Source organism: Atractosteus spatula, chromosome 23, assembly GCF_055471065.1.
Source record: "Atractosteus spatula isolate fAtrSpa1 chromosome 23, fAtrSpa1.hap1, whole genome shotgun sequence".
Lineage (NCBI taxonomy): Eukaryota > Metazoa > Chordata > Actinopteri > Semionotiformes > Lepisosteidae > Atractosteus > Atractosteus spatula.
In genome coordinates, this window is record NC_142728.1 from 16501102 (window position 1) to 16606972 (window position 105871).

Below are 105871 nucleotides of genomic sequence, written 5' to 3' on the forward strand. Positions count from 1 at the left end.
TTGACCGACCAATCAGGGTTAAAGGTCAAAGGTTATGTCGCAGTGTGGTATTTCATGCCTCGCGGCAGCAGCCTTCTGGACCAGAGCAGCACTGCAGAGAGGCACAGACCTGCAGCTACCGCCTGTCCAGGCACAACTGGAGAAGCTGGTGAAGAAAAAAGTCAGGCTTTATCAATCGCTTGCGGGCTCCACTGCTGACCAAACAGTGACCCTTGTAACTCAACAGACGTTTCCTGTTCCCTTAATCACAGAGCGGAATGCACTCAGGTAAAATAATTAAGAATTGCTCTGAAATGCAGATTATGAATCCCTGTGATGATGGCCGGGCGAGGATGGAGAATATAATGTCACGAAACACGCGAAGGCCGAAGCAGTGAAGAGGTCTGAGTGACGGAGCAAGCCCAGATAATAAAGAGCACTGCGTTGCAGGATGTTGCAGGACAGTTCGGTGATTTGGTCTAACCTGAAGTTCACAGATCTGCCCTCGGCTCGGTCTTATTGGCTGCCGGGGGAGGTTGCCTCGGAAACGGAGTGCTTCCTGACTGGCAGTTTATGAGGCAAGCTCTGCGCTGATGGGAAGGGTGCGCTTCTGGAGCGGAGCAGGAGTTTCCAGCCGAGCTCCAGCTGCTGTCCGCTGGGTAAAAAACGCATGCCGCTTGCTGTAGAAATCAATATGATCTAAGCAAGTATTGCAAGTACATAATGCTCCGCAGCTTTGTTTAGATTAGACTAAAATGATGCACAGTGCAGTTCCCAGACGGCCCTTTTTTTTCATGTGTGTTTACGTTTGTGCGTTACCTGAAAAGGGAGCAGCTGGTTGAGATGCACTCACTGCGGTTGCTCGACTGTCAGCCTCCGAACCGGCCTGCTGCCTCCCCAGGGGATGGGACTTTTCTGAGGCTCAAATGGAATAAAGCCACATTAAGCGATCAGACTGCCGTGTAAAGGTGAAGAAATTCCCTTTTTTCAGATGCAATGTTAACAACCTGACACTGTAATATTCCGGCAGCCCCCTCGGCTCTGCTCGTGTCGGAAGAAGCGTGAGCCGTCTGGTTGTGTCTTTTCTTGGCTGAGCTGCAGCCCAGCTGGCCAGGCCCCAGGAGTCTCTGCTCTGAGGGTCCTCGTCATCTTCCCCGTCTCCTTCGCCTCCCCGGTCAGAGCCCCACCGTGCCTCCCAGTACAGCTGCTTCCCCGACGTCACGTGCTCCAGGCCTGTTCATGCACGCAGACGGATCGCCAACCTCTCGAACCCGGACGGCGTGAGCTGAGCTCGGCGGCTCGGGCTGGAGCCCCTTGTGTTTCTGTGCTTGCAGGGGGCTGGTTTCCCTGATGGTGTTTTAACTGGGCTTGAACTCCAGGGCCTTCGTATGTCACTGGTGCACAGCGAGGTTCGGTCACGACTGCAGCAGGAGTCTGTCATCTAGTGCGGATCTTAATGGAAAACGACATCGCCATTAATTTATCTGTCTGGGCCCTTTAATCCAAAACAATCTGCATTTTTTTTACACACATTACATACACTGATCATGTTACTTGTCTGTAACGCTGGTCTTGGCACACTGACAGGTGCAGCACCTGGGATCATGCCTACAGCCTCCCTGGCAGGAGTCCAGAGCCTCTTCTCCCAGCGCCTGGGTGACAGAGCCATGTGCTTTCACCTCGCTGTGGCTGTGGCTGTCCTCTGCCTTGAAAGGTAAAATAAATGTCTGGGAGAGGGGGAGTTTTTCCTGCAGGACCTCAGCCCTCTGTACAGTAGTAAAGTACTTCTTTACTACTAATAGGCTGTGTTTCCCCTCTATAAAAATAAAAACCTTTGCAGTTATAAAAGGTTTAAGAAGTGTCGCATTATAGGCGAGAGGCGCTGCTGGTGCAAGCTGTGCCAGTGTTAACGCAGGAAGAGTCCTGTTACCCCAGGCGTGTGCTCTTTCCTCCTCCCAAGCCTGATGCAGAGCAGCGCTCAGAACAACAGCAGGGGGCTCCTGTAACTTCCAGTCAGGGGCGGGACAGGGCGAGGCAGAGCAGGGCTAAAAAAACTAAAACCCCCGCTCATACCACTCCCTTAGCCCTGGCAGGAGATCGTGAAGCAGGCCACAGCCCCGTCCCGTTACGGGCACTGCAGATCTGGGGGGGGGGGGGGGGGTTCTCGAACACGTGTTGTTTAGCAGTCCCAGATTCAGATATACTAACCTCTTTTCCTCCCAAAAAGATTTAAGCCCAGTGCTTATTGTGGGAGATTAACCCAGAGCTCAAGTCCATGTAAATCGTTTTATTAAAAAAACCGTAACATGTAAAAAGACAGTAATGTTGTAATCCCACACAGAGGACTGTAGACCTCTTCCAAAAGCTCTGATTAGAGATGCTAAAATAAGGGGCTTCTTTGCGTTGTTCAATCTTTTGATCAGCTTTGAGTTATCTTATTAACAGAACATCTTTGCTACCATTCCAGTTGGACAGCCTTGAATAAGAGCATATAAAGGTTAGGCAGGAGAGCGTGCCGTGTGGCCCAATCTTGCTTGCTTGATTGCTACCTGGAGACAGATCCTCCTCTTTCCTCTCCTAGAACAGATCTCCAGAAGATGGAAAGGAAAAAATCAGTCTCATCCCACGTCGGGAAAGACATTTGTTCATTACAGACGACATTCATTGTCAAAGAAAAGTATTTTGGTCTCCCATTACTCAGAGTTCTTTGGTGTCCACATCTTTACAAATGCACTGACACATTAATGAGTCAGATAGAATCTGCACAGATGCATTTTGCTCCTGATATCATACATTTCCATATGTTTATACTGTATATACAGTGGCACTTCTGAGAGCTGTATTGTATTGAAAACATTGCACTGAGTGTGTCCTGAAGTTGCATTTGAACACAGAGCAATCAGTTCACGTTGTCGGGCACTGTTCAGGCTGTGAACACAAGTGAAAGGCAGGAAAGAGACCTCGCAGGGAGAGAAGAGGGGCGTCAGCCCATGTTGGGGTGCTGTTGCGGCAGTTCTGTGTGTAGAGACACCTGGGGTTCTGTCCTGTATGCTGGTGAGGGTACAGGGGGTCCACACTCATTCCTGTGGCACCCGCACGCGTCTGCAGGAAATGACTGATGTAACCTCAGCACATCACAGGCCCCGCACTGACACGAGCACAGAGGAGTGAAGGGAAACACCTGTTTCTCGGGACTCTTCCAGGCAGCCAGTGGGCTGTAGACCTTTTCCAAAAGCACCAACTGGAGCTGCAGAAATCAGTGGTCCGTTGGGCTGTTCAGTCTGAGATCTCATTACGACTCCCCCGGCTTCACTCGGCTCTCTTCATCAGAGCAATTTGTCGAGCGTTTTTTTTCCTAGAAAATCAGTACAATCGCGTGCAGCTGAAATGAGCTGAAACTCGTTTCTCCCGTTGTAGTTGGCTCAGTGGTGTTAGGGTGTAGTCACCGGTTTGTCCCCATTTTTGCACTGTGAGCTCATTTCTTTGATGAGCTGTATGCATGCAATGTGATCTCTGATGCAGATCTCTGGGGGGAGCCTCGTAGGTCTTTCTTGAGAACATTAATTGATTGGCTTTTTACAGAACAGACATACATGACCCATATATTATTCAGGTCCCAGCAGAGATGAAAGAATGAATTACCAGAGATTATGTCAGGCTGGGACAGATAAAGCATTTATATCCTTCTGTCATACATAATGTCTGCCTCCCAGGCTATTTTCTGTGTGAATTCTGCATTGGCTTATAATTCCCTTTTTGTGGTAAGTATTTTTACTTAAGCAAAATGGCATTGCTTCTTGTGGATCGTTAAATACCTAAGAGACAAAGGGATAACATTTTTTGCTTTTGTAGATTTTTTTTTCTTGGCTGCTCTGCTTGGAAGAATTGTTCCAGAGGGATTATGAGCCACACGCATTCGGTCTGAAAAAGGCACACACATCAGCGGTCTCGCACAGTGAGGACATCTGAATGACCTCCTGCGTCCAGGACCAGAGGGCTTGAGTGTAATGGCTCCCCCCATCCCTTATCACTTACTGCGCTGTGATGAAAGACGGAGGACTGGACATCTGAGCTCTGCCCTCCGGCCCTGTTCGGAACAACGCATCCCAGAAGTGTCATGGACAGCCACACCCCCTCTCCACACCGGGCTGCAGCAAAGGCAGCGCTGTCCCTCTTGCTTTGTGATCGCTGGGTCATGCCAGCCGTTTTTACAACACTTCCCCAGCGTGACAGCTGAGATCGTTTCCGCCTCGCCAGTCGTTAAGAATCTCATCCCTTGCGGAGGTCATGGGCTGCCTTCTGATGAGCAAAGGAAGTGCTGGGAGAAGCCCTTGAAGTGCTTTGCAGTGGCTTAGTCTCATTCGCAGGGAAATAAATCGGTTTGTTTTTTTCCCTGTTGTTGCCATGTTGACTTGTTGAAAACAGCTCAAAGCAGGATGTCAGGGAACACTCTTCCTGGGTTTATGGGTCTGAACCCCATATAATCCAACCGCTTTTCCTGGGTTCTTGGGGAAGTACCCCATACAGTCCCACCTAAATCCAGCCTTGGGTTAAGACCACAGCCCTGTAGCTGGTGGGGAGTGCTGTTTGAACATTTTCAGTGGAATACAATCTGCTGGCTTCTACAAGAAAGAGCACAAACTTGTGCTTCTGGAAAAAAAATAGTGGAAAATTCCTGATTGAATTTGACTGAAAGGCAGGGGAATAGCACACTAGAATATCAGGCACATAGATATTCCCTCTGATTTCTGAAGATGGTCTGGTCGCAAATGTTCATCATAAGAAGAGCACTAACTGCCCCCAAAATGCATAATCGGTACTTTCCCAAGATAGTAAACTTCTCCCACATTGCTCTAATGATGCAGAGTACATGCAGGGTGTCTGTGTGTCAGCGGTGGACTGACACAAAGGGGCCTTTTTGCCTCATTTTGCTTTAAAATCGTGTTGTTTTTTTTGCATGCTCGCTGGGTGAGTCACGATTACGGGACACTTGTGATTCTCTTCCAGAGCCGAGTCGGCAAGCGCCGACTCCAGCAGCACAGGGGGCTGCCCTGAACAGGTGGCGTCTCTGCTGCTTCCCGGTCCCACAGCCCTGCAGCTCAGGCTCTCTCTCAGCACAGGCAGAAGGCTGCAGAAAGCTAAATAATTTAAAACTGCCTGGTCTCCACTGAGTTACATGCTCAGACTCTCAAACAAGTCCACACCCACCCCCTAGGTCCCCTGCTCCCCATCCAACTGTCTGCCTTCATTTTCAGCGCAACTGCTATAGCAGAGAACCAGGCTAATTAATTAGTGGAATTTGCATACTACAGTACATCCTATTGAAGGGGATAGACTCACTACTAACTGAGTCTCTGCAGCAGCAGGTCACAGGCAGGCGGGGAAGGAGTAACGAGGGGAGAGTTGGTATCGCCGGCGGAAAGGGTCTGGATCTTTGCCGGCTCCGGGAACACTGAGCCGCAGCCCAGCTCCTCAGCTCCCCCGGCGCGGCACAGTCACCAGCGAGGATCCGGTGTGAAGAAGAACCGGAACGCGTCCCTCTCTGCTCCGGGATGTCCTGGGGAAAGGCACCACGAGACAGACCGGTGGCCCACAGCTCTTGGCTCCTGACGGGGCTCCCCTCTGGCCGTGTCTGTCCACACAGGCAGAGCCCTCTGCACTGAGAGAGGTCTCTCCTGCTGCAGATATTCCCCTCCAACACACACACACACACACACACACACACACACACACACACACACACACACACACACACACACACACACACTCACTCACACCATTAAAACAATCAAATAAAACCCAGTGACAGAATTAGCTGATAGAGTTAGCTCTCCATTTGTTGCAAGGATTGATTTAGTTAAAACTTCGAGGGGGGACTTGAGGCAATTCATGTAGGTTGAAGGGGTTCAGCTGACGAGAAAAAAGGCTGGTGACCCCTGACCTGAAGGCACAAAAGAATAAAGCAGGTCCCCGCTCGGCTCCTCTCCGTGCAGGTTGGCCGGCTTACCTGGGCTTCGTGTTAAACCGAGAGCAAATTGGCAGCGCGTCACGCTTTCCAGACACCAACACGGCAGGGGCTTCATTACGGAAATGTCTATTTGCGACATGTTGCCGAGTCTCATATTAAACCCATCATTCACACACAGCGCATCAGGCAGGGCTAGCGACGGAACTCCCCAGGACCGGAGCTTGTAATAATGTAACAGAAGCTGCATTATTGCGTTTCTGGAGGCAGCGTTTCCTAAGCTCTCGTTTTTTAATTCTGAGTGATGCTCTAAGAGGAAAGGACCGACAGATCAGCCACATGCACCCTTGCAAATTGTGAACAGCCAATGCATTAGCCATCCCTATTGTTAACATGTGAAAATACGCTAAATTTTGTAACGTGTATGTTTGGAAAATCATGCAGGAAAATGTACATTGTTTTGATTAAAGTGCAAATAAGTGCTCATCGCAATAAGTGGGCTAGGCGCTTGTTCCTGGATGCTTTTAGGAAGCTGATCAGATGTCACATGACTTTGCTTGATTACAGGAAATGGCTTTTCTCTGTGTCTGCACAGGCCTCTAGAAGTACATGTGGAGGTCAGGGGGTCAGGCGATGGGCTCGGTGGTCCACATCCCCAAAACCAACACCGTCTGCCATCTGCCGAATGCCCCTCCTCACCCACATGAGCCTCAGCTCCATATTCCTGCAGAGAGATAAGACAGCACCCCAGGGGTCCCCCAGGGAATATCTAGGGGTTTCAGCAACGCTTAGGATCATTTCCACGTTGTCAGTGCAGTCCCAAGCCAGCGTGCTTGGGGCTCGTGAAGTGTTTCAGCAAGCCTTCTGGGTCTCTGATCTCCTACAATCCCCCCAGCAGTTTAAAAATGAATATTTTTAATGATTTACAGTGAGAAGATGAGATTTATTGTCCCCTGAGGGAATTTTTTTGTGGCCACACAGCACTTCTGTACATTTAAATATAATCCACACACCCCAGAAAACATTGCTCATCACTCTATTGCACATGTATAACACATTACATAACATTTAGGATCCGAATGTAGGTATCTATCTATCTGCATTTCTTGAATTGAGTGGACAGAGAGGGAATTCATACCGTTTTTTCATGTTGTAATACAGCACATGCACAGTACAGGCTTTTCCGGCCCTCCGAGAGAAACCCTGAGCCTGAGCGCTGCCCCTCTAGCCTGGATCACTGGGACTGCTGGGCTGCCCGTCGCCCAGCTCCTGTGCCGGATATCACCATAGCAACCGCTGAGTTCTGCTCGCATGGAGATCAAAGTCTTCCGTTCTTCTCCTAATTATTTCCTCCCAGAGCGGCCGCGGAGTTCTCCGTCACCCGCGAGCTGTGCTGGTGTGCAGGTCCGGTGAGGCCTGACGGAATATAAATGCATCTCGGTTTTGGGGTACAGAGGGGACCTCGTGGTGAGGGAGCCCTCCCTTCACTGCTCTGTTCGCCAGGGGGGGTTCAAAGCCAAGCGCACTGTAGCTCGTTGATCAGAAGAGAACATGAGTGTGTTTGCAGGTGAAAAGAAGCCCTTCGGCCGCTCTGGCTGTGTGGCAGTCACTAGCTGTTTGACTCCGGTGTTTCCTGAAGGAGCTCGTTTCTCTCTCCCACCGCCCTCTGCTACATGATACATCGGTGCTGTTTAACAAGCAAAGTACCTCGCAAATAACTCTTTCACATGAAAGGGAAGAATAGCTGTCCTCTGACTTGGTAGAGTGCGTTAACTAACACTTTTGTCCATATTTTAATCCGTGTCCCATATGATTTAGTTGTTTCCTGAGATATTTTCCTTTCTTTTTTTTTTGCAGGTCTGAACCTGTATCTGACACCTGGCTCCTCCTGCATCATTACTTTCCTTCACCTTCTGTCCTGCTGTACATGTCTCCTGCAATGCCGAGTAAGTGCAGGGAAATATGCTGTTGCTGTGCTTCTGAAAGCCTCTGAGTGACCTGATTTACCTTTTCTTTGTGGTTTTATAATGGGCATCGCTTACATGCCGTCTGAAAGCTGTTTGCGCTTGGGAATTTGTTTCCTAAGGAAATAACAGCTGTACCACATGAGAAGGGTACTAGTTATATAACCTTAGTAACATGCTCGGTTTGATAACGAAATGCAAAAAGTTCACTCACATCTGTTATGTAATTATTCTGGAAGAGCACTGCTCATTGAACAGAATGAAGTAAGAGTTTCTGGATATTATTAAGGCAAGGACATTTAAATCCGATACGATTCCTTTCTTTCTTCACACCGGCAACCAGCACTAAATCATAGCTCCAAATATGATCATTCCATGAACAGGCACCTGATTAAATACCACAGTGCCGTATTATTCCAGACAAAGGCTTGCTGCCTAATTAATTAGAAATGTGGCGCACTGTGTTTCATATCGCGTTGGGTGATTTATTCCCTGTGGAATCAGGGCCTGTTTTTCTGACAGAGGGATTGGCTGCTCAGGCCTGTGTGCGCCCGCGCAGTCCGGTGAGCACATTGTTCATGCAAGACCTGTAATCCTTAGGAGACTTTACCGCAGTAAGTGTGCCCAGGATTTCTGGAGTCTGTAGATGGGCGTCACCATTGCCACACTTCTGTCCTGCCGTCTCCTGGCTGTCTCCTGCTCCTGTTTCCCTTCCCCTGTGCTCCTGCATCGCTCTCTCCCTGGGCCAGATGTCATTTCTGTTGGAAGTGGGGGAGAGAGAGAAAGATGGGGGAGGAGAGGTGGTGGCCAGATTACAGGGACGAGAGCCCAGACAAGGACAGAGACGGTTATGTCTAGCCCACATCTGTGACGTACAAAGGCCCTGCTGTGCTACTCAAGCTCCCGCTGCGATTGTCTTGCCTGTGTCAGGAACGTGCCCTAGCCTGGCACTGAGCGGCGCAGAGTGCCCTGCCTCTCCCCGCCTCACCAGTGCTCTGAGGAGCCATTGCAATGTGCCTTTGAATGGCTGCCAATTGAATCAGCGGGCCGCTCAGGGGAGACAGGCACGCTGGTAAGAGCGAAGGGGCTGAAGGGGCTGCCTCAGTTCGAGAGCAGACGGGATGCGATCCCACCCCTCCTTCCAGTGGGAGAGGGAATAGAGGGCTGTGTGGCTCGGACAGCGTCGCCACGGCAGGCCTCCTGCGCGACAGCTCGTGAGACTCTCTGCACTACAGGGCGTGCCATGTGTAGGTACATGTCTGAGGGGTTCTGCCCAGTCTTGCTGTACACTGCGCCCATGATGGAAATGAAGTGCCCCAACGCCGGTGTTCTCGTGGGGCTGCGGTCTTGGATTGGTACTGCCTGCCTCCGTGCCCTCAGGGGTTCTTTCTCTCCTGCCGGGATGGGAGAATCTCCTGTCGGATACGGATCCCGGGATCAATCAGCTAATAGCTCCCCAATAGGCCGGATGGCATCCTTTAGTTTGCAGCTATTTTTATATTCTAGCAGGAAGTGAGGGGGAACAATAAGATGACAGAAAAAAAGAAAGAGATCCGGCTTTGAAGCCGTGATAACTGTGCACTCAGCAGCACACATCTCCAGCAGTTTAATAGGATTTACAACAGAGCAAAATAATTGCACAATGTTCGTTAAGAGAACAGCACACGCTGGCCGTTGCCATAATCTAACATGGAGCGTTTCTGACTCTGCGTATTGTTGATTATCTGTTATATCTATTTCACGTGACACTGCCCGCAGGCCTGGCCGAGTCCGCGATGAGGGGGGCGGCTGGGCCTGATTTCCGGTTCCCCAGCGCTGGAGTCTCTCGACACAGAGGAGTGCGGAGCAGGAAGGGTCCCGAGGGATTCCGCCCCTGGCTCGCCCTGGCACTGCCGCTGTCTTGTGCGTCTCGATGACCCTGTGTGGCCCAGACCTCTCGCTGTTTTCACACAACATGTGCCAAAGCTGCCTGGCTGTGCTGCTGGGGAAACGCCAAGGACACAGCCCACCTCTTTACTCACAGACACTGAACGTCACCGATCTAGTGCTTTAGAGTCTTAATAATCAACAGGGAATGTTTGCACAAGTGAGGGGTGATACTGTAGCAGAGTGTTCAGGGCTCAGTGTGATGTTGTGGCAGAGTGCTCAGTGCTCAATGTGTTGCTGTAGCAGAGTGTTCAGGGCTCAGTGTGATGTTGTAGCAGAGTGTTCAGGGCTCAGTGTGATGTTGTGGCAGAGTGCTCAGTGTTCAATGTGTTGCTGTAGCAGAGTGCTCAGTGCTCAGGGCTCAGTGTGATGTTGTAGCAGAGTGCTCAGGGCTCAGTGTGAATGTAGCAGACTCCTTCATGCTCAGGGCTCAGTGTGATGTTGTAGCAGAGTGCTCAGTGTTCAGTGTGTTGCTCTAGCAGAGTGCTCAGTCTTTCTGTTTTCTGCTCACATGCTCTCTGTGGGGGATCTGGGATGTTCCTCCATCTCTCCCAGAATGCTCTGCTCTCTTCAGGAACTTACCCTGTGCTTGTTGCCATGGTTACCAACTGGGGGTGGGTGGGGGCTGACCACCTGACATTTAAACGAGGCATTAGTTGCTTAACCTTCACTTGAAAACGTTGATGTTGATCCCTGGAACTCATTTGTTGTCACGTTCAGGTGTATTTCAGTTTTCCTTGTTTCACTGCTGTGTGCGCAGAATGATTTTGCCCTCTAAGAACAGAGAAAGAATCTCTGTGTCATAGAAATGAATTTTTCATGAAGTAATCTGAAGGAATGTTTAATGTCTGTCATGAGACCTACAGCATGTTAGGAGCTGCAGTCTCTAGGCTCTGGGTCCTACTAGCAGAGCTTTAAATTGAATTTTAAAGTACCAGTACTGCTTGTTTTCTGTGTGTTTTTGTCCATCCGTACTCATGACTACTACAAAGAAACCTGTTTCATGAATCATTTCAGTTCATTTGGACCACTTCATCGTCGTTGATACCGATTTTAGCAATTCGTGCTTTTACTGCCTAACGTTTCAGGTTGAACTAAAACCAAGCAGGAGAGGTGGGCGGCGTGCTTTCCTCTAGGGTTCCAGAAATAAAATGCAATGAAATGAATGAACGAAGGTAAAACAGCATAAAAAAGACGGCTGGTGGGGATGTGAGCAGCCGGGATGAGCCCGTGGTTACGCTGCTGTCGGGCGCGGCGCGAAGCTGCAGACCTCCCCTCCAGCACCGTGTGGCTGCGTCACCCGCCGGGAGCGAGCCGGCCTGGAGGGCCCTGACACCCGCCTGCTCGCTCCTGCGGGCGTGTGCGCGACCCCGCCGGCCGGGGCCCTTAGACCAGCTGATCGCCGTTTAATCCGCACTGGCTGTCTTACCGGCAGCTGGGATAGCGGAGAGACGGCGGATCAGCCTGTCCGGTTGCAGGACACTCTCATCCGCGGCGGCTGTTCTCTCTGATATCTCCTATCTGCGATCATCACTGTTGTCTAAAAAATGACAACGTTACCAAATGCGTTCAGCAAGAGCGTGGAAGCGGGTATTTCTTTCTCCCTGTTGGTGTCGAGCGATTCAGAGCGAGGAGGTCTGGTCTTCCTTGCAGGCGGACGGGACTGGCCGGCTCGTCTCTTGCTGGAGTTCCTGTAAGTGGGACTTTTCACCTCTTCACTGCTGTCAGCACGGACTGCCGGCGAGCGGCGGGGCCCACCCCCTCCTCCCGGCTCCGGGCAGCTGGACAGCTCCTCGGCGAGGGAAGAAGACGCGAGCCCAGGGAAGACTGGAGTTTAAATCACCGCATAAGAGCAGCCAGGGCAAGCCCAGGCAGCTCCCTCAGACAGCTGCTCCTTTCTGCACCTGTCAACGTGCAGATGATCACACCGGCGACAATGGGCCTGGATGTTGTGGTCCCTAGTGAAATGCTATTCTTAAACTTTGTAGGGAAGAAAAAAAACAGTTAAAAAAACGTTTTTTTTCTAAACAGGATTTTCTCAGCATTATCTTTCTCATTTTGTGATGCAGTCAGTTTAGTGAATAGACTGATGATCTGTTGCATGTAAATCGGAAGGGGTGTGTTTATGATTAAAGCTGACGATGGTAATTGCACATAACTCATTTTCTCTTTTCCCACCCGTTTTCGCTCGGCTTCTCCTGCTGGGGGTTCCCTGTGCCTCATCCCATCGGTGCTGTATCCACCCATGTTACGGTGACTTCAGAGAATTAGAATTTCACAGCACACAAGTTGAATTGACCATTTGGCATAAGTAATTACTCACACGGACTGCGGACCACTGTAATGTGCAGAAAACATCCATATGTGTTGTTTGCGCTACACACAGAAATGTTGCCTTGGGAGCCCCCTGGCTCCAGCCCAGTCTTGTGCAGCCCTGACACAGTGAGTAATTGCTGGGACTGCTGCCTCCTGGGCAGAGTCCTCATAAATAACCCATGAGCTGCAGGAGACTTACTCCTGCTAATCAGTAACTGGTAGGGCTGGACTGTTTTTTCCCAGTGAAGGTGGAGATGAGTGTGTGATCCTTGTACTTGAAGCAGTGAAAAGGGAAATAGAAGCCTCCATGTGTTTCTTTGCAGAGAGCACTCCATGCGCTGAGATCAGTGACCTCACCCAGCAAACTGACCTTCTTTCATTAACTCTTTCATAACCAGCAGCTCTATACCCTGCAACTCACCCCTGGGAGCCCACTGGAGCTCAGCAGCTGTGAGCCTGGCCAGTGCCTGGGTGGGAGACCTCCAGGGAAAGCTGAGGCTGCAGCTGGAAGAGGTGCTAGAGAGACCAGTGGGGGGCGCTCACCCTGCGGGCTGTGTGGGTTCTAATGCTCCTGTAGAGGGACACTATACCATAAAAAAGGCACCGTCCCTTGGATGAGATGTTATTGAAAATCCCAGATTGTTACTTGAAAAGAGTAGGGGTGTAACCCCAGTGCCTGGGCCAAATTTCCTCTGGCCTTTACCAATCATGGCCTCCTAATAATCCTCATCTCTGAACTGGCCTCATCACTCTGGCTGCCGTCGCATCCTCCAGGTGGTGGAGGGGATCCCCATTACCTGTAAAGCGCTTTGAGTGGGGTGTCCAGAAAAGAGCTATACAATTATAAGATATTATTGTTGTAAGAAAATAGAGGCACTTGGATAGAAAAAAACTGTTTTGCAGGAACAGGAGGCGCTTCTTTACCTAAAGGGTGGTGGGAGTGTGGAACAAGCTACCCAGCCATGTCGTTGAAGTCAATATCCTGGCTTCTTTCTAGAAAAGGGCTGCATGAGATCCTCACATCAATTAGCTACTACTTACCAATTTCACAGATGGGCCAAAGAACCTCTTCCTGTTGATAATCATTTTCACATTGTAAAGGAGGTCGAATGAAACATCGTTAGTTATTATTTGAGTGAGATACTTATCTTTAAAAACTATCCGTAAGCTTCTTATCCAGTGAGACTACCTTTCTGCTCTTTAAGCTCATGATCATGTGTTTTGAAATGCTGTTAACACATCACTTACCACTCTATTCCCTATATATCAGTACAATGGTATCCATGTTCCCCCTTCAGTGACCTGTGAATACAATTCCAATTGCAAGCTAATGGCATTCAATCCCACAGGCATTCACTGGCACTATGGAGCCTGAAAGGTTTCCTCCTGTAAGGAATGACCGAGGCTCAGCTGACCGACTCCGGAGAAGTCAAGTTTAACATCGATTCACCCTCTTAAGCTTCATTTCAGGCTCTTATCTGCATGAACAGGGTGTGCAGGCAGGAATTGATTTTCTGTTTTTTTCAGCCGCTCTGAAGTGCATCAGACACCTCCTAATAGCAGCTGACAGGTCCTAATCCTTGTGTGCTTTCCAAGAACAGAGAGGAAGCTCAGCTGCACCATTCATTTCAATTTCAATGGCTCCTGACAGAGAAGAGACTGTTCATACGCAGACAGAAGGTTATATATGCATACTCAGAGAGTGAGAGAGAGCTTTGACACGGACTGCGATATGTCATGCTAACAGAAAACAAGAAACCCTTTTATTTATTACCCCAAGAGTGTGCTGCTGCTATTGAGGTTAATGCACAGTGCAGATCTCTTAGATACCCCTCATTTGCTTTTGCTATGAATTCCCAGATGCTGATCACCAGCTTCTCACCCTTCCCTGCTGTAAGGAAGTCTCTCTGCAAAGGAGCATTGAGAGGCGGGTCTGCAGTTCCACGCCCAGCGACGTGTGCAGAGGCTCAGCAGCACACCCCCAGCTCAGGCGAAGGTGACCCTGCACTGTGCTGGTGAGAGATGTCCACCCCATCCAAGACACAGGGGGGACAGGGACTGACAGACTCGACCCCCGATCACTGTGGAGACTGTTGTCTTATTGGCTGTCAGGGCAAAAGCAGACAACAAGGACACGTGGGGCAGGTTCGAACACCAAACCACTTGTGCTGAGCTGAAGACGATACCGTGACGAGACAGATTCTGTTGAAGACTCAGAAGATTCTGTTTTTTAAGAAGGCACTTTACAGGCGACACAGATAATTCTGCAGAGAACAGGCAGAACCTAAATATTTGATAAACTTCATTCAAAGTCTCTGCAATTTCTCAACTTAATCACCATTTTTTTTTCCTAATGGGATGATTTGTGTAGTCGTATTTTAGCTGCCTTCCTACATCTACTGAGTCATGATTAATCTCACTCTGTGTACATGCTGAGTCATGCTGCCTTCATGCATGTTCTGCACATGGTGAATGCACAGCTGTTATTAGGAAGCAGCAAAATCCTATATCCTTTAGCGGAAACACAATGGGACTGTGGCACCATTGCCTTCTCTCTCTGATAAACGTGCCTGTTTCCTGTGGGCTGTGATCTCAGTCTCCACAAGCCTCCCAGCTTGACTGAACCTATTTCGGGCTCAGCCTGGAAAGGCGAAGTGGAGACTGGCAGCTTTGTCCCAGTCTGTGGGGTACCCTGGCACCGACTGGCCTGCCATCTGTAAGATTGTGCTGGCCTGCCCGGGCACTTCCAGATCAATAACTCCTTGAGTTTGCACGGGCAGCATACATCCACAGAAAACAAGCTTCCATCCTAACAGGAGGAGTCCAAAGACACCTTGTCTGCTAAGTAGCCAATAATAATAATTATGTATTCTTTCTGAAGTAATAGGATCATAATCTCACATGCAGGCAGGGGTCACCAGCCTTGGCTCTAGAGAGCCATAGTCCTCCGGGCCTTTAAGCAGCTTTAGGCAGCTAATGAATAGAGATGTGTTAAATGTATTGATCAGGTTAGCCTGATCGATAACTGAGGAGCCATTGGTCCATTGGTGGCCAGGTCAGAGATGTGGAGCACAAGCAGCTGGAAGGCAAGAGCGCTAGTGAACCGAAGGATCTCGGAATCGTACACAGCAGGAACATTTCCTCGTGCCTCACAGAGCTGGCTGCCCATCTGGGAGTGTAGAGGTGTCTGTAGAACTGACAGATAACCTGTAGGTTTCTGTGAAAAGTCAGCTCTTCAGGAGATAACCCTTCTCCTGAGTTCAGATTTTCTGAAGCGATAACAGGGCCTGGGGGGCAGATCACCTGTAGGAGCCACAACTTGTGCTGTCGTCTGGGTGGGCCCCACGTCTCCAAGGACACCCCTGGAGGTGTCCTGAAGGTCTGCTATAAGGGATGCCGAGGGATTCTACAGCTGTCAGAGCCTCTGGAGGCTGACCGACCTGCAAAGAGGAACGCTGTCTTCATTTTCTGGCAGAAGAGGGTATTTCATAGTGCAGGAAGCCAAAGAGTCTAAAACGGGCCATCAAAGTAATTCATTTTCTAATTAATTCCTTAATTAAGGAAATGGCAGGGATGGCCGTCGCCCAATCTCCCCGGGACCGGAATACTTTGACGGCTGTAGAGTGCAGGAAGGGGGCAGGCCGGCAGCGAGCAGATCCACTCGGGGAATCGGCTCTGCGCACAAGGGAGAGCTCTGTCTGCGGCTCCGGCACCCGGGACCACGGCTTCCGGCGCGGAAGAGCCCTGCGGGTAATTCCAGGGACAGACAGAGGGGTAAAGGGGTGAGTATGCAGGACGGTGGGCACACAGGAGCTAAACGAGGTCCAGCTTCTGAAAAGGCTCTGCTGGAGTGCGGACAGGACCGGGGTCTCCGCGCATCCTGCGGTTAATTCGTTGCCGGCAGCGGTGACCCCGCCCGCTGTGCCAGTCCAGACCCCTGTCGGTCGTGTTTAACCTGCCGCCCAGCGCCACTTCTCCGCTACATCAGTTTGTCCTCCGTGTCACACGAGCAGCAGCTTCTCTCTTCCTTCCCCGCCCGGGCCGTGAGCTCCGTGAGCGGTCCCTGCTGCCCGGGCCGGCCGCTGGGGGCAGGCGTGAGCCGGGAGCTGGGCGGCTGGCGCTGCCTGTACAGTCCTCCGAGCTCGGCGGAGGAGAGACAGCGCAGAATCGCGCGTTGGTAGCATCGGGTTGCTACACACAGACGCCAGCGCAGGCGGTTCGTCACACCCCCCGACTCCAGCGCTGGCAGAGGCGCCGGAGCGGAGTCGCGTTGGGAAGCCCGTGCGAGGAGCCGCGGGGATGGCAAGCCCGCGTTTGACGCAGACGCGCAGGGGTCGCCCGGCGCTGGCAGCGACGCGAGGGACCGAGTCGCAGGCTGGGCTGCTCCGCCTGTGGTGAACATGACAGCCCGTACGGACGGCCGCAGGGTGTAATCATCTCGGCGTCCGCGATTGAAATAAGCGAAAAATGGGGACCCGTGCGGCAGGAGCATGGACTACAACGGTAAGCCCTCTCTGTCGTGGTGACCGCGGGTTACCCTGCTGGCCCGTGGCGACATGATGTTGTGTTTAGCAGTGTTTTATGACGACGGGCGCTCGTGGTCCGTGGAAACTGCCCCGGGTTGCGACTCCTCGGGTTTTAGCAGCCGTGATGAAGGACGGCGGCGCTCGGTGGTCGCTTGTCCTGCAGGACGGCCGTTACGGCCAGCCGGGGGGGGGCCGAGCGCGCGTGTTTTATGTGACAGCAGCCTGCGGGGCCGGACACGCGAGACATCCCCGCCTGGAGAGCTGCGCCGCGCGTCACGGCGCACGGGGGACCACAGCGCGCATTAACTTGGGGGACATGAAAGATACAAACAAAACGCATCGCGGCGGGCGCCGGTGGTGGGGACTCCGTGCTGCACTGTGTGTTCAGCCTTTTCGTTCCACTCGGGTTTTGCTGCTGCTCTGATTGATTGTTTTGCGCGTGTTTTGAAGGGGGTGTCCGCCGCTGGTGGTGGTGGCGGCTGTGGGTCAGGCGAGGCGAGAGCGGACCGCAGCATCCCAGCCCGTCGAGCTGGGTGCACAGCGGGAGTCTGCACCACATCTTCGTGCTATGCTGGCCTTGTTATGCCCCCAAGTTCAGTGCTGTAAGATGATTTAACTACTTCTTCTCATATGCCTGGGGACCCTTGCCTGATTTCTGCAGCCCGTTAACATGCCAGGATGCGTCAGTGTGTCTTGTGAAGAGCCGACGGCGGAGTGAGCTCCGTGGGGGCTTGTGACAGGCGCACCCGGGGAAGGTGAGGGACGAAAAACGCGCGACACGTTCAGAGTATCTCCTCGTAATTGTAGTATTTTCGCCTTCTGACACGTGATCTAAAAAAAAAAGACAATCCATACATTATCAACGGGGGATCCTCTTCCCAGTGATGTGGTGGCACCGTTCACGGGGTGCCCTTTAAGTGTGAGGCGCGCTGCCTTGCACGGGTGATGAGGCGTGAGTGTCGCCCGCTGCTGCTGTGATCCGGCAGCACACGGCGCGCTCGCCGAGGGGGTCAAAGGTGCGCGGTTAGTGTACGGTCTCTAGGAGACGAGGGATGTGGGCTCTGTGTGTGTGTTTATGTCACAGGCGCTTTTCGGAATCAGAGTTGGCTGGGCAGAGCGGCCTGGAGTCCACTGAAGACCGCGTGGGTCCCCGCGCACACAATACCGGCCCCGTGAAGTGTGCGCGCAGTGTTTCCGGTGCCTGTGCGGTACAGAATGTTGATCGGTCAAGAAAAAAACACCTCGGGGGGGGGGGTTCGGAGGAGCGCAAGAAACGCGATTTTCACAGCTGGGAGCGCCAGTCCTCCCTTTCCCCTGAGGCCAGCCCTCACCCCGGTGTCGCTTTGCGCGGGGCCCTACAGCGCGAGGAGTGGGAGAACTCATTTGCACAAGCCTCCCCTTCTGCAACCCTGGGGAGTCTCGCAGAGGTGTACTGGTGCGCCCAGCCATTTACATCTGTCTCAGACATCCTGGGTTTCGTAAAAGCAGGTGATGTTCATCACGATAAGTGTGTCATCGCTAAAAAGGCTTATTGCACGTTGATGCAATAACCCCGATAAAAGCCAGCTTTGGAATATCAGTTCTGCATTGTTTACCCATCCGTTATATTTACTCTGGAAGCAGTGTCCCAGGCTGTGGAGCTGCCAGGGCTATGGTGTCCTTTAAAGAGCTGTCCTGTAATGAGCAGCGCTGATATCCTGTCATGCCTGATGCAGTGACACCACAGGCGACCTCAAGCAGGAGCTCTCATATCCCAGCTAACGAGCTGTCATCACAAGCTGGAGGCCACTTCTGCGCATCATCAGCGCCACCTGTAAACACATGTTGCACGCACACGCACACATACAGGCTGCATGTACCATGTGCTGCAGTCTCGTGCTCCAGTTTATAAATCTGTGCCCCGCATTTCCCAGCCCAAAAAACAGGTTGGTTTGGAAAGTTATTTCAGTATGTATAGGCCCCAGGGGAAGAGGCAGAGATCTGCAGGCTATTGATCCCAGTAATGGGAATTTATATGATAGTCAATAGAGTGTCAATGGCAGTACAGCTTAAGCACTGAGAGATAATGGCTGACACAACAGGCGCAGTGGGCAGGTGCTCTGAGTGTGCAGGAAGCCCTTCTCTCTGCTGTGTAAGAGAAGCGACAGAGGTCGTCTGTGCTTTACAGAGAAGAGCTATAGGGCAGCGGTAAGCTTCTTGACGTCGTCCGCGTTTTTAGCAGCTTGGAAGCTCTGTCATTTCCTTCAGCTTCCTCTCGATGAAGTCGCAGAGCCCTGGGACCCCTCCCAGGTTGTGAGTTTTGCTGACTGACATTCTGTCACAGTGTCTGGTTGTGGTGACCAGTTCCTAGACGCACTGCTCTGTGAGTCCCGAGGTGGGCTGGCATCCTGCCCGGCGTGAGCCTCATCCGCGTGCCCTGCGCTCCTGGCACACTCTCTGGGAATGAGCGGCTCTCTGGGAGTGGATCTTGGCATGGAAAGGGTGTGGCCCCGGTGCGCTGGCCTGATGCTCCTGGTCTTTTGCCATTATTGGTTGAACCTGAGGCCCCTGCTCTTGGGCCACCAGCGGCGCAGACCTTCAGGTGACCCGTTCAACACCCTTCCAGGCGGCTGCAGAACTCACCCGGATTTCTTGCTCTCGAAACTTTGTGGGTCGCGGGGGCACAGTTAGGCTCCCGGCTTATGGCTGGGAGCGGAGTGGTGTTCACAGTGATTGCACCATCAGGGAATAATTCGGAGTCACTGTGCTCCCTGCTTCACGGCCTGTGTTTTGTTTGCAATTGGCTCAGCTTGCAAATACTGCTGTGCGCTTCTTCGTGTTTGTATTGTCTCGCTGGGATGGAGGGATTTAAATTTCCTTGTGCGCACAGTTGGACTGGTTTAAGGTCAAACGGTGCCAATATTCCTGCATGTTGTCTTGAGAATAATAACGATAATGCATTAAGCAGCAGCATTTTTGCAGAGTATCTTGCAGAGGCTGGGGGGGAGGGGGGAGTTATACTGCACCAGCTGCTCCAGAGTCAGTTTAAACTGGACCTCAGTGGTGGTTCTTCCAGGCGGCAGAATTTGCAGGAGCTAACGGAGAATTTAATGCGCATCCTGACGTTTCTTTGCAAGTTTTGTTTTTAATGTGGTGCTGGGGTTTCCAGGCATTTGTCAGGGCTGTAGCTGTCTATCAGAACTGCCTCTGGACTGCTGTTTGTATGATCTTAACCAAAGGATAGGCTGCAAGGAGGTTCCCAAGCATGGCTCTGGGAAGCAGAGCTGGGATTTGGACTGGGAAGCACTTCCTAATAAGTTCCTTTCCCTCTGAGAATAAAAATGATGAAATAACTGACCTGGACTCGCCTCCTGAGGTTGTGTTCAGTAAGCGTCAGGCTTGACATCAAGTTAGGTGGCAGAGACATCTGCGCTGTCTTTATTGACTTACTCCTTACTTACGAAAAGCAACGTGTGTTCAGTACGTGTGTTTCGTGCCATGATGTTCCCAGTCAAGCGCGGCGCCAGGAGGACTGGTCAGCACTGGGCACAGAGCTTGTTGGTTTCCAGAGTGGCACCGTGCTGGTACAGCAGCGTGGTCATGTTTCAGACTCTGATGCGATTTGGTATGCCATATGCTTGTATCTCTTGTATCATCCGAGCGCCGGGCTAAAGATCATAGGTTCTTAAAGGCTTTGCTGCCCCTTTCCCTGCTGATCTTGTCTCGTGGTAATATTTGATAAATCCGGGGCTCAGCTCTGATGCCAGCTTGGAAGAGGAGAAGATGTGGGTCTGCAGATGGCAGAGATCGGGTCTGCTCTGCCGTTTCCTCATCCATCTTCTAACCTCTTCATCCATTACATGATCTCAGGGGAGCACTGGGCGCAGGGCAGGGTACACCCAGGGCAGAACGCCAGTCCATCGCAGGGCACACACAGACACACACACACACAGACACACACACACACACCGGGACCAATTTTCCCAGAAGCCACTTAAGCTACCTTGTCTTTGGACTGTGGGAGGGAGCTGGAGCACCCGGAGGAAACCCACGTGAGCACAGGGAGGACATACAGACTGCACACAGCCCAAGGCACCAGGGCTGCGAGGCAGCGATGGTCACTGTCCCACCCTGCTCTACCGGCATTTCTAGATACATTCAAATGTGTATTTTGTCTGGTCCTGTGCAAAGGACTGGAGTTTATTATTAGATTAGATTATTCTTTACTGGCACACCACAATAGTTGGGGGGATTTGCAATTCAGCAACTATAGATGAGACCTACATACAACATATACAGTACAAATTTTAAATAGGACAGAACACAGACAAGCATCGTCACATACAAATGTAAACAAGTTTCCGTGTAGCAGCAGAAATTCTACAGTGGAGTTCATCGTTCAGCGTGAATTCAGAGTTCGTATGGGAAAGAAGCTGAGGGTGTCTGAGCGATCTGTGCTTACTGTATGTGTCGCCCCTCCCCTGCAAGATGTTAACAGCTGCTCTCAGCAGAAGCAGCAGGACCATGTGGCCGGAGCACCAGCTCGTGCTCCTCGCTCACACGATCTGGGCGGACACCGATAGGCTCATGCCCTTCGTTTAGCGATCCTGTTTCATTTTTGACATCCTGTCATTCTCTGGGGGAGATGGGGCGCAAAGACAGATGTGTTGATCGGCTGTGCTGTGAGGCGGTGCAGTCGCCTGTGAGTGGCCTCATGTCTATAGACATCTCCGGTGTCCCAGGGGGGAATTTTGGGGAATCAGGGTTCTCTCAGAGGAGATGTTCCTGGAGTGCAGTGAGGCAAAAGAGTCAGTCCAGTAAGAGGGCGCTTTGTCACAGAATCTGGCCCGCCAGGCATTACGTGCAAGACTGACAAAAACGAACAAGTAGTCCTCCACTAACAAAGCCTATTTTGCATATATCCGATAAACGGCCTCAAAGGAGGAAACAATAATTAAAACTAAAGTGGAGGATAATCTGTATTTCTGAATTGCAAAGTGCTACAAGAGCACTGTTTTAACTGAACCACAGGTAAAGCAGCCCTGAAACTCTTCCAGAAAAAAATAAAAGATAACCAACAAACCACACTGACTGTGCACCTAAACTGCTCATGAGGAATCGACATTTTTCTCTCTGTTTTTCAATTTCGGTTCCTGCTTTGCTCCAGTGCTCTATAGAACAGTCTCATTGAGGCAGTGAAGGACCCTTATTATTCGTGCAACACACACGTGTTGAAGAGTTAGACAGAGCCTTTTCTTCTGTGAATCTTTCTTTCATGTTCTTTGGCACAAACTGCAGCACGAAAGCTGGATCTGAAAGCGACTTTTGCAAAAACTGGTGGCGTGAAACTGAGTGTTTTTTTGAAGCACCTGTTGGTCATCAAACATGAACGGAGGTGAACTTTTCACAGCGTCTTTTTTCAGTCGCTCTGTTTTACTGCCAGCGTTTTTTTGTCTGCTTCCCAGAAGATGTGTCCTGCTTCTCGGGAGAAACGGGGCCGCTGAGGTTCTGGTGGAGACGGTAGTTTGGTGATCTCAGCTCTGTGACGTCGTGGACCAGCCTCCAGGATGGCAGGGGTCACCTTAGAAACCGCTGAAAGATTCAGGTCCAGTCGAGACGCGTAGCAAATGTCTGGGCCAGACTTCCTAGACCTCTGTTCCAACACTGTTACAATTTCTAAAACAAGGAAAGACAGGAATGTGCTAGGAAAATCTGTAGTAAAACATGAAATATTCTACCCTTGAAGCAGTAAAGGGTGGGAGTCCGCAGGAGAAGAATGAGGAATGTTTGCGCAGGTGACCTGTGAGCCTCAGGAGTCTGTTTTCTCATTAGCGCCCAGCTGGAGAGGCTTGATTTTGAGATGCTAGACCGAGCACCGGGCGAGGAGTGTTTTGTCATTCTCACGTCCAGCCCTGCTCCTGTTTGAGCCCAGTCCTGCACACAGGAACGGGGAGCCAGCCTGTCAGCGGCGTGTGTTTTCAACGGCTTTCTTCAGGGCTCCTCACAGCCATGGAAAAGAGAAAGGGGGTACATACAGTATGCTTACTGAGTCATTTTGAGATTTTTCTTTCTCTGCGTGATTGTTTACGTTTACCTCTGCCCTGACTTGTTTCAAATTCACCTGCATTCTGGTTATGACTTCAAAATGAGAAGAGGCGGCGCTTCTTTCCACGAAGGGTGGTGGGAGTGGGGAACAAGCTGTTGCGGCAGGTCCCAGCCCTGCTGCGGAAGCCGGGCGGTTCTTTCAAGAAACAGCTGATGAGGCTCCTCGCGCAGGTAACTGTTGGGAACTGCAGATGTCTCGAGTGAGTATCCCAGCCAGGCACTGAGGCTGAGCAGGGCTGGTCAGAGAGCTGGGCTCTGGCCCGCACTGCGTGCTTCAGTCTGGACGCAGGTTGACCGCTGGACTGGGCAGCAGGGGTCCCTCAGCGGCCACTAGCCCTGCCTGCTAGCATTTCCTTCGTCCGTCCCAGATCTCCTCCCTGCTGGCCTGCCGGCCTGCGGCTCTGGCCTGCTGCTCGTCAGGCCACCTGGCACGACACGGGCTGCTGCTTCTCATTCACAGCTCTCTTCACGCTGGTAAACACACACGGCTTGTGGGTGTGACTGAGGTCTTACTTTACCCTGGAGCTGTTCAAATATTTGACTTTTTTTTTGCAATGGTCTGGCCGTTAGGGCAGTGCACCTTCAGTGAATTTTGGATTAAATTCAGATTTCTGATAATGCCCATGCTGTCCTGTTCATTCAGTTTTACGTATAGCCCAGAAGCGATCAGTTTATTCTTGCAGAACTGAAACCCTTCTGCATTGAATTGTATTACTCCTGTGTGCACACCTGACATTGCTTCTACTACATTAATCAATTTTATGGAAACAGAAGAAGCTGAGTCTCTGATTACTTTTACGCTCAGACGCAAAACAAGAACACCTGAAACAACTAAAAATTTCACAAAATGTGCCAAGGGCTAAAAGCGCAGGGGGGGGCATGTCTATGCACTAAGGGTTGTGGGGGTCTGGAACAAGCTGGCTGGGCGTGTTGTTGAAGCCAACAGCCCAGACACCTTTAAGAAAAACCTGAATGAGATTGTTGGATCAGTTCGCTGCCAACCAAACTTGCACAGTGGGCGGAATGTCCTCCTGTTGTTTGTGACCGTATGTCAGTCATATAAAAGGAAAGATAAAGAGAATTAAAAAAACAGAGGCCCTGTTGAAAAATAGTGAATATAAATCATAGGCAGCTCACAGCTGCAGTTCTCCGAGTTAAAGATCTTCTAATGGTCTTTTAGAATGGAGGCTTCTTCATGGCGAGAGATTTGCAATTTTAATTGAACTATATCAGTAAATGCAGTCCTTTAATTCTGCTTGTAAAAATAGTCAACCCTGATTAGGACCAGTTCTCTACATCCTATTAGCATTCTTCTCAGGAAGTTTGCCCTCGGTTCTCTTGAAATCCGGCTTCCAGACTGTTTCTTGGACTTGACAGAATGTTGCAGGAGCTCTGTAATTTGGTGCTCTTCCTCCGTAGTTACTTGTGATCTTGTGTGAGACAGTGTGTGGGCGTAGCAGTGAGAGGCTGCTGGGAGGGAGCGACAGATAAACGCGGCCGCTGCAGGGTGTTCAGAAAGAAAACCAGTTATGTATCTCTGCCATCTGCGTTGCCCAGACACTGCGGTTAACCAGGGTGTGACGGATACCTTGAACTGTTTGCCTTTATTGATCTCTGCTTCTCGTGATCAAACAATTGCAATATTCTGCATTTTACCTCCGTCCTTTATCAAAAACTGCTTCTGAGCAGCAGTGACACATGAACCCGAGGACACGAATGGACACTGTGTGAAATCCAAAAACAGGAGGCACGTCTGTACCCAAAGCAGTGTGGGAGTATGGAACAAGGCTGGATGAGATCCTGGCATTAATTAACTGTTAATTAGCAGATGGGCCGGTCGGGTGAATGGGTACGAATGATGCTCTCATTTACTGTTCTTGTGCTCTATTCCTGCTGACAAACCCACAGCCTGTACTCCAGCCTTGGGGTACCAGGAGGGACCCACACCCTGGACAGGACTACCAGACCTGTGAAACCACTCCCACCACTTAGAGTCTTGACTTCTCCTAACCAGCCTGTCTCTGGAAGGTTGTAGGAAGCCGGAGCTCCCGGAGAAAATGCATGAAGACACAGGAAGAGCATGCATGCTCCACACAGAAGGATCCCATGTCACTGGGAATTAAACCTCAGACCAAATAATTGTATGGCAGTGTGGCTAATAGCCACGAGCCCTGTACTGTCCCTGGTCTTTCTTTTTATTCGCAAAGTTTCAACAAGGACACAATCCAGCCTAAACATATCCCAGCAGCAGTTTGCAATGACAATCTCCTCATTCTCCCCATGTGCCTTTGCAGTGACTAATCAAAATCTGAGTGTTACCCCCCCCCCCCAGCTTCTGTCAGCAACTGGGGAAGAAGCATAAAAAGCAAAAAAGAAAACAAGGTTCACTGACAACTTGCACTTCGAGAAAGTGGCAGTAGATTCCCCCAGTGTGGCATTTTTCTTGCCTGAATACTGGGCTCATGTAGGTACTGTGTCCCACATTTCAAGAAAAACTACAACATTTCATCAGCTCTCATGTTAGACATGCTCTCTGAATTTCACCCACGATGGGCTGAGTTTCAGTTGAATACATATTCAGAGCAAGAGATGTGAACTGCAGTGAGAGCCGAGAGGAACACTGAAACACGACAGCAGACGCGATGCTCAGGAGAAGACCCATCCCTGAGAGCTACACTGTCACACACAGGTCCGAGCAAAAACCCAGCCATGACTTTGTGAAAAATACATTTTAATGGCCGAACCCCTGGAATAACACTTGTTTCCAGATCTTCTCTTCAAACACAGGGGCAGATGGCTTAGGCTTCAAAGACACTAAATTGTTTTTGTTTTTGCAGGTAAAACCGAGTCAAACCGACAGTCAAGGTGAAAGTGAGCCTTAAATTACCCAGCACACACTAGTCCAGCTTCAAGTCTGAATTTTTTCAGACTGAAAAGTGTGATGAGTTTGTCGATAAGGTTCAATTCATAAGGCTGATCTCTGATGCGGGCTTAACTCAAAAGCGTTAAAAATAGGACATTTTATACTCTTACTCTTTAGTGTTAAAAGTTGTGATTGTGCTTACCCTGTTTTGGGAAATTTATCCTAAAATTGAATTGAACTTATTTAGTTCAATTTTACTGTTTACTGTTTCAGTATTTTCAGTTTTTCCCCATTTGGCATTTCATATCATCAATAAATCCATCCAATTGAGCTTGTAAAGATTGGAAAGGTTAAATACTGCTACATTTATCTATAGTGACACAAACCCATAACTTATCGTGTGTGTGTGCAATGTAAAAGTGACAGAAGAATTTAATAATCCAGGGTTCAGACCTGTGGAGCCCTGAACGTTAGCACCTGAGAGAGAATCCAGTTGGATTTATATATCTTGTACGCTTTAAGGAAAACGTCTTTCACAAAGCCCCACATTTTAAAAACCATTCAAGTTAAAATCTTTAAAAAAAGCCCATAAAATGATGACAACAGCTCCAGTAAATACACGATAACAGCACATTTCAGTAGCTCGGCCAAACCCTAATGAAGGTGGACAAGAGGGGTGCTACGAACAGCTGGCAGAATCGGGGTGACTCACCTGGTTGAGAGCCCCCCGCCCCCCTGTTTAATGGAGGATGAGTCAGGGCGCCGCTGTGAGGGAGGAGGTGGGCGGGGGAGGGACGTGAAAGTGAAATGCGCCAGCGAGTCAGCAGGAGGCACCATGTGTGGATGGAAGTGGGCGAGACCAGGGTCTGACCTCCTCCCGAGCTTTTGTTTAAAACTCCACAAATGGCTGTAAAACGGATCGGCTGCGACTCGCCTCCAGTTTGTGCAGATTCCCATTCGGGGGGGCCCAGTCCAGAGCCCTTCACCCGCCCTGAGCATTAAAACTCAGTTCTGTGCGGAGGCCAATGAAGAAATGTGGGGCTTTAATGTGGACTTGAGTGACAGAAGGGTAGAAAACAGCTATGCTATGCGATATGAATCTCTCCTTTTTTCTTTTGATTCGATATTTAAATTTAATTTCATTTTTAGCCTTAAAGATGTGCAGACCTGTGCAGGTGCCTGAGCATAGTATTCTGGGTCCTGGATGTATCGGTGGTGGGGTCTGACTCTTTCAAGTGGCAAACGCCAGAGGTGTTTTGAGAGGAACCGGGTGCCACGATCATTTGCGAGCATCAGAATTATTGCACAGGAATTTCCTGGAGGTGAAAAAACATGATTTTTGTTGGCTTTGTGTTGCAGGAAATATCTACCTTGAAGCAGTGTGAAGGGAGGAACTTGTAGAGTCCCTTTTTAAGATGACACGAACAGACCCGCCTGACATACTGGTATCGACTGTGTATCGAGACATTAAAGTGAACCCCAGCTCAACGTACTCCAGGTCTCTCCATTCATCCGCACCATGTGATTCCCAGATCCTCGGCACGCTGGAGCTCGATCAGGACAAGTTCAACAAGAGGCACTGCCGCAGCTTCGACTTCCTCGAGTCCCTGGACGAGCCGAAGGCTTGCGCGCCCTCGATGGAGCAGCCGTACCGGAGGGCCGACAGGGCGGTCCCCAATCCCGATGCGGCTTGGAGCGCTCTGGCTCAGCAGGGTCACCTCCGGTTCTCCTCGCCGGACCTGTTCAACTCCAGGCTGCCTCCTCCTCCGCATCCTCACCCTCCTGTGCAGCAGCACCATGCGTGTGAGGCCACGAGCGAGGCGGCCAGGGCGGACATGAAGAGGAGGGCCCGGTCGAAGAGCGCCCCCAGGGCGAAGACCACTTTCACGCCGGTGCCCATCGAGGTGTCTCCTCCGCCCGTGCGGAGGGGCAGGGAGGTGCAGAGGGCCCCGCGGGAGCCCCAGAGGAGGCCGGAGGGCTCCCCGCGACGGGAGGCTTCCTACGGTCCTTACCATCCCTCGAACAGGGCCTTGATGAACGAGGTCCACCCCATAAAACTGCAGCCGCAGAGGGGAGACAACCGCTACTCCCCTCTGTTCGTCTCCGACTGCCTGGAGGAGAACAGATCGGACAAGCAGGCCGCCAGCCCTCATGTCAAGTGCCGTGTGGATATCAAGCCGGATGAGGCCGTGCTGCAGCACGCAGTGAAGGGGGGGAAGCCGCCGGTGCCCAGGGCCGAGGTGGCCTGGCAGAGATACCCGAGCGGGGGGAGCAGGGGCCTGATTGTGCCACGCCAGGCCTCCTCCTCCAGGACGCCGACCCCCAGTGACTCCTACAGTGGGGAATACAGGCAGGCGTACCCGTATCACAGCTGCATACCAAATGACTACATCCCGGCGGACCTGCCTGTGCAGAGCGTGCCGTCACCCAGGGAGCACAGGGAGTACCTTGGCAGAGAACGGAGGGCTTTTTCCATCCCCAATGTGCCAACCAAATACTTCTACACCGAGGACCTTGGCGGGTACGCTGCTCCGGCTCCGGCTCCGGCTCCGGCTCCGGCTCCGGCTCCCCCTGCCAGGACTTTCTACCAGGAGGAACACTACAGCTATCCCAGCCAAAACCTTGCTCCCAAAGTACAGTACGCGCCAGATCCCAGGACTCGCCTGGTTCACACTTTCCCAGCCCGGCCATATTACACCGAAGAGCCTCGCCAGTACCCAGTGTATCCCAAACCTTACTCTACCAATGAACCCCAGCCCTACATTGTCCAGACTCCCCCTTCTAGGACGTACTATGGGGAGGATCCTAGAACCTACCAGTTCCAGACGGTCCCATCCAAGGTGTTCTACACCAATGAGCACTACGCTGCCCCCGCAGAGCACCATATTCCTTCACGGGCCTATCACACGGAGGGCCGCCGTCGCCCAAGAGTGTCTCAGCCTCAGGTCGGCGAGTGGTACGGCTCCGATGGGCTTGGCTATGCCACTCACCATCCTTCCTCTCACGCTGCTCAGTATCCCCCGCAGAGGACCAGGGTCGAACCCGTGCTCTCGCCGTGGTACGGCTCCCACGGCTTGGAGCAGAGCAGGCTCGGGACGGACTCCAGGCCCTACTCCAAATCTTGGGACAACATCCTCAACCCGGCCGTGGAGAGGGAGCCCCCGGTGCAGCGCGGGAGGAGCTACGAGAACCTGCTCTGCCGGGGGAAGCGGGCGTCATCCCCGGACGAGAGGAGGCAGCCGGTGATCGTCAACCTGTCCAGCTCGCCGCGGCGCTACGCGGCCCTGTCCCTGTCCGAGAACTCGCTGATGGAGAAGGTGCGTTCGGACGGCGGGAGGAACGCCCTGGGGCGGCTGTGGTTCGTGACGCCCGAGATCACCATCACCGACAACGACATCCGCCCCGCCGGCTTCAGTAAGAAGGAGGCGCGCTCGGCCAGCTGGGATGTGCTGGACTCCGGCAACGCTCCGGCCCCAAGTGTACCTTACCAGGACCCGCGTTCGCACAACGAGGATGGAACCAAAGAAAAGACCCACAACAGCTCCTCCCTCCAGCAGAGCCTGGAGCAGCTGGACGAGCTTTTGGCCGACCTTGTGATCGACTACAAGCCCCCCGCCAGCCGCAGGCCCAGCGAGGACCTGCTGGACCAGCTCAAGAAGCTGATCAACGAGGACGAGTCGGGCCCGTCGGCCAGGAGAGAGCCCCTGGAGTCGGATGACCCGGCCCCGCTGAAGAAGCAGCCCACGTCTCTGAAAGTGAGCCCCGGCGCCCACAAGGAGGAGGGCGGAGGCGGCTTCGACGGCCTCCCCCGGAGTGCCGAGGAGTGCTCGCCGGATCAGAGCACGGACGAGGACGACACCATGATGTGCTCCAACAGCAAGTGCAGGCGGACGGAGACCCTGTTCAACGCCTGCCTCTACTTCAAGTCCTGCCACAGCTGCTACACCTACTACTGCTCCCGCAACTGCCGGCGCGAGGACTGGGACGTGCACAAGGAGAACTGCCTGTACGGGCGCGTCGGCAGCGTCTGCCGGCACATCCTCAGGTACTGCCGCGAGAGCGGCGACGTCCACCTGGCCTTCTCCCGCATCGCCAAAGTGGGCTTCCTGTCCCGCGGGAGGGGCGTCCTCTTCCTGGGGTTCCCCAACCCGGGGTCCGCCGATAACTTCCTGCAGTACGGCCTGGAGAGCCTCCTCATGTCGCCCACCTACCTGTCCCTCAGGGAGCTGGAGGGCTTCAGGGACAACCTGGGGGAGTACGGCAAGGAGCTGCAGGAGGCCGGCCACGAGTACGACCCCAACGAATGTTTCCTGCTGAATGTATCCATAGCCGTCGGCGAACACGTGCCAAACAGGCCCTCCCCAAGAGTCCAGGCCCCCACGGTCAGGAAGTACGCCAAGGTGGCCCTGGCCTCCTCCAGCCCCGAGAAGAAGATCCTGAGGAAGGAGAGCGACATGGAGACGCTGATCCTCACCCCTCCCCCGGGCACGGCGGACATCGACAAAGAAGGGGAAGAGGGCAGGAAGGCCAGGGAGATCTGCTTCATCAACATTCAGCGCGAGCTGAGGACCCGGGGGGTCTTCCTGCGCCACGAGTACCCCAAGATCTACCAGCAGCTCTGTGAGTTTGTGGAAAGTAACAAGAGGTTCACTCCCACCACCATTTACCCCATCGACAAGCGGACTGGGAAGCAGTTCATGTGTATGATCATGGCTGCCTCCGAGCCCAGAACCCTGGACTGGGTGGGCACCCCCCACCTCCTGGACGACATTATATAGCCAAGTGCACCTTTGATGTTCTGTATATAAAATATATTGTTATACATATCTTAACATGAAGCCTATTTATTATAGATGTTTGTAGATACGTATTTTACTATGGAGAAGAGTTATATTCATGTTTGCCTCGTCGGTATTATTTATAATAGGATGTAATGGCCTGTCAGACGCAGAAAACAAAGAAAGGAGGATTTTTAGCCAGCCTGGCACTTGTTTTTTCCCCTCCTGAAGCAAATCAGTCTCCCCTGCATCAGCCACGTCTCTGCTACAGTGGCTTGTAGGTTCAAGTGTTGTGTATTACCAAGGCCAGCAGGGTTGTGGCATCCGCAGCGACTGTTTGCCAGCCAGGGGTGCTGAAGGGACAGGGTGCCTCAGGCTGAAGCATCCTGCCTCTGGAGTAAGATTTCAACGTATCGTTGTAGGTTCTTCTAGAAATAGACCAGTTTACTGCCTTTCACATCTCCAGCAGTTCCTGTAGGAAGCCTTACTGTGAATTCCAATAGGATGAGGATGTCTATTTCTATGTGAAATGCATTATAAGTAATAATATATAGTGACACACTGGTTTCCTGGTTCCTCCTTAATCCAGACTTAATCCAGTCTGCTGTGTGTCACTCAGAAGGGAGCTGGATGTCAGTGGTGGGGGAGAGGGGTCCCTTCTGCTATATAAAGTGCTTTAGAAATGCAGAATTACTATGACGAGAGCATATCTCATATTTGCGTATCTTATTTATCATTTTAATTTTTAATGTTCTGCTTGCTCATTAGGAAGACCAAGCCGAACGATCAAGCGGTTCTCCTCCAGGAGCCGGGGGAAAAAAAAAGACATTTTAACGATATCCAGTCCAAGCGATCAGCTTGGGGATTTTAGATCCGGGAGAGTGATTAGAGGGATTGCAAAATGAAGGCATTCAGGATTAGCCAACCAAATGTTCTGAGAACTTGCTAAATATAATTGAAGGGCTTCATGACACTCTGGCGATGCTCCAGAGCTGATCTGCTGTGCCAGGGAAGAACAGAGTGATCTTTTTCAGTCATACTGGGATGTGATGAGTTTGGGGAAAAACAGATGCATGAATGTTAGGCAAGGTATATCATGATGGATACTAACATTCTTGTCCTGCCTTTCCTGTGTCATCACCAGATGGATAATTGATTGTTAACTCAATTTTGTGTAGAACCCACTTCGATGAAATGGAATTTAAAAAAGCAAGGTTTGAATGTGTTGATACTGCACAGTGTAGGAAACAGCATTAGATGAAGACCGGCCATTTGCAGATGTACAACAGTGCTTGTGCTTAGCTACTGTAGGACAAATGTGAGAGCTGCTAAATTTATACTTGGCAGCTCATTTTTGTATTTCAGATTTTGGGAACTTTGTGCTCCAGTTACACCTTGTTATAATTCATAGACAAAAGACTTAACCGTGCCCATGTTCTTGTGTAGCTGCTGTCTCTGTGGTATCCTTTATTTTTCCCTAAGATGGAATCTTGCTGCCATCATTTACAGCTGTGTGTGTGTGTGTGCAGTGCAGGTAACGTGCAAGGCAAATGCTGCCTTCCTTTGGTCTTAATTTCTGGAAAATACAACACGTTAATAATTAAGCGATAAACTAACTGTTTGTGAATAATTTATCCAGCTATGGTTTTAGAGGCAAAAGTTCTTAATCGATCCCAGGGAGGTGTGGATGAGTTTGTCCTCGCCTTCCGGAGCTCAGAATGAGCTGGAAAGATTCAGCCCCCTTTTCCCGAGACCTGAGCTCTTACACTTACACTTACACACGAGCTGGTGTGATGTTCTAAATTGTCCCTGTCTCCTTGGCCCCAGGATGGACGGGTCCCTGTCCAGGGCAGGGCGCTCATTGGCAGTCAGTCTCTCCCCTGTTCTTCCAGGGTGAGGTGCAAGCCTGCTGCAGCCCTGACCAGCCCAGGAGACCGATGATGGATAAATAGAAGCCAAATTATTCCTGCTGGGTTCCTTCTCAGTAGCCATCATCCCCTGGGTAAATCAACGAACTGTAGAAACGTGCCCAAGCCCGTTTGAGCAGCCCACAATGACCTTCGTCTCTGCGTTTTCTACAGTTACAGATGAGTTTGCATTCATCTTCACATTGAGGCACTTTCTGTCGTCTTTGGAGCCTTAGTTACCACCCCCCTGACAGCCAGGTATCCAAAATGAAACGAAGCAGGCTCCTAAAGGTCGTCTCCCAGGTGTGGAGAGAAGGGAACCGTTGTCAAGCCAAGTATAATTCTTGTGCCGCACGTTTAGAGTTGATCACTGCACTTGTTCCTGATTTGTCTTTTTTTTGTTTGCCGCAATATTTCAGTCTGCTTGTTGTTGAGCGGTGCAAGTGGAAATCGGACTAGAGCGCTGTTTGGAATACTTGCTGTAGCGAAATGGAGCTGGTGTGACAGATAAGCCAAGCCTTTACTCAGCACGCTGTAGAACAGACCTGTACATCACTTGAAAACGCTCAGGACGTTTTTGTGAAGTGTGTGAAACTTCCCGTCCTCGGAGTGAGGTCTCAAGGCCAGCCTGCGACGATAATCTAACTGCAAGTTGAGACCCAACACTGGGAGAGCAATCTTAAGACTATGGTAAGAGGTCAAGCACTGTGTCAACATTTCTCTGGGTGCAAGGCACTGCTACACTGTCAAAACAAGAGACTCGCTTTCTGACGTAGAACTAATAATTCCTTTTAGGTGTGGTATCCAAAAAATGTTCCATTTTCTGGCTCAGTATTAAAAAATACCTTCAGCTGCATGGTGTTATGCTTATAAGTACGACTTTGTTTAAACACTGTCCTCTGACTAAACCAACACATCGCCTACTTCATTATCATCATTATATCTGCAGCACTGCGGCCCTCTATCAGTTGGACTCTTTTACAAGCGGTATGCACCCGTGCGAGCTGAATGTTACTGAATGCATGTTTATTTTCCCATGTATCATTTTAATAATCAATAATAAAATGCTCGAAGATTTTAATATTTTTACAAAAAAAAGTATGCAGGGTGATGAAATGATTTCTATATTTAATGCCATGTAATTGTGTGTAGAATAAAACCTGTAAGGGGAAAATGATTTTTCTTTTTTACATTGGCCGAGTGAAAGTGCTGCAGTTTTTAAGACGAATCCAGAAAACATGTCATGCAACATCTGAAGATGACCACCGACTGTATTTTTTGCTCCCTTGTTTGACTGTGTTCTATTTATAAAGCGTATTTAATAATAATAATAATAATAAATGAACGGGAAGGACGAGGCTGTGTGGAATCTGTTGGCGCTCCGAGAGGCTGCCTCTCGCCTGCTTGACTCATATCTGGGTTTGACAAAGGGGTCCTTTCAGTTTGCTCGAGCAACAGCACAGTCTCTTACAAAATAAAAGAGTGGGGGGTCGGGCGGGGGAGAGGAGGCTGTTGTTTGTGTGCTGAGTCAAAAGCTCTGGGACATGTGTCATTTTCCATTTTTAAAAAAGGGCCATTCAGTTTTCTGGTGTTCTGGAGGGAAGAAAAGCTGCCCCCTTTCCGCCAGCAGCTGAGAAACTGCAGACCCCCAACGCACGCTGATTAACGACGTGATGATGACTGATACGGCTCCCATGGGGAAGCTCGGCAGAGTCTCCCGAAATGTAGGTCGGGTCGCGGAGGAGGGCCCAGGCAGGGACACCCCAGCTCCGGCTGCAGTCCGGTGCACGGCTCAAGACCGTTGAATGTCTTTCAGGAGCAGGATCCACAGCCCCTCCAGTTCACCTGCAGCACTCGGGCCTGCGCAGGGTCCCGTTCTTGTTAAGAAACCCGCTCCTGTCCAGAACAGGAACTTCTTCCAATGCATTCCTGTCCACAGTGTCGTGCTGGCGAGAACGCGGCTTGCATTGGGCAGAGAGGCTCCTGCACCAATCAGGATGGGCCACTGGCTTCTCCAGGTGCAGGCTGCCCGAGCAGAAACAGCGAGGCCAGTTTGATCCCACCGTGACCGGTGTGATGCTGGGGAAGATGCTGTTGCAGTCTCGTCCAGCGGAGCTCCTGTGTGATCTAACAGGGCTGCCCAACTCCCAGTGATATTCCTACCACTGTACGGTGAGCTTTCAAACTGCTCATGGTCGAGCATTACAACAGATCAGCTACACACCTGGCAGGTTTCACGCGCAACACTTGCTGAGTGACAGGTGGCCATCATACACCATCTCTTCTACATCAACCATATCTGTAGACTTCAGTCCTGCTTCTTCATAGCTCATAAAAACATTTGAGCTCTCTTTAAATATAACCCAGTTTAGAACAATTTGTTCAGAGTACGTTTTCAAACATTCCCCAAAGACAAAGAGGAAAAAAAAACCAATATTCATCATTCAATGCTGTCAGTATATTGTAACTGGAGAAACTACCCTCCCCCTCCTTGAGGATGACAGTTAAAGAAGCACATTTGCATGTTTCTCTGCTACGAGTCCTTGTAATCTCTGTGTCTTTTTGATCAGCGATTCTTGATGTGGCAGGGAAGATCGAGTGATGCATTCCTACTCCTCCGCAGGGACAGGAGGGTTGACGCTCAGGTGCCACGGGAAATCATTCTCAAAAATTTGGAAAAAGGAACATGTGAAGTTCACTCCCAAACTGTATGTGATTCGATGAGGACATCCTGCTCCCAAATTCATGGGACTTTTCTCAGCCCTGGGACAAATAAGGGCAGAAGACCAGAAAGTTTTATTTTAGCATTAAAATATATTTTTTAGGCCAAATTTGTATCATAAGGACCTGATCAAAAGCTGTTCTCTTTTCATGTGATAAAAATAGTAATGATGCTAGAAATAAGCTGTCACTCAAAATTCAGTCATACCAGCTAGCTGTATTTTCCCTAAAACAATAACTAATCCCTAAAACCTGAAGCTTGATGCACAAACTGTAAATACTGTACAGCACACGTATATTGTCAGTTTTATTTCCAGGAATCTCCGTTATTTCAGACTCCTCCTGGACAGCTCCTCTGAAAGTTTTGCTATGTTATTCTTAAGTTTTGCTGTGGTGGTTATTTTCCTCAGCTCGTTGATGACAGATATGATGCTACCACGCAATGAACAAATATTTGCTTTTGAATGTTTGTGCTAAAAGAAAACTGAAGCAAGCAGCCGGGATGCTGGAGCTGATGCAGTTGAGTCTTTCAGGAAGTGACTGGACTAAATCCGGCAATGAAAAGACATACTGTAGATGTGCCCAGTGGCCGATCTGGAAAAACTCCTACGAGGGCCAGTTTTGAAGCTCTGAGTGATACGCTGCATAGTCCTTAGGTTAAATTTGAAATATCACTGCTGACAGGTGGGAAACTCCCTGCCTTCTGATTAAACGTAACTCTGTACAGGCCCCTGTCGACAGCCAGGTCATCGCTGCAGGATTTATTGGCGCAGCAGGCCAGCAAGACGGGACTTCGCTCTCAGAGGTGTATTTTAAATCTCCAGGAATATGAAATATATGACATTTCTTACACCAAAGGACAAGATCAAGAGCAGGCAGCTCAGCCCTGACGTCTCAATTTCTGTGTCGTATTGGCTACCCTCTCGAAGAGCACAGAGCTTCTGCTTCCCCAGGTCACATTCTTACTCACTTCTGTTACTTGATCTGGTGACGCAGGGTTTGGGTGTGTTCTTATACAGCCAGCAAAGGTACTTCAGCTGGACACCCCACTCAAAGCGCTGTACAGGTAATGGGGGTCCCCTCCACCGCCACCAGTGTGCAGCCCCACCTGGATGATGCGCCAGTCCGCTCCCCACACACACCAGCTCTCAGTGGGGAGGAGAGCAGGGTGATGGAGCCAGTTCAGAGATGGGGGTTATTAGGAGGCCATGACTGGTAAGAGCCAATGGGAAATTTGGCCAGGACACTGGGGTAACACCCCTACTCTTTTCAAGAAACACCGTGGGATTTGTAATGACCAGAAAGAGTCAGGACCTCAGTTTTACATCTCACCCAAAGAACAGCGCCTTTTTACAGTAGAGTGTCCCCGTCACTATACTGGGGCAGCAGGACTCACTCATGCCATAGGATGAGCGCCCCCTACTGGCCCCGCTAACACCTCTTCCAGCAGCAACCTTAGCTTTCCCAGGAGTCTCTGGTCCACACCTGCTGAGCTTCAGTGGGCTGGAGGCTGATATAGCTGTTGGCTATACCTAATCCATTCACTAACCTTGGTCTACTGCTAACCTTTATCTCACATTCTGACTGCAGAACATCTGCTTTATTAACTTTCTATAGAACACCGACTGCTAGTAAATTTCGGTACGATCTTCTAAACCTGTAATTTGCACAGCTTCATCTAAAGCGTGACCCCGATCTGTCTCCATTGCGATGTGAGGCGGAGCAGATTGTGTTTCGCGTGGCATTAGCTCCATCGTCTGGTAGAACCGGGTTATTACAACGAGTAAAACGAGCATTTTATTTCCAGTCTGGGGTCTGAAATTGTTCCGTTAGTTGTGGGAGTCTGATGTGATAAAATCGAAATATTCCGATTGTTTATACATTAGACTGCAAAAGCTTTAAAGACGCATTCTTTATTCCAAATCGATTGGAACTGTGACACGCTTGATTCCTGCTTTAGCTTTGATCTAGGCGGAGTGTTGTCGTGTTTAGAAAACAATTTAAAGGAGTCCCGATTAAGATCTTTTTTTTTATTATTGGCGATAATTAATACTTAGCAACACGGCATGCAGGCTCAATGGAGGCGAGAGGTCGACCGTATGATTTATAAAACAACGCCAAATAGGGAGCACGTTTCATTGATGAGATGCGTCTTCATTTTCACCTCCCTTCCTTTTATTTACACTACACGAAACAAATTTTCCCCAATGGGCCAATAAGCCTTGAATTGAGAAATGGAGCTCTTCAGATGCACCGTGTGTGTGCGCATGTGCGAACTACACAGAGACGTCCCACCAAAGACTACAACTCCCGGGAGGCTCGACGCACGGCCAATCCACAGTGCGCATGCGGGCGGAGTGGGTCTCTCCAGCAGTGACAGCTACCGGTTGGGCAGGACGGAGTAGGGAGGTATTTATCTGTAACAACAGTGTGGGGGCAAAGACGGATATATTGAACTGAAATAACATCCTAAAGCAAGAGGGGACCAGACGGATAAACCCCGGACATCAGAGCACGAGTTTTTTCTCCTGTAAGTACTGCCCTGAGAGCCGGCCGGTGTGTGATTCTGGGGGTACCCGGGGCAGGTTGGCGGTGCTTGGGGGCTCGGTTCTGGGACGGGTTGTTCGGGTAGGCCCGGCGCAGAGAGGCAGGCAGGAGCGTTTCCCCGTCGCCGCGGGAGGACGAGGGCGGTGTGCGCGGCGGAGGGAGCCCCCCGGAGCCCTCTGTGCTGTAAGGCCCCCCCCCCCCCGAGCCCCGGGCTGGCGTGCGGAGCCCTGCCGGGGGGAGGCGAGCCGGCCCGGGCGGCGCGGTGCGAGCGGCTGGTGACCGAAATCGGGGGGCTTTGTTTTCGCGTGTGTGTCCGGCGGGAGTGATGGATCGGCGCTGGGGATACGTGCTGGTGTCTCGGAGAGGAGACACCAGAGAAGGGACGCAGATTGCTGCCAGGCGGAGCTGCTGCTGGGCTGCACGGATTAATTTCAAGTTTTGGGTCTTTTTCAGAGGGTGGGCTGTGTTAGTGTTTGCTGTTTTTTTTGTTGTTGTTGCTGTCGATGCCATTTCCATACCTAACCCGCGGGCTTGTCCCACGACTTTCTTGTCCTCTCCGGTCAAAGCGCCGGGTTTTCCCGTTCGCGTCAAGCGGCGGCGGCGGCGGCGGCCCGGGTCGCGGGTCAGTGGAAACGTGCTGATGTCCCGGTTCGGTCCGGCCGAACCGGTCAGTGGGGGAGACCCGGAGACGCGCGACCCGGGGGCTTGAGTTCTGTCTCGCCAGTGCAGGGCGATCTCAGCTGTATATAAATGAATATTTTGCACGCTGTCAGCTGTCTGTAACGCCACAGCTTGACAGGAGGGACCGGGAGTCGGCGGTTCGGTCTGCGGTTCGGGTGCCAACTCCTATGCACAGGCTCGTGGCTTTATGACCCAGTCTCTCTTGGGTCGTCCGGTTTTTTGCTCTTCCGGTAAACGATCTGCTCCTTCTTATTGTTGGCGTTAATGAAAGCGATGATTATCGGAGAGAGAGTCTCGCTGTCCCAGCTGTGGCGCTGCGCTCGGCGCTGGGAGATGGGCAGATCTGCACACCTGAGCTGGAGGAGAAGAAAAAAAGGGAAAATTTAAAAAGCGCACATTTAATTCACTGAATTAAGGGCCCATATGCATTGGGTTTCAGTACACGTGGCGAACAGAGTCGAATATGAGCCGCTTTCTTCAAGATTGTTTCTCGTGTTCAGCCTGTGACACCCCTCCCTGTCTGCGGACTGCTCATCCGTTAAACCGAGAGTCCGCTGTCAGGCCTCCCCTGCGACTGATGCAGCTGTGCCCGTTTTAGCTGGCGTGTTTTTTACACGCAAGCCCTTGGAGCTGTGGGTGCCCGCACAGTCTGGCTCCAGTCCTGAGCCGTGAAGAGCTAGGGGCTGTTTCCCTGCCCAGTCACGCTGGCGTGTGTGTCCCCCGGGTGGGCACGGACGTGAATAGTCGGCCGGAACTGGCTAACTAGTTGGGTTACCCACATGGCTGGGAAAAACGGACAAGTATATATTTAAACACGTTTTAATGGAAGGCGAGTTAGACATAATTGCCTGACTCTGGAAAATTAATAGAATTTCTTTCTCTCAACTCACACTGAACTCGGCTTCACAGACCTCGGAAGTTGGGGAAACTGGGGGTGCTGGGGTTCCACTGTTTGTTTTCTCCTGTGTGTTGACCTGGGCTGGGCCCGCCTCAGGGTCACGGGGGGGGGGGGGTCACCGATTCGCCGGAGCACGGTGTGCAGTTGGACCCAGAAGTGTCCAGGTGGAGGCGATGGGGGGGCTCCCCACTTCTGCAGCACCCCGCTGGGCTCGCCGGGGACAGTCCCCGCTCCGGGCCGCGGGTGCCTGGCAGAGGGGTGGAACAGGCTTGTGCCCCCCCCCCCCCAGCAGCCCCCACCTGCTCCCTCTGGGGCGTGTCCTTCTTGTCCCTCCCAGCTGAGGGGTTGCACCCCACGAGCGAGGTCAGTGCGGTGGAGACCAGCCCCCCCCGCACGAAGTGCTGTCAGTCGTGCACGACGAGCTCTGCTTCTCCTTCTCGCCCGTCGGCGTGGGTTACCCGCCTCGCGCCAGTTTCCTTTTCCGCATTCACGCAGGAGGTGCACTAAGGAGCTAAGGAGCGCAAGAAATGATGCAAAACGGAGGAGGGACTTCGGCCCGTCTCTCGGTCCGTTTGGTTGTTGGCAGTTAATTGACCCCAGGCTCTCATCCAGCTGCTTCTTGAAGGAATCCAGGGTATCGGCTTCAACAACCAGGCTGGCCACCTCGTTCCACCCTCCCGCCACCCTCTGGGTAAAGGAGTGTCTCCTTTTCTTTCTTTTGAAAGCACTCCTTCTTCTTTATTTAGATGTGTAGGGCACGTCTGACAGATTTGGTGCCGACAGAGCAGAGCACTGTCAAAAATAAAAGCCTCATCTCTGTGTGTGTGTGTGTGTGTGTGTGTGACTTTCCCCTGGTTCCTGTGGGCTTGAGCTCTCCAGGATGAAATCTTTTACAGAGGGAGGCAGTTTCTTCCCTCTCCCCTCTCTCTCATAGGCCATTCATGTAAGAAAACATTTTTCACTCCCCAACATCCTATAAAGCACATTAGTGTGAACAGCTCATTATTTCGAAGGCATATTTTTTTCTCTCGATCAAGGCACGAGCATCTGTGTTTCGGCAGTTGGCCCTCATTCCTCATTCGGTTCTCTGACCTTTTCAGTCATTCGGTTCTCGAATGCAAATCGATGCTTTTCTTTTCCTCTCCTCTGAAAGGGAATATTTGGGCGCGGTACACTGGGGATATTAAACATTTCCAAGATTTATGTTCGGTGGCATTTATTTCGGAAGTCAGGTAGTAAACATGCTGGTGGATGTTGATGGAGTGTCTGTTGCTATTTCTGGAGGCAGAATGCAAAAGGTTTTTTTCCATGTTTATTGTAGTTGTAAATGAAGATTCTTTGAAATCATGCACATCTTTGAAATAATAAAACACTCCAAACTTTATTCCTGTTAAAAGCTAGAAACTGAATCTGCAAGGGCATGATTCTGTCATTTGCAATTTAAATGTGCAGATTATAAGGTAACGTTAGAGAGGCTGAGAATTGACTCATCCTGTTCAGTCTTGAAAGCCATCTGAAGTCCTCCTTAATGACTAAGTACCTTTCATAACGTAAGACGTTATTGGGACAGAAACCATCAGACCTGTCTGTTCTGCCAGTCATGCATTAATACCATGTTGCCTGCAGGCTGGTTTGTGTGAATCCATTGCATTCTCCCTGTGGTTATCCTACTGGATATCACCTTTATACCCCAGTTAGAGTATACTTTAAAGAGTGATGTGGAGTTGGACACTCTTATGTTTTCCCAGAAATACAGATTTTTTTGTCTGTGAAATAAGTGTTTCAGAGCCTCCCTTCCTGTAGACAGTGAAATAACTCCAGAGGCTGGACCCCGTCTGTGTGTCAGAGAGATGCTGGACAGTGCAGTTTTCGCTGTTCCTGATTTTCAGAACGAAAGGAAAATGAGCCGGCCTGCAGCAGACTGCTTCCTTTTATGAGCTGGGGATGCTGAAGAGCGAAAACGCGGACACGAGATAACCTGGTCTGTTTGTCTGCGTTTCCGTCAGTTTCCTGGAGGATTGCTGACTTTGCCGGGGGTCGCCTGGGTTCTTTGGACTTGCAAGGCCACAGCGGTTAGCCGGGAAGTCCGTGACGCTAGCGGGGGCCTCTCTGTGCCCTGCGGACGCAGATCAACATAAGGCAGCCTCTGCCATGCACACGCCATGCACACGCCATGCACACGCCATGCACACGCCATGCACACGCCATGCACACGCCATACAGAGAATGAATAACCTCGTAACCTTCCTGCGCTTCTGTTAATCATCAGGCCTTCCCAGCAGCTCAGTATTGTGTGGAAGAAGCACTTTGCAATTTTTTCACATGCATTCTGTCTGATGCATTTTACAAGGGGAAGCTTGGAAAGTCAAACAGAGTTCCTTACGTATGCTGACCTTGGGTAAATGTTTGGGCAAGCAACCTTGCAGCTCTGCAGGGTTCCTCGGCGCGGCTCTTTCCCAGAGATTCTGTGTGCGTGAATCGGCATGAGGGAGCTGGGAGAGGAAGTCGGTGTAGCAGCTTGTCCAGTTTCACAATGAAGGTGCTGGTTGCGTTGAAGAGGAACAGAGCAGGGCTCCTAGCGCACGAGAGAGAGAGAGAAGGCAGGTCTCTGGCAGCAGATTTATTGTAAATAGGACCTGGTTCTTCAATCAGGGTTCCCCTGCTCGCTAGAGGAAAAAGAGGCGTGCTCGGGCCGGGATCTGAAAGAAGATGTGAGATGCGTGGGCAGCGTCTCGGGCTCTTTCTGTACTGCAGGCTCCAGCCAGCTCCAGCACATGGGCAGGACTGAGAGGAGTGAAAAGGGCACACAGGGAGCAGCAACGCTGGCTTGGGAACTTCTGAGACACGCACAGCTGTGAGGACGGTTGGCCGGCTTTTGTTGTTTTAATTAATTTAGCGTTGCCGTGGTCTCTGCTGTGTTCTCCATCACCTGTAGGGCAGAGCGCAGTTTACTCTATCCTGTACTGGGTGAAATGTTTCAAATACAGGATCAAGGCTAATTCCTCTCCTAAATTTCCTTTCCTTTCGCTTCCAGGGTGAGTGTTTCTGAACTCATTTTGAAGTGCCGTACATGTACCCCCCTCGGGGAATGTTAACGGCGCTGGCCCAGCACGTTAACGAGCTCTAAGGAACAGAGTGGACAACGAGAGCGTCTTGTTTGTTCAGAAAGTGATAAATGTCTCTCTTTATTTGTCAAATAACTCTTCTGACGTTGTATTTTAATGGGTGTACTTCTGTGTGTGGTTTCGTTAGGGAAGAGAGTTGGATTAAATCCTGTAAGGTACCGTGTGTGACAAGATCGGGTTTTTCAAACGGGCCGTGTGGGAAAATGTGGGAGAGACTGTCCTGCTAAGAAGTAAAGAAACTGTGCTGAGTGGCTCTCTTCTTCATTCATCACTGATTTACAGCGTTTCCCACAGCTTGCACTTTGGACTATATCGAAAAGTGTCATTGCAGACGAGGCAGATAATCCACTGCGCCCGTGGTTTCACCCTCTGGAATTTTTCATCCTGTCTGCCCGGGTCCTGGGATAATAGGAGAGACGGGAGAGTGTTTGTCCTGGAGGAGCTGGAAGCTGCCGTGATCCCGATCGGTGCGTTTAATGAAGCCGCAAGGGCCGGTGCTTGAAATGCAGGTGGAGATGCCGAGGGAAGACGAGCTCTTCTGTAGTTGGATACGCGTGAGAGATCGTCAGGAGGAAGGCGCGCCCGAGAGCTGAGGAGATGCTTTTCGGGTCGCCGTTGCCGTGTCTCGCGTGGGCCTGCGGGGACGGGAGCCGCCGGGGGGCGTCCCAGTTTTTATTGGTTCTGCTGACGAGCCCTAGAGGAATCTGACGTGGGATTATAAAACGGGAAGCCTGAATTTGCAGTTCCTCAAAAGATTGGCCTGCCCACTCCGCGTTTGTGCAGTTTGGAATTTATCGTAAATAAAAACGTCACTGTTGGAAGAGTTGTTTTTTCTTTTTTCCCTCTGGAGCCCCTAGACGTTAACTAGAATAAAGAATTTCGGAGTTTCTGTAGACTTTCAGATGTTGATGTAGACGTTGTCGTTGTAGGTTGAAGTGTGTTGAAGTATTTTGTCTTTTCGCTCTCGCTTTCCAGTTTGAAGTGCTGAGGCGCAGCAGGGGGCAGCCCCCCTTTACACGCAGTACAGGAGCTACACCCCCAGGTGGCACCGCAGTGTGGGAGTGTGTCTTACATCCTCACAGCTCCGGGGTCCCGGGTTTGATTCCAGCTCCAGGCACCAGTCTGAGTGGAGTCTGCCTGCTCGTTCTGGGTTTCTGTGGGCGTTCACCTGGTAACGCAGTTTCCTTCCGCCTCCCGCTGGCAGACAGTTTATGGCTGATCCGCGACTCTGGATGGCCCCTTTCCCAGGGGCGTCCATCCTTGCGTTGTTTCCGTCCCCGTGAGGGCTACAGGGAAACGCAGCGCAGGTGTTCGGACGTTGTGGCCTATTCGCCCCTGGTGCGCACGCAGGCGTCCTAGCGTTTCAGGCGTTCGGCTGTCCTGCGCGATCGCTGCGGGCCACTGCTGAAACAGGAACTGAAAACAGGACCCTGTTGTTCAGTTGCTGCTGGAAAGCTAGTGTCTCTCTTTCCGGACGGCTATAAATGGTATTTTGTTCCCGTTTGGCCTTCGTTATTTAATTAAAGGGCTGTGCCGTGGCGGAACCAGCCCTCTGGCGTTCCTGTTTGTATCGGGTGATGTGTAAATCCATCACATCTTTCATAAAGGAAGTGTTTTGTTTTTATATGACGTAATGAGCTGCAGCGTGCGCTGGCCACGTTTCTGCTCACCCAGGTCCAGATGAACAAGGCGCATTTAGATCTGACTGGTGAAGTCCAGGATGAGTCTTTTTTTATGTTGAGGAAAGCTGAGCAACATGCTGTCTTGCTCAGAGGAATGCACCTTTGTTCTGACTTCACTTACAATCAAACCGGAGCTTCAGCCCAGCTGGAGTCCCGGTATGTGAGCTGTGACTCGTTGCTGGCGAGTAGGAGCCACATTTGTGTGTGGGGAAGCAGTGCCCGGGAGAGGCAGGTGCACATGGACGATGGCAAGAAACTGGCTGAGGGTTCTGGAGAGCGGTTTAATTCTTCGTTCCTGGAATTTCCTGGAGTGAATTTTGATCTTTTAACAAGCTCTCCCCCTCTCCCTTGAGCACAGCTGGATCGGGATGAAGCCAGAACTGTGACCCACCTGCTCGTGGCAAATTCCAGTCCGCGGTTCCAGATCGGAATGGCAGGTGTCCGGTGGGAGAAAGAAGGGAGCCTGCATCAGGTGGCTGAGTCCGCGATTTGGGATGGACAGGTGGTTCAGAGTTTTGATTTAATTTAGGCCTCCGTCCAGGCTTGGCAACCTCATTGTGCCAAGAAGTGGGCAATTATAGCCGAGAATAAGATCTGCATGCAGATGTGATGAAAACAGACTATCTTGTGTGCCTTCCGATGTTCGGTGAATAGTCATTGAACAAGTCTCTTTTTTTATCTTCTTTTTGCTTAATGAGGCTGGGCCTTAGGAATTCAGGCTAGGTTTAAACACTTCAGATCTCTACCAGGCCGTAGTATTGTCATGAGGTCTTGTGTGTCGGTTCCCCCCAGGTGTGGATTGCACCTCTGCACCGACTGTAGTATCCAGGCCTTGGATCTTGCAGGACATTTTCCACTCCTGCAAAGCTTCTCAGTGGCAGTACTCAGTGTGCAGAAGCACCTGAAATCTGCAGCTGCTGTGCACCATCCATGTTGCTTCTCTGCAAATTGCAGAAGGAGCGGGGACTGCACTTAGTTTGCTCATAAGAGTTTAATTGCTCCTGCTAAAGAGGAAGGTAGCCGCGCAAAGCCGACAATCTTGCCAGCGCCTGTAGAACACGAGCGTGCCCATCCGTGCCCTCGCCCCCGCACGCTCCCCCATTGGCACGTTAGAAGTGCGGGGCGCTCTTTGGATGGGTGCGCGGCGGTGCTTCTCCAGCAAGCTGCTCGGCTCTCTTCTGCTTTGCAGTTTCGGTTCTTCTTCGCGTCAGATGGCCACCTGGCCTGGCGTCCTGTGCTTCGTGAACCCCGTGTGGCTTCGTCCGTCTGCTGGAAACCCTCCCTCGGGTGCCGGGTTTGCGAGTGGATCCTGATGCCCAGAGTAGGAATTGGTGTGAAATTTCCCCGGAGCGAATCGGCCTCTAGGTTGCATTCATGAAGGGACTGTACGAACGCTTGTTGCGGTCCTGCTTAAATTGGGCCGCATGCTTGCTTTTGACTGTGGCTGAGAGGTGGGTGTGCTGTTGTAACCCACCGAGCACCCTCTTGATGGACGCAGAGGTGTGCTCTTTCTGTACACCATCGGCGGCGGCTTTTGTAGCACAGGGAGTTTCTGCCTGGCCGCAGGAATTCATTTACGTTGGAGAAGCCTGCTTGAACACATCTTTAAGCATATTTTCTGTTCAGGGTACTTGGGGGGCGGGGGAGTGTGTGTGCCTGTGACCGCAGGCATGCTGGGGCTGTGAAGAGCGTGCATTGCACTGAACGTCTGTGGTCGAAGACCTGGAACAGAGAGGAGGGAAGTTCTGTGGCTGGAAGTCATGCCGGTACTGTCCACTGGTTTACAGAGTGTCCTCACAAAAGTTAACTGGCAGATGTAAGGCAGTTTTTTTCTCTCAGCTGTGAATCGGCTTTGTCGTCTTTTGTTGGACACACCGCCTCCTGGAAGTAGGAAGTCTGAGCCGTGACTGGTATTCCAGAAAGCCTCAGGAGGATGTAGTCTCTTCACAGCCAAAGGAAGTGATGTTTTGTTAGCAAGTAAGAAGCACAAATGTTGTCGGCCAAAATGGCTCCGGTCTCCAGTACAGGAAGGAAGGGGGAGCTTAGTGCCTCGCAGAAGAGAATAAGTCTTTCCTTGTGGGCCGAGGATTTTGCTGAGCATTCATTTGCACGCAGTTTGCACCGTTTTGACTTATAGAACACCGAAGGGTTTATACGTGGAGGTTATCAAGTTTGCTTCCAGCGTGCTCGTGTGCTTTGATTTAGCAAAAGCTCTGAACTTGCATGCTTGTGGGAATCCTAGTACTGCTTTATTCCTGTTAAACCGCCCGGTCAGGTTCCCCATGACCTTCAGTATCTGTTGGAATAAGGGAGCGCAGTGATTTACTTCCTACAGCTGGCACACCTCACCATTCATAGGTTAACTATTAGCATTTGATCATAACGCAGACTAATTTGAGGTACACACCCATTCGACGATTGAAATTGTGTACGTGTGTGTGTGTGCTCTGCGATGTGCTGGCGTCCTGTCCAGTGTGCAGTCCTGCCTTGCGCCCTGCTTGCAGGATGGGCTCCAAGTTACCGTATCGTTTACCAGGAATCCCTTATTGCAGTGAAGTAGCTAGCTTTCCCGCTGTATTTCAAAATATCTGCACATAATCACATGGTCTCAATTAAGAGTGTCTTTGCATACTATGCATATTGTCTACAAAACCAACCTGCCTCAGGTTGTAGGTTTTCCTAGGCTGTCTGGCTGCTCAGGGCTTCAGGGAATCTACAGAGCAGTTTCGAGGGAGCCGTCGTCCTGCTCCCGATAGCAGGAGTTTGCAGTACTGTGGAAGACGCAGTAAATCACAGCTCCGCCTGGTGAGGAAGTTCCTCCCTCCCTGCCACCCTGGGCCCGCCCGGTCTGGGTGGATCGTGGACAGGAGGTGCCCGGCTAGGGTGATGCCATCTGCCCAGAACCGGAGCCCGAACAGTGGCGGCTGGGGTGATGCCACGTGCCCTGGACACTCTTAGCACCGGTAGCTGAATGCTCTGCGATGAAGAGCCACTCAGCTAACGTTGAGCAGCACGAACAAGGAGCGCCGACGAGGTGCACACTGCACCAGCACTACTTGTCCGACAGTAAAGAGTCACTTGGAAAAAAGCGAGGTGAAAATCTTGAAAGAGTCGCCTACCTGGTGCCAGATCGTGTGCAAGGGAGTGTTGCAGCTGTTAAAACCTGAAGATCAAGTTGTTATGCTATGGGAGTCTTATAAACCTACAATTCGCACTACAGGCATTTTTTACCGCAATGTTTTGGATGAACTTGGTTTGAACTGTGAAGTTAAAATTGAAGCAGCAAAAAAAAAAAGCAAGAAATAATTACATCCACGGATCAGCTATTTCTCCTAGTGCAGCTAACTGTGTAGCTGAGGTTTCTACAGTGTAACTAGGGTCCTGGGACGAGAAGCCTGTTTTCCATCGACAAAGAGCCTTTTGTGTGAAAGAATGCTTCAGGAAATCATTCAAATTATATGCATTCCCTCCTGTTTTTTCTTCACTTAATAAGCAATGGAGAGTGAGGCATTTGCATTATTCTGACAGACGTCTATTAAAAGCAGCAGAGTTTCTTTTGTTTGTGCGGATGTGTGTGTATGTGTGAAGCCGGTCCAGCTGTTGACGTTGCAGGGCTGCTCTTTTATTTGCATTGACAGCCTCAGCCTCGTTACAGATAAGAAACCCTAATTCCAGCTCGGCTGTTTATTTCAGACAGTGAGAGTGGCTCCTCTGCTGTGACTGTGATGCGCGTTTGAATTTTGCTGCCCAGCTGTCTCCGCATTCTTGCCGGTCTCCGGAGGAAGCGGCGCCGTTTTAGCAGCGCGTTCTTAGCCGTGCCGGAATTAACCCTTCGCGCGTGCCAGCTGGGGAAATTGGGTGGCTATCGGTGAGTTCCGTCACTGTCTGCCTCGCCATACAGCTAAGTGCGTGGCTCATTGCTCTCTGTACCTGCTTCCCACTCAGCCTCCGTCTTCTCATCCGGATTTCCCCCCCCCCCCACTCTCTGCCCCTGCAGACAGCGCCCTTGTCCTCTCCTGTCCTGCCGGTGAAGATGGTTAAGCCAGACATCCACACTCTGGCCCATCACCTCAAGCAGGAGCGGCTCTACGTGAACTCCGAGAAGCAGCTCATCCAGAGGCTCAACGCGGAGGTGCTCAAGACGGCCGAGAAGCTGTACCGCGCGGCCTGGATCGCTAAGCAGCAGAGGATCAACTTGGACCGATTCATCCTCACCAGGTAGGCGGCACCCTTTTTCCCCCAGGCGTCTTGGAGCGGGGGGGGGGCCTGTGTGCTACAGGCACGGGGGGGGGGGGAGGATGGGTGAATGATTAGGGTGGCTAACCAGTTAATCGTTAACAGGAGACGGCCCCGTGGAAGTTTCGGATGCCAGACTTGAGGGTATCATTTACCCCAGCAAGTGCTGGATCAGTCAGATTTCCACAAGGCTGCAGACAGCTGGTGCAAGTTTATCCATTGTAGTTGTTAAGTATTTTCGCCTCGGCTGGTTTAAAAGAATCGTTGACGTGCGGGTCTTTCTGTTACACACGTCTTGCCCAGCCTTTCATGCGCTATTTGAGGCACTTCCTCTTCACTGCGGGGTGAACTCTTTTTTTTTGCAGCAGCAGGTTTCACCGCTTCATCCAGACCTTCTCAAGTTCCTCTATCAGCTCTTAGCTACCCATGTGGATTATCACACTGCACACGTATGCGATCTCACACTCCTGTAGTTTACACATGTAGCAGATCTCTGTCTGATTAACCTCCTGACGTCCAGCTTCGTTTGACACGGGGGTGCTGGACGCACAGATTTATGTGAATTTACGTTTGGGTCCACTGGCACGAGACGGCGTACCTCCTTTTAATTTGCTGTGTTGTTATTCTAAATGTGCAGTGCACACACAAGAAGAAATTGGATGTTTTTCTATATCAAGTTAATCTGGTAAATGCAAGCCGGTGTCCTGCAACTTAAAAATACTCTGTTTCAGCGTGTATCTTAAAATGCACACTTTTGAGGATTCAAGAGAGTGTTATGGCTTACTAAAGCTCTGGAATGTGCCATGCCTCCGTTCCGAACACTGTCCCTACGAATACCTGTTTTTAAAACGCACTGCCTGAATTTTGTGGCACGCTCTGCTTCCTTGTCATACAGCAGATGGTTTTAACATCGGAGTGCAGATGAACAGGGCTAACCCTGGACAGCCAGCTGCCATGAAGGCTAGAGAAGCATCTCCTGATGACACCGTAGTCTCTGATCGTCCGTGTGCAGACTTGTTCGCTCGAAGTCTCCTGCCATGCAGGGTTATTCTGGAATTGCATTGGAGGGCCTGAATATTGTTAGGTTAGGGCTTTAAGGTATTAGACGGATTTCCCCAGCTTTGCACACGCTGCCGATTCAAAGACACCTGTAAAACGTGCAGGGATGAAACCCTGCAGAATGGGAGATGTTAACCCTTGCAAACACTCTAAAGAACCTAAATGGGGAAACCGGGGGAGAGGAATGCTGTGATGCTGGGACCTGGGGGTCATCTCACCCCACCCTTGTGCACGAGGGCAGGGCAGCTCCTAGAACACTGTTCTAGGAGCTGCCCCGCCCTCGTGCACGATGAGGAGGTGATCTAGGAGCTGCCCCGCCCTCGTGCACGATGAGGAGGTGATCTAGGAGCTGCCCCGCCCTCGTGCACGATGAGGAGGTGATCTAGGAGCTGCCGTGCCCTCGTGCACGATGAGGGGGTGTTCTAGGAGCTGCCCGGCCCTCGTGCACGATGAGGAGGTGATCTAGGAGCTGCCCGGCCCTCGTGCACGATGAGGGGGTGATCTAGGAGCTGCCCCGCCCTCGTGCACGATGAGGAGGTGATCTAGGAGCTGCCCCGCCCTCATGCACGATGAGGAGGTGATCTAGGAGCTGCCCCGCCCTCGTGCACGATGAGGAGGTGATCTAGGAGCTGCCCCGCCCTCGTGCACGATGAGGGGGTGATCTAGGAGCTGCCCGGCCCTCGTGCACGATGAGGGGGTGATCTAGGAGCTGCCCGGCCCTCGTGCACGATGAGGGGGTGATCTAGGAGCTGCCCGGCCCTCGTGCACGATGAGGGGGTGATCTAGGAGCTGCCCGGCCCTCGTGCACGATGAGGGGGTGTTCTTGGAGCTGCCCCGCCCTCGTGCACGATGAGGGGGTGATCTAGGAGCTGCCCGGCCCTCGTGCATGATGAGGGGGTGATCTAGGAGCTGCCCGGCCCTCGTGCACGATGAGGGGGTGTTCTAGGAGCTGCCCGGCCCTCGTGCACGATGAGGGGGTGTTCTAGGAGCTGCCCGGCCCTCGTGCACGATGAGGGGGTGTTCTAGGAGCTGCCCGGCCCTCGTGCACGATGAGGAGGTGATCTAGGAGCTGCCCTGCCCTCGTGCAAGGTGCCGTGGTGTGAGGAGGTGTCTTAGGAGCTGGCGCTTGGTTCCCAACTGTCCCACCCTGTGTCCCGGCAGTGCCGAGGCCTCGCCCGCGGAGTGCTGCCAGCATGCCAAGATCTTGGAGGACACGCAGTTTGTGGACGGCTACAAAACCCTGGGCTTCCAGGAGAGCATCTATGGGGAGTTCCTCGGCCGCCTGCGGGAGAACCCGCGGCTCGTGGCGTCCTGCCTGGTGGCTGGAGAGAAGCTAAACCAGGAGCACACCCAGGGGGTCACGCACACGGTCTTCACCTCCCTGTACGGCAACTGCATCATGCAGGAAGACGAGCACTACCTGCTGCAGGTGAGGAGCCCTGCTGCCCTTGTAGATCCCCTGCGTTCCTGGCACTGCTGCGAGAATACACGTGGTGGTGAATTTCTGAAGACCCTGCAGGGCCCGAGAGTTGCAACATAACCTGCTGATTTTGCTCTTTATTTTTTCTTACCCATCATACAAGCGCAAACCCCATGACTTCAGGTGTGGCACGGTTTTTACTCAAGTCTTTTGGGCCGTGTCTCTAGGGGTTCTCAGTCATGGCCTATGTTGTCATAGGACAAAATCTTCTCATTACGATTTTAAAAAGACAAAGGGCTGCATGTTTCTGAAGGGCATTTATATGAAAAATAGATGTGGTCCATAACACATCTGAATGTATTAATGGAAACCTTTGTGAGAGCGTGCATTTATTGCCATCCATTAACATGATATAAATTATTCAGGGATATGCGCGTACTGAGGACATAGGAGTTGGTGTGAAAAGTATGCTTATTAATGCAGTTTAATAACCCACAAATGTAAGTGCTTCCATTACCGCTGTTCTTACAATGTCTTTCTTGATGTTGTATTTGGCCGGGATTAGGCATTGTGTCACTCAGCCTAATTTTAGTTCAATGCGTATTGCACTGCTGCTGACTGTGAATTATGGTGAATGACCAGGCAATGACAAACCAGATGTCGTTGTGCAGTAGCTTAGAGTAAGTTTCTTTGAAAACAGTCTCTTATAAAGCCCTCTTGTGATGATCGGATAAAGCCCTACAAGGAGAATAAGCCCAGTTATGATTATCCCACTAGTGTTTTTCAGCAGGTTGCGACCTTGTAGCTTTCTCTCGTCAGACCTCAGAAGCTATTGTAAGACTGGTCAGTGCTAGTGTGGTGGGAGGCCTCTAAGGAAACACCAGCAGCCTGGTTAAGTGGTGCTGGTGGACCAGTAGGCGGTGCTGTTCCCTCTGGACCAGTATTTCCAATCCAGTGTCCCAGTACTGTGACAGGAGACACTGTGCTTTAAGACATGTCCCTTGTGTGAGGCTTTAAAGTGAGGTCCTGACTGCTTGAGACAGTCTGGCACCACTAGTGAATTCAACCTCAGTTCCTCACTCCCACCCGCCCTCCTGATCTGTTGTTCTCAAAACGGGCTGTGATGGGGCCTCCCGGGGCCGGTGGTCAGTGTGATGGCGGTGGCTTGACGGTGCCCCGGCTCCTTCCCCCAGGTGCTGCGCTACCTGATCGAGTTCGAGCTGAAGGAGAGCGACAACCCCCGGCGCCTGCTGCGCCGCGGCACCTGCGCCTTCAGCACCCTCTTCAAGCTCTTCTCCGAGGGCCTGTACTCGGCCAAGCTCTTCCTCACCGCCACCCTGCACGAGCCCATCATGCAGCTGCTGGTGGAGGACGAGGACCACCTGGAGACGGACCCCAGCAAGGTGACCGAGCGCTTCACCCCCGCCCAGCAGGAGCGGATGTTCGGCGACAAGGGTTCCGAGGGCTACCGCCGCAAAGTCCAGGAGATGGTGGAGTCCAACGAGGCCAAGCTGGTCGCCCTGGTCAACAAGTTCATCGGCTACCTGAAGCAGAACACCTACTGCTTCCCCCACAGCCTGCGCTGGATTGTGTCGCAGATGTACAAGACGCTGTCGTGCGTGGAGAGGCTGGACCTGGGCGAGGTGCGGACCATGTGCACCGACCTCCTGCTCACCTGCTTCATCTGCCCGGCCATCGTCAACCCCGAGCAGTACGGCATCATCTCCGACGCCCCCATCAACGAAGTGGCCAGATTCAACCTGATGCAGGTAGGTGGAGGGTTGCCAGAGGCCGCGCATCCACCTGGACAAGCTCTGAGACCGCCGAATGCGAATGTTACAGCACAGGAGCCATTCGGCTCATGTGAGCGCTTGCAACTAATCAATACCAAAGTGCTAGTACAACACATGCAAACTGAACAGGAGATTATTTCTTCTGGATCCAAAAGTATTGTTAGTTTACCTCTTAGCGATTTCTGTTTTGTTTTGAAGAATTGTATAGACCTTTCCTAGAGCGCATATTTGTGATTTTGATACGATTCCCGTAGGGTTGCAGTCTCTGCATGCTTCTGTGCCTAAAAGCTTGTGGGGAAAATTGCCGTTGGTTTGTATAGTTGTGGAAGGCTGCGTTTTAGCAGTGTTGCAGACGCCGTGGGTGAAGGGCGCCTGTTCTTTATCACACTGTCCTGCTCAGCTCCTCTCCTGTCCTTGTGCTCTCGCAGGTGGGGCGGCTGCTGCAGCAGTTGGCCATGGCGGGCACTGATGAGGGGGACCCCCGTGTGAAGAGCAGCCTGTCCAAGTTTGATAAAGTAAGGGCTGCGTGGGGCCAGCGGTGCTCACTAACGTCTGTGCAGGTTGTTGCAACAGTCCCTCCACACAGTTTACCCACACTGTTGGAGCTCATCTTTCTCATTGCACAGAAAGAGGAGCTTCTGACTCAAGTTGCATGCATTTAACATGTCCCCCATCCGCTGTGGGTAAGTTCTTATGACGCAGTGGTCTTCGAGAGAACCAAGTGCAAGATAAAAGCTTGTTCTCCTAAATTCTGTAATTGAAGTAGGTCTAAATTAAACAGATCTCCTCCTACTGCAGTAGTTTAATTTTCTTTTTCACGAATTACACACAACCTTGTTAAAAGGAAGCACCAAGCGTCCAGTTGTTTTTAAAAGAACAAGGCATCTCTTCAAAATATGATTTTAAAATTGGGTTCGGGAGTTCTGGGAGATGTAGCTTGTTTATTTTTTGCCAGTCACTTCATTCTTGTTGGTAACTGGCTGGTGTTTTGTGTTCCAGAGCTGCGTTGCTGCATTCCTGGATGTGGTGATTGGTGGGCGGGCAGTGGAGACCCCGCCCATGTCCTCTGTGAACCTATTGGAAGGACTAACGAGGACTGTAGTGTACATTGCTCAGGGTCAGCTGCTAGCACTGGTAAGGCTCAGTTATTACATGTCATTGTCATTAATGCACAATACACTCTGTAAATAGTGAAGTATTCAATTAGATCGTTCAAGTTGTTGATTTGCATTCACAGGTATATTTGAGCTTTTTATCAATGGCGAATTACATTTCTGTATTTAGCCATAAATAGGATCCATGCCATGCAGAGATCCTGTATTTTTTTCTTCCCGGTTCGGAGGAATTGATTTTTAAATGTATTTTTAATAAATGTCGGGGGGGAGAGTGTGTACAGTCCTCATCCCTCCCATGTTGGTGCTGGAGAGCAGTAGCAGGAGGCAGAGCTGATTAACAGTAGCTGAATCCAAATGGTTGTAATAATTTGTCTAAAATCGGGATAAGGAGAATTCGCATAGGGGCAGCTTTTAACCGGAAGTGGCCTTGGGGCCACGCCTGCACTTGGCCGGTCCTGATCGGGTGCTGGGGTTTGTGCGGCCGTCCTGCAGGTGGATTTCGTGCGGAACGTGATGTCCGGCGACCAGCTGCGCGAGGAGGAGAGACTGGCCCTGGAGACGCTGCTGGCCAACGTCCCGCAGTCCCGGGCGGGCAAGAGCAACAGCCTGGAGCTCACCCCCTCCAACACCCCCCAGCTCTCCCCCGCCACCACCCCCGCCAACAAGAAGAACCGGCTGCCCATAGGTACCTCGTCGCCTGTGGCCGCCGCAGAGCCGTGGAAGGGTGTCTGGCAGTGCAGTCTCGTGCCGTCTTGAAACAGGCGCCCCTTGAGGAAACGGCGTTTGTATCGAGCGCAGCACTGTGCTGTCGTTACGCGGGGCTCCTTAAACTGTGGTGGTGCTCACCACCCTCTTCCTTACAGCAGTTTCTGTGGACGTCACCTAGTGCTGTTAATGGCTGTCAATCGGACAAAAAGCTGGTTGTAGCAAAAAAAAAAACCAAGCCTCAAGCCCCATGCAGGGCCTGTTGGAGATGACCATGCATCAGCCTGGTGTTGATGCTGTAGGGTTGAGTATTGACCTGCTGTGGGAATGATGTGTTGTGGTTTTGTTTCTTTTGCAGTTTGGGTACTCATTTTAACTAGGCACTGCACTGTAATGCACTAGCTGGGCATTTGGGGCTTTAATTGTGTGCAGGAAGGCTCACAGCCCATTAATGTTTTCTGTGAGCCAGGCTGGTCCAGTCCTTGACAGGGGGGGTGGATCTCCTGCAGGTCCCTTTAAGAATACGAGCTGGGAGAGGTTATTACATTGTTCACTTGAGCCAATAATGAGCTGATTTGGGTTGGAGTTGAAGAACTACAGACGCACTGGCCCACCATGGTGGAGTTAGTGCCCAGAAACGCGATACTCTGACACTATTGGACTGCCATACCACTCCTTCTGTTTCCATTGTGTTTTGCTCTGTCTGTGAATTACATTTTTATTGATTCCTTGTAATCGATATTGGTATATTTTTAAAAAGTCAAGACTTCCAGTGTTATGATGAAAAATGAGTTGGGTTCTGAATTGACCCTGGGAGCAAGGAGCTAATGAGGTGTTTAGCTTAGGGCCGTAGAAGCAATTGCTGCATCTGGATAGCGGCACTGTTACAGGGGTGAAAACCAATTATATCAGGACACGCTAATTAACGCATTGCATTCATTACGGGTGTAGCTCAGAACATTCTGTTCTATTCCTAACACGTTGGTGGCAGATCCATATAAAAGCAGAGTATCTCCATAACATCGTGGCAACTTCTTCTCCAGGCGAATTAATACGGACTACAAACAAATCTGTTTTTAATGGGAACGATTTCTCCAGCATTCGGGAAGGTTGTCGGCTGTTTAAAAAAAAAAACTTTTAAAAAATGAGAAAATGACGCGTACACCCATCTCCGGAGCCCTTGGTGATGCAGTAACCACACAGACCAGCAGAGGTCTCTTTTAATCCACTTCGTCCTGGCTGATACGGAAGCAGGCAGGTTCATGAGCAGGCTTGCAGGTGCTGTGCAGTGAGGTAGCCTGAATGCAGGGCAGGCATTTCATTACTATCTTTAAAATAGAACAACCTGGTGCGATGCCTATACCACTCCCAAGAAATCTTAAATGCGACGTATGACACAGCAGTGTAAGCTCACTGTGCGTCCAGGTTCAGTTTTTTGGGTCTGCTATGTTTTACGAGCTGTCTTTTGGGCTAGTTCTTGAACATGAGGAGACCCGTCTCTGCAGGAGGCCGTAACGCAAATGCCAGGAGTGTAAAGGAATGATAACAGGAGGGGTTCCGAGTAGGTCAGCCGGGAAGGACGCCCGCTCTGCCAGACGGCTCCAGTTTGACCAGCGTCTCTTGCCAGCCCTGAGTGGGACTCCCCGGGCGACAATGCCCGATTGTCTTGAGTGTTGCTGAGGGCAGGGAGGGCGCTGGTTGACCAGGCTAAATTCTCAGGTTTGGGCAGAACCTCAGCTTCCTGCACCACATGTTGCCAGATAAAAGATGGCGTGGGCCCCGTCAGAGGAGACTGCCCGCAGGTCCTTCTTCTCTCCGCACGCAGCCGAGTCATAAACTAGACACGGTGATGTCTCGGGTCGACAGAGATGTGGCATTCGTTGCCAGATGTCAAAGCTAAAACAGGAATTGAGTCGGCAGTATAACTTGACTTCCGCTGCAAGCCATTGTGCTGATGCTCCGAGGAGTCCCTTGTATCCTGACAATGAGACAGGAGAAGTGCTACACAGTGGTATTCATTCTGAAACGGCAGCTGTGTGCGATGGGATGTTTTCCAATGCCTTGGGAATGGGAGTGCTGCCCACCGGAGCATGGCGCAGTAGCTCATGGCGTGACGTGACGCGCTGGGGCTGAGCCGCGTGCCGTAATTCTTTCCCTCTGTTTTTTCTGTTTCTGTTCCTTTGCTGCCAACAATCAGGACAACACTTAGCAGCTATTACCTGCTGGGATCCCTCCTCCGCCAACCTGTCTGCACACATTCCCTTAGTAACCCCTTTCGGTGGGTAGAGCAGGGTCCCGCCCGTGTGCGCCATCCAGCGCTCTCCCCTCGGCTGCTCTCCCCTCGGCTGCTCTCCCCTCGGCTCCTCTCCCATCCAGCGCTCTCCCCTCGGCTGCTCTCCCCTCGGCTGCTCTCCCATCCAGCGCTCTCCCCTCGGCTGCTCTCGCCTCGGCTCCTCTCCCATCCAGCGCTCTCCCCTCGGCTGCTCTCCCCTCGGCTGCTCTCCCCTCGGCTGCTCTCCCAGGCGCCTGCTGCTGCGTTGCTCCATCTCACTGCAGCTTGTCCTCGAATAGCATGCAAGACTTTTGTCTGTGACCGTGTGCATCTGTCCACCCCTGCAAAAGCCCTGGTCAAGAGCAAGAAGGAAAAAGCAAGGTCCAGCGGTCCATTGTGCTCAGGAAGCGCTGGTGTGAGAGTGCATGTTAAGCTCGTGTTTATAAAATCGGCATGGGCATCTCTCCTACCCAGACCTGTGTTTTGTCAGTCATGAACATGAGAGGATTAGGGAATTCATACTCCACACCCACGGAGCCAGGTTTTGAATTTGTGTCTTCTTCCTAACATTTGAACATTTTCATGTGAAACCTCAAGTGGGGAAAAAATGTACAGGTTTGTTGAATTTGCACAGTTATCGAGGTGTTTCACTTGCACCTGTCCTGTTACGTTAGCATGTCCAACCAAAACAAAATGAACTTTTCAAGAAGGGGGAGAATTAGTCTTACCGTTCCAAAACTGTGTTGGGCTTTCCAACAGCAGATTCCAGGTCAGCCTGGCCTCGCTTGTAAGGAGAAAGACTTTTCACAGCTACTGTCTTAAGTCAGCCTGTGCTAGATTTCCACTAGGAAGCACAGCTGGAAGGTGAGTGACTTAAGAGTGGAGTAGATTCTCCCCGGAGAGCAGAAAACCATAACCTCTGTGAAATGCATGCCAAGCTTTCTGTGTCCTTGGCTGTTGCTGCACTTTGAGTTTGGCATGCACCCTGTGATGTATGTTTGTGCTGCAGGCCTTGTGTTGCTACAGCTGTATACTGCATATATAGTCTTGTACATAGTTGTATAAGGAAGAACTGCTGGTAATAGATCATTTAAGTATGTGTGATGAGAGACACTGCTAGAGAAGACAGAAGTCCAGACATGTTATCGCTACTTGCAGGCTTCTTTCATTTAAATACATTTTTTAGGGTGGTTAGAATTTGTGAGCGTGTAATAATCGCAAAACGTGCAGGGACTGTGAATAATGCAGTGTTTTAAGAGAGAGGCAAAGTTTCTAAGCCTTGGCAAGGGCCAGCGTCAATTGTGAGATTGCATTTGCGGGCACTGCTGTCGTACCTGCTGACAGATTTAGTCCATCGGGCAAATGTGTAGATCTCGGACAAAACGGTTTGAAAACAAGATGCACGGTGAACTCACTATCTCCAGAACAAAACATCGTGGAGTAAACGTGAAACGAGGAGCAAGGCATAACTGGGATGAGCAGGTAGTGTGTCAAGATGGTGGAGAGAAGAAGGGAGTCTGACGTGTTGAAATTGGCAAAGGAAAGATCTGAGTAGCTTGGCTTCGAGCTCATGTCACACTGAGCCGTTGACTCCGCAGGTTATCAGTTATCTGCCAGCAGTGCAGTGAAACATGTCTGAGTCGTTTGTCCTGTGATGCCATGTGGCTGGAACACCATGCTAGGGGTCAGTGTAACGTCCTGTCCTCTCATTGCTTTGTAGCTGCCTCGCGAAGCCGCAGCAGGTCTAATATCGCGCAGGACCAGCTGGGGGAGCCAGAGGCCGGCTCCCAGGACTCCCAGCAGGAAGTGATGCCAGAGGAAGTGCTGGTCATCTCCCTGGGCACCGCCCCTCAGACTGTTCCGGGGATGATGTCAGAGAATGAGGTAATTCTCGGAATGCAGGGTAGCGAGGCTAAAAAAGTCCATCAGCGTTTTTTTGATTAATGTTTCTCTGTCTTAGAAGGAAGTAAATCAGTTTTCTGCATGCATTTCTGCCCCTTTTAAAATATTTAGAAGATAAGCATGCACCTGTTTAAAAAGTAGATAGGAGATATTTGGCCGATGGTTTTGCACACCCCTTTGGTTTTCCCTGCTGTTGGATTTTATTTTTCTTTCTTGGGACAGATTGCTGTCTTGTTTTGGGTCAAGTTTCTTCACCATCTGTACTGCCAAACACTTCTCAAAAACCCTAGACCATCTTTGGAAAACGGTTGCTGATGGAAAGTCAGGCAAATGCCTGCTTAAAAATATAACAGTCTTAGAGCCCATGAAGCTCCTGGTTACTCTAACGGCATCAGGGCTGGTTCCTCATGGGTTACCATTATACATTCATGCTGGGAGGCATTTACTGGATCGGAAAGGAAGAGCTTCTCTGTGGAAAGGTGTCAGGTAGAAGGTGTTTGTCTCTGCCGCTCTCAGGTGTTGACGCTGCAGATGGCGGATGGTGGGCAGGGAGAGGTTCCTGTGGACGACACCAAGCTGCACGGCAAGCCGGACAAGACCCTGCGTTTCTCCCTCTGCAGCGACAACTTGGAGGGAATATCCGAAGGTGCGTGTTCCAAGGCAGCCTGTAGATGGCAGCCTTTCCCTGCTGAAAGCTCTGCAGGGAGCATGCAGAGAGGGTTGATGTCAGAGGTACAGCAAAACAGTCTGAAGGAAAATGCCGTACACTTGCTCGTACTCCTGCTTAATGGATAATCACTTATTGATAAGTGCAGTTTGGATTGTTTGGCATTGGTGTAGAAGAAGAGGCTGTGACGGACTGGGAAGTGGATTGCCGGTCAGATGCACGAGTTCCGTAGGCCAGGGATAAATGTCTTATTATTGTCTCGGTGCAGTAGAGGTGTGCCTTTTGTCTGTTGACTGTGTCGGGCTGCATGTTCACAGGGCCCTCCAACCGCTCCAATTCGGTGTCCTCGCTGGATCTGGAGGGCGAGTCGGTGTCGGAGCTCGGGGCGGGACCGTCGGGGAGCAATGGAGTGGAGGCGCTGCAGCTCCTGGAGCACGAGCAAGGTGCGCCAGACCTCACCCCTACTCGCGCCCGTGACCCCGGGACTTCTGGTCGAAATATTAAAACAGATCCGTGGGATTCAGTTGCCCTCCCAGCTTGTTTGAGTGATGCTGACTGCACTGTGAGTGTGCACCTACCCCTCATACTAATAAATTCGTAAGGTTCTGCAGTCAAGTTGCAGGGTGGGTGAGTGGCTCTTGGCCAGCCTGACACCCCTCAAACAAAGCTGTTAACATCTGAAAATCCACTGTGTGTACTTGCCCAGTCCTGTGTTAAGAGGCAGCCCTGTCCCTAGGGTTAACCTGGAGACAGTTTAATCTAACCCTGGTCCCCATCTGCCCATCTGCCATACTGCTGCCAAGCTGTTGTTTGATCCCCCTTTTAAACTGGGGGGGAAAATGCTGTTTCACTATATAGGTCACTATACTTTCACTGAAGTGCATTTCTTCAGTGATGGAGTGTAAAAGACGTTAAGCTTAATGTTTTATAAAGTCTAATGCTTTGTACAGTACGTCTAATTAAGAAAACAATTAGGTTAGTCGTTTAATTGATGAGTAAGCTGGACAGTGCACCAGGCCCTCTAGGAATTGAATCTGACATAACAGGGTTAGGCTCTGGTGACAAGGGCATTTTCAACTGCAATTAAGAAGGGCCATTTGCTGTTCATCATTTTAAATGCAGTTTCCATACTGCACTTTGCTGTTTTTTCGTAGTAGAAAAATAAACTTCATCGTCTGTAATTTTGCTTCGAAACTTCGGCATGAGATGAATGTTCCTTGAAAGGCACCCCTGTAGCTGTAAAGAAAAGGCCTTTCTCAGAGCTGTTATGGGCTGTGGTCCTGGCAGGCCAGTGCGCCAACTTTGTGCTCTGCTCTTCTCTGCAGCCACGACGCAGGACAATCTGGACGACAAGTTAAGGAAGTTTGAGATCCGGGATATGATGGGGCTGACAGACGACCGGGATATTTCGGAGACGGTTAGCGAGACCTGGAGCACCGACGTCCTGGGAAGTGATTTCGATCCCAACGTGGACGAGGACAGGCTGCAGGAGATCGCTGGTGAGAACGCGTTTACTTCTTTACCCAGGCGCCTCAGCTGGCACCGGTGTTCTGCAGCCTTCCCTGCTCGACTTCCCTTCCGACTCGTTTCAGTTCACAAACCGAGATTTTTAAAATGGTCATCTGTTTGTGTTGCGCTTATCGAAACCACGGGTCCCCAGTTCTTTTCTAGGTCTCTTTAAAGCAGCAGAATCCGAAGCGCTGGGCGAAGCAGTTATACTAGTCCACCGAAGCCAGTAATGAGCTGATTGAGGTTATGAACGTAGCTGGACTGAAACCTTGCAGACTTCAGGACCAGGATTGAGTTTGCTTCCAGCCTGTGCCTTCAGGATTTGTATTAGCGATCCCTGCTGTAGACAGACTGGACCTCCAGGACCAGGACTGGGGATCCCTGCTGTGCACACAGGGGACCTCCGGGATCAGTATTGGTGTTCCCCAATTTAAACAAAGGACACGTGCTGGACGTCCAGCTGCCTGGAGGACAGTGTGCAATATCTCCGCTTAATGAAGTGATTAGACTGAAGGATTGGACAGAGCATCATCGAAACCATTCTGGGGCTCTTTTGGGATACGGCCGCTGCAGAGACTCTCAGTGGCAGTGTCCTGTGCAGGAGTAAGCCAGTCAGCTGCAGAACACCGCAGAGCAAATGAGGGCCTTATTTTAAGGGCTGCTCTTTATCCTTTTTAACGAAAAGAAAAAAAACGTTAATTAAAATTGTTACAGACGAAGAAGGTCTAATACGTGCTGCCCCTTTTAACTTTAATATTTAGGTTTTTATCGTTTTAAGATTTTTCTAATAAAGGCATCAGATGCTAGCCTGCCATCTTGTGGTAGATTTGTAATACTGAGTCTCCTTTAATTCAAGTACACAATAACTAATAGACGGACAGCTGTTCTGTGGGAGAATGTCATGGAGATCCGCACCACTAAATCGGGAGTAAATTGATCATGAACAATAGCAAACTTCCAGTCACCCCTCTGTTGATCAGTTAATGTAACTACACAACTGTCCCTCTCCAAGACATCCTGGCTTGTGCAGAGCAAGCAGAACCCAAGCAGCTACAGTACATATAGAGAGTACGGCATCCAGCCCGCCTGCATGGCTGTTAAAATTGAATGTTAAAATCAATTTATTGCTGCTGGAAGTGTTGATCAAAGCTTGTAATGAGTGAAAGGCAGATGTCATTAATCTAAGGTACACATAAATTAGCTTGAATCTGGACATGCTTGCAAGTGTGTCAAGCTGTGGAAAGTCAGAGTTAAGGAGAGGAAACTCCTCAACCAGGAGATGCATAGCTGAATAGAGAGCCACTTGGACGCAAATACCCAGCTGTTTAGACCAAGAACAGATCAAAAGACGCGGAAAGCTAAAACCGAGACGGAAAATGGAGACCATAAAAAGAAAGATTTTACAAAAGAGACGGCAGATTGCAGAACGTAGTTGTGTAGGTGCATCTCCGTAAAGATGTGCGCTAATACCGTTTCTCGTAGCGTCTGCAATCATCATGTTCAATAAAAAGAAACAATCCAGCATGTTAATCTCGTTTTATCACCCCCTGCTTTACCCCCCCCCCACCATTACATTAAACCCTGACATTCGCTCGGTCTCTGCAGTGTTATTGACCTTGGTTCTTTCTCGTCGGAGGCTGGCATTTTTCATTCTTTGGAATATGGCGTTCGGGGACTTTTCCATCATTAAGTGAATTTACAGCGATTTCCTTATGTGTTTTCTCCAAGGGATTTGGTTATGAGATGCACATTAAATATCCATTAATACCTCATTATCCCACTGATAAGATTACCATGATAATGAGGCAGAAATTCTAATTGTTTCACTTCTTGTTGTGCCACTCACTTAATCACGAGCCTGAAAGATGGAGCCGTGTGCCCCTGCCTTGAAAACTGTAAACAGCGACAGCGGGGCAGGGTCCGTGTCTCCTTGCAGCAGCCCCTTCCCTGATCCTGCTCTTCCCGAGGAGAAGAGGCACCGACGACTCTTTGCTGTCCCTGTTCCCGACGGAAAAACCGGCTCATCTGCCCGCTTTCTTTCTGGCTTACTGTTGTTGTACAGATGCTGGACTCTTAAATCGAACCCGAGGCCAGACCTTATTCTCCTCCGGGCCTTGCATTCCGAATGCATCCCGGAGTGATAGGACTGTTACAATGGGAACCGAGATAGTGGACGCGTTTGCTGCTGTGTTTGTGCAAACAGCTTGCCCAGCGACTAATCATCGGCATCGGCAAGCAGGTCCTGAATTGTGCGGCTCATCGGAGAGATGGAGAAGAGGGAAGTTCATCAGCCTTCTCGGAGGAGCGTGCACGATGTTGCCAACAGTCAGGCCTGGGCTTGGGCCTTCCTGCTTACGAGCTGATTGCTTTCAGCGCTGGGCTGCATAGTCTGCTGTAAAAAAAGACCGATGTTTCCCTCTGCTGGGCGTGAAAGAGGGCGCTCTTAGTGATGTTTTTTCCCCCCCCCCTATTTTCCTCTTATCAGGAGCGACTGTGGAGAACATGTTGGGTAGCCTTCTGTGTCTGCCGGGCTCAGGGTCGGTTCTGCTGGACCCCTGCACCGGATCTACCATCTCCGAGACGACCAGTGAGGCCTGGAGTGTGGAGGTGCTTCCCAGCGACTCGGGTGAGTCCAGGATGCTGCAGTGCGCCCCCTGTAGGAGTGCTGGGTTATTGCAGAGTCCTGCCATGTGAGAAATAAGGTGACTTTAGGAAGAGGGTGTGTAAGTGCACTACATCCCCAAGCATGAAACAATGCATGATACTACCGGATACTTGGCGTCGGGTATCTGGTAGCTTGCTGTCTCACGCAGGGCACAGTTGCAGAAGGCTGGCTTTGATTGAATTGCCAAGTCTCTTCGGCAGTTGCCAGTAATTTTGGAAGAGCGTTGTTTTTGTGTAGCGGGGCTCAAGTGCAGCTCTGCCTTCACGTCTGTACGGGTGCGTTTGCGCACTGAAAGCTCGCTCTTTCTCTGCTCCCTCCCTGAGGATCTGCAGGTGCACTCGCACCTGCAGTGAAAACCGCAGGTGGCATCAAACACTGGAGAAAACTTTTCATTCTACACTGTGTCAGCATTGTTGAGAATGCCAGAGTATTGAGTGTCACGATGGCCTAGTCCTTTGCAGGTGTCTTGCAATAGAGCTGTTGCATGTGTTGGAGATGCACAGTTTGTAATAGCGTATACACGGATTTTTAAAACAGAAGGACGTACACGACAGCATCAAAAGTGATTGAAAGTGTTTGAGACCGTAAAATATCTTTAAACAATTACTATTAACCATTCGAAAGGTTTCATGAACAAGAGTATTGAATTAATAATCAAAAATAAATGATCTTATAATTGTTGTTGCAGCATAATTTTTCTACATTAATTGAAGTACACAATTGCAATATGTCCAGAGCTGAAATCATATGCATGATTGGCCTGATTGCTTTTTTTCTCTGCTTGCTGCCTGGGCTGTGCACTGTAATAACGCTATCAATGTTTCGCCTGGAGCTCCCCGCTTGTTTTACGCTGCTTAGCCATGAAACAAGACTCAGAAGAGCAGTTCAGTTGCACATTATTACAAACGAGCATGCAAATTAATGCTCCGGTCAGTAATGAGATAGTGTATAAAAATTCATGGCTTGATTTGTTCATTTTAAACCCTGCCGAATAGAGAGCATTTAGTGAAATACTTTATAATCACCCTTTCAAATAGAATGCTCTCTTTTATAATGATCACTACTTCCTGTGTGTATAGTGCAACCCTCTTAGGATAAAGCATGTACTGAATTGGCTGGGAGCAGATATATATACAGTTGCAGATGTGACTATTCTTCCCCTTTGTTCTAAAACGGAAAAGTGAATTGACATTTCATTGTACTTACAAGGTGTCAAAACTTAATGACTACAGTACAAGTACAAGGATATACACACCACTGTATACTACAGCTTTACATGTTGATTCAGGCATTAAAGGACAATATTAGTACAATACCTACACCTGTGCAATTCTTCTGTAGCCATTAATGTCTCCAATTTAAATCAAGGTTTTGTGGACATTTAGGTTAGGGTTCTATGGGTAGTAGCCTATATGCACTGTTTACGAGAACAGGTTTAGTGCGTTGTTCCTGACTGGCTTGTGCCATTAACTCATTGTGATTGGTGCTCCTGAAACGTGTGCCGTCAGGGTTGGGTGTGCCCGGTCTGCCCAGGGTGCCCTCCGCTTTGCCGGCTTGCGACGCCGTGGGCAAGAGCTGCGTCACCCCTCCAGCAGCTGCCAGCTCGGCTGCGGGCGCCGTGTGACTCGCGGGATCCGAGTTTTTCCCCACATGGGACGGTGCACATTCTGGGGGCACAGATACACGTGGTCTTCAAGTAGGAGGTGTGAATAAAAGGCTTTCCCAAATTTGCAAAATAAAAAAAAAATAGGAATTCCCCCATTAAAGTTGGTGCATTCTGATTTCTGCTGCCTTTAAGCTCCTTGTCGACCTCTGCCACTGTTCTGCACAGCTGGCTTTTAGCTCTGCCCCTCACAGCTGCATAGCGCAGCTGTAGCCACTCCGACTCCAAGAGCTGTGCCCAGTCTTTGTTAATGGGCCATAATATCTCTTGGATAAATAACAAGACTCGCTTGAGGAGGGTTCATCGAGGCAGGAGGCGGCAGCCTGTGTTGCCGGTGCCTGCTCCTTCTGGGGCGCTTTGAGGTCGTGACCCGACTCGCCCAGCCCTCGGGGCGGCGTGGGGCGCTGCAAGGCGCGGAGGCCGCGTCTCCCCCCCCCCCCGTGCTGACGGAGTGGCCCGTTTCTCCTGCTCCACAGAGGCCCCGGACCTGAAGCAGGAGGAGAGGCTGCAGGAGCTGGAGAGCTGCTCGGGGGTGGGCAGCACGTCCGACGACACGGAGGTCCGGGAGGTGGGCTCGCGGCCAAGCACCCCGGGGCTCAGCGCCGTCTCAGGTAGCGCCGCTCAGCTGTCCGGCAGCACCGCTCAGGGCCCAGGCTGGAGCAGCGCCGGACGCAGCAGTGTCTGGGGGGGGGACTTCTTTGTTTTTTTTCGCTGTGCGTCTTGAATGTTTTTATCGGGGAACAAAAACAGTCAGTTCCACCGCACTTGGTGCCGACGTTTTACAATCGGCAGGGCTGCGTGGCCGGCGTTAAAAAGCCGGCTTGGAAATCTTCAGGGGTTCGTCGGAGCTGGCGCCCCCGATCCACAGGCGTTTTTCAAGGTTGTTGCGTCCTAAGGTGATTAAGCCGTGGTCCCCCTGGACGCCCGAGGCGCTTCCTCAAAAGGGGTCCCTGAGGTGCTGGGAGATGAATCACCCCCAGTTGGTTATTTTCCTTACCATTAGCTTTTTTGTCTCCTTTGTCTTGGCCCATGGGAGCACTGTGGCTAATTTAGTGTCCCCATGGGTCTGCTGGTGAAATCAGCAACTGCACATGCAGCGCCACTCCAGTGGGCTCGGTGTCCCACTCTCCCTGCTCCAAACACGCGATCGTTTCCCGTTTCAGGGCCCCTAACCTCGATGCCAGCCCTGTCTGTCGAGCTGCTACCCTTTTCAGGGTAAAATAAAGCCAGCAAATGAAAGTGCTCTGTTGGCCATACCAGCTCAAGAACTATAGGCCAAGCTGAAGGAAAGCAGGTCTGCATAAATTAAAATGGTTGTAGCCTCAGACTTGGCCTTTGTCACCTATGGCAAGGGATTTGATAATTTCCTGTTATCTTTTTGGACTAATAAAAAAAATCAGGATTTTTGATCCTGGGGATTTGGAAATGCAGTCGTTGTTCCCTTTGCAGCTGCTGGCAGATGTTGACTGAATTTCCTGGTTCCATGAATAAAATGCTTTCTTCCTCGGGCAGGTATAAGTGCAACGTCGGAAGATATCCCGAATAAGATTGAGGATCTGCGTTCGGAGTGCAGCTCGGACTTCGGAGGGAAGGATTCTGTGACCAGTCCGGATGGAGAGGAATCTGGACACGGTAGAGTGGCACAGTGTCTTTTCTCCAGTCTCTGTGCCTATCCTGCGGTCCAGAATGGTGTGATGTGAATGGGGAAAAATTACCGGGCGTTGTCTCTGTTTTGCGAAAGTCAAAAATATTCTTTTGATGTCACGACTTCGGAAATGCAGATACTATGCTGTTTGGAGGGCAGCTTCGTTTTGCTGGTGCTATTTGCTTGGCTAAAATTTCTCTTTTCATAAGAGACGGTATAATAATACTAGACTGCATTCTTCAAAAACAAAAAGCTCGCGTCAACCTCGTGGCCTTCTTTGTCACATGACCAGCGACAAAAACTAAATGTGTTGAGATGGTGCTAGCTGAGCCTATGAAATGAAGGTCAGGCTGTTCTGCCAGGTTGACTGCTTGTATTAATCGGCATTTCCCTTTCTGTTGCCCAGGAGCACACCATCTGACATCGCCACCTTCTCAAGTGGACTCGCTGCTGGCCATGTTTGATCCCCTCGCCATGGGTGAAGGTAATGCAGCTCCTCTGCTCTCGCCAGCGCGGACAGCCCCTTGATTCTGTGGCAAAACGTTTCTTCTGGGCTGGAAACGAGCATCGCTTACTGACAGTCTTATGACAGAAACCCGAAAGAAAAGCTTAAAAGTTTAAAATTAAATAGATGTGCAGTCATAGTCCTTTCCCTTGCCCAATTACTGTCCAAGGCGTTGCTTAGCTGAAATTGGATTAAAGGATTTTTTTTTAAAGTTTTCCCATTCCTTGTGTTAAGGTTTCGTGTTACTTAGTGAATTTTTCTTGGACAGTCAGATTTTCCCTGATTCAGCATAGCCTTCCCAGCTTCCTCACGGAAGGAGGGTTGATACCTGCTGCTGATGGGATGATAGCTTGTGAGATCTCACCGCGGATGCGCTGGCACACAGCTCTGCCCCGCTGTGCTCCTGGCATCAGGCTTGTTTTGGAAACTGCACAACCACAGAAACACCCTCGGAAAAGCCTGTTTAGCTTCATCCTGGATGCAGAATTCCCGAGGGCAGGATGTTTTGGGCTCCTATGTTGTACCTCTCATTCTGTACAAAATGGGGTGCAGGGGGAACACATCCCACCCCTCTTGCTTGGCAGCTTGATCTTTTTAGGGGCTTATGATTTCTAAGAGATTATTCAAGCCAACAGAATGTAATTTATTTCAATGTAAATGCTTATGATAGAGGTGCATAGAAGAATGTGAGACTTAACTTATTATTGTAATATATCTTCTGCAACTCATCAGTACTATCTTACGAGACTGTGGTTCAGAAAGACGTGGACCTGCTGTGCAGTAAGAGTATTATATTTCTCTGTTGCAAAATGACTTGAGAGTCCAAGCGCTAACTTGACTTTGACTTGACATGGGATGTACAGAAGGATTATAAAAACCAAGCCGAAGACTAGTTCACAAGCCAGAGTCCAAGGGGTTTTGCCTTTGGGGAAAGCACGCCAAACATTTATACCCACGCCAGCTCTGCTGTGGTTCTTCTGAAACCTTCTCAGATGTGTCATTGTTTTATTTTGGGGTTCCTAGGGTCCGCAACGTCCACAGTGGTCCGACCGAAGGTGCACTACGCCCGGCCACCGCACCCGCCCCCAGACCCCCCTATTCCGGAGGCGTTTGCCACGGGCCAGGAGCCCCGGCTGTCCATGTTCGTGCCCCACGGGCTGTCGCAGGCCGAGCTGGAGCAGGGCAAGCAGCGCCACTCGTACCCGGACCGGCTGGTGCGCAGCCGGAGCTCTGACATCGTGTGCGCCGCGCGCCGGCCCACCAGCGACCCCGGGCTGAACCGGCGGCCCAACCTGGAGGAGAGGGACCTGCTAGGGGGCGTCCCGGCCCAGGGCGTCTTCACCATGGGGCACAGCTCCTCCCCCAGCAAGGACTCGCTGAAGGGAGAGGTAAGAAACGGGGCGCACTGGCCTTGGGGTTCACCCACCTCTCGATTTCCCCCCCCGCACCATGCTCCATGTGGTTTGGGAAGCAGCTGGATAAAAAAAACATGAAAGTCATCAATTCTGGGAACCTACTGTTCGGGTGCCTGGGGTGTGACGTCAACCGGCAAACACCTCTGACTCTTTGAGGCCTGCTTAAGGACCAAAGGAGGAAGTTTTGCCCTTTGCCTGAATGCTAGAAATTAAGTCCAAGATAAAATGCACCATCCAAGTGATTGCAATTTTTAAAGGAACCTGTTCCCTGTTTCAGTTTGCCCGCCTGCCTGTCTGTGCACAGTGCCTGCCGAGGCTAGGCCTTGTGTCCAGACTGTGTCGGTTTACACGATTACAGCCACTGCGAGGAACAGCTGTGCCGTCAGCTGATGGCTCGACCGCTGAGCAAACCGAGGAATCATCCAGGCCCCCCTAATCGCTGTTGAGTCATTTTCAAGTATACGTGTAGGATTCGGTTGACCATTTAAATTTTGATTTCTCATGCAGTTCTCCCGTGTGACTGTGTGTAAATGTGTTTATAAGCGAGTCTGTACCCCTCCTCCCTTCTTTCCTCCCGTCTTTATATTACTCTGGATCTGTGAAGACGGAGAGCAGAGTCTCATGCTTGAGATCTATGCATACAATAACAGTGGGTAATTTAATATGCACAGGCGGAGGACAGAAAAGACAGCGATGATGAAAAGTCAGATCGGAACAAACCCTGGTGGAAGAAGCGCTTTGTCCCTGCAATCCCTAAAGGTAAGAACAGATTACAGACGTGGCAAGCTTCCCTCTGCCTCTCTCTCTCTCCCCCTTCTCTCGTACTGTTTGCATAGAAGAAACCGCACAAGCTGCTTTAATTGCTTAGTTGATATTTCAGTAACTTTCATTGAAATTAGCGAGATGATGTTTGGCAGAGGTACAGGACGTGCCGCTGTGACTAGTCATTGCTTCCCATCGGATCGCCTGAAATACCCAGTATTATTAAAACAACCATTTTCTTCAGATTCATTTCTAAAGGCGAGGTGTCTGAAGGACCAACCGAAGCTGTAGAGCAGGGGAGGTTTAAATTGGCTGTTCTGGGGCCCAGGGAACGGGACTGCAGCCTCTGAGAGAGGGGCAGGCCATGCGCGCGCCGTACAGCCGCCTCCCCAGTTAGCGCAGCACGGAAAAGCGCGACGCGTTTCCAGGACCGTGAGGAATAATCTGTGAAGTAGCGGAGTGGCGTTTGTGTTGGGATGGGAGGCTTCATTCGAGTCACGAACGCGACGGGGGGAGAGGTAGAACTGAAACTGCAGTGTTGTTTTAGAAAGCTCCACCAACTACCTGCATCCCGCTCTGAGTTACTGTACCTTTCGTAATGGGAGAAGCACAAGATCCCTCCGGGGGGCTCGCAGTCTTCGCAGCGCGGTGTGCGGGGCGGTGGCGCTCGCTTGCAGGCGGTTCTGTCGAACTTGCCCTTTACGGAGGCGAGGTCCTGTTGGGATGGGAGTCAGCGGCCAACCCTGTTTGTGTTCCCCATGCAGTGCTGTACTGGGCGGCTGAGAGCGAAGCCACAGGTAACGTCTTCAGCTGGATGTTTCCGTTGAGCTGTCCTGGCGAACAGCCGGAGTCTGGGTGTCTGCTTGTGCTGCCCGAGCTGTCCCTTGTGGTGCTTTAACCGGCTGTGATGTCACACGGTGAAGACCGGAGTCGTGAATCGACGCTGTTCCATTTTTCTACTTTTTTTTTCCAGTGTGTAAAAAAAAAAGATGTTTTTTAAAAGCCAAACAAAGGGCTAGGAGCACTTCAGGACCTGGGCGGGGGGGAGGATTTGTGCTAGTGTCCCATTTCGGCGGGTTACTTTTAATTGAAAGCGTTGAGAGGTCCTTTGAAATGAGATACGAGCACCTTGCCCGCACCCCTCCAGCACCAGAGCTCCCAACTTCGGCAGCCAGCCGGCTCAAAGCAGAGCAGAAACAAACAGTTCCTGCAAGTCCTGATGCAGGATCGTGTCTGACCAGTACCGGGATTGACATATGGAACTGCGGTTTCATACGTCCTGAGGGACATCCCACACCAGCTACAGCCCGCAGCTTAAAACGGTAACCAGTAGGCGCTGGCTGAGGATTTCATCTGACCAGGAGAGTCAGAGGGCTTCCCTGTACCCCTGCCATATTACTGGGCACAACACTGCCGATGGAAGACATTTAAAGCCCCCTTTTTAAATTTACACACACATTGTTCTCCCCAAATAGCAAGTATCAACGAAAGTGCTAGTATAAATCATGCGTTTGCAGGATACTTCGGCAGCATCAGGCATTTATCGTGCTCTTCCCTCCATGGCACTATTTTTCACAGAGAGCGCAGAGATGGGACTCAGCCCAGTTTCAGTCCGTGAAAGTGATCCAGCGCTGTGGTGAAGCTCCAGAGCTCCTCTTTGTTTGTGTCTGCAGTTTTTCCCCCCCACCCCCCCACTTGAAGACCTTTCGCTGTTGATCATCAGTAATGTTCTGCTCAGGCAGTCAGGCAGACAAAAATAGATTTGATGCTTAAAAATCATCAGCCACTGCCTTCAAGTGCCTGTGAAAACTTGGGGGCTCAGCGTTTTTCCTTTATTTTTTTTGTGCGGAACGGAAAAAATAAAGTTGGGCCTCGGATGATGAAGCGATGTTCTCGTTGATCGCCGTCCAGTTACTCACTTGTTTGCAACAGTGAAAGAACTTCTTTAGACATGCTGTGACTTTTTTCTTTTCCATGGTCTGTACGATGTCTTTCATGGATGGCTTTTAAAAAACTGCGTCATCCCAGATTGGTTAAAATACAAGTGATTTCAGCAAAACTCAACTTTTAGTTATTTTAAATACCTGGTCTTTATCTGTAGCTAAAATGATACTTGGTAATAATGCCTGCTTTTATCCAAAGCAGCTAAGAGATTCGCTGTGTAGGGATAAAACCGCTGTTTTGGAGTTGCACAGAGAAGATTCTCAGCTTTAGGCCTTAACAGAGAATTAAGGTATGTGCTCAGGGTAAACAGTTGTTTCAATGGCAGGGACATCTTGAACAGGTAATCTCCTACTCGTAAGCTCTTTTGCTTACTTACTTGGAAATTTAGCTTCTGAGTCTTCTTTTTGAATGGCTTACTGAAGACATTAAATACAAGTAAACCTCAAATTTTAAACCAAGTGTTATTCTCTCCCTCTTATTCACAGAAAGTAATCTGTAAACTAACTTTTATCTATCCATACAAAATGTGAGTATCCTGATGTGCAGCTCCTGCAGCTGTAGAGTGCGTGAGGGTTCTGATACGCAGCGCCTGCAGCTGTAGTGCATGCGAGGGTTTTGATGCGCAGCGCCCGCAGCCGTAGAGCATGTGTGGGTTTTGATGCGCAGAGCCTGCAGCTGTAGAGCATGTGTGGGTTGTGATGCGCAGCACCTGCAGCTGTAGAGCGTGTGAGGGTTCTGATGCGCATCATGTAGCGGGCTACTCTTACCCTGCCCAGCCTGGGCTCATGGTTATCTTTCTCTCTTCAGGTCCGATGGCATTTCGAAAGAAGGACAAACAGGAGAAGGAGGATCAGGGCCCTGACCGTGTCCCTCTTACAGGTCTGCTCTCCAGTTTCAGTTTTAATTACGAACCGGAAGAACACGGGCAGGTCACGAATTAAGTGCCGATTCTGACCTCTGTCTCCACGGGCCACCTGGGCTGTTTTTCCTTTCCTTCCTCTCTTCATCCATTTTAAAGATGAGTCAGTTATATTTTGGCTCAGACATGGGGAAAATGTGACCGATTCCCTAGTGTTATTATCGGTCATTATCCTGCAGAGCCCCTGCCATTTCGTGATGTGTTTCCTTCGCAGGAGCTCTCGAAGGAAATTGCTGTCGAGTTGATGGGTCTGATTCTGGATGTTTCTGCCGGCCTGTGTCGGGGGACGCTGACCTGTGTGCATGATTCTGTGGGGTCCCTTGTCTTGCAGAAGAGCCGGTTTCCAGGTTAACCCCGCAGGTGCAAGCAGCAGAAGACATCCTGGACAAGTACAGGAACATCAAGAGGATGGGCCCCAGCGAGGGCGCGGTGTCTGCATCCTACGAAGGCCCTGGTCAGTGTGCACAGCACACACAGTCACGTGCAGTGCATGCCCTTTTCAGCATTTTATATATAAATACACACGGATTTCAACAGTGTTTGGTAGTTATATTTTATTGTGGTACAATTATTGAAATGCAAATGCTAAAGATCAGTAAGGTTGACAACACCAGAAGTTAACAAATGAATTAGCCAGTTCTGGTAGATGTTCAGACTTTAGGGAATGTGAAGCTGATATCGGTGATCCGAGAGGTCATGGGGTTGACGGAACAGACATGACTCCCTCTTTTTCTTTTCCTGGTTGTTCCTCCCTACCGTGCAGATACTGACAAAGCGAAAAAAGGGACATTTTATAGTATTTTAACTTCATGTACCTCTCTGTTCGAGATGCTGCGAAATCGGGGTAGAAGCTCGTAAAAGAACGTGGCTTCTTCACACAGCAGCCTGCAGCTGTTCCACACTTGTTCAAGTTTTCTGAAAGCAGTTCTCCTAACGTGCTGCTGCCGCCTGTCCAGAGCCCTGCGGGGAAGGGGAGAGTGTCCACGGACCCGCGCGCGAGGAGGCTCTGCAGAACATCTCCGCGGACGACCTGCCCGACTCCGCCAGCCAGGCCGCCCAGCCACAGGACTCCAAATTCTCCTTCAGGTCGGTCGGGGCCGGGCTGCCCTCCGCTCTCGCTGCCCTGGCGCCCTTTGCCCGCGCCGTGCCAGCGGCCAGCAAGCCCTGTACGGGTCCGGGGGGGGTCGGGGGTGGGGGGCGGGGCTGTGCTTCGTGCCGGGAGAGCTGTGCAAGAGGCGTCCACCGGATACGCGTTTCAGAATCTCCGACGGTTTCATTTTGTGAACGAGCACTCGTTTGGCGTCGTCTTTGGCAACCCTCTGAGTCGGGAACGGTGAATTTTTGAGAGGGAGTTTAATAGGGTTATAAGGAAGTCTGAGGTAGCAGGTCTGCAGGGCAATGATGAGAAGAGATATAGACCTTTAGGGTCAGTGTAAGCGCAGAATGTTTGTCCATTACCCGAGATGAATTCATCTGACTTGCTGTGTTCTGCCCTTGGTCTTTCCATAGTAAAAACTCCATGCTGTCGGGGGGGGTTAGGGTAGGTCAGACTGATCCTGCGTCTTTCTTATGTTTTATTTCTTTAGTGTCTCATCACGGGTGAATTAATTAACCGTCAGTGAGATGAGATAATAAAACAGAGATTAAATGAGATGATAAAACCCGGATGACTGTACATCATGACGACAGTTCTGCGTCTTCCCCACTTTTTTACTTCTTCCTGTTCGGGATGGTTGTTTCTCCCGTTTGGAAATTGGGCAGTGCCGTTGGAGATGTCAGGACTGCAGCTCATTATTTTACAATAGCTGTGGATTTCCTTGAATTATAGTCATTTTGTTGTGGAAGGGGGCATTCACCTGCAGGAGTCTCCTGCTAATCTTCTTTCCTCGTATTTTTCCCTCCCCTCTTTCCGACAGTGATGCCAAGAAGAAGCTGCGGATGGCCCTGTGCTCCGCGGACTCCGTTGTCTTTCCGATTCTGACTCATCCCACCACCAGGAACGGGCTGCCGGACCACACTGACCCGGAAGGTAGACGCTGGATCAAAACGGGTGTGGAGTGGCAGAGCGATGACATTGGAGAAAGCACCGGGCTCTTTAGATTTTATTGTGCGCCTGATTGGCTTTCACGTTACCTGCGTGGCTTGGCAACCTCACGCGTCTTCAGATTTTCACGTTTGTATTTCTTAAAGTCAAAGAAATGTTGCTGGTGAAGGTGGTTCAGCAGGCGGTTGGTTAGTTGGTTTCCTCCAGTCCCTTCATGATCCATTTTACCGTTTTAAAAAATGCGAAAACGGAGCAGATTTGATTGCTGGGCAAATTCTGAAGAAAATTCAGTCTGTTGTTGTTATTGTTAGACGTTTAAATGATGCCGGGAAAAGGCTGTCTCCTGGAAGAATTCACATGTCACGATGTCTCCAGGGCGGTGGGAAGGCAACCCATTCCTTCCGCAGGCCGTTAATCAACGGGACATTTGTTAATCGCCGAAGGCAAACGCGTACAAAGTCCGAGAAGCTACGGCTCTGATGCGCGGCTCCTCCCTCCTTGCAGAGAACGAGATTGTCTGCTTCCTGAAGGTCCAGCTGGCAGAAGCCATCAACCTCCAGGACAAGAACCAGATGGCCCAGATCCAGGAGACGACGCGCTGTGTGAGTCGCTTCGACAGCCGCACCTGCAAGAAGCTACTGGCGGCCATAGCTGAGGACTACAGGTGCGTGGCGACTCGGGCGAGCTGGTTAGATCAGGCCCATCATTAACCAGTGCATTATAATAATAATAACAGTTAATAATTCTCTGGACACTCCACTCAAAGGACTCCTCTCCACCACCACCACTGTGCAGCCCCACCTGGATGATGTGCAGCAGTACTCTCCCTACACACCAGCTCGGTGAAGAGAACAGAGTGATAAAGCCAGTTCAGAGATGGGGATTAAGAGGCCATGATTGGTAAAGGCCAGGGGGGAAATTTGGCCAGGACACTGGGGTAACAGCCCTAATGACCACGGAGAGTCAGGACCTTGCTTTTACGTCTCATCCAAAGGATGGTGCCTTTTCACAGTATGGTGTTTGTCACTTTACTGGGGCATTAGGACCCACACAGACCGCAGGGTGAGCGGCCCCTACTGGGCCCCTCTGTCACACTCCTGGGAGGTCTCTCATCCAGGTGGTGACCAGGCTCACACCTGCTGAGCTTCAGGGGGCTGCCAGCTGGGAGCTGCTGGGTGATGGGTTATACAGCTGCTGTATAAAAGACAGAGCTGTCGTGACACGGTGCCTTAACAGGAGAGGATCACGAAGAAAGGTTTCAGAAACCTGTCCTTGCTGTTTTGGACACTCTTAAGGAGTGGATGGAATCCAGAGTGTGGCCTGTGTGTGGGACTTGTTGGGTTAGGTCAGAAGAATTAAGAGAGACGAGAGCTGTTTTGAAAAGGGCCACAGGTTAGAGGGGAACTGCAGTCCCAGTTTCACGGTTATTAAATCTCTGAAAGAAAATTTAAAAAAAAAAGACAAATTGCAAATGAAACACAAAATTGTGAGCCGCCATGTTGTTGCAAACTCGCATTCAAATTCCCGTGAGTTGCGATTGTGATGCGGCCCTTCCTGCTCGCTTAGTCACTGCACTGGCTAATGTAGCGTGATGTAGAGCGAATAAGTACTCCAACGCGCCTCTCCGCTGTGTCTCTCGGCCCCCCGCAGGAAGAGGGCTCCGTACATCGCCTACCTGACGCGCTGCCGGCAGGGCCTGCAGACCTCCCAGGCCCACCTGGAGCGGCTCCTGCAGCGAGTGCTGAGGGACAAGGAGGTGGCCACCCGCTACTTCACCACCGTCTGCGTCCGGCTGCTGCTCGAGAGGATGGAGTCCAGGATGCTGAACTTCATAAACGGTACCGTCCGTGTTCCCTGCATGCCTTCCCCTTGTCTCGGGCCCCTTTCCCCCCACAGTGAGGGCCGCACCCTGTTTTGTGTAGTAAACTAGCTGGGCGGGCCGTGCCTCAGAACGGAGCCCAGGGGATGTCGCAGTGTGGGGGAGCTAGTTCCACGTCCCGAGCTGTCGTCTAAAACACCCGAGGGAACCGAGAAGAAAAGGGCTGGCAGGAGGCGTGTCAGTTGTCGTGGTCCTCCTTATGGTTTTCTTACTTTCCTGCCCTGCTGCTGCACTCTCACCAGTATGTTTGCAGTCAGCCCACTAGAGGGCACCAGAGAGCTTCTGCAAAAGATTTTTGCTCAGAGAAATACCTTGGCTGCCGCTGGACAAGACTGGGGTGTTGGGAAGGTTTTTGTTTGTAATCCTTGACAGCCTGTGAGCTTTTCTCTCTCTCTCTCTTTTTTTTTTCTTTTCTCTCGCTTGTAACTCGAAACCAGTGGAACTCTGGTAGATGATGAAATTCAGACCTCCAAGCCGGGTTGTTTTACAGGACCCCTGAGGTCTTGACTGATCTTGTCGTGCTGTCTCATGGGGTGCGTTTTCCACGAGACCTGCAACTGGCAGCTTGCTGCAAGCGCAGAGATCTCTCGTAAGAGCCCCTCCGGCTTTGCTTCCCCCCCCCCGCACAGCGTTCCAGGCCTGTACCGCCGCCGACGACAAGACGGCCGCCGTGGAGGACTTCCTGCGGGACCTGTACGGCGCGATGGCCCACGATGCCATCTGGCAGTACGCCAGCGAGGAGCAGCTCCAGGACGCGCAGATGGCCATCGAGCGCAGCGTCATGAACCGCATCTTCAAGCTGGCCTTCTACCCCAACCAGGACGGGGACACCCTGCGCGACCAGTACGTGAGTGCCCCCCCTGGGCAGTCCTGCAGCCGAGCACCCCCACCCCTCGCCCTCGGAACAAAACAGGCAAAGCTTGTGCTGGGAGGGGCTTCAAATTGACCTGTGAGCTAATGCACCTGAGAAAGTGTGTTTCTGTGTGCTTTGTAATCCTCCCTAGATGTGTGTGCATATATGCTGTTTTAGGTATATATAATACTGTAAAGTTGTTTTTTTTAAAAAGCCCCTCTCTCGAGATGGAGATACACCAGCCCTTTACCTGTGCGGCTCAGGGAGCCCAGTGGCACAGACACTGGTGCTTTGAGCCCGGAGCAGGCTGGGCCCAGGCTGGCCAGGCAGCTTTCGATTGGCCTTGGTCTCCTGAGCCTGTGAAGGAACGAGCGGTGGGGTCCTGCGTGCGTGCGTGCGTGCTTGCCCCAGTCCCCCTCACCAGCGCACACTGGGCGCTTCCACAGGGCGGGAGAGTAAGGCGAAAAAGGATGTTTGGCACGCCGCGGTGCTTGGCAGTGAGGTTAACGAGGCTTTCGAGCTCATTTTCACCCCCGGGTAGCCGGTGAGGGAGCTGACTTGGTGACGTGCTGACGTGTCTCAAGGACGTCGGCGGGCTCAGCTGGGCGCGCCGACAGCAGCGCGGAGCGGCCCGGCCGGCTGCAGGCCCGGCGATCAAATCAATAGAGACATGAGCGGCCCGCTCCCACCCGACGTGACGCGTCTCAGTCCGTCACTTATTCCCAAGTACAGATGGGCGCAGTGGCGCAGTGCTGTGCCTCGCTGCCTCGCCGCGCTGGGGCCCTGGGTTTACTTCCAGACCTGGGGCTGCCGTCTGCCTGGACTTTGTGTGTTTTTCCCGTGTTCGTGTGGGTTTCGTCCCACAGGCCAAAGATGTGCTAGTAGGTTTTCCAGCTACTGGGGAAACTGGCCCTGGTGTGGGTGTGTGTGTGTCCTGCGATGGACTGGTGTCCCGTCCAGGGCGTACCCTGCCTTGTGGCCATTGCCTGCTGGGATTGGTCCCGAGTCCCTTGCAACCCTGAATGGGAAGGAGCAGCTAGAAAAGGAATGGATGAAAGCCTTTGTATTTTGGGGTTCTGAAGGGAATGAGATGTTTATATTTGATGCCGTTAAATAATCTTCTGTTGACATAAAATTGAGGACTCACAGTACTGATTCCTATATTTGCCGGCTTTTGCTGGTGTGATTTTGTATCCCTAGTTCCTTCAGGACTGAGCCCTCTGCTTAGGGAATTATCTTCTTATCTTATCTTCACCTTCCTACTGCTTCTCTTTTTTAGGGTCTTGCAGGAACACATCCAGCGTCTCTCGAAAGTGGTGACGGCCAATCACAAAGCTCTCCAAATCCCAGAGGTAGCTTTTCTGATTGCACAGATCTTTAACTCCTCGACAGATTACCTTTTAAATCTAATTGTAATCCACTTTCCTTTTAAGTGGGAGTCCATAGACCGAAATAAATTACTTATATGTTATAGATCAATCCAATGTGTTACCTTCATACTCTCAAAAGGCATTTTTGGGGGGCTTTTAGTTGGTAATGAGGCTTATTTTTTTACTTTAACAGGCACTCTGCTTCTAACTAGATCAAAGAGAGCCACCTCTTAGGGTTTTGTTAAGCTTACAGAGTTTGATGGGTCATTCCATAGTCCTTGCAAATAAGAAAGCATTGTGGTTTGGTAGCAAATGGACTTTTGCATTAATGCATCTGCACTAATGCAATTGTTGAGAAAAAATAAACAGCAAAAAGAAAATCTCTGCATTAATACAAATCAGTAATTCTAAAGTGTCCAGTCTTGGGGTGGAAAAGAGGATATGCACTTCACATGTGTCATAAGAATTCTAGATATAACTGTTTATGAACTGCAGATGAATTGAATTTATTGGAGCAAGAAGAGACTCATTTTTCTACTTGTATGCACAAGTTCATTAAAGTTGAGACAGATTTATTGGGGGAGCTGACACAGGTAGTTAATAAACAAGCCTGGCTGTGGCCCAGGAATTTCATGTCTAGCCTCTCTGAGGTTTAAGGTTTCCTTTAAATTTTAGGTCAGAAGAGTCCAAGCATTCTCAGGCTAGTGGATCCCGCCACTCGGCAGTCTTGAGAAAGCAGTGCTGGGTAGAAGAGTTCATCTCCAAGCACGTGTGTAGAATTAAACTCAAAGAGACATGGGGATACAGAGCTGAGCTGTTTTTTTTTTTTTAGTCCGTGTAGAAAACTCGAAGAAACCTCCTAAAAGTGTTCTGTTTTTCTTTAGGGATATTATCAGCCACAGTCTTGGTTTCCATCTTACAAAGCGCGTCTTCGATGCGATCTGGTTGTGAAGTACAGTCAGTGTTGAGCTAAAGCCCTTGATGGTTTGCAGAATCGGCTGATCTGCGTGTGTGTTGTAACCGTGCCCGGTCTGTGCCGGCTCTCCAGGTCTACCTGCAGGAGGCCCCCTGGCCGTCGGCGCAGGCCGAGATCCGGACGATCAGCGCCTACAAGACCCCCCGGGACAAGGTGCAGTGCATCCTGCGCATGTGCTCCACCATCATGAACCTGCTGAGCCTGGCCAACGAGGACTCTGTCCCCGGGGCCGACGACTTCGTGCCCGTCCTGGTCTTTGTCCTGATTAAGGTGAGCCGGGCGGTGACGCGCTACCCTGTGCTGGATCTCGCCTTGCTTTAACGGCGAGGCCCGGCCACGGAGAAGGAAACGTGATTGGATTCCGATTTTTCCGTCTGACATTCCTGCCGGAAAGAGCTTTTCCACACACTGTGTCCTCTTCGTCCCACTTCTACCTTATCTGTGTCAGGAGTGTCGTCTGAATTAATCATCCCTCTTAAAACTGAAGTGTCCTCGCAGGCTGCTTCTCTGTTGTTTTCCGAGTCGGTCTCCGAAATGATGCCGCTTGTGAGCAGGTGTGATCTGTACCTAAAATCCGCTCTGTGACGGAGGCATTGGTCCTACTCAGCACAACTGAAAACAACTTGCTTGTTGCTCCTCAATTCAGACAGCAGACCCCGCGTGCGGCTGAAGTCATTTTACACATAGAACCGAGCTTGAGATGCAAGATGCTCTCCAAGCTCCGTTTTAAACTTCCAACTGGAAGCGTGTCAAGGATAAGTGAAACTTGGATCACTTTGTTTAGGAAAATTACTGTTCCTGCGCCGCTGCACATATTGTGCGATTATCAGTCCTCTCTGGTTAATTTTGTGTGCGGCAGATGAATAGTGAGCGTTGAGGGGAAGTGAAATAGTTCTCTCTGCACTGTTAGTGTGAAGTTTGTTCTCCTTGAGCGAGGATTCCAGGAATCCCACTACAGGAACTCATTCGAAGCCAAAATAACCCTTAAACTGGGGTGACACCTTCCCGCCCAGCTCTCTGTGATTGGCTCCCTTCTTTTTCAAATCTCGTTGGTTTCCAGATTTTTGTGCTTCGTCTCCTGTTTTCTTCCTCGCCAGCCTAGCCCCGTTTCACAAGGTTTCCTTTGTCCTCTTCTTCCACCCTCAGCTCCGTATTCCTGCTCTCTCCCCCCCTCGATAGTTTTTTTTTTACTTCTTTCTTTCCACTGATTCAGCGGTGAGAATTAACCTCTACTCGTTCCTTTACGGTTTCTTCTGCCTGTGCTTCGCCCCTGCAGGCTAACCCTCCCTGTCTGCTGTCCACCATCCAGTACATCAGTAATTTCTACGCCAGCCGGCTGAGTGGGGAGGAATGCTATTGGTGGATGCAGTTCACAGCAGCAGTGGAATTCATCAAGACCATCGACGATCGCAAGTGAGGCAGAACGCCACCTGTATCGACAGACTGTTAGGGAGGAGCCGGGAGGCCTGTAGACCAGCTGCTTCCCAGCCCCGCGCAGAAGACCTGCTTCTCCAGCCTGTAATATTTGTACATAGAGTAGAGACGTTTAAAAAGTGAAATTACGAACTATGAAAGACAAAGATGCAACTTTTACTCAAAAATAAAATCAGCCAACCACAAAAAGACTAAATAATTAACCTTAAACTTGACTAACAATGCGGGTTATTTTCTTCTCTTCTCGCCAGTAGTCATGTTGGCAGGTTAGCGCTGCAGCCGAGCTTCACGGGAGATTTCCAATAAAAGGCCGAAACGCGTGGAAGATGACAAGGGACCACGCTGCTTCTTCATGTGGGGGGCGGGGGCGGAGTCTCTGCGGGGACGCGGTGCTTGTGGACGCTGCTCTGGTCATGGGGACAGCAGGAGGTGCAGCCGGAGCTCGGGCACAGTCGCCTCACCCGATTGACAGAATAGATCCATCTAAAGAACGTGATTGCTGTTGATCTCGGAAGGAGTGCCATCAGGTGAAACACGGACAGGGCAGCTGTATCTCTTTCGTGTCAGTTGGAAGTGTGAGGAATGTAAATTACAAATCCATTTTTTTTTTTAGATGACTTCTTTGCAACGTATGCCTAAATCGGTGCAGAAATGGATATTTTTTTTCTTTTAAAGATCAGTACTTCGTGCCTATTTAATGTTAGAAATGTGGGTTCACGTCCTTCTGTGGTGATAGCGTATCCAGTTCACGCGGCGTGTCTGTTTGCCTGCGCGGCGAGGGCAGGGTGGCGGCAGTGCCCGTGTCTTCTCCGGGTGGGGAGGGGAGCGTGGGTGTGCTGGGAGGGTCTTTTTCCGCAGTTACAGTGCACACGCAGGAGAGGCGAGGGTTGGGGCTGTTACAGAAAACGTGCAGGTCGACCCGTACCGCCTAGAGTCTAGTGGCGGTGTTCGGGGCACACCTCACCAGAGCTGCACCTGGGAGAGAGGAGGCGGACAAAGGGAGGGGAACGTTTTATACAGTGCGTTTGTGTTTGTGAGGCTACCTCACCTTATTAAGCTCATCATCTGGAAGCTGCAGTTTCCTTTGCTCGTCGCGATTGACCGTACAGTTTTTATTACTGCTGATATCTGGGGTTGTATTTGTACGTGTTTTTTATTGGAAATAACTGAAGCAGGCATTAGCCCGGGTGCCTCGCGTGCCGAAAACAGGCTTTTTTGGACAGAACAAAGGAGTTAACTGCGGTGTGATGATAATTTGAGGTATTTGCCCTCTGCCTAGAATAAAAACGCCTGTCTGCACGTTGCTGGTGCGTACCGTTCAGCCTCTGCAGTGCCACTCTAGCGTGAAGTGTAGAGTTGAACAGTGAAGTTCTGAAGCAGTAGCCTATTTATTTTTACCATTTTAACCTAGACTAGAAATTTTTACCTGTTTTTACTGTTTCAGCTGGAGCACCTTTTTTCAAGATGTAAATAGTCGTAATAATCCGAATGATCGCTATGTCCCCGGCCATTTCAGAAAGAGAGGTGTTTAATGCAGTGGGGGCGCTGGATGCTGTGGAGACCTTGTTCTCCTGCAGCACTGTTGAGCTCCCACTGCCTGCAGGTGTTGGACCGGTGTATGAAAGCCACACCCCTTCGATATCAACCCCTTACCCCTCGCAGCAGCCAGAGCGCAGGCGTGTTTACAGCGTGTGCTTCCTAGTGTGGAGGAGTGCTTTCCCTCTACTGCTCATGTTTGAGTGACATGCACTCAACGTTTCGAAGAATAAAACGCGCTTTGCATTTCAAAATATCTAAATGTATAGTACCATCAGCAGGCAAAGCTGTGTGTGTGTGTGTGTGTGTGTGTGTTTTGAAGGGCGAGCCCTTTCTGGCACCGTCCCGCACGTTAGCTTCAACGTTTCTCTCGGAGAGGCTGAGCAGCAGCAATGCAGCTGTGTTAGCGGTCAGCCAAGCTCACCCCCGGCCTTGACGGCACCGCGCGAATTTGTCTTTTTCAGTAGCTCAGGTGGGCGGCTGCGTCCGCCTGCGTGGGCTGCACAGGAGCACGTGAAAGGTTTATTCCCCGCTGAAAAGAGAAGAAAGAGAACACAACGTTTCACCCGCGGAGTCTCACACTTGAAGAAGGCTCCGCGGGTGAAACGTTGTGTTTTCTTTTCTTCTCTTTTCAGCGGGGAATAAACCTCTTAGTTCAATTTTTTTTTTTTTTTTGCCTGTCGCCCGCAGCTCTGATTGCGCGTGAGACGCCGCGAGAGCTCTTGGGGACAGACTGCGGCACGGAGGGGGGGGGGTGCGCTGCTGTGTTCGGTTTCGTTTTTCTGATCCTCTTCCGGATCGAACCCCGTTTCAGCGTGCAAGGCTCCCGTTTCCCCCTGGCGCTGCCGGGGCGGGGTTCGGCGGGCCGACCCGTTGACGAAGGGCACCTGTGCATACCCCGTGCGCGGCAAAGCAGATCCCGCTGGCCTGGCCCCGGCGTGCGGGGGATTCTGGTCTCTTGTTGCCGATCCTTCCCTGTGTATGGCTGGATGGTCAACACAGACACGTGGGACTTAACGTCCAGTTGCGCTGCGTGCCGAGAAGGTCCTGCTGCAGGTGTCCACGTAGCGGACACTCTCTCTACTGCGCTTCGGGTTCTGCAAGGTTATAAGCCGCCTCATCCCTGTCCCAGCACTGCTCTCTCTCCCCCCCCCCCTTTGGATTAAAACGTGAAAATGCACCGCGCTGATCTGCTGTCACCACCCCTCTCTCCTGCGCGTGTCCGATTCGCTCGTGTTTTGTCCGCGAATTGAGACACGCACGCACGCGCGAGTGGACAGTCGCTCTGCGGGCGAGGGCCTTTACACGTTCAATGATTATTTAACGAAAAATACATGATATATTGTAAATATTTTAAAACATGATGATGTTGGGTTTTTTTTCCCCCCTAAGTTATTGCCAGGTTCGGGGAGGGGGGTCTGCGCTTCATTTTGTATTAAAATAAGAAACGAGGATTTCGAAGCGTCTTGCAACAGACGTGGTTATGAAAAGGTTATCGCCCCCCGTTTACCGAGAGCCTTATTTTTAACGGTCTGTGGTTTGAGCGCCTGGCCCGGTGGTTCGGCCGCTGCTACAGAGGTGTGCGCAGCCAGGCTAGAAGGCAGGAAGTGGGTCAGAATCGTCGGACCTTTCTCCTGGCAGCTGCTGCAGTGACAAGGGACAAGCCCGGTTCCGACCGCTTTTCGCAGCCGGGCCGGGTTGGTGCTTTTCGGTTGTCCTGCTTAAAAAACCGTGACTATTCCAGCCCTGCCCGGCGAGGGGCGGGGTGGACCGAGCTGACACCGCTGTCAGAACCGAGCTGCCCGCGGTTCTGTGGGGCGATGAGCGCAGGTCCCGAGCGGAACACCTGCCGGCAGCATGTGGTTCTAACTGCGTCCCTTTTCGCTACCATGGACGGAAAAAAAAAAATTCAAACCTGTAAATGTAAATGAATAACCTTGCACAATCTTGCACACGGGCGGGGGGGGTGTAATGTATCATGTCTTTTAATGTGATTAATGTATTATATCATTCTATAAAAAATATTAAAAACAGAAGTTTATTTCTCCTGTTGGTGTAGCGTTTGCTGCTTCTTTTTATTAGTTTACACGTTCAGCTCAGGCACGCAGTTATATACCCGAATTACCACGGCCGCCTTGTTCACAGCGAGTTCTTACAACGCTAGGCTTGGAATTGATGATAAAGATGCAGATTTATTCCCAATGCAAGTATTTAAAATTACAGTGCAGGTGGTGAAGGCAATGCAAATGAATGCTGTATAACAGAACGCCAGGAACTCGTTTGTTCCGCTGGTGTTGTTGCAGAGCCGTTTACCTGGTTAGCCCACGCTGGACAATGCAAGTTCCAACGCAGCCCGATATAAACAAAACACTCAAAACACTTATCCATTCACCCGTTCGTTCCTAACCTAACCATGTCTGAGATATACTTTTGCATCGTCGATTTTTGTAAACAAAAAGGAAAAAATATAAAGTTTGCAGGTCCACATGTTTTATCCTGAACCTCGTTTTTTTTTTTTAAAAAAAAAAATTCTGTTCCCTTACAGAGCACACGAATTCAAAGACTCTAAATCTTTATTTTAAAAAAACACAACCCAATCCAAACCTGCCAAGACTCAGGCCTGGAGTACATCACACTGGTCACTCACAAGTTTCCGAAGCGGGGCTGGACGTGTGCTTGCACACGGGCAGCAGGCTGGGGACCCGGCGAGGAATTTCACCTTGGCCTCGGTCTTGGTTACTGGGTTCCTGCCCTGCTCTGACTGGAGGACTGCACAGTGTCAGCATTCGCTTGTATAACTGTTTCCCCCTCATCGAGGACTGCAGGAGGACAAGGGCCAGTGTGTTGAGTTTGTGTTGCTTAAAACTCTAGATGTGGACCTGTAAAACAACACAAGTAAGGCTACAACGGCCTTATGGGAATCCTGCTTGTTCAGGTGTTTGGAGAACAGAGACTCCAAACAAGCTATGTGGCCATGCAGCTGTGAACACCTGTATCAAATACTGTCCTAGTCTTCTACATATAAGACTCAAGAGATGTGGCTCCTTTGAAACCACTTCCAGAGAATCACAGTCTTTTCTGTAACATGGTGACCAGGACTGCAGACCTACAGCAGATCCCACTGATGCACTGTGTGCATTTTCACCAGACTTTTCTGGATTTATATTCTGCACATTGAAATGTACTACTTAACACTGTCTACTGACCCGGGCCCTCTGTTTAAAGGCGATCCTGAGAGTCCACACTCAAGCCCTGTGATGGGAGCTCTCGTCATGACAGAACAGCGAGTCATCCGTTTGCAATCTGTACTCGTAAACATATTGCAATTAAAACTGCCTTCAGCTTCTGCGGCTCGTTGCAGTGGCTGGAGCTCCTGATAGCTCCCCCTGTCTCGTGCTGTCTGCTGAAAGGGGTTGGGGAGGACTCACACCCCCGACCTGACAACTGCAGTGGCCGCTGTGCTCCCAGGCAGCCATGCGGCAGCACTGACGCTACACACTAATTTTATGAGAAAGCCAACAGCCTCTCTAATAGAAATGCATCTTGACAGAAGTCACTGAGGATTTATAGCAATATCACACCATGGGAAAACCTGCCTGCTACCAAATACAGACTGTGGTGACTGAGTATCTGAGAAAGATGAGGGAAGAAAAAAAGCTTCAAATTAAGTGCCTTTATTAATTTTCAACTCCCCCGTTTCTCTCTCTCTGCATAGTCACATACACGATTTTCTTTTCCTCATTCTCAGAGTTTTCTACTCCTACACAGAGAGTGGCGAAAGACTGCAAATTTATTTGAGACGAATCTAACGTCTGTCCTGAAACAGGCTGACAAGAAAGCAGTTTTAACGTGCTGCCTCATGCGCTACAACACAAGAGCACGCGTCATCTCGGCCTCAAGAAAACATCTAGCTTTTCATCAGCTGGAGTAAAACGAAAGCTGCGATTTTACTACCACCACCACGGGATTGTGGGAACCTCTGTCAGCCATTTTCCAAGCAAGATTTGGATCTTGTCTGAGTCCCAAGTACATTTCCAGCTCACACTCGTCCCTTTAGAGGGCACAGGTGGAAACTACATAGAAATCCATTTAAAGCTGAGAAAAAGGAGGCACTTCTTTACACAAAGGGTTGTGGGAGACTGCAACAAGCTACCCTCAGCCCTGTTGTCGAAGCCAACAATTAGCTAACTATCCAGCGACTGGACCAGACGTGTTGAAGGTGGACCTGCTCCTTTTGTGACCTGTCTCATGTCCTTAAAGTTCATTCTCCCACTTTCTCCGGTGGTCCTGGAGACACTTGGTTCGCGATAATAAAATATTCTCAACACAATCAACAGATTTTTTGCCCCCCCCAGACGCCCCTCCATAGAAGAAAACTTCTAATGAAAACAAACACCCAGACGAATTCTCATCTCGCTCAAGGTCGATACTTAGAATGTATGAGATTTCTGGTGTTTTACTCTATAAATTTGATCCATGGCTTGCCACGCACACCAGTGGGAATCGATGGCAGTAATACACCACAGAATGAAGTCCTTCTGCTTCTGCGAGGGGGTGGGGAGGGGGTGGTAGAAATCAGAGACAGGGAGTTAACGGGGGCAAGAGTGGATTTGCCCCAGTAATGTTTTTTTTGGGGAGGGGTAGCAGCCCATTCTCCATTCCCACTGATGCCTCTGATGGAGTCAAGCATCCAGACACACGTCATTATAACGTGGTACCCAATCAGGGATGACATCATACTTTCCCACTCCTTCATGCCTGCAAAAGTATGACCGCTTTGCGTCCACCAAACCTCCTGCCTGCTACTCCCTATGATGCTATGGTGCGCCGGAAGTTCAGATAAATAAGCACAGTTTTACAAATGGTAACTAATTTATCATGAATGGATCACTGCTGAACCTTATTTTATACAGGAACGACTTATAAAAAACTAAGCTGCGATTGCAGAAAGAACATTAGTCAAATCTATACTGTAAATTAGAAGTGTCGCTAAACATCAGTCTTCTAGGCACAAGGTTGTGGTGAAACAGCCTATTCTGCCGTGCAGCAATGGAAGGAAATGGATAAGCCCAACAGCAACAAAGCAGATCTTAAATCGGAAATAAATCCTACATACAATTATCCGTCATCTCCTAGAATATCCTTACTGGCATATATCCCACAGATCCCTCTCTAATTGTCATCTTTGCCTCGAAAAAACAGCACAGTGGGGAGCCCTTTTCACTTGAAGATACCTGTGCTGTTATTCTGTGCATGTGCCTGTTGAAATTTGGGCAGCAGGCTTAATTAGCTTTATTAATAAACCATCGACCCAGAAGCTGGTAGAATTGAGCGTACTGGGCCGATGCGTTTCTCGGTTTGCACACTCGGAGCACCAGAAACGAGCCCGCAGATAGTGACACACAGCTCACCCAGGGCGTCTCCATGACACTGGAGCGCAGAGAAACCACGCCCACCTGACAGGCAGCAGCTCAACACCTTCCCTCCCCCCAGCCGATGGACAAGGTCTTTTATACACATCACATCGCCAAGTCTGCTTTTCAGGTATCATGCAACACTACACGACATTCTTCAAACCCCAAATGTCCCCTTTAAAATGACTTCTGCTAAGCTGAATGAGAACACTCTCCTCTCACGTGCTGGCTTCAACAAAGCAACCCCCAACGCCTGTGTGTTTTCACCCAGGACACAGATACACATGAAGACAAAGAGGGGAAATTTCCACCACAAGGTAAAAGGTGAACACATATTCAAGATACCTAATACAGTCTACACGTGTTTTAAGGAGGTCGTTTTTCCTCTTTTGAGAAAGCTTAGCCTGGTTTCCCTCCGTTATACACACACACACCAGATTGCTGGCAGAATCTGAGCAGCCCCGGGCTTTTCCACAGATGTCACTGGACTCACACACAGTCCAGCTCCTTCACTCGCTGTTCCAGCCGGGAGCGCGCGGGCTCTCCAGGGAGATCAGAGACACACGGGGCCAACGCGAGCATCATCGTCACGGAGCAAGAGGTCGTGTTTCAGGGCCACTCCAGGTTAACAGCTGACGATCCCTGAAAACTGTTCGCTCGGTCCGATAGCTAAGTCAGCCACACAGGTAAGAACTCGGGACACCAAGGAAGCCTGAGGAGTCCGTGGCTCTGGAGGAGCCAAGCTGTGTGCGTCTGGCCTAGACCGCTCCAGCAAGGGCTGCTTTCCTCACAGCAGGCTCAAGAACACAGAGCTCACAGGCTGGCTCACAATTATGGACAGGAGACACAATCCCGAGCACAAAACACAGACACAAGCACTGCAGTACCAGGAACAGGCCCGTGTCTAATGCAGGGCCTGATACAGACGCTGTATGCAGAATGCACATATCAATAATAGGTATCCAAATTCTAGACTCTATTGCACTGTCTATAAATTGACTACCGTGCCTGTGCATATAATATATACACTGCGATTAGAAGTACTGGTGGAATAGACCTGGGAGAAACCTACAGCCAGCACAGGCGCTTGAAGCAGCAAAGAGCGCGAAGAGCTGGTATTTCTCACAACGGCAGACGAGTCGGTTAAGCTGGAAACCACTCATTGCAGTACGCATGTTTATACGTCTCGTTTTTAAAAAAAATTGTTGGAGCCGCGATTCCCAGAGACTACAGCCTCCTAATTTCCACGAGGTCCCCTCTGCCTGACCCCAATGCCGACCCCCTTCGTACACGCCTCCTGCCCCCCGCCCCCCCGAGGCCTGGCGCGGCCGGAGTCACCTGTATCGTTGTGCAGCTGTGGTGCGGGGCTTCTACCTGCGCCTTCCCGGCTCTCTGTTTCTCTGGCTCCGGCGGGTGGGGGCGACAGCACGTTCAGCGCAGCCCGTTACCCCACACGGGTCTGCTGCCCGTCCTGCAGGGGGAGTCTCTAGTCCAGGGACAGTCTGAGCCGGCCACAGGGGGTGGTCTTGGCACCCTGTTGTCTGTCATTTGTTTCTAGTAAGAAACACCGCTGAAGCCTAGATGTTTCTCCGCGATGCCTCTTCTAAGTTTATTTAACGCTCCGGAGATCAGAGCAACTGGTAGTTCTGATGTTCCCTCTCGTTTCTAACCAACGCCAGGGTCTGCTAACGGCCTCACAGCCCTGCCTCCGCAGGTGCGGAGGACTCAACCTGACCAATACCGGACACACGCACACCGTTTCCGGCTTGTACACCGGGCTTCAATTATTATTAAAAATCCTTTGTTTCCAGCGTGTTTTGGACAGAGCTCCTTCTCTGGCTGTTTAGAAGGAAATGGTCCCATAACTAATAACCAGCCAATACGAAATACAATATCGCAGAGTTAGTGGTTACTGATAATTCGGCTCCTGGCCCAGTTACTGTCCTGCGCCTTTTAAAAACTTGCGTGCGGTAGGTTAAGGGCGGGATATTGATTCTGAACCATCAGGTCAGAGAGTTTGATCGGGGGAGATCATGCAAACCGTTTACATGTATTATTATGAATTATAAAGTCATTATCCCGTTACAACACGCACACACCTCCTCTCCATGTGACACGGAACAGAAAGGGACAGGTTAATCGACCGGGTTTAACCTGTTCTTGACGCACATGGTCTCGCATGGCGTGACTCCGTTTTAACAGCGCTAGCCGTGGAGCTGGGATGAGATAAACTCTCATTTGGCCCTCACGACTCGCTGTTCGCCCATTTTATTCCGTGTCAACAAGCTGAACATTAGTAACAGACTCGCGGACTTCTGTTTTCTGCCAGAGCTCTCGCTAACTTCGCACCGCGAGCAAACGGCGGCGCGGCGCCGCGGCCCGGTGCGCTTCCCGGCTTCGCCTCCAGGTGGCGCTCGTACCATTCGCCACGGCCGCAGACAATGGGCTCATTGAGACCGTGTTCAGATACAGCGGGTCTGGAAGACGAAAACAGAAGGGAAAAAAAAAACAAAACAAAATTTCGAGCAAGTTATTTCACTTCGACGGCGTTATATCCGTAGTCTGTTATTAGGAAAAGTCATTAAGCCTTTTGTGAACTCAGTAACGATGACCAACCTTTACTGAAAACGAGCGACTTACAAAAAGGCCGCCGTCGCGCTTACAAACCATAACAAAGACTTCAAAATATTCTGAAAAATTGGCATAGGTACTCTTATTCCTCGACAATGTTCTCTGTTATATGTCTCATGAGAATGAATTACATTTCGACCTGAATATCACAATACATTCCACGGAGCTTAAAAATACATATGCAATTCGCATAAAACTTAATTAGGCAGTAATGTATTACGTGCACGTTACTTCATTGAACGCCGTGCAAAAAAAAAAAAACTTTCCTCAACGACTTGTAGATAAGAGAGTCGTGGGCAGAAAGGTTACAAAAAGACAATTAAGGAACTTAATGAACGATTGAAACACAGGACTACAACAATTCGCTTAAATTAAATGTGTTCTGAATACTGAGAAATTGCCTTTTCAGTTTTTGGAGACCAATATTTAATTTTCACTCGGTGAAAAAAAAATGTTTTCTGCCTTAAATGTTTTTTTTAATGAAAAATTCCATTTTATTGTAGGCGGCTATTGTTGTTAACTTAAACTGCGTTTATAGCGAAGGCGTGCCTTTGAGTACATTATGTCGTATCTTCACTGGTGTTAACCCATCTTGCAGAGTGTAGTCTTTTTATTATGTACAGCCCACTAACAGGGCCTGCAGCCTCAAAGACCACTCTCACTGAAAGTCGAATACCCGGTTCTGCAATTTAATATAAATCTGTGCCCAAACCAAGTACAACCTGACTTCTTGATAGTTTGACTGCAGTGATTTTTAAATGATTTTTCTCTACCAGACGCTTGAAAGACTGCAATATGTACAAAACCATATGCATCTCTAATTTTAAGTTACAGTCTGGACAGATACTGTCCATTCTCAGACTGACCCCAACCCACAGCTGTTTTTTCAGAATAAAAGAGAGGAAGGATTTATACAAACTACATTACACGGAGCATCTCAAGACGGCTGTCTTTTTAAAATGGCTGTAGTTAGGGTGTTAGTACTGCACCGTAGTACAACACGATGATATAGAAAAAAACAATCCTGTTTTGGACAGCAGTTCAAATTTAGGATAAACCAGTTAGGACTCCATAAAAATCCTAAAAGCTAAGATCATACGTCACTTAGCTTTGCACATAGTTCTATTTATTAAAAACTACATACACTAATCTTTAATCACCAATGCTGTCCTGCATGCTCATTAAAACAGAGCAATGTCAACATGGTATTTTAATATCAATATTCATATTATGCATAAAATTCGTTCTGGCACGTTTTTCCCCACTCACAATATTTTAAGACGTTTCCGGTTGATATCTCTTAAGTGAATTCATCGTGTCACATCAGTTGTAAAGATTTTTGTTTCATTTTCAGAGGCCTCTTTTTAAAAATAACAGACAAACGCACGTTATTTATGATCCAGGGGAAGCTCCACTCCAGCTACAGTGCGCATAAAACACAAACTTTTCTCTTTCCTAGCACGGGCAGGTCCACCCACGCTCACAACGCAAGCGGACCGGTGCCGCCGAGTGTCGCGCCGAGCCGTATCCGGCCCGGCTAAGGGAACGTTTTCATTTTCTAGAAAATTCCAACAAAGGGCCTTCAAACGCAAAACGCTCCTGAAAGATGCTCTTCCAATTAATTAACGGCTGGCAAAGAGCAACTCAGCATGTAGTGCCTGCCGTGACATCAAGACCTGAATTTGCTCTAAAACCCAATTGATGTAAACCGCGCTAATGCTTTTAAGGTGAGCAACAAGTGTATCCATCAATCGGCGCCACCTAATCTAATAGCAATAATGAAAGGTGTGCGTCACCATTAATTTAAGCAGTTCACCATTAGCGTTGCACTCTGCTGAAACCGTCGCAGCCACAGCTATTTACAAATTAATGCACATTACCGTCACTAAGCAGTGCATTCAAATTGCTGGCTGAGGTAATAGAAACAATAAAGGAAAGAACCAAAATATAACTCTACACCCCGACAGTGCTCACATAACCCCCCCCCCGTCCTGAGGCAGGTACGCCAGCAGCCCAGAGCGCCGAGGACGGACCGGGCGACTGGCGAGAGGTCCTTCCGGGGTCCGGTTTCGGCGCTCGGATCGGAACCGGCCCTGTCTGACCGCCTGGCCGGGGACGGTATCTCTGTGGGCCGAGCCTGTGCGAGTCGCAGGGCATCGCAGGAAGTACAGCGACGCCTCTGTAACTCCAGGAACGGGTACCTGCCTGATCGTCAGTGTAACTTTCGGCTTCGCTGGCGTTTACGGTAAACGCGCGCGTAATAAGAGCGGGTCCTGTCGTTTAAATATCAATTTCCAATCGCTTATGCAGCACTGATGGCGAGCTAGGAAACACACACGTGTATATACAGTATACTGTATATAAAAATAGAATGCATATTACTAAGTTTAAATATTCTGTTGTACGTTTCCGTAGTTTGGATATTGGTCAATGCAACATTTTTGCTGCCGCGTGCAGGGATGCAAAGTCTTCAGTTTGATCTGATTTACTTTTGATCTGGACGTGGCCAGGGGCAGCTGTGAGTGAAGCCACAGGTGAGTAAGACTTGTGTTTGTCTGGGGCTGGGGGTTCACTCAGGCTAAATGCCCTGATCTGGCCCTAGCCCGAGTCGACCCCGACACCAGCGATCCAGGCGAGTCCGTCACGTCTTCATCGCAGGAAAACGAAATTCACGTCTCAGGAAGGAACTTTTATTTCACTTCTCAGAGAGATCCGGCAGAAGTTCCGTGTCCCACTGCCTGTGGGTAGCAGGATCACATCTGGAAAACGTATTTCTCGAGACATGCCCAGCGCTTGTCACAAACCAGAGGTAACAGCGCTGAGCACACATTCTGCCAAGCTAAAGGCGTCCTGCTGCTGCAGATGTGTAATCTGTGTGCGCCACTGCAATTCCTTTTGGGTTTCAGCTGGACTCTCTGAAACTGCGGTTTAAAGGCCAGCAGTTTCTCTGCACCTGGATGAGCACACTGTAGAATAAGGGACCGTTTTGCAGAGAGACCTCACTTCTAATTTAAAATAATAATAATAACAACTATCCTTACAGTTATACACTCCCCTTCACCAGCACTCACCTGGATATGCAGTAGCATCTTTAAAAGCACACATCTTCAACAAACTCTAGAAATCCGGGTGCCGCACAGCCGTGGGTCCAAGCAGACGCAGCGGCGCCAGCCCCTGGAGACCGTCTGGGCGCAGTGACAACGGTCACTGATGCTGAAAGCTGCAGCACAAGGATTGCAGAGGCGTAAACTTTCAGATCACAAGATCTGAAAAGATCACACAGATCACACAGCGCTCAGTCAGCTCCGTGAGAGTCCAGGGCCGTGTGGAGGGTCGCCTGCTGCTCAGGCCCAGGCCTGGCGAGAGCAGGTGGCGCCCTCTCCAGAGCTCGCCTTTGCAGAAAAGAGTACTTCTGTGTGTTTGGCCAGAACTGATTCACAATGCCCTCCCCGGGTTCCAGTGGGTCTGATGTGCCACACGTGTGCTGCACTGGACCGTGAGAAAGACGCTGCACCATAGTATACACTTTCTGTTTTTGAGTGTTATTGACTATCAGCGTGCACTGAAGTGGAGCACTGCAGTGACTCGTTAATGCGCAGCCTGAGTGCAATTCGAAGAACAGGACTTTAGCTTCAAGATGGTGAACTTTCGTCAGGGGAATGACTGCAGCGACACAGTCGTGTGCAGCAGGGAAGGGGGCACTTGAAAGAGGATCTGAATGAAGAACTACAGCAAGTCGCTGAAAGAGCCAGTACTGGGATGATTGGGTGCTTTGAAAACATACAGTGATAAACAGTCGATTTCAACTGAGCCCATTTCTGTTCTGTAGCACACTGTACAGCCCTGGTGCTGCCATTATGGGTATTGACTCCTGCTGCAGACGGATCAACAATTTCAGCCAAGGTGAACCTCTAATTACTCGTGCAGCAGGATGAATGGAGAGGCTGCTGCCGAACAGCAGAGATGGAGCGTGCTGGGGTATTTCTGCAGCACCTCGAGCGGTACGGTCAGGCCGCCGTACTGAACTGATAATGTCGAGCGCGGCGCAGGAGAGGGCCGCAAAGAACCCAGAGCTGCAGCAGCAGCAGGGGTGGGCAGTGTCTGAGCCTCCCCTCTCTGCCCTGCAGGTATTTCCCCCACCCTCCTCTCAGCACGCCTCTGCGCAGTGAACCTTACCCGGAGAAGGCTGGGAGCTGCAGTCCTAATCCCGCCTGTCTTCCGATCGGAGGCAAATTCCGCCTGGAGGCGCGTGGAGACACTGGGGCCTTGGGATACCTTGATGTGACAGAGCTGCGGACTCCGGGTTCGGTGACGGGAGGGGGGCGGAGGCCAGGAGGCGGCTGTGTGACACACAGAGAAGCACAAGGACATTTCGAGGGCTCGGTGACGATGACGATGGTGCATCACCGTACAAATACTCCCTGCACCTGCATCGTACTCACCTCTGTCCCTTTCCAGCTCTGTACACGGCCTTCGGCTCACTTGGGCACTGTCCGCGCAGGAATGCTGTTCGGGATCCCGACTCGGGAGACCGTTGCTGGAGCGTGTTCCGGGCGCTGGGATGCAGCGAGTGGGCTGGTCGTTTACCCACTGTGCACACTTCCCACCAGAATATCCCCGCCCGACTCCTGCTTTAAACAAAGTGCGGTGACACAGCAGTTTGCTTGTCAGCATCTTCCATTCTCATGCAAAATTAGGCCTTTATTCTGGGAAGACCACGGAACTTTCTTATAAAATGGAAACATATTGCAGTGGTAGCCAATGGGTCACCACTGTGGAAAAATGGCCTTATTATATCGCTCTTCATTCTTGTGAAGTAACGAAAACCATTCAAACCCTAAAGAAACAGCGATGCCCTGAAATGTCACCAGACACGTCCAGAGTAGGGGTTATTTAAGGGAAAAACACTACATGGTCAAAGCAAATGTGCGTTTAAGGGCGTTTATTTTTATTGCTTTTTTTCCCCCGGGTTCCCTGTACAACAGTTGTAAGAACCGGGAGTCTGGAACAATTCACCCCCACCATGTTGTTGAAGCCGATATTCTGGCATCTTTCCCCAAAATGTCTGGATGAGATGCTTGTGTGGACCAGCTACCTACCTGCCCAGCTGTGACACAGCCTTGGGCAGCACAGCAGCCACCAATAACAATAATAATAATAACAATAATAATAATAATAAAGAGGTTCCTCCTCCTCCATCCTCACTGCTGCCCAGCATTAAGAGACGGCAGAGCCCTTTTCTCCGGAATGCTATATCCCGAACGCTGCACGACGTGGCGTCAGCTGATAAATTGCAGATTAACTGACTGCCACACTCCACTTCACTTCCCCCCCTGTTAATTTCACACGTCCCTGCTATTCGCTGCTTTCGTGGCCTGTCAATTCTGCCTAATCGCGGGAGGCACTGAAACACTAGGTCCTGACAGACCCAGATCAAGAATGATGAACATCTTTCAGGGGCAAAAAACTCCAACTCCTAACTCTGCTGGATTGCTCACATCACTTATGCACAAATCAGCAGTATGCCAGAGAGAAGGAATTATGCCTGGTGACAGGAGATACATGAGGTACATATTGTACAGCTGAAGCAGCCTTGACAAGCTATAGTTAACTGCCGCTGCTGAGGCCAGACACGGGGAGCGTACCAGGTCTTATTAATGACATCATATCCATGTCTGGATCACCTAAGAGCACACTGTTGCGGGCATGATGCAGGAGCTTGTACATCACATGGTACCCATCGTCCGTCAATCAGTCGGTGAAATCTGAGCTTGCTCTGAACACGTCTCCAAATGGTGCTGCTTACAACCACTGTGTTAACCCCATTTCAGTGGTCACCCTACGGCAAGGTACAGTCATGGGCGAGAAAAAGGGAAAAGTCTTGTCCTGACTTAATGTACACATAAGTTTCAGGTCTGGGCAGACGGTTTTGCTATCTAACGCTGTGAAACAGTTAGAGCTCATCAATGCTGATATTTTCCCTGTAAGGGGCTGGCCTATGTCTGATAATGGATCCACAGATACTTAACGCCACCTCAAAACCCCACTTCTTTCCCAGACACCTCTATCTTAGAGGACAACATCAGTCTGGCCCCCTTTGAACACTTGCAGCTGCTCTTCAAGTGCAGGAAAGAATGCCCCACTGTCCATTAATGAAATCTGCGAACCAGCCATGTGCCTCGGCTGACTACTTTTCTAATGATACTCCGCAGAAATGCCTCCACAGGGGTTAACATTAAAACAAATAGGCATCTAAATACGGTTGTAGGATTTTCTCTCTGTGTAAGATTTACTCCATAGGATTTCTCTGTGCAAGAGTTGCTCTGTGTGCAAGATTTTCTCATGTGAAGGACATGCGGTACAGACGCAGTTGTTGCCACAAAGATTCTGACAGACAGACTTAATAAGCTTACCGTTGTTCTCATAGGTGGTCGTCTGTAGGAAGGATCAGAGGTGAACTCTAAATATACTGATCCTAAAATACGTGTTTTCCAATACCAATACAAGTGTAAAAGGTGCTTGTGAACTGTGAAAAGCAGCTAGAAATCAGATAGAAAGAAACCCACTGTCAGTCTGATCTCTCTTTGTTACAACATAAAACCTCTTTCAAACCTGCACTGCCCTGAGCTGTGACCCCTTGCCTGTCTCCACTATCAAAGACAGTGCACACAGAGACCGAGGGGTCTTCTCTGGTTTGTACCCCTTCTCATGTTCTTGTCTGCTGCTTGAAATGAAGACTAACCTGTTCACAAGGCGGAAGGAAAGAATGAATCTTGAACAGCAGTAATCTTTAAAGTGGCTCGGAATTCTGCACTCTGAAACAACAGAGCCTGCAGAAGAAGCAGGAGGCTTCACTGCCGTGAAGTGTTCGGGCATCCACCCTCTCGGTTCCTAGACAAAAGACACTTGACCAGCACACATCCTCTCCTGTGCGCAATCCACATATCTGCAGGTTTAACCTACTGCAGAGGTAATGGCAAATACCATGATGAAAAATCCTGTTGATGTCTTTCATGGTGAGATTCACAATGTCTATTCCGATGCCTTTCCCAAATTACAGAAATAAGCATTTCTATGTAAATGTATTCAAGAAAAAAAAACATGGGGGAAAAAAACCTTGAGATCTGCCTGATTATGCATAATTTTACTGTTTCACTCCTCATTTCAACATCAAGCTCTGCCTTATTGCATGGTCATTAAATGCTAAAATAATGGCAACCTCACAGCTTCTTGGGTCTAATTGCTCTGCTATACAGCTGCATTTCTCTAGACAATTAGGATGTAGTGGGGCTCACTAGTGCTTTTTCTGCCTATTAATAAGATTGTGAATATTTCTAACTGAAGAGGACAATTACTTTGGAGTTTAATTCCCTGCATAGACAAGGAGGGACGTTTCTCCTCTTTTCTTCTTTGCTCATGTTTGTTGTTTGATGCCTCAGAGCAAGCAAGTAACCAAGGAGAAGAAATTCTTCAAGTACTGAGGGGGACCTGGGAGTACTGTGTGTCACTGGCAATTTGAATGTGTGGGTAAAATCAAAGCAATAGCTCATTAATAAAAGTGAACTCAGTACATGTCTAGTGTGCTTTGCGTTATGGAAGAAACCGCAGATACCGTTTTAATGAAATACGAATCGTAGAGTTTTAAGGTTAGCTTAGCATCTATTCCAACACAAGATGGGTTCTTGGTGTAATTTTCAAGTGAGGACATACACGGAAAACATTTACTGCAATGGGATCCAAATGCAGAGCCACCATGAGCTTTTAGAAGATGAGCCCAGCTCCCTAGCTTTTTCATGAATGCACAGTCTGCTTCAGCAGTTAGGAGTTGCCAAACAAAATATTGCTTTTCAGAACTGAGCAATGGAGTCATACAGAGCAAATGGAGTAAAAAAAGCCAAGCACCACCAAATGGCTCATATGCATTAGCATACAAGCTAAATAGAAATTGTTTAAATCCAGTAACATAGGAGGACATTCCAGTGTCAAATCTCCCTTTGCAACTACTAAACTAATCATTGTAGCATTATTAGTATTGCACAGCCCATAACTGTGTGTCACACCTTCCCCACAGATTTAAACAGACATGGGAAAACAGAGTTTGCGTCATCACACCGATTTCGCTCTCCCGACCGCGGACAGCTGCGGCTGAAAGAGACAGCAGAAGAGTGCAGTCTGAAATTCCTGAGTCACTGAAGTCAATCAATTGAACTTTCGACTGACCCAGATCAGGCACTACAATACCGACGGCTCCTTCAGAACGAAATGTCTCAGCACGCCGCCTGCCCCACTCTCTGGGAGAGGCTGGGAGCCCATGGGAGCTCTCTGGGTTCTCTCGAAGCAGAGGCAACCTCAAGTGACTCCTCTTGTTTATAACTTAGCATTTCTCTTTCACTCTAACATTTAGCCGTGACTTATCTTGTGATCCTTAAAAGCTTAAATTAATGACAACCACACAGCAGCTCATTTATAATTGCTTCATTATACTGTTGTGTTCTCCTGACAATAATGGTGTTTGCTGGTGTATTTCTAATTATGTGGCATTTTTAGCTCGTTATCGAGGACTTCGTGTTTCCTAATTGCGAAGAAAGAAAGACGACTTACCTAGTTTCGGCGTCTCATGAATTCCACTGCACCCGAGCCTCACAGCCACTAAGAAAAAGAGGAAGGAGGTTTTCTACTCCTTTTCAATATAATGAACTGATCTGGCACCCGCAGGAGATGGACTGGGGTTGAATGTTAGACGGTTTTACCCACACACTTATTTCTAGGAGTATGAGCTCAAGAACTACTGTAAACAAGTCCAGTCCCTGTACTTCCCATGTCTCTCATGCCCCAGTGATTCATCCCACAAGCATGCCTGTTGCCCCTCAGCACCTGGGGCTCCACAAGACAGGCTCTCTGTCCAGCCTCGTCTGATGGCTCAGATCCTTCCCTGCTCGCCCACCCTCCACCTCATTCCCAAGCCTGTCTCTGAACCTGCCCGATTTCTAAAGAAGAGACGGACCACATCCTGCAGGATGAGCCCTGTGGCGCTGAGCCGATTGTCAGGTGACCCCCAGACCGACAGAGTGCTGTCGGGCTGCGCATGCAGGGTGTTATGTGATATTTTTTGAAGTTGTCATGGGAAGCCCTGAACTCTGCTTGCTCTGAAGGGGAAGGTCATCTGACTGGGGGCAGAACCCCATTTTCTATCGATGCAAATGTGCATCAACAGAAGTGCACAGGAGGAAATGCCCACACCACAATATCAAGCCAAACCTATCACATGTGCACATGTTTTTAGAGATAAAAATACATACAGACACAAAGACCAGTTCAGAGCTCTGCCTCCTGCCATTTCCATGCAGGAGAAACACAGAAGCCGTCACCTCCAAGCATTAATGAAAAATCTGCTTTACATGCGCCGATGAGCTCGGTTCTTGCCCCCCTAGAACAGCGCAGAGTGGCGGGGGACAGACCCCCCCCCAGTGCCAGGGGCTGAGGTACAGTGGCCATCGGCATCCCAGGGCTCTGCACTGCAATCAGAAGCCAGTTGGCTTGAATAGAATCAAACTCCACGATAAAACAACTATTAAGAAATTCGATCGGTAAACATCATAAAAACCACACCACCAAAGCTGGAAATCTACATGTAAGCCTGAGAAGGCAGCCCCCCAAAACTCACTCCTAATGACAATAATAACAACACTGATGATGGCCACTTTAAAAAGCGATTTAATTCCGCAAACTGAAGAATAAAAACCTGCACTTAATACCCAGTGGGCCTCAGCGTTCCATTTTCATGCTACATTGCCGGATATAGAGAATGACATTATAATAATTAAAGAATATTAAGAACAGAGTGGGCTGTGCTATTTGGGCTTGTGCATAATGGTGACCACCACTGTTATTTCTATTTGAGAAATCCATTCATGCGTGAAACAATAATAACCCCCCAGGATCAGCGGTGTCATTTTTATTCTTCTCTCTCCCTCCCTCCCTCTCTCTTTTTAATTCTGCTGCTGCAGCATCTACGGCCGCCGCTGTCTGAAACCTCAGAGGCGGACTTAATTAGTTGCTAAGAGAAGCTGCTGGTAGAGAGGAGCTCCTGTGGCACAGATTTCGTTCACTCCGAACCTTGCTAATTACCAGGTAGTCGGTAATTTTCTCCCATCCCAAGTGGCCACTGACAAAGGCTCCGAGCAAGTGGGGAATGGAAGAACAGAACAATAACAACAATAACAACAATAATAATAATAATAATAATAATAATAATAATAATAATAATAATTTTAAAAAGAGGGCTTACCCTGTATGGCAGGGTCACTGGGGTCACTGACACAATGAACTGAATGGGCATCTGGACAAGCTGTGGTCATTAGGAGAGCTGGACCAGACACAGCTGCAGAAGTGACTGACCCCTGCAGACCTCGTCCACTCGTCCACTCGTCCAAGGATGAGCCTTTCTTTCCTCTCTCCCTCCCTCTGTTTAAAGCGTCTTCGCACCTTGACAGTGCAGCAGAACTATGGCACCATTCAATTTTAGCCTGGGAAACTATCATAAGGACACCGAGGGTGAATTACAGAAAACTGCTACCCTTGCAGAAGCAATTAGCATCTGCCAATGTAGAAGAGCGAGGCAGGAAATGTGTTTGATTGACTCTTACATCTGAAAGGCTTGTTTGTTTTGCCGTTTAATGTTACAAACCAGTCCTGACTTTGCAGCTGTCTTGTTTCTTACTTGTTTTGTGTAGTACTGTATTGGCACCTGTCTGCCAGTTGATCATGGTTTTAGGTAATCAGCCCCATAAACAAAAACCGTAACTAACCCCCAGCCTGAACGTTTGACACGTCTGATGGGAACCCAGAGGCTTTCTGTTCTGTTCTCTAACATCCTATGAAGCTGTTCTTTTGCAGATCTGATTCGGACCCAATGTGAAAATCATGTTGCTTTGTCAGTCTGGCTAGTGGACTACCCATTTACCTGGGAAAAATGACGCAGGACGCGCTCGGCACAGTATGTATTCAAAGCGATCATGTTGTTGACCATGTTGCTGGTCGGCATCCCCACACACATCAGGATCTACAAGCAACAACTCTTCTCCCAGCTCGAATCTGCGCGGAGCCGGCCAATAAGACAACCAATTGAGACTGCCACAGCTGCACGTTCGAACCTCTGAACCGATCAGAAGCGATCTCAACACGATCACCTCTCCTGGAACGTGCACCTGTGGTCAAAATGCTTAACATCAGCCTTGCATGACCTACAAATGACTTACAGTACATACACTGTCTACCAGCCTCTGTGTGCAAGGCTGGGGGGGCATGAATCATTTTAGACGCTGCTTTACAACACAGTAACCTGCCAGCTGAAACACACGCAGCACTGGCAGAGATAACAGAGCTGCAACAAGCACATCTGCATCTGACAGCGTGACCTTATGCATCAGGCAGGGCCTGATGCAGACGATTACACATTTGACGCAAAAATATGAGGCGATGATTGGACAACTATACCATTCGTGCATGCTACTCATTTTAATAAGTCACGGTTTCATTTATCCAGCTGGGAGAATACAGATGTATCTCCATCAGCTACTGCAGATGCTGGAAGATACACTGAACGAAACTTTGCTCAGCACGTTCCCCACTTTTTCATCCTGAACCTCACAACTCTGTAAGCTACCACTTGCAGCAGTTCCTGGCTAAACTCTGCGCAGTCTTAAAAGTTCCCAGTCAATGTACGTGCATATTCATTTTAAATAGTCAAAAATACTAAATGACACAACCAGGGGAATCAAAAAGGCAAACCATTGCCCACATAGCATAAGAGAAAATGTCATACAGTAGCAATTCAAAACACTCCAAATAATACTGCTAATAAAATTAAATGGAAAAAACAGATATGTCACTTTCTGCCTCCTTAATGTTTTGCTCCAATTCAGAACTGGCATTTAACTTCATAATGCATGTTCGTCTCGGTGCTGATTAAAAGGACAAATCTGTTAAAAGGACTCGCCAAAGGGCCGCAGGCCAAGAGCAGAACTACAGCACAAATCACACAACTCCTGAGGTCACCCCACTTCGGATCCGCTGTCCTCACATTCTACAATGTGTGAAATCACAGTAGAAACGAAATTGTGCGGGTTGCATTTGCTTTTCATCTCCGGCATCTCCACGGTTGAGAGAGAAGAGTCCAGAAACTGCCGAGCGACAGCAGCCCTGCGCCGAGGGCCTGAGGTGGCGGCTGGACCGGGCTCACCTGACGGGGGGGGCAGCCCGACCTCGGCGCCACGTTTCGGGGGTCCTAGCCTGATCTGGGGCCGCAGCCCTCGCTGCCGAGAGCCCGGAGTCGAGTGCTAACAAGCAGAGCTTCTGCGACGCTGGGTTTAATGGTCCCTGAGAGGACTCTGGAATTGGAATCTAAGTGGAATTCCACGGCTCCCTTTGGAAAAGAAAAAAAAGAGGCTGTTTTGTGCTTGATTTTGTTCCTCTTTATTTCATTGTGGCCGACTCCGATCCCAGTGCACTCTTCCCACTCGCTCCAGTCGGGAGTGTTCAGCCTTATTAACCCTCTAAGCGTGGAGCACCTGAGGGAGGTCAGACATTGGTAGTTAAAAATCTATTGTGACTCGTCGGAAAAATGAATAAATGAGCACATTATTTTTTCCCATTCAGAAGCTGGGCGCAGTGTTTGTCTAATCAAGAGCAGGAGCCAGCGAAGTCAACCAGGGCTGACATGCACATTTTATTTAAGTTTTTTTTCTGTCAAAGGAGTTTAAATGCGTAATGAACAAGGAGCGGTGATTTGAAATATAATCCCATTACACTGATGAAATTACAAAGACTGCAAGAGTTCACAAATCATGCTCATTGTTTCCTATCATGAACAATGCCCTGTTGAGATTTTACTGCTAAGCAGAGGTGCACACTTGGAATGAATAGTGACAGGACTGTAACCAGATTTAAGACACAGTCTGCCGTGCACCTTCCCGAGCAGGAGAGGCTGTGTTCTGCGCTCTCTACTCAGTGTGCAATTTGAAGGACAGAGGCGAGACTCTGTGTTGTTGCTGGGAGTGTAGGCAGGCTGCTGGTGTAGTTGGGCCTCTGGTCTCAGCGCCATATCGGTGTGAAGTGCTTGTTCTTGACTTCTTCCTCACTTGAGTTCCTCACTGCACTTACTTCTCCTCCTCCTCCTCCTCCAGCTGTTCCTTTCTCAAGTCCTCTCTGAACGTTCATACTGCAATCTGTTACACTCCCTTCTGCAGAAGTGGCACCACTATCATAGCTCTGCTACTGGTGGCGCCCACACTTCTCAGCAGTTTAAATAAAACCTTCAATAGTTAAAGATAAAGCTTGCAAAAGTGGAATTGCTCATGATGTTTAACGACTGTTCCCCTGAATTAAGCAGAACACAGTATATTTGCATTGTAAACTTTGAAATTATGACGCGTTGCATTAATCAAAGCCCTTCAGCCCTGCTCATCTTCTGGAAACAGGCAGTGACGTATATATTATGCATTGGTATAATGAAATTTACAGTTTAGGAATAATTTTTAGCAAATATCTGCATTTGCTTTGTAACTTAAAAAAAGTTAAGCTTTGCTTTTATACATTAATCCAGCGACAAGGTTTTCTTTTACAACGGCTGTTTTAATTGGAACCTGCTTTGCCCTTTAACGACATCGCAAGAAGCTAATAAGACTAAAGAAGCAGATTTGCCTTTAAAACGCTTTACCATTTTTTAACACTAATGAAGTGGGGAAAGTGTTGTTGGCATTACAGAACTGCAAGTTGATGTATTTTTAAAAACCCCTGGTGCTTGGAAGATCATAAAACACATTTAAAGACAGGAACCTTTATCCGGCTATTTGTGTTTAATTGGGAGCAGTGAGTGATGCCCACTTCCTTTTAAACGTGCTCCGCCGGTCCCCCGCTGCCAGCCAGCAGTGTTTGTCTAAAGCTCCTGCTTCGCTCGCAGGCCTGTGTGCATCAGCACATCAAGCACGCGCAGGAAGTTAACTCCTACTCCCAGCTCCCCGGCCTTTAACTCTCTCCCTGCTTGTGTACAGGTGGGATGTTTTCAGCAACACGGAACCCGGCTTTGGCACCTTGTGTTATAAATAAAAAAAACTCCCTCCCTCCAAGGTTAGCTTTCTCAGGGTGTTCAGGCAGAGCCCCGCTGGAACGCCCCTCCAGTCCTAGGCCGTCCGATGTGCACACGAACATGTCCGTTGTGAAATTAAGGGTGCGTACTAGAGGAGGCCTCAAACCCTGATTGATTTTGTGGCGGCCAAAACACGCCGCTTTTGAGCAGAAGTTTTTAAAATCAGCCGGGTAGTCGCTTAAAACTGGGCAGCTGCCGTGATGGTAGTGGACAACCTGTTGAAAGTGGAGTGGAGCTCAGCTCTTGATCCCCTTAGCCATGGGGACACAATTTCATTCTCTCCCCAACAGTCCTGGATTGCAAGTGAACCCGTCCCAGCAGAGCGACGGAAACAAACAGCCTCTGTCCTAGAACAAGACACGTCGGCAATGGCTCTGCTTCCACTGTGAGATTCCTGAAGTGTGCTAAAGCTCACTGAAGGCATGGCGAAAGCCTGGGAAAGCTGGACAGGAGCTGGCAAGACTAAGTGTGAAACAGTCTCCTGGGAACAGTGACCAAGCCACCCCACAGAATCACAAGCGCCCCCGAGCTCACCCTGCCGCGCCCCCACAGTCCGACCCGCCAGGGACAGGCCCCGGGCTTGTCTGGAATTTGGCAGGACTGCCAGGGCGCCCTGAAGCCCTTGTGTGTGCTGACCCCTGACCCCCCGAGTCACCTCACAGCGCTGCAGCTGGTGCAGATCACAAACCCGGGGCAGATCGGGACACAGAACAGCGCAGGTCCAGGATGAGACAGGGAAAAACGTACCCGATGCAAGTAAACGTGACCTCTCCTCCACCCTGTCCCCCAGCTCTGCAACAGGATGACTGCGGTGTGCAGCGGATACATCCCGACACGCATCGCTCACGCGCTCATCAGTCACCCAAGTCCACCCCCATCACTCTGACCGGCTCTCTGCAAGAAGGATTAGAACAGATTAAAACAAAGGCCTGCACCTGGCTTAGAGAGACCTTAAAGAACACCTTGTGTTATTGCGGGCACCGGGGAATAATGTCATAATTTATTTTCTACAACACAATAAAGACGGCACACTACGCAGATATATACGTCTGTGCATATGTGTCTATCTGTTCTGCCTGCCATCATTATGTATATATAAGGTGGCCCGTTCATCTATGTCTGTGTGCCATGACAGATAGTCATGATGCTCTGCTGTAAAAAATGGCCTTGCTTTCCCCCGGCCCCCCAAAACAGTTCTGTCACGAGCTGTCCAGCCTCATGCCCGCTCTCGGCTCGTCCTCCCAGCTTTATTCGAAGTGACAGCCGAGGGCCGGGGACTCTTTCTCGTGGCACCCCGGCCGAGCCTGCGCGCCGGCTCCTCTCTGAAGTGCGACATTAATTCTAATAAAGAGCCGCTTTAGCGCAGCTCTGTGAAGAATCGGCTGGTTGGGGGCCGGCAGCGCTTTTATAAATACCCCGCGTAATGAAGG

The 105871-nt window shown here is 50.2% G+C and overlaps 2 protein-coding genes across 6 annotated transcripts; both read left to right on the forward strand.

Annotated features, from left to right (window-relative positions):
• The first annotated feature begins 15099 nt into the window (after positions 1-15099).
• ajm1 (apical junction component 1 homolog) lies at positions 15100-33663 on the forward strand. 2 transcript variants are annotated; one of them, XM_088940566.1, is made up of 2 exons: positions 15100-15932; positions 26983-33663. In XM_088940566.1, the coding sequence occupies exon 2, from the start codon at positions 27039-27041 to the stop codon at positions 30399-30401; it is 3363 nt and encodes a 1120-aa protein (XP_088796692.1). In that variant the 5' UTR covers positions 15100-15932; positions 26983-27038; the 3' UTR covers positions 30402-33663. The 2 variants fall into 2 exon arrangements, with proteins under 2 accessions (XP_088796692.1, XP_088796693.1); XM_088940567.1 differs by lacking the exon at positions 15100-15932 and adding an exon at positions 16638-16653.
• A 3767-nt stretch (positions 33664-37430) lies between these two features.
• Positions 37431-84298, forward strand: gapvd1 (GTPase activating protein and VPS9 domains 1). 4 transcript variants are annotated; one of them, XM_088940665.1, is made up of 28 exons: positions 37431-37559; positions 47960-48180; positions 50419-50686; positions 51871-52446; positions 52899-52985; positions 53470-53604; positions 54078-54270; positions 58283-58446; positions 58981-59110; positions 59449-59574; positions 60457-60630; positions 63126-63266; positions 65445-65579; positions 66481-66600; positions 67020-67097; positions 68142-68506; positions 69205-69292; positions 70060-70092; positions 72047-72118; positions 72490-72612; positions 73115-73244; positions 74075-74187; positions 74707-74866; positions 75853-76040; positions 76711-76924; positions 78214-78286; positions 79353-79550; positions 80557-84298. In XM_088940665.1, exons 2-28 carry the CDS (start codon positions 47996-47998, stop codon positions 80695-80697), a joined length of 4410 nt encoding a protein of 1469 aa, XP_088796791.1. In that variant the 5' UTR covers positions 37431-37559; positions 47960-47995; the 3' UTR covers positions 80698-84298. The 4 variants fall into 4 exon arrangements, with proteins under 4 accessions (XP_088796791.1, XP_088796793.1, XP_088796792.1 ...); XM_088940666.1 differs by lacking the exon at positions 37431-37559 and adding an exon at positions 47717-47830; XM_088940668.1 differs by lacking the exon at positions 37431-37559 and adding an exon at positions 56488-56568 and having other exon boundaries at positions 47965-48180; positions 80557-83581.
• Positions 84299-105871: the final 21573 nt, after the last annotated feature.

What these genes read in the sequence shown, in the direction of transcription:
- ajm1 (XM_088940566.1), top strand. Translation starts at nt 27,039, where the DNA reads ATGACACGAACAGACCCGCCTGACATACTGGTATCGACTGTGTATCGA.
- gapvd1 (XM_088940668.1), top strand. Translation starts at nt 47,996, where the DNA reads ATGGTTAAGCCAGACATCCACACTCTGGCCCATCACCTCAAGCAGGAG. An exon ending in ACGAGCACTACCTGCTGCAG is followed by an intron (nt 50,687 to 51,870) that starts GTGAGGAGCCCT and finishes TCCTTCCCCCAG; the next exon opens with GTGCTGCGCTACCTGATCGA. An exon ending in TCCCCTCGCCATGGGTGAAG is followed by an intron (nt 67,098 to 68,141) that starts GTAATGCAGCTC and finishes TGGGGTTCCTAG; the next exon opens with GGTCCGCAACGTCCACAGTG.